At 39.5% G+C, this 121,896-nt stretch overlaps 2 protein-coding genes across 2 annotated transcripts in view; one reads left to right on the top strand and one right to left on the bottom strand.

The window, feature by feature from the left end:
• Positions 1 to 1,007: 1,007 nt before the first annotated feature.
• Uggt2 (UDP-glucose glycoprotein glucosyltransferase 2) lies at positions 1,008 to 84,151 on the bottom strand. Its single transcript, XM_048341172.1, has 39 exons — positions 83,922 to 84,151; positions 80,782 to 80,864; positions 78,984 to 79,114; positions 78,164 to 78,276; positions 70,309 to 70,483; positions 66,279 to 66,375; positions 64,161 to 64,233; positions 61,893 to 61,993; positions 60,272 to 60,371; positions 58,033 to 58,093; positions 55,880 to 55,971; positions 54,605 to 54,755; positions 52,775 to 52,894; positions 51,852 to 51,937; positions 51,209 to 51,344; positions 48,257 to 48,382; positions 46,773 to 46,937; positions 46,337 to 46,460; positions 46,144 to 46,242; positions 43,293 to 43,399; positions 37,644 to 37,850; positions 35,078 to 35,209; positions 31,881 to 32,005; positions 31,355 to 31,450; positions 29,291 to 29,393; positions 27,314 to 27,393; positions 25,239 to 25,428; positions 20,846 to 21,001; positions 20,413 to 20,498; positions 19,853 to 19,937; positions 18,686 to 18,768; positions 15,700 to 15,795; positions 14,208 to 14,292; positions 11,159 to 11,341; positions 9,841 to 10,001; positions 9,155 to 9,269; positions 4,707 to 4,823; positions 2,799 to 2,925; positions 1,008 to 1,558 (listed from the first exon to the last, which is right to left on the bottom strand). Exons 1-39 carry the CDS (start codon positions 84,077 to 84,079, stop codon positions 1,536 to 1,538), a joined length of 4,548 nt encoding a protein of 1,515 aa, XP_048197129.1. The 5' UTR covers positions 84,080 to 84,151; the 3' UTR covers positions 1,008 to 1,535.
• Positions 84,152 to 118,330: 34,179 nt separating this feature from the next.
• Positions 118,331 to 121,896, top strand: part of Hs6st3 (heparan sulfate 6-O-sulfotransferase 3) — a 630,902-nt gene continuing 627,336 nt past the window's right edge. Inside the window, exon 1 of the mRNA XM_048341171.1 lies at positions 118,331 to 119,082. Coding sequence (XP_048197128.1) covers positions 118,331 to 119,082 — 752 coding nt within the window. The remainder of the gene's footprint in view (positions 119,083 to 121,896) is intronic.

Here is a 121,896-nt window from a genome sequence, read left to right as displayed (position 1 = left end):
GGCAAATACTTAAGAAGAAGAGTAATGAGAGGGAGAGGCTGAGATGAGAGAGGAGTTGTTGAGAAAGGGTATTCAAGTTTGGCTTTTTTGTTGTTGTCGGTTGTGGGGCTTGAACTCAGGGCTTGGATGCTGTCCCTGAGGTCTTGTCCAAGGCTAGCACTCTACCACCTAAAGCTACTGCTCTGCTTCCTGCAGTTTCATTCTTAAATGTCCCCCAAAGGCCCATATGCTAAACAAAGGCCTTCCTTGTGTGGTTACTGGACCCTTCTAAGAGGTGTGGCCTAGTGGAAGGAAGTTGGGTTCCAGGGAGTCCCGCCTTTGGGTGCTATCAACATCTCAATCCCTTTCTCCCTGGCCAGCAGCCATGAGACCTGCCATATGCTGACACAGGCCCAGAGCAATGCAGCAAGCCACCATGGACTGAAATCATGAGCCAGAATAAACCTTCCCTCCGTGATTTAGCTCAGGCATTTTCTAACAACAGAAGGCTGATGAAGTTACTTTTCAAATTATCTAGGCTATGTTGCCTAGTCCTGAAGAGTTAAGAGACCCTGTTCCAAGAGGAACTAGTCTGTCTCTACAGGCAGAGAATTAGTCCCTCATGGCTGCGGGGGTTTGGAGATCACCTGAGGTTCTGTGACAGCCGAGAGGGCGGCTGGCGCACTGGCCAACTCCTCACCTCCTCGATGTTTCTCAACAGTATCCTATAGATGCCAACCACTCCTCAAGGTTTCTCAACAGTATCCTACAGATAGCGTTTTAAACAATCATGCTTCTTTCATTCTTAGGTGATGGACATGGTATCCAAATGACAATTGAGGTCTTTTTTTGTCCCCGAATCCTATGATCCTGAGATATTTGAATACTTTAAAAATATCTATTATTCATCTATTTAAACAGCCAGAAAGCCAACTATATATATACTTGGTTTTTATTAAATATACAGTCCTCTTTAAAAAGTACATATATACATACATACATACACACACATATATCTGTAGATATATATGTATATATATATGGCCATGGAATACTGTTTTATGAAATAGGATAAAAGCAATATAAATAGAGCATAGGAGTAAAACCTCATGTGGTTTAAGAAAAATATGTGACAGTGCAACATTACTTATATTTTTAAGTGATAAAAGTATTCTTATCATTCTTATTCTGAGAAAACCATGAATTTTTTTTTCTGTGACGAAATGTAAAAAATGGTGTCGATGGTTTGATCAACACCCTTGAGAGCTAGCTAGTCAGATACCTTCTAGCCAACTTGAAAGAACCAACTTGAACTGGTGAAAAATCCAGTGTTGTAAACAATCAGGAAAGAGTAACCACCTAGTTTAAAATACTCAGTGGTCACTTCTTAGATAAATCAGACCTATTCTATATGTTAAGTGTATGTATTTTAAATATTTTTTAAATTTAAAAACATGTCACTGTTCTCAATGAAACCTAATATTCTTAGCAGTAGTTCCCCAGTTCCACAGAAGGTGGCAGATTTCTGGTCATACCTCCGTCTTATATAAACCAGGCTAGAGTTCATCATGTGCCAAAACTGTAAGAGAGAAAAGTTGATATTTAATTCCTGAACTCTTACATGTAAATGTCACCAATTTAAACTAATTTTCTATGTAAAATTTCAACACTGGGGTTGACTAAGGATCTTTACCACTTTGAGCCATAGCACCACTTTCAGTTTGTGAGTGGTTAATTGGAGATAAAGAGCCTCACGGGGACTTTTCTGCCCGGGCTGGCTTCGAGCCATGATCCTCAGATTTCTGCCTTCTGGGAAGCCAGGATTATAGGTGTGAGCTACTGGCACCCAGCAATCATCATTTTGTTTTGTTTTGTTTTGTTTTTTGTTTTTTGGCCAGTCCTGGGCCTTGGACTCAGGGCCTGAGCACTGTCCCTGGCTTCCTTTTGCTCAAGGCTAGCACTCTGCCACTTGAGCCACAGCGCCCCTTCTGGCCGTTTTCTGTATATGTGGTGCTGGGGAATCGAACCCAGGGCCTCATGTATACGAGGCAGGCTCTCTTGCCACTAGGCCATATCCCCAGCCCCAGCAATCATCTTTTAACTTTAGAATTTTCCTCATACTGGGGAAATTCTTTACTGAACTACTCAAGGATTATTTGCTTACTGGTTTATTGATGGATTGATTGCTGGTCCTAGAGCTTTAATTCAAGGCCTGTACGCTGGCCCTGAGCCTCTTTGTACTCAAGGCTAATGCTCTACCATTTGAGCCATAGTTCCACTTTTGGCTTTTTCTGAGTAGTTTCCTGCCTGGCCTGGCCTTAAACTGCCATCCTCAGATCTCAGCCTTCCTGGTAGGTAGGATTACAGGTGTGAGCCATGGGTGCCTGGCATGAGATTATTTTATAACACAGCAGGTTGGCAGGAAGCAAATGTTATACTACCCACTTTCATAATGATAGGAGCTGAAGCTCTATCATGGGGAATAGATTCCCTTTTTGTTTCAACTTGCGAGTTTAAACTCCCAGAGAATAAATGGGCCTGAGGGTGTAGCTCAGTGGTAGGAAGCTTCCTTGTCATGCATGAGATCTGGGGTTCAATCCCTAAATTAATTAATGAATTAATGAAATTCATTAATATTTATAATTAACATGCATTATACCAAAGGTTTGTGAGCTTAGGCTATATAAAATGAAATTGTTAATGAAGCCACTGATTTTCCTAAGTTCCGACGATCAATCACTAAGAAACAAGTCTGCTCTATTCTGATCCAATTACTGCATGTATGGCTCAGATGTAACTGCAGGGTGATGATGACTTACTTGTACTTTTCTTCTTGTTTTCGAGATGATCTAATAGTTGTCGTATCTCTGTATCATATTCCACCCACTCAGGGACAATCCTGACAGCAGCTTTCAGTTTGGGTTCTTTTGTCTTGGGATTATTGCACTATAAGTTCAAACAAGTTTTGTTAGTGAAAAATCATGTTTCAAGATGACCAATAGAATATACATTTTATCAAAAGCAAAGCCTCACTATGTACTTAATGTAATGAAAATTGAGTATAGCTAGTGAAATGACAACTCAAAATCTATGTATGTAATTACTGCTTACTGCAAAGACCTTAATCAGACATTTAGAAATCTTGTGGAAAGAATTTGATAGTTCATAAGAAGTGTTGGACAACTCTGCACAATGTTTTGACTAAAGACGTCATTACATTATGATCTCTGAGAGAACATGGCAGGCCAATCTGCTATACAGACATAGCAGAAGAGCCCTGGACCTGGAAGCTCCGCCCTGGCTCCAGCGCCTCCTCCCTTCCCCCTCTGAGACCTGGGCACCCCAGGGGACTGCGCTGGGGTGAGGGGCTTTGTTCATCTTGCAGAAGAAACTAAAACAACATCATCTCTTATTTCAGTAACAGTCAATCGATTTTAACGACTTGGTCCCACTACTGAGTTTCTTGGGAGATTAATTAAATATGGGCCCAAAGGCAAGGGTTTAGGATGAGAGGCTGGGCGTACTTGAGGGCGGAGCTGATGAGGCTGGCCGGCGTGAGGGTGTGAGCTGGGGGAAAGTTTACAGAGCGCAGCTGCCATTTGCCTAGACCTAAGTGACAATGGGGCAAGCACCTCTCCACGTTCGAACGCAGCCCAGCTGCTGGGCAGCAGTGTGGACACAGCAAGGCCTTGAAGCGGCTTCCACACCACGCCACGCCGCCTCCGGCTGGGAGGAGAAAGCCATCAGCCAGGAGCCACAGTCTGTGCTCTCTTAGTCCTTTCTGTGGATTTTTTCCTACAGAGATATGTTTTATAGTAATGGAAAACAGCATTTTCTTCACAGAAGACAACTTTACAGGCAATTTTAAAAAATGAAAACGATGGAAATATTTCCTCCCTTAAATGGTGCCAGAAACTATTTGCAACACTATGCTCTCTTTAGTTCGCTTGTGCTACAATCTGTTTTCTCTAACTCGGGGCTGTAGTCTATCGGTGCATCTCGCCTCATGGAGCTTTGGCGAGGTCTGGAGATTTGAGTTGCCCTGAATGAGGCCTAGTAGCCGGGTACTTGTGTCACTGAATGTGTAGTCGTCAGGGTGCTACTGAAGATCCCACAATGGATAAACAGCCCCCAAAGAATATCTAGTACCCAATTCAAGGCTGAGAAACCTTGATTGAAATAGTCCTGATTGAAAGAGTCCAAATAGGAGCCTGACAACATTCATATACATCTCCCATCTTCAGTGCCATTAATCATGTTCTACTTTCTTTTAGGATGCTTCCTTGGCACTTGTCTGTATTCCCTTAACTTTTCTCCCAAGAAGCTGGCTAAGAGCAGTGCATTCCATCATCCTGAAGTGTTTCTGAAGAGGAGAGGGTTTAGCTGGGCATCAGGATGTTTGCCTCTTCCTTTTTCTGTGTAGTGCTACTGCTAGGAGGTAGCTGCTCAAGAATGAAATTTCCCAGTTAGCTCTGCTTTGTATCCTCCCACTGAAATAACCTCCAGTTATGAGCACAAGTATATTCTGCATCCCTGTGAATGAGCCAAGCTGAGCGGCTGGGGCTGAGGGGAGCGGCCCGAACCCAGCCCTTCCTCTCCTTGCCGTGCCAAGGAAATTCCTCATAGACTGAGCAGCAGGAAAAGCGAGACACATTTGTAAGACAGAAACTATTTTCATTCAAACATTTTCATGGTGACATCTGTGCAAATGAAGCACCAACACTCACCAGGTCAATGGTCTTGGCTCTCTGTTTGGATTCATCGTCACACCAGGTTTCACACCACAACCAATCTTGAGGCAGAGACTTAATGGCAACTTGATAAATCATATCATTTGGAAGATCCTATTGGAGGAAAAGAGATTTCAACACAGACATACAGAAATGAGGGTCATTTAGACAATTACACATGCAAATTTGAGAGCTGCTTTTAAGCTCTACATGCCTGATTTGATCTAACTGGCTTCCTCATGTTACGCACTGAAACGACACCCATGTCTCCTTAATCTTCAACTCTAGAATACGGGAGGAAGAGGGGGGCCAGAACCCCACCCGGCCATGCCACCTCCTGTGGACAGCTATGTCTCCCGGGAGCCCCGAGTCAGCGCTTGCTCGCACCTGGCAGTTACTACTGATTATGCCGGACCCCGTCGCTTTCCAGGCGAACTTTCGTCTCCTGGCTGGAAACAATGCTTCGCGAACACTTTCCCGACTGCACTCTCTGGGCTTTCTAAGCCAAGATTGCTGGCTCAGGGGTTCAAGAATATTTGACAAACAGGCCCAGGAATTCAGAGACCTTGAGACAGTTTTACAGGCCTCTTTCTAGGAAATATTCTCTTCTATACCAGGAGCTGTAGGTTCCTTCCTCTCCCTACAAGTTTCTGTGTCATGAGAAAGTTTTGAGTATTGGTGTTAATTCTTTAAAGTTCTGGTGGAATTTGGCAGATAGAATGCCTGGCCCTACGTTTGTTTTCCTTTGTTGGGAGACTTTATTACGGCTTCCATATGTTGCAAATCTATTGGACATATCATTCTAGTTCAAATTTTGTAGCTCAAGTTCATGTAGAAATGTAACCATTTCTTCTACAGTTCCCACTTTATTTGAATATGGGGTTTCAAAGTATTCCCTCATGTCTTATTTTCTAGAAGTTGTGATGCATCATTATGCTATTTATTTGACACCATTCTACTTTTAAAATTTTAATGTAGGCCCTTGAAGCTATAAACTTTCCTCTTAGAGCCAATTTGTTGTATCTGAAAGGTTCTGGTAGGTTGTATTCTAATTTTCATTAGATTCTAGAACTTTTGCTTCAATGATCCACCCATTCAACATGTTACTCTATGTGTTTGCATATTTTCTGTAGTCTTGTGCTGTGGAGTTTTACCTTTACACCATTGTGGTCTGATAGAATACAGGAAATTATTTCATTTTTCTTCTTTTGCTAAGATTTACTTTATATCCTAAAATATTGTGGAGAAAATTTCATGGGCTTCTTAGAAAAATGCATTTTGAGCAGCTGCTGCTAAAATATTCTGTAGATGTGTTTTTGTCTATAGTGTCATTTAAGTTTCGGGTTTCTTTGATAATTTCCTGTCTAGATGACATATTGGTGAGCCTAAGGTATTGGAGTCTGCCACTTACTATTGTGTTGGAATTTACCTATACTTTTATGTATTTGTTCTTGGGTGCACTGAAGTTGGGTGCATACATGTTTGGTGCACATTTATTTCTTCTAGAAGGATTGCTCTCTTCCTTGACTCATTTGATTGATTTTAGTGTGTAGCCTATCTTATCTGATACAAGTGTAGCTACCTCAGCCTGGTTCTGGGGTCCATTTATTTGGTAGGTCTTCCTGTACTCCCTTTGACCTAAGTCAATGTTTGCTTTTATCAGTCTGATTCATTTCTTGTAGGCAACATATGATCAAGTCATGCATTATAATCCAACATGTCACACTGTGCATCTTAATTGAAGAATTGAAAGCAATAATGTGCAGTGGAATTTAGTAATTCCCGCCATGGTGTTGTTTTTGTACTGTGGTTTCCTGCTCATTTGCTCATCTGCTCATATATATGACTTATTTCCCCCCATTTTAATGGTTATGTTTACCTTTATCTTGCAGTGTAGGATTCTTTTAAGTCATATACTATTTTAATTTTTATCATAGTTTCTTTTTTCAAATTTTGCACTTCCATTATGTATGATAACTTTTCTAGGTCCATTAATCTAGATTGGCAGTTGTTTATTTTCAGAGCTTCAAATACATCATTCCATGTCCTTGCTTTTAGTGCTTCTGTTAAGAAATCTGCTGTTACTCTGATGGGCTTTTCATTGTATTCTTTGGTATGCAAACTTAATGTTTTAACTGTGATGCATCTTATGGTGGTTCTTTTCTGGTCTGGTCTCACATCACAGAATACATTTTCTTTCTTACAATTTGGTAATTTGTTTGTTTGTTTTTGGTCAGTTATGGGGCTTAACTCGGGGCCTGGGCGCTGTCCCTGAGCTCTTTTGCTCAAGGCTAGTGCCCTACCACATTGAGCCACAGCTCTACTTCCAATTTTTGAGTGATGGGAAATTTTTTATTATTTTATGGAATGTTTTCTATTTATTAGTTTTTTACTTGTCCTTTGTTTAAACCCACAATGCTTATGTTTGGTCTCTTAATAGAATCTCAGAAGTTTTGCATGTTTCAGTTATATTTCTTTACCTTTTCTTCTAACTCTTCATTTGAATATTCTAATATATCTACATAGTGTTCAAGCCAGATATTCTGTCTTCAGTTTGATTCACTCTACTGGAGAAACTTTACAAAGTTTTTAATTTGACTTAGTGGGCCTTTCACTAAGTCTGACTGAATTTAAGTTTGATTATTTCTCAGGATTTCTATGCTTTTTCTTTTCTTTCTTTCTTTCTTCTTTTTTTTTTTTTTTTTTTGCCAGTCCTGGGCCTTGGGACTCAGGGTCCCTGGCTTCCTTTTGCTCAAGGCTAACACTAGCACTTGAGCCATAGCACACTTCCAGCTTTTTCTCTTTATGTGGTGCTGAGGAGTCGAACCCAGGGCTTCATGGATGCTAGCCAAGCATTCTACCACTAAGTCACATTCCCAGCCCGTTTTTTCTTTATTACTCTCTTATATTCTGCAAGTCTTCCTAACATTAAACTTTATTATGTGTATTTTGTGATATTTAAAAATAAGTTTATTTTTATCTCTTTGAATTCACTTTTTGGTGCTTTGTTGTTCTTTTTTTTTTTTTATAGTCCTGGGGGTTGCAGGACTTTTTTATAGTCCTGGGGGTTGCCCTCAGGTCCTGGGCATTGTCCCTAAGCCTCTTTGTGCTGAAGGCTAGTGCTCTACCACTTGGGCCACAGTGCCACTTCCAGCTTCTTCTGACTAGTTTATTGAAGATGAGAGTCTCATAGACTTTTCTGCCCTGGCTGGCTTCACACCATGATCCTCAGATCTCAGCCTCCTGAGTAGCTAGGATTACAGGTGTGAGCCACTGGCGCCCAGCCTTGAATTCAATTTTTTGTTTTTTTTTAATACTGTCCCCTTTCATTCTGTTGATCATCTTTATCATCAGGCTTCTGAGGTCTTTGTCTGGGCCTCCTTCTTCCCCTCCCCCCTCTTCTCCTTTTCTTACCTTAGCATTTCCTGTTGTGGGTTTGACCTTTGAAGGTGTCATGTGCTTGTTTTCTCATCTAGAGTTAGTTCATTGGTTGATATTTTTTTTTTTTTTTGGCCAGTCCTGGGCCTTGGACTCAGGGCCTGAGCACTGTCCCTGGCTTCTTCCGCTCAAGGCTAGCACTCCGCCACTTGAGCCACAGCGCCACTTCTGGCCGTTTTCTGTATATGTGGTGCTGGGGAATCGAACCTAGGGCCTCGTGTATCCGAGGCAGGCACTCTTGCCACTAGGCTATATCCCCAGCCCCATTGGTTGATATTTTAATCACTTACAGTCTTGACACTGAAACGTTTCAGGACTCTGTGGACAGAGGCGTGCGGGGTGGTTTCTCTTCGTGGGACTGGAGGATAGCAGTGGCCGGACTTGTGCCCACGCCAGGCACCAGGCCCTGTCCTCCCGCACGAGTCACACCGAGGAGAACTGCCCAGGGCCTCTTGTATTTTCTTTGTGTTGGGAAAGGGTAGGAAGCTTCCCCCGCCTGTCTCTCTCTCTCTCTCTCTCTCTCTCTCTCTCTCTCTCTCTCTCTCTCTCTCTCTCTCTCTTTAATATCAGAAGGCACTGCTGGTCACACAGCACTTTTTAAGTCTATGGTCTAGTCAAGGTCCCATCTCACTTACAACACAGGTCCCCTGTTTGTGTCCCCTGTGGGGAGCCAGATGGGCACCCCAAAGTGTTACCCTAATGCGTGTGACAGTGCACCTAATAACTCACTGAACTCTGTACCAGACACCGACAAGAAAAGGGAAAAGAGCAACTAAATGAGACAGCACCGAGAAAGAGACTGAGAATCACAATGTGAGGCTAAAATGCTATTAGTATTCAAAACATTGAAAAAACCCTACTGAAATGGAGTTGAAAATTACTTGTAAGTGCACATATTTTTATAAATACCCAACGTATACAAAACAGTTGAAAACAAAAGATTCTGATGTCTGAGTTGAAGCAGTTTATGCACATGCATTACATTTTTAAATTTCCATTTTACTCACCTGATCTAGGTTTGAAAGACTGTTTGGATCTTGGCTGAGAGCTTGGTACTGGCCCCTGAGCCTGTCACCTGCTGCGATTTTCCTGAACTTCTTGAGATCCACCACATATAAGGCACTGAAAAAAGGAACACTTCTTGGCTCATGCTGTTTATATAGTTTCTTCCAGTGACTGTCTATAGTGATGTTACTAACTATATCCTTGAGCATAATAAGTCTTTTCATAAATATACTCTTAGTTTCTAGTATTAGACATTAATATTAGTAATAGACATAGTATTAGACACAATTTGAAGTGTGTCCCAATTCTTGTAGGATCTCTATTCTTTACGGGTCATTTTTAAGTTTTTCCTGGTTGTCTTGAAATTGGTAGCTCTCAAAGAGAAGCAGCTTGAATGGAGTAACCGCATTTTCTTGGCAAACCAAACTTAAGTCTTCTGTGAGAGTTAGGAGTGCGTTCTGGAGCTCTATCACTTATACCCGTCAAGAATGAAGTAGTAAGAGAAGCCTGCACTGGCGGAGACAAAAAGCGCCAGGAAGGTTGTCATCAAGATTTTCTGAACTCATATGTTTAAAGACTTCTATCTGTGACTGGCATGTAGTAAGCACCATGTAACTGGTTGTAATTACTGTATACTCTCTAAGGAGAGTCCATATTGTGAGTTAATACATAAGGTACATTTTCTTGCCTGATATGGTATTTCCTTCTTGAGAGATGTGACGCCCAGTATCCCGTTTTCCAGAAGCGATAGCCATCCATGTCCGTGCGGCTGTCACAGAACGGGGTGTACCCATAGGGGGCTCCGTCCAGGTCAAAGTCACGGAGCTCTTTCAGGTCGTGTCTCACAATCTACATAATTACAATGCCGTCAATGATGAATAAACTCTAAGACAATGTATGTCATTTATATGGGATTTTTCACTATTAGCCTAGTGTAGGAAACAGCTGCATTTATTCATAATGTCTTTACAGATCAAAGGATACCTGAAATTTATAATCAAAGTCTATATAGCAGCAATAGAGTTCTTATTTAGTACTAGAATACTTTGTTGTAACATTCCTAAGTAAGGTATTTGATACAACACACAATTTGAGGTGCATTGCTCTTACTATGCACTCAGTGTGGGTTTCTAAATGTGTGCATTAATAATTGAAAATCATCTTATCATAAACATGCATTACTCCATATGGGAGTTATAAAAAAATGCCCCGAATATTCTAAATTGCTTTAATGACATGATTAGTACAGCTTAAAAAAAATGTCTCCAGCCTTCTGGAAAAATGTATTGGGGAAAAGGTAAGAAATGTATATTTATTACAAAATTTGTCAGGACATGCTCGCTGTATCACACATACTTTTTTTTTTAAGTTTCTTTTATAATAGCTCATAGCTATCAACTTGGAAAATACTACCAAAATACAAAATAATGGTTTATAGAATACAAGTAAGTTTTAATAAAGTTACATACACTTGTTTTAGATACAAAAGATCTACTTCAAATACTTAATTTATACTACTGCTGTTAAAGTGCTGCACAGTGTCCCATTAATGATTACAAAGGCAATGCAAGCAGGGAAAGGGAAAGTCATAACTTGTAGACACATAAATTTTTAAGAAGATGATAATTTGTTTTTCAGCCCAATTTAGCATTTTTCCTAAAAGTAGCAGAACATTATGGGCTTGATTACTGAATGAATGTTGAATGTTCTCTGGGTTTTTCCAGCAAGGAGACATCATTTAAAAAAAAACCAAACCAAGAACAAGCAGCTCATAGTTAAAGAAATTCAGGTGGCTCCTGTTTTATTTTCAATGCTCATTTAAAAATCTACTATTTTAAAGGGAAAGCTGTCATCTCCTAAATAATAAATGACCCCATGCGATGCCTTCCACTTTCCCCTGGGACGATGACAGCGAGAGTTAGACTAGAGGCCACGGCTGGGATGTCACAGTGCACCTACGTGTTTATGCAGCAGCAAAACAGAGAGTGAGCAAATAATCTTATTACCTGGTCTGCATCAACAAAAATGATTTTGTCCACTGCTAGTGGAAAAAGAACATCCAGGAAAAGGATTTTGTAACCCCAAATAATCCGTTGTTTCTCGGTTTGTGGACGAAGCCACCGGGGCCACTTATACTGGACTAGTTCATATTGGAACCCGTACTCCTTAGCCATGTGAGGAATTACTTCCTAAAAACATAAACGCCAAACAGCAAATCAAGGAAAGAGCAGCTTTGTCCTACCAAAAAAAAAATAAAAAAAAAATAAAAAAAACAACCACAAAACCCCCCAAACCAAAAACCCAAACCACTTTTAGTTTTTGTTTTTTATTTTTCGGCCAGTCCTGGACCTTGGGCTCAGGGCCTGAGCGCTGTCCCTGGCTTCTTTTTGCTCAAGGCTAGCACTCTGCCACCTGAGCCACAGTGCCACTTCTGGCCGTTTTCTGTATATGTGGTGCTGGGGAATTGAACCCAGGGCCTCATGTATATGAGGCAGGCACTCTTGCCACTAGGCCATATCCCCAGCCCCCAAACCACTTTTAAAGGAAAGAGTTTACTATGACCTCTAATGAATTAGTTGGGAAAATGCCAAAATTTGATTTATTCTCTTTCTGCCTTGTGCTTGCTTATGCTTGTAGCTCTACCAGTTGGGCCATGCTTTAAGCCCTTTTTGGTTTATTTTTCAAATACATCCTTGCATTTTTCGAGGCAAGCACTCTTGCCATTAGGCCATATTCCCAGCCACTTTTTTTTTTTTTTTCTCAGTCCTGGGCCTTGGACTCAGGGCCTGAGCACTGTCCCTGGCTTCTTTTTTTTTGCTCAAGGCTAGCACTCTGCCACTTGAGCCACAGCGCCACTTCTGACTTTTTCTATATATGTGGTGCTGAGGAATCGAACCCAGGGCTTCCTGTATACGAGGCAAGCACTCTTGCCACTAAGCCACATTCCCATCCACGTCCTTGCATTTTTGCCCAGGCTTGTGTGAGCTATGAAATCTTGTATTTTTCTTTCCCTGTTGTGTAATCAGGATAGCAGGACAGGCTCCCACATCTAACTTTAAGTTTTTCCCTGACTGGCCTCAAAATGAGCCCCTGGTTTCTGCCTCTTATTACTGTTCTGTGTGTATGAGACATAAATGTATGTATGTATATATGTATGTATGTATGTATGTAGTATGTATGTATATATATTTCTAAAAGACAAATGTTGAGATGACATAAATCACAGGAAAGGAAAACAGTATTTCAGATAAGGTACTATTTTTGGCCATGATGTGGGGTGAGTTTTTATCCAACCATATCACCGTTTTTCTAATGAGTGGGATAATCTCTTGCTCGGATAGCGTTCACACTTTGCGTTATCTGTCGGTGCAGTCGCCACTGCTCCCTATGCTGGGTTTGGTTAGGAGGACAACCTGCTGAAAAATGCAGGAACAAATGTGTTCCTTCTCAGATGCTGCTGCCTCTTGCCAAAGCAGCGGAGGGGAGTCCCTGTTGGTGCAGGATACATGACATGGGTCCATAAGGCGAGTCACCCAGCCTTCAGGACAGAAGCTTAGGTTCACATCTCACTTGTGCTCTGAGTGAGCCGCTTCATCTCAGCTAATTGCAAAGGCTGGGGCCTTGAGACAGAAGGAATCAGCTCAGGTTTGGAGGGGCTAAAGGTCAGGGACAGCCGGGCAGGCTATCAGCTTGGTCAACGCCCAATACAAAAGCTGGACACCAAATCTGAGTCCAGGAACCACACAGCCTCCTGGGGGGGGGGGCGGGGAGAGACAGGACACCTCGGTGCCTCTTCCTTCACTAATTTTTTTTAAATGCATGTTTATGTAATAACGTGAGTTGTGTGGATCGTTTTAATGAATTGTTAATCTTAAGTGTGGTCTTAGGTCCCCTGTGGTGCAGGCCAGTTCTTAGCTTTCTTACCACCTGGGACTGTTCTGAAGAACAACTGAAAAGTGTCTATAAAGGACATCCACACGCCTGTAAACACTGACAAAAGCACGATGGGCTGTTTTTATTTCTGCTCCTACCATTTCTTCCAGCCTACAAGAAGAGGACTCTAGGGAACTGTTGTTAACCTAGACTCTAATCTGAGAATGTGATTACTGTGTACATGAATACAGACAAGCAGAATGACTTGCAGGAGGAGTGAAGCTGAGGAAAGGCAGCAGAGGTCTGACCACATGAAACTTTCCAATACAACACCCCAGACGATAGTTCCCAGTGAGCACACCAGTCTCTGTATGGCACAAAATCAGTTTCACTGTTCGATGGACTACTGTAGAACTATTTTCTAGGGCACAATTTGTATGTTTTCTTGATACTACTATCTTGGTAAAAGTATGAAAGAATTCTATTCACTGAAAAATCTTTACATGTTTTCCAGTATCAAATTGTATTATTACAAAACCACAATTAGCATCCCGATTTCTGACTACTTGATTGCATTGCTTGCTATTCTTTTTCTTTAAATACCTCTTTAAATAATAATTGTTTAGTTTTTCTCAAGCTAGATAAAATACTGAATATCATTTCAAAATGTCCTTTCTTTCTGTCTGAGACAAAGGACTTGAACTCAGTAATTGATGCTTTCGCTCACTGGCTGGCAACCTACCAACTGATGGAGCCACACCTCCAACCCCTCATTTCAAAACTTACTAACGGGGGCTGGGAATGTGGCCTAATGGCAAGAGTGCTTGCCTCCTATACATGAAGCCCTGGGTTTGATTTCCCAGCACCACATATATAGAAAAGGCCAGAAGTGGTGCTGTGGCTCAAGTGGCAGAGTGCTAGCCTTGAGCAAAAAAGAAGCCAGGGACAGTGCTCAGGCCCTGAGTCCAAGGCCCAGGACTGGCAAAACAATAACAACAACAACAAAAAATCAACAAAACACCTTAATTAAAAAACACACACAAAACTTACTAACGATAGTAATTAGAGTAGATATGCATTTTAAAAGGCTCGTTGTGAAAAGAAAAATGTGGTCTGAGCCTCCAATTATACTCAGGAATTTACCATTCAAACATCACCCCTCCAGGAACAGCAATGACTTACCTTAAATGTCGGTGAAAGATAATTTTTCAGAAACCAAAATTTGACTGGTGTTTTGGTGTTACGTAAGACAGAAAGCATCATGATTCTGTAGAAAGGAATATTAAACCCAATGTAAGTTAACATCCAACTTTTAAAGATGCAAATACTTAAAGGTGTGAATTAGAAGTTTTCTATTATGAACTGTAGAAAAATCAAACTGAACTATTTCAAATATGGCTGATAAAATATGTAATGGATGAGGATATAAAAACACGTATCTGATAATAGGCTGACTAGCTTTGTCCTTGCTGACAAGCTGCACTAGAAGAAGCTTGCTTCCACTGATATCACTAGGTAATAAATATTAGGTCTACAAAACTTAACCTTTGTCTAGTTTGATGCATTTACTGGACAGGGCACTTGTTTTACTATACAAGAAGACCTCTCAAAGATATAAGTGTATCTGAGGCTCTTGTTTAAAGTATCAACACTATACTTTTTGAGTCCTTTGTAATTCTTTCCCATAAACTGTTAAAAATATCCCTTTGTACTTTGTTAATATATTTTCCTACTTTTATCTCTTTCCTTCTTTTTACAAAACAAGGGCTTTTTGTGTGTGTGTGTGGGGGGGGGTACTAAGGTTTTGAACTTAGCACTTAGCATCTTACACTTCCTCGGCAGCCATGCCTCCATTCTTGTTTATTAGCTGGTTGGTTCTAGGTTAGGGTCTCATTTCCTGCTCAGGAATGTTTTTGTGTTACCACATGCCCATTTCAGCTGGGATGATAGGCACACAGCGCCACGCCCAGCTTCCTTCCATCGGGAGGGCCTCTCATGCACTCTGCTGCCGGGAACATCTAGCTTAAGATGACAGGTCCGTGCCAGGGCCCAGGTGTGGGGTGGGAAGGGGTCTCTTGAATTTTTCTGCCTTGGTTCCCCTCCTCTCAGCTAAGATTACAGGTGTGAGCCTGTATTTCCCTCACTGGGAAAGGACATTTTCTAAACTTATTTTTGTTACCAATCATTTTATTATATATTACATATATTATATTTCCTACTCTTTTTTTTATTGTTTTCTTTTTTATATTTCCTACTCTTAAAAAACAGGATTCAAAGTCAAATCAACCTCATCAAATTTCACTGCACTTAAACAATCTATTTACTGCATGATTATAAGTAATAAAAAGCAAGGTGCTGAGTATCTTTTTTTTTTTTTTTTTGGTGCTGAGTATCTTATATACTGTTACTATTTGGATAAAAGAATCAAAAAGACTATATATGTATGTGTATATTTAGTGTATATGTATATATGCTAGACTATAGATATAGACTAGACTATAGATATTTAGCAAGATATAAAAATCATACTAGCTGGTTTCCTATGAGAAACATAACTAAGAATCAAGTACAAAAAGACTGTAGTTTCTCTTCACTGTAAATTCCTTTATTCTTTTTAAAGTCTGAGTCATATAAGTGCATTACTTTTAACAAATCAGATAAAGCAAACACAAACCTTAGAAAGCGTTCATATAAATGGCCAGAAGCAACTGAAAAAATGTTTAGAACATCATTCTCATCTTTATCATCTTCTTTATGTAACCTTGTGAAACTTGGAATAAAAAATAAACAGTTTAAAAATATATATATTGACAAACTTTATATATATATTTATTATCAAACTGAATTACAGAGAGGTTACAGTTTCATACATTAGGCATTGGATACATTTCTTGTACTGTTTGTTACCTCCTTCCTCATTCCCCCTCCCCCCTCTCCTTTTCCCTCCCGCCCATATTGACAAACTTTTTATGCTTAATACTAAACTTGACAATAAAATAGGAATTCCACTTAAGATGAAAAAGCTTGTTTAAATGACTAACTTTAAAAAAACTTCCTCTTGGTGAGGTGGGGTCTCCTTATGTAGCTGAGGCTGGTCTTGAACTTGGCACCCACTTCCAAGCACTCTGACTAGAGGCATGCAACACCATGCCCAGCTGAAACCAGCTCTTACCCTAGCAATTACGAAGTACTAACATTAGCCACAGGACAATATCACTTTTCTTTTTTTTTTTTTTTTTGGCCAGTCCTGGGCCTTGGACTCAGGGCCTGAGCACTGTCCCTGGCTTCTTTTTTTTTTTTTTTCTCAAGGCTAGCACTCTGCCACTTGAGCCACAGCGCCGCTTCTGGCCGTTTTCTGTATATGTAGTGCTGGGGAATCGAACCTAGGGCCTCGTGTATCCGAGGCAGGCACTCTTGCCACTAGGCTATATCCCCAGCCCACAATATCACTTTTCTGATACTACTGTATGCGCTTTTATTTCAACATGGAATGCAACCACACTCTCTCCAAGTTAAACGCCTACAGCCTGCCATGTTCCTGTCTAGTGTGTTGAAACCTTAGCCTCACAACAAGGAAAGAAAAGAGATTGTGGACAGGTGTCGCTATGGCACAGAAATGGTTTACCTGGGAGTACAAGCAGGTCCATGAGTGCTGATAACAAGGAGTTCTCGTGGGGTACTCAAGAGGCTGAGATCTGAGGATGGTGGTTCAACCAGCCCGGGCAGTCCCCATGAGACTTTTATCTCCAATTAACCACTCCAAAACCAAAGTGGAGCTGTGGCTCAAAGTGGCAGGTCCTTGAGCAAAAGAGCTCGGGAACAGCATCCATGCCCTAAGTTCAAGCCCCAGAACCAACAAAAAAACAAACAAAAAACCCAAACGGGGCTCTCTTGCTAAATTTTCATTTTTCAAATGTCTACACTTTAACTTCCAGTCCATCCACATCAACTCCCCTGAGGACGAGAAGCGAAGGAAGCCTTGCTTACTGGTTCACATCTTGGTACATGCATCTGGGATAGGGCTGGTTCTAGTTCTTTCTGGACCCAAACTAGCCCTTTCTCATTTTTCTGTATGTCTAATCTTGTAAGTGATATTCATAATGTGTATAATTTCTTCCAATGAAAATAATTTAATTAAAAACCTTAGTTTTGAATAAACATACTTAGCATGACTAAAATTTGGAAAATGTAACAATTTAAAATTATCACTGAATATATTTTGCCAAGTAAAAACTGTTACCACAGAAGTATTTTTAAAATTATTTTTATTGAAATCCTTTGAGTAAGAAAAACATTTGATTTGTGAGAGAGTAACATGATTCTTTTCACCCAACAAGGAGTCAGCTATAGAAAAAGAACCCTTAGTGGATGGAAAGCCCTCAGGGTGGGAGAACTTTTGGTTGGCATAATGAAGTCTATCTATAGTGTAGAATTTTATTTGGCCTAAAGCTTCTATTTCATTTCATTGAGCAGAACAGTCCATGGTTTGCCATCAGAATGCAGGACTTTCGAAGTGTGGTACAAGGTGAGTCACAGCAGACAGTCGTTGTGCTTGCCCACCTTACACCCACTCCCCTTCCAGGAATGGGACCTTGGCATGCGCGGTGGGACAGGCCTTCCCATGGGCTCTAGAGGAAGGTGCGTGACCCACGCATGGCCTTTGGAGCCACAGTAACTGGTTTAGTTTGGCACACCAAAGAGTCAACCATGTAACTTGGGCTGGTATTATTTGGAGATAGGCAACTTCCTACTAGGGATGGTAACTTTTACTTTTAAAAGCCTACCTGAAAGTGAAGGAGGTACAGAGAGTCGAACTGAGATGCAGAAAGACAGCTCTTAGTCATCACCTTAGTCATCACCTAAGTGCCCATGCCAGGTCTACGCCATTTTCCACGCATGTGAGCTAGTGTTCTCCTGCTCTTGTGCAGTGCCAGCGAGCCGCGCACTTCAACACCGAGCTACAATCCTAACCCCAATCCTTTTGCTTTTTGTTTCACAACATAGGCAACAAATTCCTTATTGCATTCAATTTCTGTTCTCTGATGAACATGTCAATCTTTTGGTCCTTGTATAACCAGGTACCTCCAGTCTATCTTTAGCTTTTGAACACTCTATTTCCTATACATAAATTGCACAGTATGAAGTTTTCAACATTTTTATAGTAAACTACACACTTTTTCAGTAAACTACACACTTTTTTTTTTTTTTTGGCCAGTCCTGGGCCTTGGACTCAGGGCCTGAGCACTGTCCCTGGCTTCCTTTTGCTCAAGGCTAGTACTCTACCACTTGAGCCACAGAGCCACTTCTGGCCGTTTCCTATATATGTGGTGCTGGGGAATCGAACCCAGGGCTTCATGTATATGAGGCAAGTGCTCTTGCCACTAGGCCATATTCCCAGCCCATAAACTACACACTTTTTAAAGAAGTCTTTCCTGGATTCTTCGTACCTGAATATATTCTTTTTCTCCTAAGGTTTGCATAACATTTTATTCTTCGCTGTTTCACAACTCCAGTTTCCAGTCCTGTATGTTTAACATTATATATCTACCTATGTCTCTTTGAAGGGAGGAGCTGGGCTTTACTTGGATTTCTACTTTCTAGAGAGTTCCCACTGACTAGGATCAATCTAGTTATATGTTAAAATATTTACTAGTAATTACCTTTTAATAGAATCCCACACTCCTTTTTGTTCATGTTTATCAATAAGGATATCTTCCTTCATTTTGTCTGGTTTTTTCTGAACCTGGAGAACACAGCAAACCTAAAGTTTAGATTCTTACCTTTAAGTATTATGCTGTATGGCTAGCAAATGTAACACAGTAGGGAAGGATTACTTTTGGAAGGGAATATAAGACAGGTAAAGCAAACAAATCCACACTGTAAAATACTACGTGTTCTTGGACTTCCTTTTCTCCTAGGTGCACTAGAGCTCTAGTTACCCCACACCTCAGCAGAGTGTTACAGATGAGATCTGGCCTTGACTCAGCAATTTGGCTACATGTATTAAGTTTCCTTGGAGGTTACTTCTGTACTTCCTATCTAATCATCTTAGACATTATCTACACTTATTTCTGGATTCACAGAATTTAGGCATTACTTGCTCTTTGGGATGATAGATAAGTAGCTCACTTAAATAATGCTCCTTTGTAAAGTATTTAAAGATAATAAAAAACTGAAAATGATTTAAATATTTTGCTGGGCACTGGTGGCTCACTCATTTAATCCTAGCTACTCAGAAGGTTGAGATCTGAGGATCTCAGTTTTTAAAGTCAGCTTGGGCAGGAAAGTCTGTGAGACCCTTATTTCTATTTAACCACCAGAAAACTGGAAATGGTGCTGTAGCTCGAAGTGGTAGAGTGCTAGCCTAGCGCAAAAGAGCTCAGGGACAGTGACTAGGCCCTGAGTTCGAGTCCCATGACCAACAGAAAAAGTAGTTTCAAGCAAGCATCATTAAAAGCTCCTTTCTAATAGAAAACAGCCACAAAAGAATAAAACAAGAAAAGAAAAACAAAGAAAAGAAATCATATTCTCTCTCTTAAAGAAACATTATTTTTTCTTTTCAGGACTTTTTTTTCAACCTGTGCCCTTGACTCATCTCTACATTTATAACCTTATCTGGCTACTGTAGATGTAGTAATATAGCATAACCTTAAAAACCTTAAATTGTCCCTTCTTTTATCTTCCTATCTGCATTCCCTTTACTTTAAGAGCTTCAGTACAACATTTTAGGTAGTAAAATTGCAAAATGGATTGTAAAGTTAAAATCAAGGAAAACAAGTACATGTTGTATTAGGTATAAAGCATGTAAAGTCTTCAATTTCACATACCTGTATTTTCAATATCTTGTTCCTGAAGCTGTTTAATACAACGATGACATCGCCTAGGTCAGGTTGGGAGTCAGTTCCTTCATGCCTAAAGCAGAGCAACATAAACATCTATCCTTAATTTGGAAACACACTTTTTTAATGATACAATTTGTCTATGATGTACACAGAAACTCCAATGTTTCTAGTGTTGTTATTTTGTGCCAGGCCTGGGGCTTGAACTTGGTGCCTGGGAGCTGTTCCTGAGCTTTTTGCTCAAGGCTAGCACTCTACTACGTGGGCCACAGCTCCACTTGGCTTTATGGTGGTTTACTGGAGATAGTCTCTCAGAGACCACTTGGGGTCACAGCTCTGGGAGGACACTATGTGTTCTTGACTTCCTTTCTTTTCTTCCTAGCTGCACTAGAGCTCTAGTTACCCCACAGCCAAAGGCACGGTGCTGCCCAACACCCGTCACTACAGACACAGAGTTAGAGCAGAAATGTGAACATCTTATTCTGACATCTTCACATCTGACACTCTTATTCATACAGGAAAATTTAAAAGTGGTTTATATAACTCACCTCACTATCTGATAAATATCTTCTGATTTTCCTTGGCGTAATTTTAGTATCCAAGCACCTGGGTTTGCTTTGAGCTGAAAATATCCCTTTTCAGATAAGGAAATAATGGCCATTGAGTTACATGTTTAAGAATAAGCAATTGTTCACAAAAAACCTATACATGAATTATCAAAGCAAGTGTCTGCTAATTGCAGAATGAGAAAATTTTATAAGTAAATGCCAAAGAAAAATTTTACAGTAACCTGTAAAAGAATATTCTCAAAGCATGCTATTTCCCATTTTTGTTTTAATTTTCTTATACAAGGATTCAATTTTGTTTTCTGTGAGCTGTTCAGCAATAGAAGAATAGAGACGACTCGCTCTGTTAGAGAAAGATAAAAGAGAATTTCTCCCAAATCTTAACTATCACCCATGACATATTGAGAATACCTACAAGGTTGGCCATCACAACTGTGTCCACCATGACAGGTTTGCTCCTTGTGCCCAGCGTGAACTGCAGGCCCCGGGGAGGCTGCTCTGCGGTGTCGAAGCAATATCCTTCAAGGAGCAGATATTCCAGTTCATATTCTGCTGTGACAGTGCTCTCAATCTGAGGAGGAAACGGGTTATTGTTTTGGCTATTGGTGGTCCTCAATGCAATACACGAATGCGATTATTTTACTATTAGTTGATGCCATTGGGTGGGTAAGTTGGCTCTTTTTTTTTTTTTTTTTGCAGTATTGAAGATTGACCTTGGGGCTTCACGCATGTTAAGCTGGAACTCTACTGCTTGAACCATGCCTCCAACCTCTTTTTTCCTTGCTTGTGCTGTATGCACAGGCTATGGGCTGCCACGGGCCTGCTTTGGCTCCCTGTGTCACTGTTCTTGCTGAGCCCTGCTGGGTAACAGGTGTATCCGCTGGCTGAGATGGACTCTCGCGGAACTTTAGGTCCTGGAGAAGCCATCCCCACCTTCCGGACAGCGAAGATAACAAGGTGGAGCCAAGGCAAGCTGCCTCAGGTCTTTCTCTTACATGAGGAAACCGACCACTTAAGTTACTTCTTCCAGAACAAAGCTCATGATGGATGTTTTTTCTCATAACAAATTATCTCCCAGTTCATGTCAACACATTGATTTTCCTTTTTCCTGACTTTTTTCAAGCAAGTATAGCACATATTATCATTAAATGTGGTTTTCCCAGACTATGTCTGTGTCTCCACGAACATCTTTTTGTTTCTCTTGGGAAGAAGTTTCACTGTCCTCTCATTTTTTTAGGCTGCCTCTGTCTCCTCAGTAAATGGGACTACATGTACACCACTAGACTTGATGAAGATCTTTTAAAGATCTTTTAAATTGGTGGACATCCCAACTGCTTTCAGATTTTCTTGCTGTGAGTGCTATAACATATACTTCAGGGATAAATGAAAATAAAATGAAATGGTAGGAGATTTTCAGTTTGGAAATTTTGTCATGTAAATCTATAATTTCCCAGTATGAAGTTTTCAACAATTTTTAGTGTGCTTTGAATAGAGTATTAGAAATAATCCATATTGTATAGTTGTCCTTCCATTACTGTTACTATCCAAGATATAAATATATGCAGATAAAAATTAGACTTGAGAATATCAAGTTCAGTTATTTTTATAATTATATCCCTTTAAGAACAAAAAGCGACTTTTTTGTATACAGTATCTGTTTCATCAAGTCAAGTTGTTGAACTATTACTGAATTAGGTGTTGAACTGTTACTATTCCAGTAAGTATTTCTGATACTTACAATGTGCCCAGAATCCATGTAGAATCTGCTCGAATGGAATGATTCGCAGAACAGAAACACAATAATAAAATGGCAAATTGTAGGAAGAGATGATAGAGCCCATCTAGTTCAATTGTCTAACTTTTAGACAAAGAAATGGTATGCTATAGTAACTGTAAGTAAAGCTTATTAAATTAAAAAAAATCATTAAATGGGCACCAGGGCAGATGATCTTCATGTAATCAGTTTGTAAATATCTTCATTTTTATAATAATGTGAAGAGTTCCTTTTGTTCTTAGATTGCATAACAGACAAATTCCTTTGATTCAGACTATGACACCAAAAATAGCTTTTTTTGAGAGATCTTTTGACCAAATTTAATCACCTCAATTTTAGCTTTCCTGTAGTCATCTTTGTTACCTTTAATTTTTGTATTAATGCTGCTGTACAATAAAATCATTGTAGTCACAATTATGTGAACAAAACCTTACTAAAGGCGTCATTTCCTAGTTCATGTATTACACCCCATACATCCAATAACATTTGGAAATTAAATACAGCAAGGAGTATTTGCACTAACGCGTGTTAAGTGCACTGACAAATCTCTCCTATTGAACTCTCTTATGCCACGATGCATTTCTCCCACCTATCTCAACCCTTTTCTACTCTGGTAAGGAACTCTGTCCCTTATTCATATTTTTCTAGGATAGTTGCAGATGAGGAGTATTTATAGCACACAGTGGAAAAGGGAGCCCAAAAGGTAGTTTATGTTTAAAGATGCTGCAATTTTTAAACGTCATTTTCCTTACCTATCTCCTCTGTGAAGACACAGGGACCTTGTTTTAGTCTTATAACTTCATAGTTAAAACTATCATTAATTCAATCACATTTTTAAAAATATCATGAGTTTTGCTGCTTGGTTTAATAGCTGCTAGAACATTCACTGACAGGCTCCCCTTTCACTTATCAGGTTTGAGTTGGAGTCTTTACCTAATATATTCATTTTTGTATACAATTTGTATACTTTTTAAAAAGACGATGTTGGGGCTGGGAATATGGCCTAGTGGCAAGAGTGCTTGCCTTGTATACATGAAGTCCTGGGTTCGATTCCCCAGCACCACATATATAGAAAATGGCCAGAAGTCGCGCTGTGGCTTAAGTGGCAGAGTGCTAGCCTTGAGCAAAAAGAAGCCAGGGACAGTGCTCAGGCCCTGAGTCCAAGGCCCAGGACTGGCAAAAAAAAAAAAAATAATAATAATAAAAATAAAAAGACGATGTTCAGAAGGGTTACAGTTTTTTTTTCCCAGTTGTTTTACCAAAATATATTATCATTGTGTCTTAAAGAGAATCCAACAGGGGCTGGGAATATGGCCTAGTGGCAAGAGTGCTTGCCTTGTATACATGAAGCCCTGGGTTCAATTCCCCAGCCCCACATATATAGAAAACGGCCAGAAGTGGCGCTGTGGCTCAAGTGATAGAGCGCTAGCCTTGAGCAAAAAGAAGCCAGGGACAGTGCTCAGGCCCTGAGTTCAAGGCCCAGGACTGGCAAAAAAAAAAAAAAAAGAGAGAGAATCCAACAGACTCTGCTAAGAGATCTTACTGACCATGGAGAAAATAGGGATCTTTTTTTTTTTTTTGGCCAGACATGGGGCTTGGACTCAGGGCCTGAGCACTGTCTCTGGCTTCTTTGTTTGCTCAAGGCTAGCACTCTACCACCTGAGCCACAGTGCCACTTCTGGCTGTTTTCTGTATATGTGGTGCTGGGGAATTGAACCCAGAGCTTCATGTATAAGAAGCAAGCACTCTTGCCACTAGGCCATATCCCCAGCCCAAAATAGGGATCTTTTAACTTTCCTCATTGGTATAATCTTGTTTCTTCTGTTACTTAAATCTAAAGGATTGATTTCAGATGATGGCTATGACTGGATTTTGGCTCATTGGGGACTAGGTAAGTATGTTATAGGGAAGAAACTTAGGGTCCCAAACACCTATTCATAAGAGCATCAAAAAGAATTTGTCTAGAAGGAAAATCTTTAAGTAAAGGAAACACATGAGAAGCGTAAGTAACAAGTTGGATAAGAAATGTACTTCCGGGCTGGGGATATAGCCTAGTGGCAAGAGTGCCTGCCTCGGATACATGAGGCCCTAGGTTTGATTCCCCAGCACCACATATACAGAAAAAACGGCCAGAAGCGGCGCTGTGGCTCAAGAGGCAGAGTGCTGGCCTTGAGCGGGAAGAAGCCAGGGACAGTGCTCAGGCCCTGAGTCCAAGGCCCAGGACTGGCCAAAAAAAAAAAGAAAAAAAAGAAATGTACTTCCCTCTGTACATCACTTTGACAATAAAGAAGAAAAAAGAAGAAACAAATAGGAACATTCTAACCAAACAGATACAGTTCAGTATTCATATCTTGGTCAAGCCATGGGGCATTCTAGAGATGTCAACCATAGAGGCTAGTGAGGAGAAGTATTTATTTACTCCTCAGTTTTGAATCCTAACCCTAGGAATCTCTAAAAAAAATTTTTTTGGGGGGGGGGGAAGAGGAGACAGGGTTTAAAATTGTTTTCTCATCTTAAATTCCATCTTTTGACAGACTCATTGTATTTAGACTCTTCTCTTTCTGCTGTAGGTTGAATGACAACAGGAAGACGAGGGTCATGATGAGAGGACAGGCAGCCGGTTTCCCCAGCCTGATATATATATATATGCTGAAGCTTGCTTCCTGCTTGCTACCCTAATCTAGTTTGGATGGCTTTCTGTGTCACAAAGAGGAGTTAGGAAAAAAACCTTCCTCTTGGAATTCCTCAACTTGAAGGGCAGTGCAGGCATCGATCGATATCTAGCTTCACCTTACAATAGCCATTGTGAGCTAGTGGTATGAATTGTGAAGAGCGGGAAAGGAACCCTGAAACCTGGAAAAGGCAGACACTGAATTCTGCAGTTAGGGAAACAAAAATAAAAAGAACAAAAAGATGGGATCAAGGCTGAAAATCACAAAGAAAATTCTGGCGAGCATGTTCGTCATTACCAGGTGCGCACTCCAACTCTACTAGCTGGTACTTTATCCCAGCCTCTCTCCAAAGCATCACTTACATCTTTCAAGTGAATGTTATCAAGGTCACAGCTGCTGTGCACTGTCTCAACCAACCAGTTTTCTGGAGTAATCATGTTGAGCGTTAGAAGGGGTGATTCAGGAATATCCAGGAATTTTGCCATTGGTCCTGGAGAAGGATTATTATTAGTTCCTGACATCAGTTCTGGCTCCAGGACAAAACGGTAAAAGCTGCGAATAATAATAGTCAAAGAAGCAATGACTATGACCAAAATCAAGACAAGTTATTTCTGTTTACAATGTTAAAATTAAAAAATGGCTTAATCAAAACCACTACAAGGTCTTAAATAAGAACTGCTAGTTATAATCTGTATGAAGAGTTCATAATACTGATTTTGTTGACACTAGTATCTGTTAGGACTGTCTATTACATACCCTTCCTCCACATGAGAAGCTTCTTTCAGTCCTGTGCAATTTACTCAGTTTCTAACAGTTTCGTGATCTAGATTTGGCCAGTGATTCTTCACATTTGATCATGACAATTTTTGGCTATTTTATTATTTTTTTGATATTTATCATGTTTTATTGAGTATTTACTACATATCAAGTTCTAGGATAGTACATAGTAAATGAGAGTTCAGGAATGATTTCCCCCATATGACCTGAGGTAGGATTTTCCTTACTATCCCATTTTGAGTCTTGCCAAGTCTTAGAATATGAATGCTTGGCTATTTTATTAACTCTAATCACTAACAATAATATGAAGAGAAACAATACACAGAAAACAAGTAAAATTCAAGCTGCTGTTCTGGTTCTATTTTTATGGCAGTTCAACTTAAAACATAGAGAACTGACTTATGTGCAACCACTGGCAGAGCTTTTAGGTGTACCTACATTCTCAGCGGCTTTGGCATCCCCTTCCAATCGGTGGCTATAGGTCTAGAAGGGCAATTTGAGCTATTTGGAAGTTTCAGTCAAGTTGTGCTGCAGCTGTCCTGACTCAAAGGTGGGAGGGGCAGAGATCTACTGGGTCAGTCTAACCCAATGGCTTGTCACCCAGCATGCTTCACCAGAGAAACATGCAAGGGCCTGGGAAAGAAACAGCCAGCACTGTCCTCTATAACATAATTACACAAAAGATGTTTATCATTGCTGTAATATTTTGTTCAAGAGGAGCAAAGGAGCTAGGCCAGCTCTCACTCCAGGACAATTTACAGTGACGTCCAGGTAGTGATGATCAAGGGAGCCATAGGCAGGCAGACACAGTTGAAGAAAAGAAAAAGAAGAAAGGCGAGAAAGGGCCCAGGCAACAACACAGTCAGGATGTAAATAAGCAAGGGATCGTACTATGAAATGCAGCAAGATGCCTGGGAAGAAGCAGCTTGTGAGTGCTGCAAACTACAGTTTCTTTGTGACTTGGTAAAAATGATTTTAGTGGCAAAGAGTAAATGAAAGCCAAGCTGCAGCGGATGCAGTGGGATGAGGAGACAGTCTGGCTGCGTCACACTGAGGCTCAGGTGAGAAGCAGTGAAAGCCAGCAGAACTCCGGAGGAGCAGTAAAAATAAACTGAATAAAGGCTAAAAGATGTTAAAAGATGAAAAGAGAACAGCCTTGATAAAGGCAGAATGCAAGGTAAATGGGGGAGTTTAGAATTAAAAGAGGGGATATTCACTTTAAAAGGAGACAAATGGCTCCTGTTTTCCCTCACATGTGGAAGCTAGATCTAAGACACAACGACGCGTGTGAACATGTCCAGGGCTCTACGCATTTCCACACACACAAACTGAGGGAGGGTATGCGTAGGGGAGGAGCCCAAAGACATGACTCCTCTGAACAACTAGTGTACTGTTCATCAAAACAAAGACCACGAAGTGGGAACACATGTTGAGGGCGGGCAAAGGAATGGAGGGAGGAGGGATGGGCAGGTGGAGTCATCATATTCAATGGATACTATGTAAAAACGGAACTGTGTCACTTGAGGATAGGGACAGGAGGGGGAAATGGGGGAAAATAAAGGAAGTGGTAGCAATGACCCAGAAACCTAACACTAGCAAACAATGCCATTTTCCTTCTCAGCATTTGCCCCTGGGTCAGGCTCCCAGCGCTCTGACTTACCTCTTTAAAGGGGCTTCTGAAAGCTTACTCCTGCAGTTCATGAACAGTGTTATCTTCATGTTTAGAATCTTGCCAAGCACCTATTAAAAATTCCCATATTGGACTTTTAGATAATATTGGTAACTAACATCTATAAAGTGTGTATTATGTGCCTGCCACTGTATTAATACTCTCCTTATCTCACTTGGTCCTGCAATACCCTTCCACGTACTTTCGTAGTTGAGGCGAAGAGATGAAGCATCTTCTTCAAGGTCACAGCAAGTCACATAGAGGCCAGATCTGAACTCACAGAATTGACTTCAGTGCCACAGGGTTTAACTGCCTGTTTTTTGCATGAAGTGACTTTTTTCACACTATTTAAATTTCATTCGTATTGAAGAACAATGACAATATCTACTAGAACCTTTATCTACAAACAAAATGGTGGTGTCCCAACTGCATTGGCAAAGGTGCCCTGACATGTCTAGAATTTCACTCTACGTGAAGTAGGACATTCTGGGTATATACTCAGGAAGCACTCTACTTTTTTCTCTTTGCCTGAAATAAATATGAGGCAAATCTTAATTTTGACAGTCCCCATCTCTATATAGGCAAAGAAATCCCTAAAGATTTTGAAAGCTAACTAAGGGTGCAGTGGAGAAGAATAAAAAATCATACAACACAAGAGATACAGGCTTATTTAGGAATTAGAGCACACAGACTAAGGGTTTAAGATGTTTATGCATTAAGCCACTATTTTTCTCAATTTTAGATAAGACACTGTACATTCCTCCCAATAAATTATTTCCAATGCAGTTGCTAAAAAATAAAGTATGCCATTATTATCAATGATTTAAACTAGAATGCAATCCAACACTTTATATCTCTGTGTGATTCCACACATATCATTTCCTAATTTCTACCGTTATATAAGTTTCAAATGTAAATAATATTTCTTTCCCCTGAATAATGACTTAGAATTAGGGGATTTGTTCACTAAAGAGCATATTAGCTCTTTTCCTAACAAAAATTACTGGATATTATTCTAAAGAAAAATTTACATAGTCTACATCTAAAAGTAAAAATCTGAATGTATGAAATGTTAAGAGAAATGGAGAAATGGCTCATAGAATTGTGTTTGATCTGTTCATAAAGGCAAACCAGCAAAGTTTCCCCAAAATTATGTCTACATTAATAAATATGCTTATAGTAAATATTTGTAATTTCTTTTCTAATTTCAGGTAGCACAAACAAATTTCTGAGAAAAAATATAATTTGAAATTTTGATGGTACAGCAGTAGCTTAATCATTTATCTTGTCATCACATTTAAAATCAAAATACCTTTTGCTTATTTCCAAAAGTGACACCAATGTCAGAGGGTAGTTTCCACTTCTTAGAATTCTTTTAAAACACTGAGTAGTTTCAAATACAACTATTGCAAATTTCTGAATATCTTTAGAAAAAAGCCTTCTGATGCATAACCAGCTTGTTGAAAAATATAACTGCTGAAAGCTGTGTTATCATTTGAACCTTTAAATTTTCCGTAAAATGGTAAGCGTCCTAATGTCCTTTTGGCAATGGATAGCTATCTCCCAACAGCTCCCCTGGTCTGGTCACTGTGCTCACACGACCTCTTCTTTGTGCTCTCTAGGAAGGACCAGGCACAGGGAGGGAGGGAGGGAGGCAGGGATCTTCCTCTTAGACGCTCCTTCTAAAGGCCCCATCTTCACACAGTAGTCACACTGAGGGCCAGGGTTTGAAGGGCACTGAAACATCTTTCATTTGTTTAGGGATGGACTGTGGTGGGGACACATTCAGTGTATAGTAATACCTAACCTCAACTCTGTTATAAGACCTACGCTGAGCTCTGTCATTCTATATGGAAATCCAATCTACAATCTAAAAAATGCTGGATGACATAAAGAATCAAGAGAATAAATACTTGGTTATACTTAAAATAGACTTAAAAGTTTCAAAATAAAAATAGTATATCTTACAATCAATAAATGTGCCATCTTCTGTGCTTCTCTTGTCAAGGGGTCAACAATAGCTATGACATCAAAGAATATATCATTCTCTTGAGGATTCATCTTTATAATGCTAGAAAAATAAAAATAAACAAGATGAAAGTGATGGACTGTTTACATAAATCTATTGCTAATGACCTTAGGTATGTATATTCTTGTTGATAGATTTTTTGCTAGATTAAAAAATATGGGTTATTGGCACAATAAAACAAACTTCAAAGTCTGTGTTCAATAATGTAAAATCAGAAAGGATTTAAGAAAATGAAAGATTTTACCAACAAGTAATAAAATCCTTGAAAGAATACTATTATTATAAAATTCCTGATCATTTTAGGCCCTCAAAATTCTCAAGGCTTATTATATGTATGTATAAATGTATATACATAAGTGTATATACATATACACACACATATATATACATATATATGAGTGTCTGCATTTTTTGATGCTATCAGTCTATTTATGGAAGGAGTCATCTCTTCTACTTTGATTACTCTCATCTTTATGAAAGGTCCTGAAGAAATTTCTTGGATACCTTGTAAAACTCATCACATTTCACTTGAACAGTATGTCTGCTTGCATCTCATGAACTTTGGGAATTGTGCAAACTGGCAAATTGTGAGTAATTTCATGGGATGCTCAGTGCAAGCAGGAACGTCCGTCACTCCGGGACAGTCTGCAAGCCTCTGTCAAGACATTTCACATGTGATCTACCACACAACTTGCTTCTGTCATTTTAAGTTTCGAGGACAATGGGATTACTACTTGTGCTTCAGACAAAGATGCTAGGAAAACATAATAACCACATTTTTTTTTTCAAAGAAAGGAACAGAATAATACAACATTCAATTCTCAGGATGGCAAAAAATGTAAATTTTTTTTTCCTTTTAAAAATTTTTCTTGATTTCAATTTACTGCTGCCTATTTCTTTCTACTTTTACAAACTTCCTAATTTAAGTTCCTTGTCAAATTTACATATTCTTATAAGTCAATTAAAATTTTAGAATTAACTTAATAATAAACATGTTGATTCAGAAATAGTAGAACTGTAATACATGTTCAGACACTTTTTAATATTATAAAATGACTCCAGATAGGAAGGCAGAGAATCACACAAACTAAGCCAATCTAGAAATACGCCATTGCTGTCTATGTATGTAAACACACAGAAAGTAAGACATGTTTAGATGTAGTGTTCTTTAAATTTACAGATCAGAGAACAGTTGTCCCCTTAGATTAGATTTGTTCCTATCCCAAAGCAGTGAGCCATACTATAAAGTTTGGGACATGTAAACTAGTGTTTATTTGAATATACATGGAGACAGCCCGTCGTACAGGTACTCCTGCATTTGATTAATCAGAATTCTTTAGGATCTGAGACTTTTTTTTACATTAAAAGTATAAAGAGAGTTTAACTTATAGTGATTATTCCCAGATAACTCAACAATTACTGTTTGGGCATGAAAGGATACCATGTTAGCTATAACTTAAAACTTTACAGGATTGGGCTGGGGATATGGCCTAATGGCAAGAGTGCCTGCCTCGTATACACGAGGCCCTGGGTTCGATTCCCCAGCACCACATATACAGAAAACGGCCAGAAGTGGCGCTGTGGCTCAAGTGGCAGAGTGCTAGCCTTGAGCAAAAGGAAGCCAGGGACAGTGCTCAGGCCCTGAGTTCAAGGCCCAGGACTGGCAAAAAAAAAAAAAAAACAACAACTTTACAGGCTAAGTATAGTATTCTTTATTTAGTTGAGTACATAAGTGACTGAGATATCTATTTATTTATTTATCGTGATTCTAGGACTCAAACCCAGGGCCTTATGAGTGGGAAGCAAGAATATCCTACCATGGAGCTATGACTCCAGCCCGAGGATGTTTTCCCCTCCCCAACAGTGTCAAATGCCTTTTGTTCTCTCAATAAAGAACTTTCAATTCTATTAATTTCACTATGTCATGGAAATACTTGATCGTTGACAGGCATTGACAAAAAAAAAAAAAACAACACAACTCACAGATACTATTATATTCTTACCTGTGATTCTCTTTAAGAAATGTGATATCATCCCGAGATGCGTGAATAGGCAAAGAGGAAATAAGGGCATCAAATTTCATCACAAGGTCACTTATGCTAGAGAAACAAGGCAAACACAGTGACATTTATATGAAGGAAGTTTTATAGTTTACATTACAATCAACACTTCTAGAGAGGCTCATGATAAAGGTTCTACAGAAGTAGGCTACCAGGGAACTTAGGGTATAATTCCATTTCTCTAAAAAGTGAAGGCACTCAACAAACACACAAGCTGATTGAGGGTGTGAGGCCCGGAGTTAAAGCCCCAGTATTGGCACAAAAAATACAAAACAAGAATATGCACAGTGTGGTGGTGGTGGTGAAAAAGAAGTACATTTTATTTTCTTTTATGCCTTTTATATATTCTTTCCTTTCCTTTATGGTCTTTGTATATTCTTTACTTTTCTACATATTTGAAACATTTCTAATTTTAAAAAGAAAATATCCTGCAAAGTACCAAATCCCCAAAAGGATGTTAAGTACTTACTCTTCTGTATCAACTTTCATACTTTCAACAATGTCTTCAATTTTCTCTACTAAGTTATTGAACGTTATTTTTTCCAACAAGTGGAAGTCTTCTACGTAGAAATCTTCCTCTACAGGTCCAAAGAACTTGACACAAAAATAGTTACATTACTGTATGTTTCCCAGAAAACAAAAGGAAAGCAATTTTCTAGCAGAGAAAGCTAGTAACTGCCTATCCTTTCACTGCAACTAAGCAACTCCACCCATCCTGCAGTCTCCACCTGAGCACAGCAAATCTGACATAAGACTTCCATTAAGACTGACTGGCTTACAGCATGGATGAGATCGACACTAATATTTTTGTTAACTTTTAGGTGAATTGAGTATATAAGTAATGCATATTTACATAGCATATAAAGAAACAAATTGGATATAGTTAACTTATTATTAATATAATACCATATTAATTTTACTACCCAATGACAAATTAGATAGAGGGTAGCCCAGAGTAGCTATATACTTTCAAACTGCTTTTATTTATTTATTTATTTATGCCAGTCCTGGGCCTTGGACTCAGGGCCTGAGCACTGTCCCTGGCTTCTTTTTGCTCAAGGCTAGCACTCTACCACTTGAGCCACAGCACCACTTTTGGCCGTTTTCTGTATATATGGTGCTGGGGAATCGAACCCAGGGCTTCATGTATAAAAGGCAAGCACTCTTGCCACTAGGCCATATCCCCAGCCCTCAAACTGCTTTTATTTATTTTTATTTATTTTATTTTTTTTTGGCCAGTCCTGGGCCTTGGACTCAGGGCCTGAGCACTGTCCCTGGCTTCTTCCCGCTCAAGGCTAGCTGCCACTTGAGCCACAGCGCCGCTTCTGGCCGTTTTCTGTATATGTGGTGCTGGGGAATCGAACCTAGGGCCTCGTGTATCTGAGGCAGGCACTCTTGCCACTAGGCTATATCCCCAGCCCCCTCAAACTGCTTTTAAAAGCTGTATTTCCTCCTACAGCAAATGTTAAGGAGAAAAAAAAAATGTAATTCTGGGCTATTATCATTCATCAATGTTTTTTACAATAATATAAAGTTATCAATAAATTGTAAAACAGTACTATACAGATAAATTTAATTCTAGCACATAGAGGAACAATACAGTTCATAAAAATGTGGAAAACAAAGAAAACATAAAAACTATACAAGGGCTTTGAAGATAATTTAGAGATATGTGATTTGATACATCATGGCAAAATGGTCAAACATTTTCCATTAGCTGTTTCTTTTTTTTTTTTTTGGCCAGTCCTGGGCCTTGGACTCAGGGCCTGAGCACTGTCCCTGGCTTCTTCCCGCTCAAGGCTAGCACTCTGCCACTTGAGCCACAGCGCCACTTCTGGTCGTTTTCTGTATATGTGGTGCTGGGGAATCGAACCTAGGGCCTCGTGTATCCGAGGCAGGCACTCTTGCCACTAGGCTATATCCCCAGCCCCATTAGCTGTTTCTTGATAAAGCTAACTATCATACTAAAGCATATTCAATGGTTTTACTTAAATAATTCATGAAAATATAAAATCAGATACTAAAATATTAGTAGATATTATTCACTGACTCTGTTATAAAGATCCTAATCACTAAATATTTTTTGTGTGTCTGTCCTGGCTTGAACTCAGTTGTTGGGTGCTGGTCCTGAGCTTCATGTTGCCCCTGAGTTACAACTCCAATTCCACCTTTTTTGGTACTTTATTGGAGGTAAGAGTCTCATGGACTGTGATCCTCAGATCTTAGCCAATAGAGTGGCTAGGATTACAGGTATGAGCCACCAGAACCTGGCTCAGAAAAACCTTTGTGAGGGCTGGGGATATAGCCTAGTGGCAAGAGTGCCTGCCTCGGATACACGAGGCCCTAGGTTCGATTCCCCAGCACCACATATACAGAAAACGGCCAGAAGTGGCGCTGTGGCTCAAGTGGCAGAGTGCTAGCCTTGAGCGGGAAGAAGCCAGGGACAGTGCTCAGGCCCTGAGTCCAAGGCCCAGGACTGGCCAAAAAAAAAAAAAAAAAAAAAAAAAAAAGAAAAACCTTTGTGAGACTCTTATCTACAATTAACCCCAAGAAAACCAGAAGTGGTGCTGTGGCTCAAAGTGATAGAGCACTAGCCTTGAGTTTAAAAAAAAAAAAAAAAGCTCAGGGACAGCTCCCAAGATCCTGAGTTCAAGCCCCAAGAGTGAAAAAAAACAAACCAAATCTGTAAGATGTCCACCCCCTGGAGGGCTCCAGGCAGATGTTCTTCCACCTGTTTAAGTCTCCATCTAGATCTGAGTTACTGCACCATACGTAAGAGTTATTAAAATGGGCAGCTGATCCGATCAAGATACCATGTGGTATTCAGGCAGAAGAGAGAACTTTATTTTGCTGAACTGCTGGCCTGCGGCCAAGTCCAAGTCCTAGGTGCTTGTGGAGGGCAAGAGAGAGAATCACCCCTGGGCAATGTCTTTCTTTCTTCTTCCTTTCTTCCTTCCTTCCTTCCTTTCTTCCTTCCTTCCTTCCTTCCTTCCTTCCTTCCTTCCTTCCTTCCTTCCTTCCTTCCTTCCTTCCTTCTTTCTCTCTTTCTTTCTCTCTTTCTTTCTTTCTTTCTTGCTTGCTTGCTTGCTTGCTTGCTTGCTTGCTTGTCCAAGTGATGTATGAGGGGTTACAGTTTCATACATAAAGCAGTGGGTACCTTTCTTGTATAACGTGTTACCTCCTCCTTGGGCAATGTCTTATCTAGGGCAGGGGTGGGGAGGTGTGGCCAGGTGGATTAGGATGTGACCTCAGAGAAGGGAACTGCCTCCAGGTGTGACAATTACCTAGGTAATTGGGCGGAGCCTTAAGGGGCCGGGGGAATGTGCATGGAGCCCTCCCAGGGGTGGACCTTACCAAAACCCTGTAGAAAAAAAGGGACAAAAAATAGAAGATAAAACAATGTACTTGCCACATCCATCACAACTTAAGTTTCTCAATGTTGCAATGTAAATGTTTGTTCTCATACTCATGTTGGAGCAAAGCAGGGGCTAGGTGTAAAAAGTACATTGTACCTCGCCTGCATCCACGAATGGAGAAGTGTTATGAATGGCTGTGTATATGAAAGAACAGATGGGCTGTTGAGACTAGTGGGCCATGACAGAAAAATGTCTGAGGTCTATGACATGGTTGTCCCTGTGAAAGGAGAGCCACGCTGCTTTTACTTACTTTCCCATTGCTGACGATACCTCTTTCCCCAGGATCCAACCGAAATACACTCTGACAGAATAACTGGTGAGTTCGGAAAATATTCACTCCAATGGTGTTATATTTTTTCTCAAAAGCATTCTTATCCATTCCCTGAAGTAGAAGTTAAAAATGATTCATTTGTAAATAAATCATTTTCTCAATAAAGTCTTCCCTTATTGGTATTAACGTAAAAATTCAAACTAAGTATGGTTATAAAAACATAATTTTGATCTGAAACAATATTTTAAACAGAATCCTCTTTCATCAAGTCCTTTACAATGTTTAAGTCTTGTTATAAGCAGATAGAGCTGTTATTCATTCTTTAAGAATCTCAATGAAAAATGTAAGTCTTTAAAATAGATAAGTCCTATCTCACTCAATTGTACCAATTCCAAAATACCATTTAGTGATGGTGTATTTAAATACTGAAATACATTTAGTTAAGAGTCAAAATTTATTATGGACATTCGCAGAAAGTCAAGCATGCCTTCGTTATGAGGCATACTTCTCCTCACAAGTGAACGCCAAAATCCTAGATGACTTCATATCTCACATACCACTGGTCAACTAATTGATTAGTCGTGAGAAATACTATGTTCCAAGAATTTATCACAACGATCTAATCCAAGGTTGTCTAGATTACAATTGTATCATTCTAATTGTTCATCTTGCATTCACACTCCTCTATCTACAATCAAATCTTTACTAGCATTCAGAGTCATCTTTGCAGGTATGTAAGGTCCACCTCGGGGAGGGCTCCATGCAGATGCCCCCCACCTGTTTAAGTCTGCCCCCAGTACCTGAGTTACCTAGGTAACTGGCACACCTGGAGGCAGTGACCTCCTCCTTCTCTGAGGTCACTTCCAATCCACCTGGCCATACCTCCCGCCTTTTCCTTATATAATCTGGCTCAACTTGGTCCCCGGTCTCTTTCCTTTTCTCTCTCTTTTTCCCTTCTTCCTTCCCCTCTGTCTCCCCATCCTCCATCTTGTGTGGGCTGGCAATTTGCTTTCCCCCCAATAAACTCCTTTCTGCCTAAACCATGTGGCAGGTTTCCTTTCTGGTTCCTTTCCTTTTTGAGATTCCTCAATGGCTCAGAAAAACCATCAGTTCCTTACCATGGCTGCCGAGTGACTAAAATAACTGGCACTATTTCTCTGACCTCATCTCCTAGTGCTTTCCCTACCACCTCCTCCTCTCTGGCCATGATGTAATGACTTGCTTATACCTCAGACATGGCAAGACAGTCTGGTCTGATACATTCTCCTCCAATATTTCTTGTGGCTCAATTTCAATTTTATGCAAAACTGCCTTTTCTGATCACTCTGTTTGAGATGTAGTTCTCCAAATTTTCCACCTCTCATCAGTCTACATTTCTCTAGCAGTACATATTGTCTGTCTTTTGCATCTTAATGTAAGCACCACAAAACCCAGGAACTTTATCTGCCTTAACAAGGATATCTTGTCTTGCAGTTAATCAATATTTTGTTCTTGTTGTTGGTCCTGGGGCTTGAACTTAGGGCTTGGGCTGTCGTTGAGCTCTCTAACTCAAGGCTAGCGCTTTACCACTTGGAGCCACAGCACCACTTTCGGTTTATGAGTGGATAATTGGTGATGAGTCTCACGGGGACTTTTCTGCCTGGGCTGGCTTTGAACCATGATCCTCAGACCTCAGCCACCTGAGTGGTTAGGATTAAAGGCATGAGCCTATTTTTTGAATAGATAAATGAATGTTGCTTCCATAAGATCATCTTTTAACTTCAGAATTTCCCCCATACTGGAGAAATTCTTCTTTACTGAACTACTGAAGGATTACTTGCTTACATGGTTTATTTATTTATTTTTTGCCCATTCTGAGGCTTGAACTCAGGGCCTGGGCACTGTCCTTGAGCCTCTTTGTGCTCAAGGCTAGCACTCTACCACATTAGCCACACCGCCACTTCTGGCTTTTTCTACGTAGTTTACTGGAGATAAGAATCTCATGTACTTTTCTGTCCTGGCTGAAACCACAATTCTCAGATCTCAGCCTCCTGAGTAGCTAAGATAACAGGTATGAGTTATTAAGCCTAGCTTTTTTTTTGGCCAGTCCTGGGCCTTGAACTCAGGGCCTGAGCACTGTCCCTGGCTTCTTCCCGCTCAAGGCTAGCACTCTGCCACTTGAGCCACAGCGCCACTTCTGGCCGTTTTCTGTATATGTGGTGCTGGGGAATCGAACCTAGGGCCTCGTGTATCCGAGGCAGGCACTCTTGCCACTAGGCTATATCCCCAGCCCTAAGCCTAGCTTCTTAATGATTTGATCTTCAGGGTTTTTTTTATGTCTCCTAACTAGAATGCAGCAACTTTGAGATGCATGAAGTAGTCTAATGAAATATATGAAATTCGATGTAGTCATATCACTTAACTTTCATCATTTTTCTCTGTACATAACTGCTTATTGTCCCCAGCTGATAACACCTATTGATATTTTCAGTATCTTTAAGTATTTTAACTTATACTTTTGAGAAATACATCATGTGTTTATTATTTCAAACTAGTAGTTACTGACCTCAGTAAGGAAAGTTTTAATTTTATCTCCAGAATAAATAGCTGTAGCTGTTTCTTCCTCTGCCAGTTTCCGGAGAAAGCACTTTAAAGGGTTGTTTTTCTGTGTCAGAAAGGCCGCTAAAATTCCTCTAGAAATAGCTGTGTTCTCTTCATTTATTTTTGACGTAGGATTATAAATAACTCCCAATCGACTATGGATACTTGTTTCCTGAAAAACACATTTAGGAGTTAAAAAGCCCAGCATCTCCTATAAGATGAGGATAAGCAATGACAACTCCAAGAGAAGGACGCAGGAGGACTCTATTGTTGACATTGTATTTAAAGTTCTAGGTGGATTTCCTTTGGCGTATGCCACGTGGTTACTGTATATGATTTTGGTACAGTGGGTATTTTATATATGCTTACTTGATCTAGGGAAGGGAAAGAAAAACGAGGGTGTAAGATATCACAAGAAATGTTCTCACTGCTTTATTATGAAACTGTACCCCTTTTGCACAACACCTTGTCAACAAAATTTAATTTAAAAAAAAGGCCAGAATCTTATATACCTTTATTGCTAACCAGAATTTTTCCCAGTAGGCTTGTACAGTTAACTATGTCACTTTATGCGGTTAGTCTTTTTCTGATAACTGACTGAATGCCATGCTACCCTTAAAATAGCTTGAAAACCATGTCATTAACTCTCTTCCTGCTTCACCTCTTTGCATAAAGAGGTTTAACCTCTTTTATTGAGTGTGTGAAATGACACCTTAAAAAAACAAACAAACAAGAATTTGGATTAGTGGTAGAGTGCATGCCTAGCATGCATGAAGCCCTGGGTTCAATTCCTCAGTACCACATAAAAAAAGCCACAAGTGGCACTGTGGCTCAAGTGACATAGTGTTAACCTTGAGCAAAAGATGCTTAGAGGCAGTGCCCAGGCCCTGAGTTCAAGCCCCAGGACTGGCACATGTGTGCGCACACACACAGACACAGACACAGATGGTGAATTAGACTATCATAAAATTACCAAGATCAAGAAATCAAGAAACACTGACTGTATTCCAAGGACATCTCACATCCTCTGCTACCTATCATATCCTCCAGCTCTTCTAAAGACAACTACTACTTTTCTTTCTAGTTTACTCCCTAAGTCTGCATTGCTAGACATTTAATCTATTTTGGATTTCATAAAATTAGAATCACATAGCATGTAGTATTTTGTGGTTTTCTTTTAACCATTCCATTTTATTTTCCAAGGCTCTACTACAATGGCTAATCTTGTTAACCTGATAGGATTGAGAATTGCCTAGGAGATTAGTAAAGATGTCTGTGATGGCATTTCCTGAGACAATTAGATCATGAGGGCTGAACTAATCAATGAATTAATCCTTGATGAATTCATAACATGATGTTATGAAGAGACAGTGAAAGGAGGGAGGGAGGTTAGAGAAGGCAGCTCACTGGAGGTGTGTCTCTGGGGTTACGTGTTCCTGTAGTTCTACTTTCTGCCTCCTGTCTGCTACAAGTCAGCTGCTCTCCTCTGTCACATTGGTAATGGAGCCCAATCACATGGGGCCAAGTGACCTTGAGGACTGTACCCTCAGAAACAATGAGCCTAAATAAATCCTTTTCCTTTTAAGGTATTTTTTTTCAAGTGTTTGATCACAGTGACGATAAAAGTAACCAATATAGGTAATTGCACAGAATTCTATGATATAAATATACCCTTGCATCTATTCTACCTTTTCTGTATGTTTTGAGTTTTTTTGTAGTTTAGAATTCTACACACAAAAAAGCAGTCAAATGGTTTTCAAAATGGTTAGCTGTATTAATTTTCACAAGTAATATATGTGTGCCATTACTTCATAGACTGATAAGCATTTTGTACTGTAATTTAAATTGAATCAAGTGATTCTGGTGCACTGGGGTTTTACTTTGCTTTTCCCAGTCATTAATGCTACCAGCCATCCTTCAATATGTTTGTTGGCCTCTTTTCTGATTTGTCTGCCCAATGTGTAGCATCTTTTTGTATTTTAATTAGATTATCTTTTCCCCTTGTGGTATACAGGGTTGATTTATAAGCCTCCACGACTTTTTGACTATTTAGGCATAGATATCTTCTTCCATTTTGTGGCTTGTCTGAAATGCTACCAATTGTTTTCAACAGAAACTAGTACTTAACTTTTCATGCACCAGTGGTTCAATTTATTGATCTTTTAACCTCTTGATATTTTAAGCTATGGTGTCTTAGGTCCTATTTTAAACATCACTCCCTACTCTGAAGTCATCAAGATAATCTACATTATTTTCAAGAATTTATTGTTTTGCTTTTTATGTTTAGATCTCTAGTCCATTTGGAACTGATTTCTTTGTATGATGTCAAAAGTGGGAACTTCACAGAACAATCTTTACTCTCCCATACGGCTTTTATCACAGACTAGGTTTTTAATAACTGTACAGCTCTGTTCCTGCATTCTCTTTTTCCCCCCAAATCTCTAGTCTTTTATCCTTGGGTTAAGAGCAAGTCGCCCTCCATTAGATAGCAGGTGTTGAGAGCTTTAGGTTTTTGCAACTATGGTCATGATTAAGACTGGCCTATCATCTTTTATTCTTTTTTTTGTTTTTTTTTTTGCCAGTCCTAGGACGTGAACTCAGGGCCTGAGCACTGTCCCTGGCTTCTTTTTTGCTCAAGGCTAGCACTCTGCCACTTGAGCCACAGCGCCCCTTCTGGCCATTTTCTGTATATGTGGTGCTGAGGAATCGAACCCAGGGCCTCATGTATACGAGGCAAGCACTCTTGCCACTAGGCCATATTCCCAGCCCTCATCTTTTATTCTTATTAATGCCCTTTTAGGCATTTGGTTCTGAAGTAATCTTAGCTTTGTAAAATGAGTGTGGACATAATGCGTTCTTTGCATTTGATGGATGGTGTGACTGATGCGCGGTATAATTCACAGCATGATCGATCATATGGGGCAAGAATGTTCTCTTTTAGAACATTTAAATTATTATACAAAGTTTACCTTCTTCAAGGCTCCCACTTTGAGTAGGGAGCATTTTTTGAGATGGAAAATTGTTTCTACTTCTGAATATTAATGCAATTTTTTAAAAAAACTTTAATTGATGAGTTTAATTTATGCCAATGTGGACAATGTACAAGTGACATTTCCTTTCAACACAAATTATGTTTAGAGTTAAATTGATTTTCCTCAAGCAGAATGTGTGTGGCTCATTTGTACAACTATTGGAGGCCATTGCATGGCCCGTTCATTAGTTTCAATTACTTAGCACTATTTACCTGTCTCAAATGTTGGGCCTAACTGCGCAATATTTCCTAATATTTCCTTGATTTATGTATCTTAAAATAATTCCCGTGTTTGAGCCACAATACCAGTTGTGCCATTTGTATCCAATGCCATGAAATGGACGGCCCCAGAGATGACCTAAGGCACACCCGCGGGCACGCCCCGAGGCAATCCTCCAGGCCCAACCCAGGCACGCCCCCAGGGATGCCCACACAGACACCTCCAGGGATGTCCTAAGGCACACCCCCAGGCAGTCCTCCCAGGCACACCCCCAAGCATGCCCCGAGGCAGCTCCACAAGCACGCCCCAGGCATGCCCTAAGTCACGCCCCCAGGAATGTCCTAAGTCACGCCCCCAGGGATGCCCCCATAGACGCCTCCAGGTATGTCCTAAGGCACACCCCCAGACAGTCCTTAATGCAATTTTTTGTCATGTTGGTTATGGGGCTTGAACTCAAGGCCTGGTAGCTGTCTTTGAGCCTCTTTGTTCTCAAGGCTAGCACTTTACCACATTAACCACAGCACCACTTGCAGTTTTTGAGTGGTTAATTAGAGATAAGAGTTTAACGGGGACTTTTCTGCCAGGCCTGGCTTCAAAGCATGATCATCAGATTTCAGCCTCTTGAGTAGCTAGGATTACAGGTGTGAGCCATTGGTGCCGGGTCCATATTAATGCACTTTATATAATATTCCATAAAGAGATAAGTAATTCAAATGGCATTTTGCAAAGTTTTAAAATTAAGTCAAATGAAAGCTATACCTATCATGTTGTAGCTCCCGGGGGAAGGCAGTTTATAAACCTTTCAGAAAACATGCTCCCAGCACTTCTTGAGCTGGCCAAAGTTAGTTTTTCCTTAAAGATAATTGCTATGTCATAGATCCATTACAACCTATTTTGAAATTCAATGGTCTATAGGTTACTGAGAAAAGCCCAAATGCATTTTGACATGGTCTAGTACAATGTAAAAATACTTCTATAAATGTTACAATGTTTCCTTTAAAATACATGATTTATTCCAAATGTGTTAGTTGTGGTTGCAGCACTTCTCACCTTCTGGCCTGAATGAGTCTGTAGGAGCTTTTCTAACAGTGAAGAGAGACAACGCGTACAACAAACAGAAAACTGCTTTGTGACTTCCAGGCTTTATCACTTATTCTGAGGAAGGCCAGCTGTCACGGTGTATGATGTGAAGTGTGAGGTGTGTGTGTGTGTGCACGCATGTGTGCATACCTGCACACCCACGCATGCGTGAGCTCACTCTCACTTGGCTTTTTCACTCAAGGCTGGCATTCTCCCATTTGAGTCACTTCTGTCTGGCATTTTGCTGGTTAACTGGAGATGAGAGTCTCACAGACTTTTCTGCCCTAGCTGGCTTCAAGCCTTGATGCAGACTCACCACATCTTAGCTTCCTGAGTAGCTAAGATTACAGGCAAGAGCCATTAGAGCCCAGCATGCTGTGAGGATTTAAGAATCAACACCAAATAGATGTTTATGTGGCAATGGGATGAGGTGCTCTAACAGCCAGTGAGAGCCAAGGCCTGCTGGCAGTTCCAGCCTAGCCTTCAGAGGAATGCGGCTGAAGACAACATCTTCACACAGCCTCATGCAAGGCCCTCACTCGTAACCACTTAGCTAAGTTGCTTTTGAATTCCTAAACCTCAGAAACAGGTGAAAGAAGAAATGTTCGCTGCTTTACCCAGTAATATATGGAGTAATTTTCTATGTCGCAATAAATTTATACTTAGCTAATATAAATAGTAAATACATAAAGTATTTTAGTTTCTATTTCTTAGGAATTAAAAAAATCTATAGACATATAAATCTATGTTCCTCTAGGAATATAGGTATTAAATTAAGAAGCACTTCTAAATAATTACAAAACTAACCTCCTTAAGTATATTGGCTTAAGATTATCTAGTTACAGGAAAAACTAAGGTTAAAACCTTATAATATCTTTGGTAAGTAAATTTACTTAGTTTTTCTCCCATAATTGGAGAGAAAGTGCTGCCTAACTATGTGACTAAAAATTATTAGCTACTCTTGACTTAAAAGTTGACTTGGCTTCCCTAAGGAAGTGGCAAGCTCCAGAATACTATATGGTGTAACCACACACTTCTGTGTCTAACGGCAAGGGCTACCACAGGCAGTTGTGAGTCACAGAAGACAGCAGGTGTTCTTCGGGGGGAAGTTGCCTATTTTACATGGAAATGAGCTGATTTTGCTGACGTAGTCTCCTCAGCACCATATTCCAGTCAAGTTAATGAAAATGTCAACACGGAGAAGGAAAGGAACTTAATACATGTTCTTCACTCTATCTTGCTGACACTGCAAGAAATAGTTTCTAGGAAGATTCTGAACTTACTATGTGCTTCAATGCACTGGAAAGCAGTTTTCTTCCAGAAGGCGTATCGAAGTCGGCAATGACCCACAGAGTGACTGCGGAAATCACGCCATCATCATCATCATCATCTGAAATGTTCAAACAGGCAAATAAATGAATTTTCTAAAATCAAATTAAAAGGAAGGCAACATATACAGTTTGCAAACACACACACAATAGTATTGTCATTCTGAAAATAGGCAAATCTAAAATAATGCATGTTTAGGAATACTTGAATATTCATATATAAAAATGCTAGAAAAGTAATTCATTGTATACAATGTAAACAGGCACTGAAAAGAAAAAAACAACAACAAACCAGTCCTCAAGAAATACGGTGGGTTATTCTTATCTTAGAGAAATTCTTCTATGGTTTTCAGTGTTTAGAGTTGGTAAGGAAAATTGCCTTCCGGATACATTTGTAAAAAAAGAAAACAACAACCCTGTATTTATACCAATTTATATATCAATATATGTAAAAAAGATGCAAATAAGCTTACTAATAGCTTCAGAAAATGCAAATATTTTTATTAGCATATAGTTCACTGAATTCTTATTATCACTACTGGCGGTCACTTAAACCTACAGAAATCAATCCTTTACACCAGGTTTCCAATTTAAAATAATAAAAAGTTTGTTCTACCAAAACATTTACTGTTGAATAAAACTGAACTTAATGGCTATGAATATATTCAATAATCTGAAACTATCCAATAGCTTTAATAATGAGAGAACAAGCAGAACATAAGGATAGCTTTGATTCTACCTGCACCCACCACCCCTGGGTGTTGGGGGACCTGACCACAGGCAGCTTCAAGAACCAAGGTAAGTGTAAGAGAAGAAAAGGTGTAAGAAAAATGAAGAAGAGAATTCCATTTTTTTCCTCTAATGATAGCACTTGTGCCATCACAGCTAGTTAACAAGAAATATTTCAAATGTGCTCAGTAAATTCTCAAATTATATAATTTTTATCACATAAGTACAGATAGAGGAAAACGTTTCATAGTTAACATCCTACTTTGTAATGGGCTTAACCAAAGGCATTAGGTATAGGCGATGCCTAAAGGGCATTTAAAAAATATAACTCAGAAACTGATCTGACTCCTTTTGCTTTTTACTTGACACAGCTGCCAAAAGACGGAACTGTATTCTATTTTATTCCTTCTTGGATTTATTGTAGAAAAACATAAAACAATATGATTAAAAAAAACAACTCATGGAATCTGTTAGAAAGTAATCCAGAGGCCAACTGGCTGAAATTTGGATTGAATCTACTGTATAGTATTCTTGGAAACAAGTGGTATATTGTTGTAATTATTTTCAACGTGACATGTGAAACCGTACCCTTTTCTTTTCTTTTCTTTTTCTCTCTCTCGTATTTCCTTCCCATGGTTTTAACCATGTTATCACTGTATCTGATCTTAGTACCTTGGGTACTGTATATACGTTAGAAATAGGTAAGGGAAAGGGAATACCAAAATTGAGAGACTAAGGATAAAAAGACAAACCATTCCAAAAGCAATACTTACAAAATCATTTGGTGTAAACCAACTGTACAACTCATGAGGCAGGGAAGGGGAAGGGTAGAGGCGGGGGAAAATGAGGGAGGAGGTAACAAGTTGGATAAGAAATGTACTCACTGCCTTACATATGAAACTGTAACCCCTCTGTACTTCACTTTGACAATAAAGAAGAAAAAAAAAAGAAAAACTTCAGTTTTTCTCTCATGTATAAGTAACAGAATAACAACTTTAGGCCACTAGGACTCTTAGAACCTCACTGTTTATGTACTTACCAAAGCAGTCTACTTTTATCTTTTACTTATTGGCTTATCTTTTATCAACTAAGCAAACAGAACTAGGCCAAATAAAACAAAGCAAAACATAAGCTAACAATTTTTTTTTCCCCAGTCCTGGGGCTTGAACTCAGGACCTGAGCACTGTCCCTGGCTTCTTTTTGCTCAAGGCTAGCACTCTGCCACTTGAGCCACAGTGCCACTTCTGGCCTTTTCTATATATGTGGTGCTGAGGAATCGAACCCAGGGCTTCATGTATACGAGGCAAGCACTCTACCACTAAGCCATATTCCCAGCCCAAGCTAACAAAATTCTATATATTTTCTCACAAATCTGTGATCCCTGCTGGGTTCTTTGTTTAGGCTAAATCTATATTTCCAGAAGTTATTGACTTAAGTCTTTCTTCTTCTGGTTATGATACTCAACTTAAGAAGCACATCTGGATTTTGCTTAATCACAATGCAGAGAAATAATTTTCTCTTCTGATCTCAGAATTGCACATTTATTAATGCTATTTACACAGCATTGAGATGGGTTCATTACTTTCTTTAAAAAGGTGAAATTGGATTATCTTACCCAAAACAAAAACAAAAAGGCAAGATGAATCTTTCTCTGTGATGAGAATAAGAAACACAATTCCTCAAATTGCAAGAAATTATGAACTGTCAAATTGAAACCCAAGACTCTAATAAAAAATAGAAACATAGTTGGGTACTGGTGGCTCAGACCTGTAATCCTAGCTACTTAGGAGGGTGAGATCTGAGGATCGAGATTCAAAGCCAGCCAGGACAGAAAAGTCTATGAGACTCTAATCTCCAATAACGCACTCAGAAAACAGGAAGTGGTGCTGTGGCTCAACTGGTAGAGCATTAGCCTTGAGGTGAAGAGCTCAGGGACAGCACCCAGGCCCAGAGTTCAAGCCCCAGACCACAAGCAAACAAAACAGAAACATAATAAGATTTGTTATGCAAGCACTTATTAAAATTTTAAGTTTTTATTACTTCAGTAAGAAGTCTCAGAAAATAACAGCATAATTACCTTCTTGGGTTACATAATACATGTTCTTTGCAATTACAGCACTCTTATCTTGTGAATCCAAGAAAAAGAAAGTAGAGAAGTCTTCAACATCAGCAGTTACTGGAAAAAAAGAATAATGAAGAATAATGAAAAATAATGAATTACTGAAGCATTCACAATAAATATTTGTACAACAAATGGAGGGTTATTTTACCTGAAGAAGGTATTAAATTAATGTACTGATGTGTAGAATCCAAAATCAAAGAATTTATACGGGGTACGACATTATTCCTATCCATTAGGAAATCAATTGCATCCATTTGATCATTTAATGTACCCTGAAAATAAAAAAAATATTATTTCAACAATATAGGCAAATTTAAAAATAATGTGAAATATATACATAGGAATTAATCTAAAATAAATCAATATACAGTATGTGATTTAGGATTACCATAAAAATGTCTCTTAATTTTCTTTCCAATTAAAGAATTACAGAGTTATACATGAGATAAATTTTAAGTATTAATTTTTAAAATTATGATTAAGTGATCAAGATAAACATATTTTAGTCTTGTGCTGTTAAAAAATGTAAAAAGACTATTATTTATGAATGTCATCCATGAATTTTCTTTGACATGCTTACTTACCATAAAGACATCTCTTTGTAAATACACGGATGTATGCATCATCTTGTGAAGAATAGCCACTTCTAGATCTTTAATAGTCATCTCTTCAAGGTTAAAAGGCTCACCATTATAAAGAGCTTGAGGCAAAGGACCTAATCCAGTTATTTTATAAAAGCTGCTTCCTGCCTATTCATTAAAAAAAATCAGTGTCAAACAGAATATGGCTATTTGAAAAATTAATGTAAAGAAAAAAGAGACATTATAACTTTTCTCCTTGGCATAGAAAGGTCAATTTTGCTAATTTTACATGTCTTTCCCAATTACTATGACAATGTATTTACATGGAACAGGAGTCAGGAAACTTTTCTGTAAAGGGCTGGACTGTGAATATTTTAGGCTTTGTCCAGTTTTGGTCATTATGACTCACCTCTGATGACAAGAGTGGACAAGCACACACATACAACACACTTTATTCATAAACAAGAGCAGTATAGTGGTCTTCCTGACTCTTGACATAGACTGATAATCAGAAGGTCTGTTTGCACCAGAGACTTATTTGATCCTTGTATTCATTAATTTAATACATACTGAATCTTGCCACCAGGATTTTTTTTTTTTTTTTTTTTTTGCCAGTCCTAGGCCTTGGACTCAGGGCCTGAGCACTGTCCCTGGCTTCTTCCCGCTCAAGGCTAGCACTCTGCCACTTGAGCCACAGCGCCGCTTCTGGCCGTTTTCTGTATATGTGGTGCTGGGGAATCGAACCTAGGGCCTCGTGTATCCGAGGCAGGCACTCTTGCCACTAGGCTATATCCCCAGCCCACCACCAGCATTTTTTGAGACCCAGTGAAAACAGAACTGGAAGTCTTCCCTATGGGGCTCACATGACTACAAACAAAATCTAGAGGCATATACAAAGTCCCAAGGGACTTAATGAAGAGTAAGTATAGCATGCAAGAGTACCAATGGGTTCATGACAAATAAAATGAACAGAATGCTTATTTTATACTTTACATTTTATACTCTACAGACATGCATTTCTGATTTTATATGAAAATAAGCTTCTGATCACATCTCTCGATATTTCTCCTCTCCATTCCTTTCAATCTTAGCAATGGCATTCTCTCTCTTACAGGCTGTTGTTTAACTGAAGTTTGGGACTCAACCTTGACAACGTCTCATCTTCCCTCTCTTTGGTCTGGCTCAGCGTCAGGCCCTAGATAGTACGGCCCAGTAACGCAAACGTGCATGATTTCTGCTGCCCAAACTTTCCCCCAAAGCCTACCAGCCTATGTGCGTGATTTAATTTTGTATAGTATGACCAATATTTCCTCAATCTTCCCACCGTACTCCTCTGGAAACTGCCACTGTCTTCACTTACTGTTGTCATGATTTGTAAAATCCACACTTATAAGAAGATCCACATTTTTAGATTCCGGATGAGTGAGGTCAGGTGCTATTTATTTTCTGTGCTGGCTTATTTCATTTTACATAATGTTTCAACTTACCGTTCTTTCTTTATCGTATTTGGAATAAGTTCCCAAAATATCTCCAATGTTAGCATGAGGAAATTTATTTTGGAGAACACTCTTCACATTGTCTACAGAGAGTAGATCCTTCACTTTTTGGTACATCTGTACAAATAAAAATATTATAACCCTTTTTATAGTAATTAGTTTTCTTTCTCAGAGCATATAACTAGGTTTGTAAAGGTCATATTTTATAGTTGTACATCCTCATGATACTATTTAGAGATGCGGATAATTTTAAGCCTATAATACATTCTTTTAATAATAGTATAAACATTCTGAAACTAGATTTCAAAAATATGACAGCTTTATGTTGCATTCTATTTTGATCAACCTTGATTCTTAATAAAAGATAGTTTATATTCTTCAAAAATTTGTATGTCTTCACTACATTTTCTTTGCATCCACATTCTTCTCTTAGTCTTAAACGTTCTTACATGCATGCCAAATGTAGGCTATTTTATTTTCTTTCCTATTCTATTTATTTTCATCTCTTCTGCTAACAAGTAGTTACTGAACCTCAACAATGACCCAATTACTATCTTGAGTATGGAGAAAGGGGACTGGCTTTGTCCCTGGATAAAGGGCAAATCTGCAGGGAGGAATCAGCTAAGATATAAATTAACCTTGGTTTAGCATTAACACATACCTGGGAAAGAATTTCACAGGCAAAAAGAACAAGCAGTAAATACAAATTGTGTGTGTGTGTGTGTGTGTGTGTGTGTGTGTGTTTGTATGTGTGTACCAGTCTTGGGACTTGAACTCGGGGTCTGGGTGCTGTCCCTGAGCTTTTCTTGCTCCAGGCTAGCACTCTACCACTTGAGCCACAGTGGCTTTTTTTGGTAGTTAATTAGGGAAAAGAGTCTCCTGTACTTTCCTGCGCAGGCTGGCTTTGAACTTCACACAGTCCTCATATCTCAGCCTCCCAAATAGCTAAAATTGTAAGTGTGAGCCATGAGCACAAGGTATTTTGATGGGTCAATTCAGAACATTGATTTTAATCCAAATTCACTTCATTATTATTGTCTTGAGCTAAGGGACAGTGCTCGGGGCCTGAGTTCAAGCCCCAGTACTGGTACAAAAAATATTCCAATTTAAGAAAAGGCAGTCATTTAAAGGATGTAATGTACTTTCAAAAGAATGTTGGTCCCTAAAATAGGACTTCTCATGGAGTTTTGAGATACCAAATTTTGATGTTCTAAACATATATATGGGAATTATTACCAAGTTTCTCACAGTGTTGACCCAATGGATCCTCTAAACATTCCTAGCGCATCCATTTCTTTGTGTCCTCCTTCTGCTTGCTAATTGCTTAGTGAAACTTGGATGCTATTCATGTATTTTAACTTGCTTCTATGATGCTTTGTGATGAAACCCTTAGTTTCAAGATTAAGTAGGCTTTCCAAGAGACAGCATCACGATGAACAGCACAATAGATAATTCAAGGATAAGTATGCTGTTTCATGAAAATCAGTGCCTTATAGAATAGAAATTCCATATTGAAACGTAGGATTTCTTAGGTACAGATAATTTCTGAATGTCTTTAGAGTTTTCAGTCTTGAGCATCATATAGATTCTTTCGTAATGAGTTGGATATAAATAAAAGATGCAAGTCGACTAAGTCTTTTTATAAACCCTTATAACAATCAGTAATATAAAGGAAGATATACTACTGACATATGTTCCTTAGCATAATCTTACAGACAAAAAAGTGTACCAGGTAACTGAAATATAGATAGTTTCTGTATCTTAGGACAGAGAATTAAGCAGGTATGGAAGCAGGGTAAGAATTTACGTGGTATCTGTATCAGACATTAATTTCCATGTAACACTGTATGGTCTATCACTTGTCTTTCAGTTATCTAACATAATGTTCAACTTGATGTACAATCTCTTGAAAAACCAAGTTACATTTGAAATGACAGATTTCAATACAAAGTGCTATAAAAGAAAGATTAAGTATGTGGGATGGTTTACAAATTGTACTAAGTAATTTAACTGTCAATTATAAAATAATCTTAATCTTCATTAATGGCTCCTTACCAAATTTTTGACTTTTTAATCTTTTTCGGGCAGTCCCAGAGTTTGAATTCAGAGGATCACTTGAGCTATGATTCATTTTTTCTATAACTTATTTTTAAGATAGGGCCTAGATCTCCTCCTATTTATACTTCCTGTCTACCAGGGACTACAGGCCTGCATCACAACATCCAGCCTTTTCTGTTGATGTCTCAAGAACTTTTGGCTTAGGCTGGCCTTAAACCACTATTCTTCTGATATCCATCTGGTTACAGGCCACCTGAGGATAAGTTGTTTGTTTTTTTTTTGCCAGTCCTGGGCCTTGAACTCAGGGCCTGAGCACTGTCCCTGGCTTCTTTTTGCTAAAGGTAGCACTCTGCCACTTGAGCCACAGTGCCACTTCTGGCCTTTTCTATATATGTGGTGCTGGGGAATCGAACCAAGGGCTTCATGTATACGAGGCAAGCACTTTTGCCACTAGGCCATATTCCCAGCCCGCTAACTTTTCTTATACATCTCTTTTAGACTCAGCATCAATCATCCAGTTTTACATAATTTGCTGTCACTCAGTGATCTTCTTTGAATTCTTTACAAAGCATCTATACACTTTGCCATTTGGAGTATTTATCTTTTCAATATTCTTTTTACCAATGATTTTAAGACATTTTTCAAGTATTCTTTTCCAATAATCAATTTTCATTATATTTCCTCTAAAATTATGTATGCAATTTAAATCCTTTTAATGATTGGGTTAATTTATGCAAACATATATTTTGGTCCTGCCTCACAATTATGTTCTTCAAAAATCAAATGATCATTTGTTTGAATTTTCATGAATTTGAAATAGTAATAAATACAATGCTCCAAGAAAATGATACATTCTAAAGAAATTTATCTAATGAATAGACTTACTTGTACTAGAGAATTAAATGCTTCTGTTACATCATATTCTTCTGCAATATAGTTGAAAGCTCGCCAAAGAGAGATGCCAGCACCATCTGTCCCATCAACTTCATTATCTGTATTAAGAATGAACACAAAACCAATTCTGGGAAAAGAAGATGAATAAGCAATGTCACAACTATCTGTGAACCATAATAAACTCCTACCTTAAAATATTACTATGACTTCTAGATGGAAGAAACATTAGTAGATAATAGGAGAAAAGGAGGTATTATTTGTTAACAAATCTTCATTGCTATCAGATTCCTGTATAATGCCAAACACACTGTTGGTGAAAATAAAAAAAAATAACCACTCTTTATTTCAGGGGGGAGGGTTAAAAAAAGGTAAGGGTATTCTTAATGCAATTACACAAAGATAGGCAATTCTAAAAGTTTCCAGAATGCTAAGATTATTCTCTCAGGAAGGTGACAAGATATGTAAGAATATCAATAAGTTTTGACTAAAAGAATCTTTCACAACGGGATGTTCTGCTTCAAAATGCAAGATGTGTGGTCAAGCATGAGAGCTGGGTGGTGCTCTGAATTCCATGTTAATGCTCTGTGTATAGTAAAATACAAAATTTAATAATATAACGTAAATTTATAATTACCTAAGAGGAACTTTATGATGATAGAAAAGTTCAGCAAGTCTTATAAAATCCAAGGTATATTCTTGATCAGGATCAATAAACAGAACCTAGAAGCAAGTACACAGTTGATGCTTTTACACTTTAGAATTTTTAAAAATTTAGTCTGAGTCCTGTAGTTTAAAACATAAAATTCAAGATAAATGTTTAAACATATTTCTATTAATATTTTTGAGGTATATATAAGATTTTCACAGTTTATGGAGGATTTCTAGAATCTATGCATCCAAATATGATCACATTTGTAATTCCATATGAGATTACATATCTTCTTTGTGGAAGCACAGTATAATCCTTTTTTTGTTGTTGTTGTTTTGCCAATCCTGGGGCTTAGACTCAGGGCCTGAGCACTGTCCCTGGCTTCTTTTTGCTCAAGGCTAGCACTCTACCTCTTGAGCCACAGTACCACTTCTAGCCTTTTCTGTTTATGTGGTGCTGAGGAATCGAACTCAGAGCTTCGTGCATACTAGGCAAGCACTCTACCGCTAAACCACACTCCTAGCCCCTATAATATTTTTTTACAGAATGAAATTATTTTTGTAAATGTTCACTAACTTTGCTGTAAACAACTTTATAAGTTTGACTCAAAGTGCCATTAATGTAACTTCTTGCTCAAGATCTATACAGGAAATATTTCCTATGTGAAAATAGAAAATAAATTCTGAGTTTTTTCAAAATTTCAATAAAGTTATTTGGATATTTTGAGCCCAACACCTTGGATATCCAGTATTGTAATAGTGAACTCCTAGATAAAAAATTAATGACCATCTGGCCTTATCATCTCAAGTCTTCACCAGGTAAATCTTCCTTACAACTGAGGTCCTACTTACCAATACAAAAATGTTACCTCCACAAAGATAATTTAATAATAAAAATATAAAACTCACCAAATTATGAAAATTACGCCTTATGGAAGGTATAGTTTCAGGGAATACTGACTTTAGAAGTTCCTGGCAACTTGTCGGCCATGTAGCATATAAGCCATCGGTTTCTAAGTCATTAATCCACTAGAAAAGAGTCCAGAAATCTGTGAGAACTATATTGAGAACATTTCCATTATTTTCAAGTCACTATGTTAAGTGATGGATAAAAAACATATACAAGCTTTCTATATTTCTGATCAAACATACTCTTGAACCACAACTGTACTTTCAGTGTTTTGCTGGTTAATTGGAGGTAAGAGTCTTACAGACTTTCCTGCTCAAGCTGGCTTTGAACTGCAATCCTCAGATCTAAATAGTTAGGATTAGAGGCACAAGCCACAGGTGCCAGGACGTGTTATTACAGTTTGCTCTATTCCTTCCCTGTTTCCCGCCTCATGAGTGGCTCTGACAATAAGATCCCACATTACAAATACAAATACAGAGAGAGTAAAATGGACTCTGAAAGGATTGTTCATGATGTGCTTTGAACTGTCTGTTGAGTCCTCAAAACACCTTTAACGGCTTATTTTTAGTTTGCCTAAATCAACTTGTCTCTTGAAAGTTGTTAACCATTAGATCCTGAGCTATGCTGTCGCAGTCCTAACAGCTTGTCAGGGGAGGTGACACAAGAGCTTTGCCCCTGAGCATTCGGAGGCTTTGGTGAACAAGAGTAGCGGGCACATAGCCACGGCGGGCTTCCATATCAGACCCCTCGTTCCTTCCACATCCAGGAATGCTCCGGTTCCACTATGCGATCAGGAGGGAAGCACTCTGCACGCAGTGACACATATCGAATTAAGTGTGTTCTGTACAACTATCAGGAAGGAAGGTGGCACCAGCTTTTCATTAGACTTCCATCAACTATAACCATGGTCTCTAATAAACCAAGTCTTGTGGGTCCTTCTAGTACATTACTGGACTTGAGGATGGTAAATAAAACAAAAACCATGTAATCTCAAATGTTAAAAAAAAAAAAAAGAAGCTCTTTAGAAGGAGTGTATAAGATGAGTTCTGGAAAGAAGCCCAAACCAGCAGGTGTTAAAGCGGAGACAGGGAGAGCAGTGGACAGTCTCACCGCCTGCTTCCCCAAAAGTGAGAGCCAGCGGTCTGCAAGCATACCCCGCACAGAAGCCGCTTCTGCTTTCAGACAAGGAAGGGGTGTGTCCAGATCTCAAGAGAAAGTTCTCTCGGGCTGTGACACAGACTAGAATTATTGGGCCACTGAACACTGTCTAGGCAAGATTTTCATCACGTCCTAGGGGCAATTCTTATATTCCTTAGATCTTAAACTACTCATTTTTTTCATTGCTGTTCGTGTGCTACTTCGTTCTGTTTTATCTTTAAGCTGGAAAAGACACGGCCTGGGTAGATATTCTTATGAGAGCTCCAAAGTAGAGGGGAAATAAGTGTATATTTTTACTTAAAAAAAAATTGCTGGTTGTGGGACTTGAACTCGGGACCTGGGCGCTGTCCCTGAGCTCTTCAGCTCAAGGCTAGTGCTCTACCACGTTGGGCCACAGCTCCACTTCTAGTTTTCTGGTGGTTAAATGGAGATACCAGTCACACGGGCTGTCCTTCTGGGGCGCCCTTTGAACTGTGGTCCTCAGATGTCAGCTTCCTGAGTAGCTAGGCGTACAGGTGTGAGCCACCAGCACCTGGCTGATCTTTTCACTTTTTTACTGAGCACTCACCTAAAGCACTGAAACTCATTCTGAAGCCCACAAAGTACTTGGCTTTATGCTAAGCCTTAAGTATACGATCAATTTTAAAACGAAGAACAGCATGAGCACTTACCACTATAGAAGAATGTCGGATATCTAATACATAGGTATATTCTTGAGGATGTAAATTTAGTTTAAAAAATTTTCTCATATCTTCTCCATCAATCCCGAGATTTTGAAGGCCATTCATTATTTTTCCTTCTAATTTCAGCATATGCAAAATACTTTATGTCCAAAAAAAAGAAATGAATTTTATTTTGATTTTCCAAATTAAAAAAATCTTTTCAAGATTGACAGATTTCTCAAAGCACTAGACTATCTTCCACTGACATCTTTACTAGCAAGAAAACATTAAAATGTTTATCAAATTAAGACAATTAGTACTAAATAGTTATTAAAATAACATTGGTAATTTATATGATTTTGGGGGATGAAGAACAGTAAGATCTTGTTATTATTTAAAAGAGAACACAAAGTATTATCCCCTGCCACCAGTACTGGGACTTAAGCTTGGAGCCTCCCCCTCTCTGTTGGCTTTCTTGTTCCCATTCAGCACTCTTATCACTTGGGCCATGTCTCATCTCCCGTCTGGCATTTCCCCAGGTTAAGTAGAGACAGGGTTTGGCAAACTTTTCCTGGCTGAGCTGGCGCTGAACCTCAGTGATCCAAATCTCAGCTTCCTTAGCAGCTAGGATAACAGGCATGAGCCATTGGTGCCCAGCATTTTTTTTTTAAAGCAGACTCACATTATTTATTTGAACAATACTCAGAAGTTTCAAATCCAGCTCATTTGTTAGGATGGATCTCCCTTACTTTTTGACCAGGCTGGCCTGAAAGCAATTTTCCCAATCTAAGCCTCCTGAATAGTAGAAATTTCAGGTATACATCAATGCCCATGCCCTGCTCTGCCAAGCTCTGTTTTCTAAGAGCTTCAAGGTGACCTGTGTGTATGACTTCATCTTGTGTGTCTGTAACCTAGACAATTCTCACCACAAAACAAACTTCTCACCAGGAAAAAAGTAATAGTCTATGAGGAGATGGGCACTAAAAAGAGAACCAACTTAAACATCACAAGGCACAGATGGAAAAGCAAGATATATATATATAGTCTGGGCTATACCACTGGTGGGTGACTTCTTGAAATCTCTAAACTCTACATTTTATTTGTAAAGTAAGAATTTTGGATTTCGCTGCCAATGTATTTTTCACTTTTTGTTCCATATTTTATTAGCATTGGTGTTCATTTGTTCTGTCTTTAAAGCAATTGCATTTTGAGAAAATCTAAATTCAGGACAATGTCTACCTTTATATACACCACAGTATTATATATCAGTAACTTACGACTTACCTAAAAGGATCATGAACATCCATATCAATACGAAGGCCGTTTATATATAGACGAGCATCACCTGGCTGAATCCCAAATCTCTCTCGGAGGTACTTGAAATAGATGAAAATAGCAGTTAAACAAGTGACCCAACAGTCCAGGGCTACCTCAGAGGCTAGAAAGTGAACACCTCAGGCTTTTCGGACTACAAGGTCTCTGCCGCCATGAGTTAAGTTTGCCTTTCTAAGAAAGAAGCAGTCTTGCGGGTTGGGGATATAGCCTAGCGGCAAGAGTGCCTGCCTCGGATACACGAGGCCCTAGGTTCGATTCCCCAGCACCACATATACAGAAAATGGCCAGAAGCGGCGCTGTGGCTCTAGTGGCAGAGTGCTAGCCTTGAGCGGGAAGAAGGCCAGGGACAGTGCTCAGGCCCTGAGTCCAAGGCCCAGGACTGGCCAAAAAAAAAAAAAAAAAAGAAAGAAGCAGTCTTATGCAATACGTAAACAAATAGGCATGGTTATGTTCCAATATACTTTTACTTATAAAAGTATAGAGAGTAGACCTGATAGTATAGATATGTTTGTCCATAAATTAAGTGATGGAAATTTTATGACAGTTTAGACAGAATTCAACATGTGAATGTTTTGACACTGCAATATATGACATGGAAATTCTAAGACTACAATGAATGCTTGTCAGCTGCCTTTTATATAATACATGCTCACTGCATGCAGTCTGACAACTGTCACATGCCTCTCTTTTAAGGCAATGACATTCCAAGTAAAACTTTAGAGTGCATATGAATATTTGAAGTTCATTCTAAATTCACAAAAGTCTTCAAGAAGCACTGTTTGAGTTTTCATGTAAATATTTCCTGAGTTGTTGCTGTGTACCAGAAACCATGTTAGGTACCAGAGCAACAACAAAAGATATTGTCAGTATAGCAAAGTTATCAAAGGCTTGGTATGAGTCAACAGACTGGTTTAAATCCTGGGCTTTAGCTACTATCCACAAAATTTGAGGGAATTTGGTAAGTTTTTTAATTCTCAGTTTCCTCACCTGTAAAATGGGAATAATTATATCTGTATCACACACACACACACACACACACACACTATATCTCTGTATGTCTATATATCTATCCTTTGGTTTGGGCATCACTCCTATTGCCTGTCCATCTTTAAACCACTGAATTCCTAAGTCTGTGTTGCTTCTTAGCTTTGAAAGCTTTGGTAACTGGCCACATATCAAAATCTTGGCAAAAGGAACAGAAACCAAAATTGACCAAAGTGTTTCAAGGGCTTTAACGAGGCTCTTGCCATTTCCCTTGCTCTTTTAGCTACCTTATAACCCCAAAGAAGGTTATCTGTGAGGTGTTTCATGACGCTCTGTGACACTGTGAAATTCTTAAACCATAATGCTCACAGACATTTACTTTGAGACTTTTTTTAATGTGAGAAACATAAACTCCTATTCCTAAAGGCCATGAGAATTCAATACAATATACTTAAGGTCTAACCTATGAAATGGAGCCAGGACATTGCTAGCGTAGTATTGAAACGGCTAGGGTCATCAGTGACCTAACGATAATGTCATGTGTTAGCTTCTTATAAAAAGTACTCATTAAAGCTGCCGTACTTCTTATAGGATTCTAGTATTGCCAAGAGGTCTTACATTGATTCATTGCTCAAAGGCATTTAAGCAAAACCAGTTATGAAAAACAGAATGATTAACTTGATTGGGCAGAAGGCATATAGTTTAGGGAGAAATAAATAGGAACCACATTAGGGAAGATGGACTAAATCATAGAATATGCTACATATAGTAGATAATACAAAAATGTAATATCCTTGCCGGGCACCTGTGGCTCATGCCTATAATCCTATCGACTCAGGAGGCTGAGATCTGAGGCTTGTGGCTAAAAGTCAGTTCAGGCAGGAAAGTCTGTGAGACTCTTATCTCCCCTAAACTACCTTAAGCAAAAGGAGCTCAGGGACCAAGTTCAAGCCCTAGTATAGGCACTAAAAGCAAATAAATAAACAAACAAACAAAAAAACCCAAACCAAAAAGCATAAAGTAGCACTGGCATTCCCCTTTTTATAAAAATTAAAGATCTGAAGTGTGAAATGGCAAGTTAGTGTGATTTTTTTTTTAAAAGAGAAATTCAAACAAACCTTTTGGTTTTTCAGTATTTCATTCCTCATATGTTGATTTACAGCAATTCTGGTTAGAGATCTGAGAAAATAAATACTGATATTATTCATTTTTCTTTAAACGTTAAGAAGTAATCTGGAATCCTAGGTATTATAATGCTTTAGGAAGATTTGCTTTCCAAATGTTTCAGGAATGAAAAGTACACATTTCAATACAGCCTTTTATTAGACATAGTATTGGACTCAGGTAAAATGGAGACTCAATTTCATATTCCTTCATTTGGAATATGAAATTCATTTAGTACTATTTTTTCAAAAATATTTGACTAAAATCACCAGTAGCATTATATATATGAATGAAAACTTCCAAAATATTTTTATTGTATGTCAGGAATTTAATTTATCTTGAGATCTTACTAGAGCATATAATTCTAAAATACATGCAATACAGTCATACTTTGGTATGCATGGAGTTTGGTTTGGTGAATCCCACCATACCAAAATCCACAGGTGAGTGCTCATTTCTCTAAGAAGAGCATAATGTTTGCATATAATTCACATATATCTTTCTCTACACTCTAAATCATCTTTAGATTACATAGAACACCTAATGTAGTGCTGTTAGTAGTTAATACTATATTACTTAAGGGTTAATAACAAGAATAAGTCTGTATATGTCCAGCAGAAATACAAGCTTTTTTTAATGAATATTTTCCATCTGCCCTCTTTGAATTTGCAGATGTGTTATTTGCTGATAAAAAGACATGACTATTGTGAATTTTTATTATTCACTCTGGAAGAGTGTATAATTCCCTTTTATAATTTAAAGACAGAATTTAAAAATGTTTCTTTTGGGCTATTTATTCAACTTGAAAATTCCTTAGAATGCGTAATTATAGGACTGTAAGTTTTACACACAGAAGAAAATTGTTTAAAAATTGTTTGTTGATGCATGGTTTTGTTTTAAGGAAACCTCAGGCAGAAAAGGGTATTTTTACCACCCACAACAAGGTTTGGCAGCATAAAAATAATAGGCAAAAATTTCACTTAACTATTAGTACATATTCCACTTTACAAACATTGACTGATTTGTCTACTGAGTGGCTTCAGAGAGATGTTCAAGCCTATAATTGAGCCATTAAGCAATGTTAATATATTTTGGAAAATCTGCATATTAATGAAAACCACAGATCTTGGTAGAGCTTAGCACTAGAATTTTTAAGTAGTTTTACTTGTTTCATGTAATGGTTAAATAACTGTCTTATTAGAAATAGAATTATTTTACTATATTTTACCTAATCACAAAAGCTGTTAATTAAAAGCAGTGTGGCTAAACATGTATTTACATATACACATACATATTTCATGTAATTAGTATAGTGATTTCTAAAATTCCTGACTTTAATCTAAAATTAGCTAAAGGAATGGGGAGGCAAATATGATCATAGTACACTATATACATACATGACAATGTCACAATGAAATTATTTTATATAGTTAATATACACTGAAAAAATCACTTAAAATATCCTATAAATGTTTATTATTAACCTGTAATTAAAGTTACAAATTTCTCTAATTTCAGGAGACCACTGTATACTTTACTTGTTCTTAGCATTTCATACTCTGTTGTTCCTAACCAGAACACAAATCTATCAAAGTCATGTTATTTTGTAAGTCTGCATAAAATCTGAAATGTACATATTGGATATGTTTAGCTATGTAAATGTATTACCTAGTAAAATGAAAAATACGTTTAATGTAACACCAGAATTTTGTGGAAGCAGTTTAATTAGACATCTTCACAAAAAAACCATTTCATAAAAAGTCAGTACATTAATGTTTGAAATCTGCAAGGCAAGAACATTATGTACCATTACTTTGGGTACAGATCTTCTATTTACAAAAGAAAAACACACACATATATGTACATATACACATAATATTTACATATGGCATATAAATGAAATACTTTCATATATACTATTTATTGCTTAAATTTATTGCTTAAATTTTTCTTGTGAGTTTGATTAAATCTAGTCTTCCACTAACCTCATTTAATGGTTCTATTCTGTAGTGTGTATCATCAGTATACATGTACAAGCCAGTATTTTCCTTTAATAATAAAGTCATCATATATGAATGCTGAAAAATCCTAATAGAATTGACATATTCATGCTATGAAATCAGCTCTCCTCAAAAAATTCTTAATGGAAAGAATTCTGGCTACAATCAAACCAATGCATTTTGATATACCCACCTGGCTTTTGTGGGAAAATTTTGTGAAATGTCTTTCATTAATTTTATGGCATCATACACCGGAGTGGACATTATTTGCGAAGCTGCTTGAAAACTAAGATCTGGAAGGAAAAGGAAAAAACGTCCTCAAGGACTCCAGTGTTATACCTTTATAAATATTTCCATGGCTATTAACTATCCTACTTACCACATGTGAACACTAATAAAGTTGTAAATGGAAAGTTATTTATTACGTTTATTAAGGTAAAGACTACATGTTTACAATGGGATCATTGTCATTTAATACCAAGTATATGGTAGCACTTCAAAAGAGACATATGAAAATTAACTCTAACATAAAGGTATTTTTCCACATTCAGTAGGTGTGGAGAACATCATTCTGCCCAGGCCAGAAAAGGACGTGAAGCCACTTGGTACCTGAGGGAATATAAGGGGACAGGCATGTATGTGTCTTGGCTTCCCCCAGCCCGTCAGCCTTTGATCATTTTGTGTGGCCTACAAATATATAATATACAAATACAAATATAATACTGAAACAGCATAGCTTACACCTGTAGCCTAGGCTGCTTATCAGGTTGAGATCAGGAGGATAGAAGTACAAGACCTCAGAGGAGGAGGAAGTAACTACCTCCAGGTGTGACAGTTACCTAGGTAACAGGTCCTGGCACAGACTTAAGCAGGTGGGGGGCATCTGCCAGGAGCCCTCCCAGGGGGTGGACCTTACACAAACATTTATGCTTGTATTTTGTTTTTGACATACGGTCTTATTAAGTTTGTCCAGACTGGCCTCAAACTCACAATAATCCTGCATTTTTCCTCCAAGCAGCGGAATGACAGGCACGCACCATCACATCTAGCTAATAGGACTTGAATGAGTGTTACAGTCTCTGAAATGTGATTTCATATTTGAGACTGATACATCAATATATACTACACATATGTGGGTTCTGGGTTTTGAACTCAGGGCCTAGGTGCGCTCCTTGAGCTTTTATTGCTCAAGGCTAGTGCTCTAGCACTTGACCCAAAGCTCCACTTCCTGCTTTTTAATGGTTAATTGAAGATCTTGTCTCCCAGACTTTCCTGCTGTGGCTGGCTTTGAGCCATCATCCTCAGATTTCAGCCTTTGGAGGAGCTAAGATTACAGGTGTGAGTCATCAGAACCAGTCAACGTATACTTTTTTTTTTTTGGCCAGTCCTGGGGCTTGGACTCAGGGCCTGAGCACTGTCCCTGGCTTCTTTTTGCTCAAGGCTAGCACTCTGCCACTTGAGCCACAGCGCCACTTCTGGTCATTTTCTGTATATGTGGTGCTGGGGAATTGAACCCAGGGCCTCATGTATACGAGGCAAGCACTCTTGCCACTAGGCCATATCCCCAGCCCCAACGTATACTTTTAAGATGGGATTGTCAAGTAACTACACTCATAACTTTAAGTCTTATAAACATAAAACTATGACTTGCTTGATAATATTTTAATTAAATATGTATTCCCACAAAAGTCACAATTTATATTATATAATTTGTTTTTTTCTGATCATTAGTAATTGTAAGATAAATCATTATCATGCTTTTAAAGTTTATTTAATAAAATGGAGATCAATTAAAGTAGCTCAAAATACTATACCTTGTAGTTCCCAGACTTTCAAGGGGATCATTTCCTTATTACTTTCAATCAGGTATTTTTGGAATATTGTCAGATTATCTCTAAGATCCGAATATAGTTCTCTGCATCAGAATATTAAGTTATGTTAATTATTTTTTAAAATACATTTTATTTCTTTCCATGTTTTGCTTGTATTATTTTTATTAATGAACTTTTGTTTTTGCCAGTCCTGGGGCTTGGACTCAGGGCCTGAGCACTGTCCCTGGCTTCTTTTTGCTCAAGGCTAGCACTCTGCCACTTGAGCCACAGCGCCACTTCTGGCCGTTTTCTATATATGTGGTGCTGAAGAATCGAACCCAGGGCTTCATGTACATGAGGCAAGCACTCTTGCCACTAGGCTACATTGCCAGCCCCCAGGTTATGTTAATTAGCATCCACTATAAATCATTACATAACCAATATACCTTTGAAATTAACTTCTACATATATAGATACAAAGGAATCATTTGGAATTAAGATAATAAATTGTGATATAGCTATATTAATAGAATTAAAAATATGAGGGAGATATGGATTAAAATATACTGTTATCTGCTAGGTAATATCTTTTAGGGTAAATCTGTTTACTGGATGTATTAATTTTTTAAGAGCATGACTAGAGCGTTTGTTCAGAATAGTTTAGGAACATAACTCATCTACCTGCATAAGTGAGCACCGTCTACTAAAATGTTAATCTTTGATTGACACAGCTATTTACTTACCAGGAAACAGACCTGAGTGCCCTTTCTAAGTATTTGTAATATCAAGAACTAAAAGCATGAACAACAACATTCCTCTAATTTTCCTGTATAAAACCGTTATCAATTTCCTTTCTTGAAAATAAAGGAAGGCACATATAAAATTCTGCCACTCCCACTCACGAGTACTTAGAAAGGACTCACCATTGCGCTCCTTGTCTGCGGTCCAAATAACAAAAAAAGAGGAGCATAATTTTATTTGTTGAAAGCTTACTTATATAGGCATATACAATTAAGATGTTAAAAAGTTTTTAATATGGAAATCTGTGGCAAAGAAATTTAGGAATAATTTTCTCTTCTAATGAGGCATACATTTCTTTAAGTTCTAGGTCCATATTATTCATCATTTTTGTAATTCATTACATCTCTGAAGTTCTGGATACTATGTTTTAGTTTTCTGCTAGAGATAACATTCCTTATAAATCATATTTTTCTAAGCATAGTAAGTCAAAATTTTCATATAAATGGTTAAGTTTTTATCTCATATTTTATAAAATTCAAAAGTATTGGAACTATCTTTAAAAATAAAAAAATTTAAATGTATTTTTCATGAATCACTAAATTTACTATAAAACAATAAAAATATCAATTTCAAAATAGTAAATATTGCCTACCATTATTATAATACTAACTTTACAAATGATCTTTTAAAAAGTTGTCTTTCCTTTCTTTTTAAAAATATATATATTTTGTTATTGTAAAGGTGATATACAGAGGAGTTACAGTTACATAAGTCAGGTACATTTCTTCAAAAACATTTAACTTGGGCAAGACTTTCTTTTTGGCATTAAGAAACTATTGTAATTCTGGTTAATCAGGAGTCTGAGATCTGAAACTGAGGCTCAAAGGCAGTCTAGGCAGACAAACGTGAGTGACTCTTATCTCCAATTAGCCAGCAAAAAGGTGTCTCAAGTGTCACTGCATCACGGTGAACCAAAGGCCAAGGAGAATAAAAGGTACGACGTCACGCCCAGTACCAGGAAAAACAAACAAACAAAATAAACATAATCATTATCTCTGTTGTCCAATCACTAGTGATTTTTTTTTTTTTTTTTTTTTGGCCAGTCCTGGGCCTTGGACTCAGGGCCTGAGCCCTGTCCCTGGCTTCTTCCCGCTCAAGGCTATCACTCTGCCACATGAGCCACAGCGCCCCTTCTGGCTGTTTTCCATATATGTGGTTCTGGGGAATCGAACCCAGAGCTTCATGTGTAGGAGGCAAGCACTCTTGCCACTAGGCCATATTCCCAGCCCCCACTGGTGATTTTTCGTTACTACGAATTAAAAGTAATCAATTACTTTAAATTTGTGTGCGTTTTTTTTCGCGTATTCTACTGACATAAACGGTTTCATTTATAATAAAAATATGTATAACATGGCATATCTGTATCTACACGAGAACATGCTACTACTATGTACAACACACATAATACCAACTTAAATCACTTAAGAACAAGAGTATAATAATAGCAATTACAGTTCAATTCAGACTTACTTTAATCTCCCAAAGATAAATCCTTGAACTTCATTTGCTTCAGTCTCATCTTCTGCAGTAGTATTAGGCACAGCTACATTTTGGAAATAAAAACAAAGTAAAAACATTTTTAGACTGGAAAAAGAATATCTAATAAAAATTTGAATTCATTATTAAACAAAATCCTATTTTGCATTGTTTTTCTTTCATGGACATGCTGAATATATGTCTGTACAAGACTTGTCTCCCCACACCCCCTTTTTTTTGGTCAGTTGCGGGGTTTGAACTAAGAACCTACGCACTTCTCTGAGCTTTTGTGTTCAAGGACAGCACTCTACCACTTTGAGCCCCAGCTCCACTTACAGGTTTTAGGTGGTTAATTGGAGATAAGAGTCTCACAGACTTTGCTGCTGGGGTGGACTTCAAGCCACGATCCTCAGCTCAGCCTCCTGAGTAGCTACGATTACAGGTGTGACCACAGCGCCCAGCTCTCTTCCCTTTCTAAGGGAGCTTAGATTAACAAATATTTACCAACCTTAATAAAAATAAATTATTATAGTTTTTTTTTTCAATACTCATTTCTCTCTTACAGACAGACCAAAGAGTCTGCAACAGTGCTGGGCTTAGCTCTGTGTGTGTGTGTGTGTGTGTGTGTGTGTGTGTGTGTGTGTGTGTGTGTGTGTGTGTGTGTGTGTGTATCTATGAGGCTTGAACTCAGAGCCTGGGTGCTGGGCTTAGCTGTGTGTGTGTGTGTGTGTGTGTGTGTGTGTGTGTGTGTGTGTGGCTATGAGCTTGAACTCAGATCCTGGGTGCTCTTCCTGAGCTGTTTTGCTCAAAGCTCTACAACGTTGAGCCACAGCACCACTGCTGGTTTTCTAGTGGTTAACTGTAGATAAGAATCTCATAGACTTTCCTGCCCAGGCTGGCTTTGAACCATGATCCTCAGATCTCAGCCTCCTGAGTAGCTAGGATTACAGATGTGAGCCACCAGTGCCCAGCTGGGCTGGGTTTTTAAATGTGGTGAGGGATCTATACCCTTTTTTTTTTTTTTTTTATAAATAGGAGTTCTTGCATAGTCTCGAAAAATAAGGATCTAATATTTTATCACTACTTTCCTTATCTTTCCAAGCACTTATACAGTATGGTGGGTGGGCTACGTGAAGGGTGCATTAGCGTTCAGTAAGCATGCATGCTCTTTTGTCTTCTCCTGAAGACTACAAGTAAAAACCCTGGACCTTTGACCTGGTCTTCCTTTCCCTCCTGTTCATTCACTTGAGAAATATTCACTGATTGACTACTCTGATGTCTGATGGGATGGACACCAGGAAAAGAGACACCATGCCACGTGAAAAAGTGGAGACAAACAGACTAATAAAGTGCAAACCCCTTTTCTAACAGAAGGGAGAAAAATATATGAGAGAAATATAGGATATGAAAAGGGGAAACTCATCTCTAATAGAACAGGAATACAGGCAAACACCCCAGAGGTACTGACTGATACATGTCTATTTAGTTCAAGCACACCTCTACTTAGAACAAGCATAGCAGCTATTGGCCGCCAGATCACAAATGTGAGAAATCTACTTCATCTAACCAATAAAATTCTTTAAAAAATGGCCATGGCTATCCTGCTTCAAAAATATTCTAACTTTATTATAAATAAAACATTAGGCAAAGCTTCATAAATTCATACGTTATCACTGACCTTCAGGGTGATGGAAATATTGATCCCCTTAAGGAACTCAGGATGACTTGGAGAACACGGGATAGCTCAGTTCCTGGCCCAGTCATCTACTGATGTAACATCTTCATCTATTGCCTCAGTGTAAAAAACAACTCGTGTGTGTGTGTGTGTGTGTGCGTGCACGCATGTGCACACATCTATGCTATCATTCATCACCTGCCTTGTGTCAAAAATGACTGTGCACTTTTTTTATACTTCTAAAGAATAGAGTACCATTACAAAGATTCTTTCAGCTTCAAATTGAGTTTTAAGGTATGCAGGAACGCTTCCATCTAATCTCCAGCTTCAAATGAACACATGAATAATCACATTTATCAAATACACTTTAGAACAAAATATGTTATGGTTCCAATTTTTCATTCTACTTAAGTAGAGACAAAAAAACTCCAACTTACTTTTAACTTGGATATCATCTAATGCTTTGTATTCTGTACTCTTAATCGCTAGTTCCACACCATAGCCAGATAAATACATTTTCCGAGAGCTTGGTTTCTGTTAAACACATTTATTTTATAAATAGAAGAAACTCTTAGTCAAGTATATTGTTTTAAATTCAATACAATATTGAATTTCTTTCTCTTCCTTTCTTTTTCCCTTTGTGTGATGATCTCAGGGTCTTGCACATGCGAAGCAAGCACTATATACCACTGAGCTACATTCCCCAGCCTAATACAGATTTTTTCTACTGTGAATTATTTGGTCAACACTTATGCTGTCTACATAGTCTATCAAGGAATCAGGATTTTATTGATGGCCCTGATTTAACACCTAAAAACTTTGCCAGGGTCTAGAGCTTTAATTTTTGTACAATGAAAAAAAATTTAATCTTTTCCTCTTATACTATGACAACTTTCCCATATCTATTATGAGTTAGCAGAAGACCTACTCAGTCATTTCAATAAAACTGTACTCCTTTAGGGAGTTTCCACAAGACTTGGTTTATCAGTAAATTATATTCATTCGCTAAGTTTATAGATGTATGAATGCTGAAAAGCTGCAAACAATGAAAAGCAAGGGTAGAAAGAAAAAAATTGACTTAAATCTTTCTTCATATTTCTCAATGATTAAAATATATCAAATGCCACAAATTAATATCTGTTCTTACAATGTGTAGTTACTAAATAAAACTGAATTACCTGAAGTATGTATGATTAGAATTTTAGTATCTAATATCCCTTTTTCTATCAAGTGCAAATACAAAATGTGCCTCAAGATTATTTTATCAAACAAGAAAAGTTACCAAATTTTATTCAAAAGGAAACAACTTGAGCGATATAAACCATGTTTAAAAATTGTCTAAAATTCTTACCAGCTTTGAGACTGAAATTCTTATCAGTAGTGCTACAACTATTATCACTTGACATATTATTTCAGGGGTTAGGAAACCAGTTTAATCTAGTACCCAGCAAATTCTTGGAAGTTGCTGTGTCTTTGCTTAACACAGGTTTATATAAAGACAGGTTGCAACCCTAAGTACACAGGGCAAGGCAGAGAGGGCTACAGATTGGGGATTAATGATTATGCTTCTTATGGTCTTCTTTCCTCACTAAACTCTCACTGCTCAGGTCTTAAAAAAAAGTATATGACCAGAGTGACCATTCATATTCTATTTCCAAATAAGAAAATGCAGGAATTAAGTTCAGATTTGCAGACAGTATTTAACACTGCTACTCACACGAAAACTGAATTTGCTATTATCTCAGGCATATGTTACAATGAAACATAGTATGTAGAAACCACATTATTTATAATTATAGTTGAAAAGTTGAGTTTCAATTTAAAATACATTGTGAATATTCATTCAAAAGACAATCGGCCAGTGGCTTAGCAAGTTGAAGCTCTCAAGCTACATGTCTTGTCATAGTTGATAGAAAAAATGCAATACCACACAACCAATTTCTAGTATCAGCTTTGGAAAGAAACTAGCTCCTCAATAATAAAAGGAAATATTTATTAAATTTATATTTACTTTCCAAATTTGAGATGTATTCAGGTAAAATTTGAGTTATAGTTTAATAAGTCAATCTGTAAACCAAAATATTCAGATCAAAACTGTTAAGAAAAATCTTCCTTTTCCCTACTTCTTGTTCCTCCAAAAGGCATCTGTTCACAAGGTAGCATAAATAGGTCTACTAGAAAAAATGTTAACTAGATTTATATGATAGCCATAGGGGCTATACAAGATGTTTTTCATTAAATAAAAGGCTATATTTAATGCTATCAGTAGTTTGATAGTTGGAACAATATGATTTCAAAGAAGTGTATTAATGGTTACACATTCTCTAAAGAAGAACTTAAGAAAGATTCTTGAAAGATTGCCATACTCTCTAGGAGTCATTTAGAATTATCTAGGGGAAATAAAAATAAAATAAACATGTAACTTTTTATGTCCTATTCTCATTCCTATTTTACTTTCTGACAATGGTTGTTGATGGGAACATATCTATCCTGGTAAACCCGGACTAGCCACCGAGTTACTGGTGGAAGAGAATCAGCCTATATAAAAAGTTTTCTGTGCATACTCTAACCCCTGATACTCTTTTTTTCCTAGTATATTTTTATTGAAACACTTCCATTATCATACAGTATGATGCATTTTATACTTCCCTGAAACTAAAATAGAAATTCTTTGAGAACAAAGAATGCTTCTACGTCCTCACTGCCTGGTGAACATTACCTGCAGAGTCATAGACTCTACAAAATTAGTGACTTAAATATGTAAATATGAATAGATAAAACACACAATATACCCATACTTTCTCCATGCAAATATCTACATTCTACTTTGTTGAACCACTCACAAATATTTACTAATGTTTCCTCAGTTTTAGGAAATTGCACGACTGTAACCAAAATTGTCCAGGAAGTGATTAAAATTGAGAACTGTGAGGACTATATGCGTTAAATACTTAATATGGTGGACTAATCCCTTGATGGACCTGGTGACCCATCGCTCCCTCCCTGTCTCACTTGTAGTCCTCAGTGTTATGGCAGAATGTGCTGGGGATGCAGATGGTGGGGTAAGGAAGGACTGGCTGGAGCAGCCCAGGCTCTGTTCATTCTCTCCTAGAATAGGACTCCCACGGCACAGTAGCCCAGCCCGTCCAGCTGCCTGCTGGTATTAAGCCCAGAGTACATCTCCCTTTCAGAGTCTCCCAGCTGCAGTGCACCTAGCTGCCAGACAGGTGTGGGAGGATAACGTGAATCTTGAGTCCTAACAGTGCTTTGGGGATGCATTAATTATTGAGCACCGAGGGAATGGCTTCAATTGTCCTCGGCTCTCTATGTGTGAGTAATGAAGGTGCTTCACTCCAGTTGCCACGTCTCGTCTGGCTTGTGCAGACGGGGTGATACAGCACAGTATTGGTGAGATGTTTACAGTCCTCGTCTAGACTGCTGACAGTGTGAAGTGAGCCTGCTTCACAAATGATCAAACTATCGAGAGGCACTGTTCATCTCCCCACACTAGTAAAGCACTGACTGAATTGTAGGCATTTGTGGAAAATCATTATAATAATGACCACAAACGAATAACTCCTTCATGTGTCCATATTCCTTTGTGATGTGACATTGCCATTTGTCACACACACAAAAAAATCAAGTCTTTCTCTGTTTGTGTGATGCTACTTGACTTTATGGCTAATTAAATGTGGCAGGAGTATCATTGTATGAGTTCTTGGTCTGAGTGCTTAAGAGGTATTCTAACTTCTACTCTCTTGGAATCTTAAGCATAGCAATGTGATCTAAATATATAATATTAAGTAAGACTCCTTCACTGTGCTATTTTTTATTAAAATTGCTATATAAGTTGCAGCAAATACTGTACATGTCATCAAGTATATTTTTTATACATTTTAAATTGTGGCAGATACATAAGAGAGAGGATTGTAACCATGATAATCCAGAACAGATACATACCAACACATCTTTCTATATAAAACTCACATATTTGATGTATTAAATTAAAAAAAATCTTAACTTACGCAATTCTAGTAAAGAAGTTATCATAAAGTTAATTTTTTTTTTTTGGTCAAGTCATGGGACTAGAATTCAGGGTGCTGTCCCTGAGTTCTTTTGCTCAAGGCAAGTGTTCTTCCACTTTGAGCCACAGCACTACTTCCAAAGTTATTTTCCTTAGTGAAAATGATATACATCAAACATGTAGCTGGATGCTGGTGGCTCACGCCTGTCATCCTAGCTACTTCAGGAGGCTGAGATCTGGGGGTCACAATTCAAAGCCAGCCTGGGCAGGAAAGTCTGTGAAACTCTTACCTCCAATTAACTACCAGAAAACCGGAAGTGGCACTGTGGCTCAAGTGGTAGAGTGCTAGCCTTGAGCTGAAGAGCTCAGAGATAGCACCCAGGCCCAGAGTTCAAGCCCCATGACTGACAAAACAAAACAAAACAAAAAACCCAAACATGTACCTGAATATAATGGCGAAGAACATACATAATTTTACCATTTTGAGCTTCTTGAGATAATACTCTGTGAAATTCTGAAAACATTCTTGTACCCATTTCTGCATAGAGAACAATCACTGGTAAGTTCTCTTTGTTTGTAGGAAATATATGGTCTCCTTTAAAAAGATAAGGCCTGGGCCTAAAATGAAAACAAAGCACAAACTTTTTGAAAGGTTTCAAGTTCCAAAGCATATAGACATATGTCATGATACCTTCTAATCTCTCCTTATTTAAATAGATATAGGCTGGTATGGTGGTCAGGCAAATAATTCCACCCACCCTAATTGTGATTTTGAGGCCAGCCTAGAAAACGTGAGACCCTACCTCAAAATATAAAATTAGCAAAAAAAAGAGCATAGCTTGAGTTATAGAGCACTTTCTTAGCGGGTGTGAGGTTCTATGTTTAATCCCTAGAACCACAAAATAAAAAATTTATGATGTATGTAATCACAGAAAAAGAACTCAAAATTTCTGTGATTGTCTCTAATATGATAGAAACTTGGTAAATCCAAAAGTAAATATTAAACACTTTATTTGCCAATAAGTTTCATAATCTTTAAACAATAGTATAATGGCAGTGTAATTTTCAAGGAAATAAAATGCTTTATTTAATTAGAATGATAGAATTTCTCATTATAGCTCATATTTCCAGATATTAAAAAGACAATGCAAAGGCATTACCTTACACAAAGATCAGTACCTAATACTCAACAATTATTAATAAAATCCTTAAGGTTAGTCCAAGATACTAGATTTATACTTCTTAGCAAATTTAATTTTAAAATATTAAGTACTATCAAACTTCTAAGTTTCTGAGGCTCAGAGACAAGAACAAGACAAGAACAAACAGCCACCGGGCACTGGTGGCTGATGCCTGTAATCCCAGCTACTCAGGAGGCTGAGATCTGAGGACCTGTGGTTCAAAGCCAGCTTGGGCACAAAAGTCCATGATACTCTTATCTCCAATTAACAACCAGAAAACTGAAGTGGCACTATGGCTCAAGTGGTTGAGTGCTAGCCTTGAGCTGAAGAGTTCAGGGGCAGCGCCCAGGCCCAGAGTTCAAGCCCTATGACAGGTTGAAAACCAACCAACCAAACAAACAACAAAAAACAAAAATCCAGAATTTCAACTCATCCCTCTTGTAGCAATTTACTTGTATAGGAAGCAAACCAAGAGATGAAATTAAGAATAACAAAGATACTGGGACCAGTACCCATTTATGCTAAAAGCCCTGGAAAAACTGGGATTCCAGGGAACATTCCTGAATATAATCAAGGCAGTTTATGACAAACCAACAGCAAGCATAACTCTAAATGGTGAAAAACTAAAGCCATTCCCTTTAAAATCAGGAACAAGGCAGGGATGTCCACTCTCTCCCCTGCTCTTCAACATAGTACTAGAATTCCTAGCCAGAGCAATTAGGCAAGAAGAAAATATAAAGGTGATCCAAACAGGAAAAGATGAAGTTAAACTTTCTCTCTTCGCAGATGACATGATCCTATACCTAAAGAATCCCATAGACTCTACCCCCAAGCTACTAGAGCTGATCCAAAACTTTGGCAAAGTTGCAGGATATAAAATAAACCTTCAAAAATCAACGGCCTTTCTCTATGCTAATGACCCGAAGACTGAGGCTGAAATTAGGAAAGCAACTCCTTTTGCAATAGCCCCCCAAAACATAAAATACCTAGGAATAACCTTAACCAAAGAAGTGAAAGACCTCTTTGATGAGAACTTTAAAAGCTTGAAAAACAAAATTAAGTCAGAACTAAGGAAATAGAAAAACCTCCCATGCTCCTGGATTGGGAGGATTAATATAATCAAAATAGCAATATTGCCAAAGGCTATCTACAAATTCAATGCAATACCCATTAATATCCCAACACCATTCTTTAATGAAATAGAGGAAGCAATCCAGAAATTCATATGGAACAATAAAAGACCTAGAATAGCAAAAACACTCCTAAGCAGAAAGAACAGTGCTGGAGGAATTACAATACCCAACTTCAAGCTGTATTATAAAGCTATAGTAATAAAAACAGCTTGGTACTGGCACCAGAACAGGCCTGAAGACCAATGGAACAGAATTGAAGACCCAGAAATGAACTCACAGAACTACGCCTACTTAATCTTTGATAAAGGAGCTAAAACAATAGTATGGAAGAAAGATAGCCTCTTTAACAAGTGGTGCTGGCAAAACTGGCTCAACACATGCAACAAACTAAAACTAGATCCTTATATATCACCCTGCACCAAAATCAATTCCAAATGGATTAAAGACCTTGAAATCAAAACAGACATCCTGAAAACACTGAAGGAAGGAGTAGGAGAAACACTTGGGCTCCTTGGCGCAGGACGGAACTTCCTTAACAAAGACCCAGAAAGGCTACAAATCAAAGAAAGGTTGGACAAATGGGACTGCATCAAACTGCAGAGCTTCTGCACGGCAAAGGACATAGCTCGCAAGATAAACAGAAAGCCCACATACTGGGAGAAGATCTTTACCGGACATTCAACAGACAAAGGCCTCATCTCTAAAATATATGCAGAACTAAAAAAATTACCTTTTTCCAAAACAAAACTGCAAAGAACCAATAGCCCCCTCATCAAGTGCGCTAAAGACTTACAAAGAGACTTCTCTGATGAGGAAATGAGAATGGCCAAGAGACATATGAAAAAATGCTCTACATCACTGGCCATAAAAGAAATGCAAATCAAAACAACATTGAGATTCCATCTCACCCCAGTAAGAATGTCATATATCAAGAAAACTAACAATAACAATTGTTGGAGGGGATGTGGCCCAAAGGGAACCCTACTTCATTGTTGGTGGGAATGTAAACTGGTTCAGCCACTCTGGCAAGCAGTATGGAGATTACTAAATATAGAACTCCCCTATGACCCAGCAGCCCCACTTTTGGGTATCTATCCAAAAGACCACAAACAAAATCACAGTAATGCCACCAGCACAACAATGTTCATCGCAGCACAATTTGTCATAGCGAGAATCTGGAGCCAACCCAGATGCCCCTCAGCAGACGAATGGATCAGGAAAATGTGGTACATATACACAATGGAATTTTATACCTCTATCAGAAAGAATGACATTGTCCCATTTGTAAGGAAATGGAAGGACTTGGAAAAAATTATACTATGTGAAGTGAGCCAGACCCAAAGAAACATGGACTCTATGGTCTCCCTTATTGGGAATAATTAGTACAGGTTTAGGCAAGTCATAGCAGAGCATCACAAGGCCCAATAGCTATACCCTTATGAACACATAAGATGATGCTAAGTGAAATGAACTCCATGTTATGGAAACAATTGTTATATCACAGTTGTAACTACTTTCAACGTCCTATGTGTATCCGTAGCTTCTATTATTGATGATGTTCTTGTATCACTTTCCTGTGGTTGTACCTACACTATCTCTGTAATCTTATCTGAGTATATTGGAAACCATGTATACTGGAATTGGAAGTAGGAAATTGAAAGGGAATACCAAGTTTGAGAGACACAGGGTAAAAAAAGACAAACAACTACAAAAGCAATACTTGTAAAACTATTTGGTGTAAGTGAACTGAACACCTCTGGGGGGGGGGGGAAGGGAAAGGGGGAGGAGGGAGGGGGGTATGAGGGACAAGGTAACAAACAGTACAAGAAATGTATCCAATGCCTAACGTATGAAACTGTAACCTCTCTGTACATCAGTTTGATATTAAAAATTTGAAAAAATAAAATAAAATAAAATACATAAAAAAGATACTGGGAATTTTGTTTAATGAATTTAGTCTCTATATTTAGTCAATTTGTTTAACAAATACTAAGTAAAGAAAAAGAAGGTAGGAGTAACACTCAAATAGAATTCTGGTAAAAAGATTGTGAGATTTGGAATCAGGCAAAATTGGATTCAAATTCCAACTTAATTAACTTACTAGCTATGTGACCAGGAAGAGCCATTTTTATCTTTCTTGGGTGTATTTATCTGCATTAGAGAATGAACTCCAGCTGCCTTCTGGAAAATCCTATGAACTTATCAAAACGACTGACAATTTATCACTAGCAGTATTAATATACATGTATTTTGAGCTCATGTTTCTCTTGCCTTTGCAAACCTCCATAGCTAAAATATCAAAAGAACAATGTAAGAAGGAAAATATAAAAAACATACAAGGTACCAATACTAATGGTAAAAGTAATGGTATATACCTAATTTATGTAATTATATGTACAAACTCTATTTCAAAAATATGTAAGACTCTTATAGCAATGGTTGTCTCTCTCAAGAGTTCTACAAGTCCAGATCACAATAGGTTTATTTTATTATTCTTTATGGTTCATTTTATTGTATTCTTCCATTTTTTACCATTTGTGCATAAATGAAGAAGTACAAATTCCCTTTTGGAAACATGTATCAATTATGAGCACATTCAAAGAATTATCTTTTGGCTGTATATAGTATATTATCAACTGAAGAATTTAGTACTTGAGAATTCATATAGGTTAAAACAACAGATTGGAAGCAGGACACCAGTGGCTCAGGGACAGCACCTAGCTCTTGAGTTCAAGTCCCATTACTGGCATAAAAACCAAACACACAAACAAAATACAATATATTAGGAGTATGTCCTTGGGTGTACATTAACATAAGTGTTTTCCTTTTTTTTTTTTTTCTTTTTTTGCCGGTCCTGGATACTGTCTCTGAGCCTTTTTTTTTTTGGCCAGTCCTGGGCCTTGAACTCAGGGCCTGAGCACTGTCCCTGGCTTCCTTTTGCTCAAGGATAGCACTCTGCCACTTGAGCCACAGCGCCACTTCTGGCCATTTTCTGTATATGTGGTGCTGGGGAATTGAACCCAGGGCCTCATGTATACGAGGCAAGCTCTCTTGCCACTAGGCCATATCCCCAGCCCTCTCTGAGCCTTTTTGTGAGCAAGGCTAGTGTTCTACCATTTGAGCCACAGAGCCACTTCCAGCTTTTTCTGAGTAGTTTATTGGAGACAAGAGTCTCATGACCTTTCCTGCCCGGGCTGGCTTCAAAGTGGGAGCCTCAGATCTCAGCCTCCTGAGTAGCTAGGATTATAGGTATGAGCCACCAGCGCCTGGCAGTGATTTGCATTTTTTTTTTTTTTGCCAGTCCTGGGGCTTGAGTTCACGGCCTGAGCACTGTTCCTGGCTTCTTTTTGTGCTCAAGGCTAGCACTCTACTTGAGACACAGCACCACTTCCACTTTTTTTCTGTATATGTGGTGCTGAGACTCCAACCCAGGGCTTCATGCATGCTAGGCAAGCACTCTACCACTAGGCCACATTCCCAGCCCCCTGATTTGTATTCTTTATGGTTAAAAATGTTGGACATTTCTTCATGTAATTCTTGGCTATTTGTACATCTTTTGTGAAAAATGTTCAACTCATTTGCCCATTTGTTAATGGGATTATTTATTGAATTGATGTTCGAGTTTCTCAAGTCCCTTTTTGACTGGGTGACCAATGAGTGCTATATTAATATAGTGACCAGGCTAACCTGAGGCTTCTGTGGAGGAAAGGAAAGAATAACAATGCTGAGCAATCCACACAGACTCCTGAATTTTCAAAGAGAGCCCAACAATCTCCCGTCTCTTTCATCCTGGTCATTTCATAGAAGGTGGTAAAGAGATGAGATCTCAGGACGGTCTAATCTGGAGATCAAACTACGCTATTAAATAAAGTGCGTGAATTACAGAGAAATAAAAGATAATGTCAGATCTTCAATTTATCTTTAAAGAGGAAATTCCAGTGCCACAACATCTGATGCTGTTGTGAAAGGCACGCTCTGTGGACTGGTCACTGAACCATTTTACTACTGGTGAGGGAAGATCAGGTACTTAACTGCCAGACTATACATGATAGGGGAAGGCATACACATGGGCCACGGTGGTATGAGCAGGGCTCCCCTACCAGGCTTAAGGCAGTGGCTTGAGGCACCAATGGCACCATCAATTTGCCAGGAATGGGCAGCGCCCTATACAATCTGGTCTTCTTCCCCATAGAAGAACATCTTGGCATAAGTCACAATTCATATCTGCTGTGGTTTAGCTTTCACAGTAGAAGCACATAGTCCTTTCTTGTTGTGCCTATCTATGATGGTGGATTCAGGCAATAACAGCACTGGTCCAGGGGCTGCAGTCTTGATAAGCAGCTGGCCTACATTCAGGCTTGCCAGAAAGCGAGTCCAGCTGAGTGCATCTACAGGAGTAGTGAAGCTGTTGGACTGGGAGGTGCAATTTATCTTCATTGTGTATAGCCCCAAGGAGTGGTGCCTTTATCTGCCAACCACGTGGTGGCCTAGAACAAGTAGGTCACTGGCAATAGCCAGAGTCAGTCTAATGTACCTGGCTTCACCAAAGGGTCAAGGACTGGTTAGGGAGAAGAATACTGCCTTGAATTATGCACAACAAATGCAGTTTTTTTTTTTCATATGGTGGTACCTCGCTGAAAGGTATAAACAATAGCCCAAAGACATTACCAGCTTTTAACTTACCCAAATTTATCACTAAACTTGGCCTATGAATTTAGGAAAACCACTGTGAATTGAGGACTGTAGGAAGCCAGAAACTTTACCAGGGGAAGTGAAATAGGGCATTTTTCCCCCCAAAGGAGTTACTGATTTTTTTCCTGTATACTTGAGATCATCTTAGGTCCATAAAAGCTGTGGTCTGGAATATATCTGTTTCTATTGGTTAGGATTGCTTTATGGATGCTATCAGCCTTGCAGTCAGTGAATCTTAATTGACCTATGCCAAAATGTAAATGTCAGATGGCAAAGTCCTAAGACTGCTGGGTCAGGCACTGGGTTTCAGTAAGAGCTTAGGAACTGTTGTTCTTGGTAGCTGAGTCAGGCAGATGGCGCTGTTGTACTTGGAAACAGCTTTGATCTAGCAGCAATGAAATCAACAACTAAAGTTGGGATTGTCTATTCTCTTGTTGGGGATTTTCGTTGCTTTTTCTGCTAACCTGCCAGAGTGGAAAGTCCATGTAGTTGTCTCTGAAAGTCTCCCTCTGGACTTCATATTCACAGGCAAGGACATAAAATACCAATATCAGTAATGTATTCAGATGTGACTCAATCTGTACAAGTTGGGCATCAAGAGGAAAAGCGTATCAGGGGTTATGATACAGTTAACAGAAGACTGCTATTATCCCCAAGAGCACCCAGAGAACGCAGGGCAGTGATGATGAAATTTAAGGGTTAACTTTTTTTCTCTCTAATCCATGAGACCCTGCTAGTGGCCTGTCAGTTTATTTTGCTCAACTTTACAAACTAATAAATTCATCTTGTATCATGGATTCTGGCAGAAGACATGAAACACCTAGGTCAATGTCAAAGGACGTAATTCTTCTTTCCACAGCTCATAGCATAAGCATTATGTCCCTCCACTCCCTAAAGCCAACAAGAAGTCACAAAATAAGAACTCGGACGGCTACCACACAAACAGTGAGTGGATGTCTGAAGTAATACATGTATTTGTTTTTATTACTAATTTTGTTAGAACCTGGACAATGAGTTTATTTTCAAACAAGATTCAGCCCCCAAAATTCATAGTTTTTCTTATTCAAAAAATTTGTTTACATAAACATATACCTCACATATTTTATCATACTGGTATATAATTTATGTTTTAAAGTAAGAAAATCAATCAAGACAAAATATTCTCAGATATATTGTTTTTGAATATATAACATTTTGTATATAGTGTCTTAGAATATTACGATCTCTGCTATTTAAATTTTCTTCTCTCCTTACAAACTGTTATCTTTCACTATTGGCAATTACTGCTTTACCTTGAAGTAGCCTTTTTCAGCAGCTTTTTGATCTGATTGATTTTACAGGTGTGCTTGTTATGAATGACCACAAATGCGTTACATCCGTCTGGGGGAGGCTCTGCAGCAGCAATCTAAGATTTCACAGATGATATTTAGCTGTAGTTGATAATTACCAACAGGATTAAAAAATTCAGACAAACCTCGATCAGAATGCCGAATCAACTACAATTAAGTTATTGGTCAAATTAAAGTAAAAATTACCTGTCTGTAGGTAGGATTTAAGAAATTTTAATAAAAACAGCATTATTCTAGGGAATATATGTCTCAAGTTTAATGGAAAAAATTGATTAAACCTTTTGTGTATGTGTGTGTGTGCCAGTCCTGGGGCTTGAACTTAAATTAAGGCTTAGGTGCTCCTCTGAGCTTCTTTTGTTCAAGGCCAATGCTATACCACTTGAGCCACAGCTCCACTTCCATCTTTTTTTGGTAGTTAATTGGAGATAGGAGTTTCACAGACTTTCTTGCCCAGGTTGGTTTCAAATCATGAGCCTCAGATTTCAGCTTCCTGAGTAGCTAAGGTTATAGATATAAGTCACTGGCGCTCTACTCCCTCAAACTTTTATTATAGGTCATTTAAGTGCTAATATGTTCTCAACTTTGCTCATCCCAAATAAAATTATACATTCAGCTGTAATTACTAACAATTATAATCAACAATAGGCGTAGAACCAAGTACTATAAATGTGTAGAACATTTTGAACCAAAGATGCTCACATTATATAGCTCTAAGTATATTAATAGCATACGTTTTCATTACAATTTGGGCATTTTGGCATACCTGTTGAAACATCTGGATAGCTGGAGAATATGCTCTTATAGAGAAAGCAAATTTTAAGAGATTGATGTGTAAATTGTCCAAAAACTGTCCAGCTTTCTTCAGAATTAGGTTGTAATAAGAATAATCTGATTCTATACAAAGAAATAAAACAAAGTGTGTCAGTATTTTATATCCAACCCATTGGCCCATCCCTCACTATACAGCTAACTTAACCAGTGCCATAGTCTGATTTTTAAGTTTGGTTATGGAGGTTAGAGCAAACGAAGAAGTCAAGATGTCTAGCCTATTAACTTTGCTTTCGATCTTGCAATGATTTCCAAGCAATTAATACAAAGTCAAGTGGAAATAAGCTTGATAATTAAAATCTATTTTGGAAGATACCTGAACATTTCAGGGTTACAGTAAATGCTAAACTACAAATTCAAACTATAATTTAAGAGGAAACTGAGAACCGCAAAAGAATTAATAGAATACCATATATGATTGTTACAAATTTTGAAGTACATATCTGAATTTTATTATGACTTGGTGAAGAGAGCTAGGTGTAATTAGTGTGTCTAGAGACAAAATGTGAACTCAGCTTGTTGCTTTCCTCCTCTAGTCCATGTCCAAAGATCCTGGAACCTAGAATTCAATCTTTCTCTTCTATCCTTAGGCTAGAGAGATCACCTGAGGGGGGCAAGGTAGAGGAGAATGGGAGTCCAACACACAGTGGGACTAATGTAGTGGGGATAAGCAGGAAAGGAAAGAGTTTTCTTTCTGTGCCCCTTCTCTCTACACTGCCCCAGGTACAGCCATCATCTTCATTGTTGCTAAGGCATGTATGTATGTACGTATGTATGTATGTACGTATGTATGTATATATGTATGAATATATCTATCTATGTCTGTCCGTATAAATGACTAATTCTACCTTATAGTGAGATGAAAACATGTGTTATCTGACTTTTTGAGGGCAATTATTAAAAGTCTCATTAAGAGTTTTAAAACAAAACTATGCTGGCACGAATGTCAAGACGTACCTGCCCAAACCTAGAGAATGTACAAGTGTGAGCTCTGTTAGGCGTACGTCATAGACATGGGACCCTAATCCAAGGCTGGCCCCAGGCACAGCCAAAAGATCCTATCTGAAGAACACAACTAAGGCAAAAGATGGTTATGGTGTGGCTCAAGTGTACAGCACTGACCTAGCAAATTTAAGGCCCCAGGTTCAAACCTCAGTAATGCTAAGAAAAAAGAGAGAGGAAAGAGATAAAGATTGAATCTTGATTTAAGCTATGGACTTTGAGTAATAGTGACTTGTCATTATAGGTTCATCCATAGTAAAGGAAAAAACAGAAGAAAGGAAGAAACTGTGCCGTTGTGGTGAGGGGCAATGACAGTGGAGCGGTTACTGATGTGTAAGAGTACCGCAGATAGGGGACATTTCTATATTTTCTGCTTACCTTGGCAGTGAATGTAAAACTGCCCTAAAAATAAATTCTATTAAACAAGAAATAATTCTATTACTAAAATTAATAGCATTTCAAAGAAAGGTATGTTAAAAAGCACAACACAACAATCTTTGATTTACAGTGGCTGTAACATTGCTAATGATATGGGTTTACTTAAAAACATTAAAGTTTTATATATTTTTGGAAATAAGTGCTTGGAATGGTTTCCATGAAGACATTTGTTCAAATTTAATGTTCAGATTGACTAACCCAATGAAGCCTTAACAATTATAATCTCAGAAAATAACTAATGTGTATACATAAGTAGTAGACACATCATAAGTTAAAATCTGTAGATAACCTACCTTTTTGCTTGTAAATTGCTAGTTCTCGTACGGTTTCCAAAAACTGCCAAAATTTTTCATTACTTTCTTCTGCCATAAATTCACTATTTTAAAAAAGTACTCAATTAATAGATAGAAATGAAAAATGGTTCACATATGATAAATTACTTTTAAGACTAAACTGCTTCATGACAAAAATCTTCTAAAAATGAATATGAAATTAGTGATTTCCATTTACTAGACACACAAAAAGAAAACAAATTGACCATTTTACCAACAAGAAATTCTTCTGAATCTGGGAGCCACAAAAACGGGGAAAGATGAAGAGAAAAACTAAGAAACCCGAGTATGACAGGACAGCAACAGTAAACTATAAATACTATACTAGTCATCTATTATTTTTATTTTTATTTGACTATTTATTGGCAGAGACAGTCTTATCTTGAAACAAGAATTGAATACAAAAAGAATGGGAAATTAGCACAAAGAGCACCAGGGTCCTTGCCACTAAAAATAAGCTCCCATTTTTCCAGAGTCTAAGAAAAAAAATGGCCAAACACTTTGAAACCATGTAGAAATGATGAAATAAATGAAAGATTATTTAACCCTGTATAGAACAAAGTGAAAAACTTCTTAAGCAAGTGAACTACAAAGAGACGGTGCTGATCTCTCTAGGCTTGGTAAATTTTAAGTAACGTTTGCTATAATTAGAAAGTATGGGGGACATCTGTGGCACATGCATAGTTAAGAACTCTTCTGAGACAGCCACTAATGTGGGGGAAGGAGAAGAACACAGTAAACATGAACATGACAAGAATGGCAACTTAAAGTAACAATTCTGAAGCAAGTATTATTATAAATGGTGCCTATCTCAATGTCTTAAAAAGAAGAGGAAATAGAAGAGGACAGAAAAGGATAGGCTGGGACAGAAATCCCAGAATTATGGGAATGGACATGGAGGACTGTGAGGTTTGAGACTAGGTTATGAGGCAACACTTAGTACTCCTTGGCTTGACCAAATGGACACAGATATGCATGTATACAGGTTGAGTAGCCTTGATGTGTAAGTACTTTGGAATTTTCCAGATTTTGGAATGTTTGTGTATATAGAATGAGATATGTTGAGGTGAAATCCAAGTCTAGACTTCAATTACCTGAAGGCCATTTTACACAGTATTTTTACTGCACCTGTGTTTTGATGGTGACCTGTCACATGAAGTAGGTGTGGAATTTTCCACCTCTGGAGTCATGACACACTCAAAACTTTTGGGGTTTGAGCATTTCCAATTTATTTTTTGAGACAGAGTTTGGCTACATAACCTACTCTTCAACTATCAATTCTCCTGTGACCACTCCCAGAATTCTGAGATTACAGTTATCTGCCATTCATCATACTTGGCCATAATTCCAAGCAGCAGGTGCTGGGGATTGAACCCAGAGTCTTCAGAACACGAAGAGTGCACCCTACCACTGAGATGCACCCCCAGCCCTCCATCTCTCTTTCAAATTGGCAATGGATTTGTGACCACCCATAATGACACAATATCCTTAATTATGACCTCAAAGTTACTTTATCCAAATAAGGTTCTAGTCACACATTCAGGAGGATGACCAGATCTCCCCCTCTCCCCAAACACCAGGGGAGGCCACAATTCAATTCAGACCAAGCTAGATTAGAAAGGGCCTTTAAAGAAGCATCCTACAGTAATTACACTCCATGACTTGAGACAAGCAGAAATTCAGATGTCATAGCCAACAGGTTAAGTGAAAACAGAAATTGTTAGATTGTTTTGGGACTAAGTGGGTGATCAGATCCAGGCAAGCTCTAGGTGAAAGTGAGGATGGAGCAAAGGGACATTTAAAAACGAGAACCAGTTATCTATTATCATATAAATGTAATGTAATGTGGGGTAGGGTCGCACACTGGTGCTTTGATGAGAGAAGAAAAAAAAGTAGATGGTGTGAAACTTTACGCTCCCTAAGAGAAAGAAAAGTCTCATCTGTTTACTGGGATAACTAAGTGGGAAAAAATAACTAGGTAGCTATGAGGTTTGTTTAATATTGGTGGATGGGGGGGGGGGATTAGTATTTGAGAAAAAGCCTTCCTCACAGACAGCCTGGAATCAGACAGGATGAGGTAATCACAGTAGCAGGTGCTTCACAGTCTGTCACTGGTGGCTCACGCCTGCGATCCTAGCAGCTCAGGATCTGAGGGAGGATCGCGGTTCGAAGCCAGCCCGGGAGGGATAGTCCCTGTGAGACTCTTACCTCCAGTTAACCACCAGAAAACCGGAAGTGGCACTGTAGTGCAAAGGTTGTACAGTGCTAGCCTTGAGCAAAAGAGCTCAGGGAGAGTACCAGGGCCCCAAGTTCAAGCCTCATGACCGACGACACACACACAAAAAAAGGATATTAAATGATGCACCTCACTCCCTATCCTTTCCATATATATACACACATACACGTGGTCTATGCACACATGTACATGCACGTGTATCAGATACATGCACATACGCACGCATATATCCATGTATGTATACATCCCTATACATGTGCTAATAAAATCGAGGCTGAATAGTTTTGAAGATGGTTACAACTTATTATTAAAGCCACGTCCCTTTCTCGTGCATAGGGAGGGGCAGGTTAGGTTAGGGCAGAGCCTGGGTTCGTAGGCGTGACAGGGCCTGAGTCTGGACCACACTTGTGGCCCAAGGCCGCAGCCCAACCCAAATGCAACCCAAGTTTTGGGGGACCCACATCAGACGTGCTTAACGTCCCGGCCTTCGGTGGAGTGAGAGGGGAGGGAGGGGGGTAAGGAGATGCAAGTGGGCGCTGCAGAGGAGCCCCAAGGTGGTAGTGTGGGACATGAAGGGTGTGTCTGGAGTGGGGGGGCAGTGAGTGCGGGGGTGGGGGACCCTGCCAGCGCCCCTCCAGCACCTGCCCACCCCCCAACGCTCACCCCTCCTCTGAGCTCCTGCCCCACACCAGACAGCCCTGTCCTTCTCTGACCCCCTCTATGCCCCGCCCTTCTCTCTCCACGCCCCTCCCATTCCAGTCCTATCGCCCCGCCCCAAGCCCCACCCCCGACAGCCCCGCCCCCTCCACCCCTCTAGCCATGCCCCTTCCTGGGCCGGTCCCGGCTCCGGCCCGCCCGCACGCACCTGGCTTCCAGCAGTAGCGGGGTCTCCGGCCACTTTGCGGCCAGGTGGGCCGTCACCGCCTTGGACGCAGACGTCGTCGTGGTACCAAGCAGCGTGAACCAAAGCGCCGCGGAGCCCAGGAGCAGCCACACCGCGTTCGTAGCCTTCGCGGGCACCATGGCGCCGAGTGGGCAGCGGGAGCCGGGAGGACCCCCACGTCAACAGCCCGCTGCCGCCACGCGACCGCCGCTCCGCTCCACCCGCGCGCCGCCCACTTCCGGTGGGGGTGCCGGTCCGTTACCCAAGGGCCGGCGGGAGTCTGCGCATGCGTGTCGGACGGCTGGCGCCGGCGGAGGCGGGAGGGGGGGGTGTAGCGGGCGGTTAGGGGGGCGTCGGGGAACACCGCGCGGGACGACGCCGTGTTAGCTCCACGGTGCCGGCACGCAGTGCTGAACTAGTGATGCTCAGAAGGGCCCGCCGCGGGGTTCTCCGACGGAGGGCGTGGAGGACCAAAGCAGGGCCGGCCGCAGGTGGCCACGTCCAGCCAGGAATTCAGAAACTGCTGGGACTAGATCCACATTCGACACCGGAGGAAAATACAACCTGCAAAGATAGAGTACCTGAGAGGTCCCCCAAATTCTCCTGCGCATCGCCATCACCCGGGGGACACCTTTTAAAGGGCGAAGCGCACGTTGCAGCACGTGCCCTGAGATTCGGCTTCAAAAGTAGTGTAAAACCCACAGGTGCAGTCCGCCCTGCTGGGAGCCCCGGGATTGGCCAGCACGTGCAGCCCGCCCTGCTGGGAGCCCCGGGATTGGCCAGCACGAGCAGCCCGCCCTGCTGGGAGCCCCGGGATTGGCCAGCACGAGCAGCCCGCCCTGCTCGGAGCCCCGGGATTGGCCAGCACGTGCAGCCTGCCCTGCTCGAGGGGAAAATAGCTCAGGAGTGCACCGTTGCAGTGCCTCTCACCCCCATGCCCATTTGCCCTGCAAGTACAATTCCCTTGAAGCTGTCAAAACACGGTCATTTCCTATTTCCATTTACCTTCATCTGTTTAATCCACACCATTTCTTAGAAGTTCCAAAAAGCTTAGGAGGCCGGGAAAATTGGCTTAGTGGTAGAGTGCTCGCCTCTCATGCACGAAGCCCTGGGTTCAATTCCTCATGCACCCACATATATAGAAAAAGCCAGAAGTGGCGCTGCGGCTCAAGTGGTAGAGTGCTAGCCTTGAGCAGAAAGAAGCCAGGGACAGTGCTCAGGCCCTGAGCCCAAGCCCCAGGACCGCCGCCCCCCTTCCCCCCTCCAAAGAAGTTCCAAAGTTTATTTTTTTTTTGCTTATTTCTCCTGCCCGTTATTGTCTCCTCCTTGCTTAAATTCCCATTGACCTCTTTGTTTCACAGAACTTAGATTTTTCGTCTTATTATATGCAGTACTTATTTATTTCTTCTACTCGAGGCGGGATGAGGAGGCCATTCCCTGCGACCCGCGTCTTGTTCACTTGTCATCTTCTGGTGCTGTACCACACACAAGCCCAGTAACTATCAGATCAGTAACTACTGAGAGAAAGTCAACTGTAAGAGAGAAAGTCACGGCAAATAACCTTCATTTCTATCCCAAGTGCAAGGCTGAAGAAATATGAAGCTTTGGAAGTGTTTGCTCTAATTAATTCATTTCCCCATAATTTTGGGATGGAATTTTAAAATTGAAAATAGAATGTCTTGGATGGTAGCATATCTCACAGGTCGCAAGTCCTTTATAAATGATTCAAGGTGTAAAATTTGCAGGAGATATACTATTTTATAATTTAAAATTTCATTATTGTAAAGGTAATGTACAGAGGAGTTACTGTTTCACATGTCAGGTAATGAGTACATTTCTTTTTGGACAATGTCACCCCTTCCTTTGCTCTCTCCCAGTTTTTCTTCTCCATGCCTTGCCCATAAGTTGTATAGTTCATTTTCAACATAGTGTCTAGTGAGCACCACTGCTGTATAGGTATACTATTAAATGACACTAAATAAAAGTCTACATTTTTGTATGTTTAAGTTCATAACAGTGGGAATGCTATATTTTTCATTTGATGAGGCTGCAATTAATGTAATTCAGTCCATTTATTTACATAATGGTTTTACATTTTATCGCACATGGTATTTTATTGGAAGCTTGTTAGCTTGGAACATTTCTCACACTGGTCAAAAGGATAAGACAACATTATGTAACAGTGCCCTTCTACACATAATTCCTGTGGGCAGATAGAGAAGCCAAAACACAAAATCAACTAATACAACAAAGGCCACTCAGGTCAGTTAAGCAGCAGAGTATTTGAAAATCTCTTATAATTTCCTTTCGCCACCAATTGGCTATGAACTGCATGTACTTCAGAGACATAACTGTATTTTAGAATTTGATGGCAAAATACAGTTCACAGTTACTCACTTCAGAGTAATAAGAATGAAAATGGATGATGATACCATTTTCACTGTGCAGAAGACATGATTAATGAGCACTTTAATAATCAGAATCTGGTGTTCAGCAGAATAAATCATCTTGAACTTTTTAGATATATTATGGACTATATGTATTTAATGATTACAGTGATGGTATGTGAGGATAAATTTGGCTGAAATATTATGCAACGTAATCTTAATTTTCTGAGGTTTAGTAATGTCTTATAGCAGAAATGATTTTTAAAAATAACTAGTGGGGGGGAGGGGAAGGGAGTGGGTGGTATGGCTCTGTTGGTAGAACACCATGCATGGAAGCATCAAATGCCAAGTTCCAGTCCCAGTGTTGGGCAACAAAGCAAAACAAAAGAAAACAAACAACAATACAAAGCTTGCTGGTTTCTCACACTTCCTTTATTGTAAGAAAGACAGTTTTCAATCTTGATTAAAAGACATTAAAAACACAAGGTCCCACTGTCCAAGAAGAAAGAATTCCTAAACTTAGGTACTTCGTTGTATTTCTACCGTATATATGAAATTACATAAAAATCATAATGAAATAATAATCATATGAGTAATGACTTACACCTTAAAAATGGAATGGTTATCAAGTTTGAGTTTTTTGGTTTCCATGTTTTATTTTAAAAGTGAATGGCAAATGCCAATCTAATACCTAACTCCTTGGATGTTCAATGAAGTTTTAGTGTAGGCTACTACAATGTCTCATAGCTTATGAGAATGTGAAATATATTTTTTAGATTGTTTTGGGTGATAAAAACTTAAAATTTGCTATTTCACAATGAATGTCTCTACTTATGTACATGGTTAGCATGGTACTTTTTATTGGTGGTAAAACATACAAAATGTAATATTTACCATTTTAACTATTTTAATTGTATAGTAGTATACTGAGTTCAGTAGTGTTTAAGTATATTCACATTGATCACTTGACCCATCTCCAGAGCATTTTCATCTCACAAAACTGAAGCTCTAGATCCATCAAAGAACTTCCATTCTTTTCCCTGCCGCCCCTCATTTTACTTTGGGCTTCTATGAATTTGACTACTCTATACAATTATAATATATATTTTCAAGTATTTGTATTTGGGAGGGGGAATTAGTTGTGGGGCTTGAACTCAGGGCCTGGTCACTGTCCCTGAGTTCTTTTGCTCAAGGCTAGTGCTCTACCACTTTGAGTCACAGCTCCATTTCTGGTTTTTGAGTGGTTCATTGGAGATAAAAGTCTCACAGGGACTCCTCTGTCTGGGCTGGCTTTGAACTGTGATGCTCAGATCTCAGCTTCTTGAGTAGTAGGATTACAGGTGTGAGCCACTAGTACTTGGCTTAGTGTTCGTATCTTTGTGATTGGCTTATTTTAATTGCCATGAAATCTTAAAGGTTTCTCTATGTTGTAGCATGTGTCAGAATTCCTTTTGTTTTAGGGATGGATAATATTAAATTTCTGTGCAACTATTTCCAGTATTTTGCTTATCTATGTACTGGTAAGTGTACAATGCTCCTGGACACTGAAGTTTTTTCCACTTTTTAGCTATTGTGAATAATGTTACAATGACTATGAACATAAAAGTATCTCTTCAGTACCCTCTTTCTATTTTTTTAGTTCTCTTCTTAAGTGGAATTTCTAAGTCATATGGTAATTTTGTTTTCATGTTTTTGAGAAATTGCCATACTGTTTTCCATAGTATCTGCATCATTTTACATTGTCACCAACTATGAGTACATAACAATTCAGATTTCTCCATAACCTCTTGTTATTTTAAAATAGTAGGCATTTAATAGTACCTGATGGAGTGAAGTGGTATCTCATTGTGGTTTTAATTTGCTACTCCCTAATGAAACCCAACTCTGGGGGGTGGGGGAAGGGGGACTAGTCCTGGGACATTGGGCCTAAGCACTGTCCATGAGCTTTTTTGCTTAAGGTTAGCATTCTATCATGGGAGCCATTTCTGGCTCTTTTGGGGGCAGTTTATTGGAGATAAGAGTCTCATGGACTTTCCTGAGTAGACTGGCTTTGAACCATGATCCTCCAATCTCAGCTTCCTGAGTAGCTAGGATTATAGTCCTGAACCACTGGTACTTGGAATTAACTTCAGAGCTGATTTGTAAGCAGAAGTCTGTAATTTCAATAATTGTATAATAAGTGCAAGACAGACAATCTTTTGTCCCCCTTCACTCAGCTCATCTATGAATGTATCACCTAGAAGACTGACTTGAGTTGACAATATTAATACCTCCTTTAAAGAAAGAGCTTGAACGAGTAAGAGATTCAGCGTGCTTTTTTCTTCACAAAATTGAAAATAAGCAATGGAAAATTGCTATGACTGCTCAGAAATGTCCAATCTTTTGTGACTTTTGTCTGCCATCTTTAATGAATGGGTTTTTATCTCATCCATGCAGATGGCTCCTGTATATGTGCTTGGAGAAGGAGAATAAAAGAAGGACAAAGGGCATAATCCAGGAAACCTTATCAAGTAACTTTCCCCGACTGTTCATCAACCAATTCTGTGCTCTGTGACATCGTGTCACGTGTCATCCTTTCCATGATGAGAAGTTGGGAAATGTAATTTTACAACTGGAAACACATTTTCTCCCCCTCTTCCATTGAATTTTCACTCTAGGACTAAGAATCAGGGAGTAAATTGAAATTTTGTTTTTGGCCTTTTCTTTTTTGGTACTGGGGGTTGAACCCAGTATGTTGTACTTGCTAGGCAAGCGCTTTGCCACTGAGCTACAGCCCAGCTTAGATTGTAATTTATTATACACTTTCATGGATATATTTACTACTTTTCTACTTTAAGTGTCTCATTTTGAAGTAATAAGTTAATCCGAAAAATAGGCATTGGAATCTAAGCATCAGAGGACAACTTGTAGGACAACGTCTAGAAAATGATTGTCTGTCTTAAGTAAATACCATCTTGTTTAAAATAAGTACTCTAACGTAGTTTGTTTGAAAAAAGTAACTTGTTCATTTGAAAAACCAAATTACAATAAGTTAAGAATTGCTTTTATTTAAAAAGTTTTATAATTCAAAAGCAGCAAAATGTCAAAATTTATTGTTGAATTTTTATATCAAATCTGTTATATTTGCAGCTGGAGGTACTAAAAATCATTTTGTCTAAAATCAGTTGAATCAAATCTCCTGAGCCAAGAAAATTTACCATCAATCCTATATTTTTTGGCTTAAAATTTTTTTCCTGATCCAGTTACGAATCTTAATACGATCAAATAACAATTTGTTTTGTTTCAAAGGCCAAAATCAGATTATTCTTGGCTAGCCAAAGGAAGACCAGAGAAATATATTTTTCCATTTGCCTTCTATGTGCTGATGGACACACATCTCTGCTCTAGATTGAAGAAGGGGTGGTTTAGGAAAGGAAAGAGACAGAGATGTGAATCAAGTCCCACTCAAATAGGAAAGTTGATTATATATATGTATATATATGTATGTATGTATATATATTGTCAGACAGAGACACTGAAAAAGGGGCAGAAATGGAGAGAAGGTGAGAGGCTGTATAATGTTAGCAGGCTTGGTAAACCTTCTTGCGTATTTTCACCTTTGTCTCTATTCTACTTTGTGTCCCAGTGTATATTTTTGTTCTCGCTTTTCTCTTCTCATTTCCCATTTCCATGGTTATTAATTTCAAAAACCAAGCTAGAGATGGCTAGAGTCCTATTAGGAAGAGCTGTGTGGTCTATTCAGAGGTCATTTATTCTGTCTAGGCGTAGCTTACCTGGAGAAAATTGGACTTCGAACCTAACCTTAATAGAGCACAGGTTATTCTGACTCATGAGAGCATTTTGCTTCGTCTTCGACATGCCTTTCCCTGTGGCTCAGGATTCTTTTCACACATCAACAACGTTAGCTTAGCTGTCCTGCTCCACCTCTCAGGTTTTCTCATCACTTTCCAGACTAGCCTTTTCATCTCACACCCTAGAGGGTTTTTATTTTGAATCATTTGGCATCCAGAACGTCTGGGAATGAATGTCCTAAGGAGAAGAAGAGGTAAGCTGTGTTACAAGTCCAGGCATCTGTACTTCTCAGAAATATCTACAACATGCATCATGGCTGAATAGAGAACAAAATGCCCTTGAAGTTGGTTTCTGCAGAGCCAACTAAATTCAGGACTTATGTATTTTAGGACATTGGGTTAATTCATTAGCATATACAACGGCAATGAAAGTAAACAGTCGACGTGGCCACGTTATAGATACTAAAAAAAAACAAACAAACCCAAATAACGCAGAGAAACAAAAATTGTACTGATCTGATAAACTTTGGACTATTTGTAAATTCACTGCAACGTACGTGAGAATATAGACAAAATTACAGTAACTAAAAATTGTCTATAAAGTGCATGGTGCACAGTAGGTACTTAAGTTGTGAAAGCATAATTACTTATAATATGGTACCACATTTTATATCTATCATATTATAATTTCTATTACATGTAATGTATTTTGTATTAATAACTGGTATTTGAACACTATCTCCCAAGTTTTATATTGTAACTTTACTTCTGTGCCCATGTAGCAGAGTTTTCTGTTTATGACTTTCCTAGAGTGATGGGAACATTGGTTTAGATTTTGTACTAAATCCTACTGAGAGTTATAAGCCATGCCTTCACCTAAAATTTATATTCCAAGTCACTATAGTTCAAAATGTCGGAATCATTTCAGTCGATGATTCAGAAGGTATCTCTTTGCCTCCCAGTTTTTCTGCTGTTTTGTCTGGATTTATATTTAAGCATTTGGCTTTCCATTTTATCTCTAATTCAGCCAGGCTGGAAGGGTTGAATGGTAATACCAGCTGGCATAGAGTTGAACCTGCATCAGCATATTGATGTTCCTGCCTCAGCATATTGATGCTGGTGACACCAGAATGCTTCTCTGTCTCACTAAACTGCCTCCCGCGAGCATTAAACAAGTGTGGTGACAAAAGGGAGCTGACAGTAATCAGCCCAGAGTGGATGAACGGTGGCCCAGTGTAAGCGAAAACGGTTCGCAGTGAGTTGGCGCATTATCACGGTGACATGGAATGAATCAATAGATCCCAGCTATCTATAATAAATAAAAGTGAAGATGAGACTTGCTGCTAGTGGTTAATGATGAACTGTTGACACCAGAACACTTTTGGTTCTGCAGCAATTAAAAACAAAATTCACAGGGTTGCTGCTCAATCCTGATAGTAATTAGAATAAGCATTCCTTAAATTTTTTTAGTGGAGTGGAAGGACTTATGTAATATTCACTTGGCTCAATAATTTTTTACTGCTATAACATTTGTATAGCCTCTACTCAGATTAGGGAATAATACATATTGATAGCACACCTTTTGTCTATAGTCAGTCATTGTCCATGCCTCTTCCTGAAAAACTTATCACTTGTCTGGTTAATTTTTTTTTGTCTGGTTAAGTTTTGAGCAACAATTCTGTGGTATTTTAGGGAAGGGAATAAAGTGTAGAATGTCTTAGCAGATGCATGCGATTGGCCATGGTGAAGTAAGATGAAGAGTAAACGAGACCCAATGACCAAGTGAAAGATGATAGTACAGCCAGGAGAGGGTGAGGAGTTAACAGAGTAGTAGCAGTAGGGCTGGGGATGAAGAAATGAATGTACAGGTCTGGTTTCTGGGGAGTATTAGGGACTTGTGCCAATTGATAGACTCTTTGATGCCTAGATTGATACTACTCCATTCAAAATGAGGCTGGAGAAAAGAGACGAGTTCATGTTGGACATACTCAGTTTGAGATGCATTATGGCAAGGAGGTGGGTAAATTTCAAGCTACTAGGATGGTTGAGGAAAAACCTTTGTTGATTGGCTGTTTGTGGTAAGGACATGGTAAAGAAAGATGTCAGGACTCTGGCGTGAGTGAGCTGATGGATACAGTGTTGACAGGCACTGAGCTGAAAGAACCTGTTAGCTTCAGATATGCTGGACATGGGGCACTTGTGAGGGATCCAAACAGAAATCGTTCACGGGTAGCTGGATAGATGACTCTGGGCTCAAAACATGGATTTTTTTTTGAATAAGATAAGTTAAAGAGCCTCCTCGAAAATATAAAGTGTTTCAAACACTATAAGATATTCTTTTTGCTGAGTCAGTTTTAAAAGGTCCTGATAGTGATATCCAACTAGTCCATGATTAATTGCTGGAAGAGAAACATGGTTTGTGGTTTTTGTGGAAGTAAAAGAAGACATCAGCATTTTGTCACTGATGACAATGGCACCGTGCCAATCTTAGAAGCCATGTCAGCCGTGTTCACCAGGAATTAGTCACCTAAATTGTAACTCTGAGGCAATTCATTTTTGCAAGAAAGAAATGTCAATTCATTCTTAACAATTGGTTATTATCAACGACGTCACTAAAATTACCTTTCGTTGGGTAATTGACGAGAACTGCTTTTGGTATCCAGGCAAGGCAGGAGGAGAGGGTCAAACTTGAAGGTCAAACATAAAATGCAGAAGAGACATCATACATATATTTTTCAGCAAGTCATGTGCATAGTTGTCAGGCACTGATGTGGAGCATTGGAGCTGATAAGAATAGATCTGTCCCCTCTTTCAGGGTCTTTATGTTATGGAATAGTGGAGAGACCCAACTATAAATGCTTATCATGTAAACCATTAGAGTAATGGAGATACACACAACATCCCTTAGAAGAGGAGACAATGCTCCCAGTAAGAAATGCTTTACAGACAAAATGGGATGAAAGAAAAGCGGAGGGGTGCGGAAGGAATGCTAGCAGAGGCTGCCAGCAGCCTAGTTTACAATAATTTTGGCATCGTTCAGGAAAGAGGGAAGGAGGAAAGGAGAGAGAGACAGAGAGAAAAGAGAGGGAGGAAGCATAGGAGTGGAGGTCATGAGATGCTATGATTGACACCTAATTTGAAACTCCCAGTGTAATACTCGATTCAACCCCGAATACCATTGGGTAGATTCTGCTTGGGAGGAATGTCATATGTGAGTAACGCCAAATGATCACACTATAGTTCCTTCTTAATTGTAGACAGATAATTATATTTGTACAATAGAGTAGTCAGTAATACACACTGCCTTGACTGAGTGACCGGATATACCCCCATAGAGCAAGGCAATGTGATACTCTTATGATTTCCAATGATGTGAAATAAGATGGACACAATATTGCTTATGAGGAGTTACAGATAGATTTTATTATCTACAAATAGTTGTACAATGGTGTTGCCATTCAACAAAGCGTTATGAGGAATTTTTGACCAGAATGTTAAACCAGGATCTCTTTAAACCTGAAAACCTAGCTTAGAGTTTACAGGAAAGACATGGAAAACAGAAATAAGCAGTATTATGAGACACAAATACAATTTTTAATTTTTATAGTGGGTTATGTGATAATCTATAATAACACCAACCTGAATTTTGTAGTTAGGGAAAAATAAATGGTGGAGTTGTCTTAGATCATAGAGATTCAAGAGCTAAAACAACAAAACACAATGTGTAAGTCTTAAGTGGGTCTCTGAAAAAAAGATACAAAGATATTGCAGGGAGGCAGTAATTAGAGGAAATTTTGAATACAAACAATAATTGCTTGTAGAATTGTTTACCTTGCTGTCATAAGGGAATTCAGCTTAAATAAAAGATATTTTTAGAAGATGCATGAAGTTTGATGAAGTTGATAACATACTTTCAAATGATCCATCATAAAACATTTAGCAACACATTAAGATTGTTGAAAGTGAATTGATGTTTTATAGGAATTAATTATACTATTCTTTCAAGGTTTTTGAATGATTAAAAATTTTCAAGGTAACAAACAGTACAAGAAATGTATCCAATGCCTAACGTATGAAACTGTAACCTCTCTGTACATCAGTTTGATAATGAAAATTTGAATAAAAAATAAATAAATAAAAAAATAAAAAACCAAAAAAATTTTTCAAAATAATAACTGGCTGTGATGTTACATGGTCCTAGCTACTCAGGAAGTAGCAGCAGGAGGATCACTATTCCAAGGCCAGGTTGGGCAAAGTTAGCCAGACCATAACATAGAAATGAAAATGCCAGATATCACAGTTCAAGTGACAAAGCACCTCTATAAGACCCTGGGTTAAATCCCAGGACCCCCATCCCGAATTAAAATAACAAGTTAAAAATATAATCTCAGGGGAGATGTTAAAATGATATTTGATCTTAAAATCATTTTGGTGTTTTTTGTGTTTCATAGTGTTTATAAATTAGCCACATTCCCTATCCTTATTGACAGGTATTTTCCAAGCCCTATTTTCACAGTTATACATGCGGGAATACTTAGTTTCCAATACTTAGTATGTGAGCTCTGAAGTAAGTTTCCTTGTCTCACTTTTCAAGATCTATCACCAGGGACTTTGTTCTTTTCACTACTGCATTCCCAGGGCCTAGAACTTCATTTGGTGCAAATAAGACGTTTTGAATGAATAAATATGGAGAAAAAAAACATCAATAAGTGCTCACTATTTTTTTTTTTTTTTTTTTTTTGCCAGTCCTGGGGCTTGGACTCAGGGCCTGAGCACAATGTCCCTGGTTTCTTTTTGCTCAAGGCTAAGCACTCTGCCACTTGAGCCACAGCACCACTTCTGGCCGTTTTCTGTATAAGTGGTGCTGGGGAATTGAACCCATGTATACAAGACAAGGCAAGCACTCTTGCCACTAGGCCATATCCCCAGCCCGCCACTTTCAGTTTTTGTTAAACAGTACCATTCTCATGATCTCTGATGCAGTTTGGTGCCTCCAAACTTTCTATAGAAGAGGCTCAGAGGGACAACAGTCTGGCTAGAAGGAAAACAAGGAAACAAGAAGATACATTTATATACCAAATGTTGTTGTATTTAGCTTGTAGTTTACTGGGCAGTATTGCCATACTTGTCAAATAGACTGGATACTGGATCACTCTCAAATTAGGCACAATAGGTCTCCACCTCCATTCCTATGCTATGAGGATTCATTCATTCAGCAATTATTGAAGCCCTGTCACAAATCTTAAGCAAGCTCATGGGTACTCATGGATGTAGCAAGCAACCAACTTAACTAATCTGAAGCAAATGAAAAAAAAATTCAAAATTCAGTGCCTTTAAGGAACACAGTTCAGTTAGAATGAAAGGTAGCCATTGATGAAAATAACCTGATAACTGATAGAAGCAAATGTGCTCACAGAACCACTTTTCTAAGATCTCACAAAAACAAAGAACAAGTCACTGATATGAATTAATCAAAAGCACTGGACAGCTACCAGAATTTTGAGGAAGTTACATTGCTACCAAGACAAATGGCACCTTCTTCCAGTTTTGAACCTTGTGATTATACTAGTCAGCGTTTTCCCAGAGACTCAGAACCAGTAGTCTATATAGAAAGGTATAAGAGAAGGGATTTATTATAGGTATTGGCTCATAATTATGGAGGCCAAGTACGTCCATGATCTGTATGCGTGAGAGAACCAAGGAAGCTGGTGTTATGGCTCAACCTGAGGACCAAAGCTTGAGATGGTTCTTGGCGTCAAGTCCTGTGACTCAAAGGTCTCAGTCCAGGGGGACTCCATTGCCTATGAGGAAAAGGTAGCGGTGTCAGCTCAAGGAGAAGTGAAAACTGTCTTTCCACTGCCTTTTACTACTACTCCATGGGGGATGATGTGCACTCACATTGCAGGAGGGTCATTTTCTTTATATTCAGCCTACGGATTCAAATGCCAATCTCTTCAGAGATATCCTTAAGGCTCTCTGGGGAACCATTAATCCAGTCAACTTGACTTACGTGTCACAGTGGTGTTGGAGGTTATGGATTAAAACATAGGATCTCAAAGTCCTTGTCATTCTGTCTCAGTGCTTGGTGTATCCTTCTGAGACTTTTAGGTCCAATAACCAGTACCATTGTGGTTCCTCCAGGCTGTCTCTGTTCTGTCTTAGATCTGTTTTGATCCTAGACCAATGTCAGTTTTCATGTGTAAATGAGTCATTTCAAGGCCTTCTAACAGTCGCCTTATGTTGTTTCAGTTGAATTCAGCCTCCCTATTCATGCTCATTGTGCGATTTGTAGGATGTTTAACATCATCCTCAAGTATCTTAACACTGATGTACTTTCTGTTCTTATTGTGGAAGACAGTTCTTTTCTTAACTTTCTGTAGAGGGCTCCCTCATGCCATGTATAGATGGAACCTACAGCAGACTCAAGCGAAAACAAGCAGTAATATTTTCTGTTTGCTGTTATTCAAATCCACCACTGCAATTTCTAGGTGCCAAATTTCCAGACATACTGCTTAAGTTTTAGTGTTATATTCAGCCTTAGGCAAATTAGGATTGAAGCTCATCCCCCTTTAAAAAACAGATCCTCATGTACTTCAAATACAGGAAAACAAAACCTCCAAATTAACTAATAGCTATAACTAAACATTATCAGGCAATTAGGACATTTGATTTGTGCTTTGGGAATTACAACAAATTACTCTCTGATTATAGCATTTCATATTGGTAGGCTAAAGAGTCACTTATGAATTAATACTTTTTTTTTCTCAAAAACATTTGAGTCTGTATAAAAACATATCATTTTCATGATTTTAAGCAGTACATTTAAGTTGTGGGCATTTAATCATTAAGTCCATTCAAGCACTTTTATTGAGCATCATGATGAATATCTAAAAATTACTTTTCAATTGTAAATGACTATATTATCTTTTTGTTAATTTGAATATGCAAAATTTTCAACTGAGATGATTTACATGGGGTCATAATTACAAAACATCAAAGCGAAACAGCTTTAAAATCAATGTAAAATATAAAAAAGCACACATGAATGGGTATGTTTAAAAAACTAGCTACAAGCTATTGCACATAATTAAAATGGATTTATTACTTTTAGCTTTTATGTTTTTCTTTTATCAAGTCATTATGGTAATCTCCTGAGCTCAATTATAATTACACACATAGATGTTATAATATCTCCCATATATCTGGGTGTTACATATATGATCTTTAAAGCTGTTCTAATAGAATAATATATAAGCAAATTTAAATGTGTAATAATTAAAAGTGATCATTTCCAGAAAAAACATATACATAGATAGTCATACATCACTACATTATGTGTTAAATTTATATCATACTATATCCCACTGGCAAAGTGTGTTTATGATTTATGCTTGAATTGTTTAAATTTCATAAAAACTATATTCTCAAAATTATTAGGCCCAGGTTTCTGACTTTCATAATTTTATTCTATATTTAAGAGTTTTCTTTGTGTAGTGGGCAGGCTGATCTTTGCCGGCACAGGGACCCCAGCTAAGCAAAGTAGCCTTCATGATTGCATTAGTGAAGTGGCCACAGTGATAACTCTAATCCTGTTACTTTGGCCGCAGGGGAGGAAAGAGTAGGTGGGCACTCTCCCCAGGTTTCTGTGGTGTAAAGACTCGTCCAGCGCTGGAGTGGTGATTAGCATCAGTGGTGATTGCTTAAGAGAAGTGTTGGCAACTTAGCAGAATAATCATATTTGCTTGGAGATTTTGTATGTAAGATTCAGAAACAGCAGAGTACTTGGTAGATGGAACAGAACTGTTGAAAAAGAAGAAGATAGAGAAACACAGGCCCATGGACTGGGAACATAGTGACAGGGTTCACAAAAATCTTCTTGTCTGAAGTGACATCTGTGTTAGTCAGCTCTAGGGTTGGTCTAAGCTATGTCATTCTCGGTCAACCCAGTTTGGGCTAGAATTGCATGCTCCCAAAAGATACGCTGAAATACTCACTTTTTAAAATATTTTTTAATTAATTAATTAATTTTATGCCAGTCTGGGGCTTGGACTCAGGGCCTGAGCACTGTCCCTGGCTTCTTTTTGCTCAAGGCTAGCATAGCACTCTGCCACTTGAGCCACAGCGTCACTTCTGGCCATTTTCTGTATATGTGGTACTGGGGAGTTGAACCAGGGCCTCATGTATGCGAGGCAAGCACTCTTGCCACTAGGCCATATCCTCAGCCCCAAATACTCACTTTTGGTATTTGTGATTGTGACCTCATTTGGAAATCACAATGAGGTCCATGCTGAGTCCTGATCTGGTAGGCCTGGTGTCTATAATAAAGGAAAGCAACAGCAATGTGAACACGCACATCTGCCAAGGAGGAACATGCGGTGATGGAGGCAAAGATCACAATGCTCCAGCTCAAACCAAGGAACACTGAGGTGCCAACACATGGTGGCCAGAAGCAAGGCAGGATTCTTTCTTGCATGTTTCAGAGGGAACACCTCCCTGTTGACATCTTGATGGCAGACATCAATGCTTCAGAACTGTGAGTAGCCTCTAATGCCTTAGGAAGACAATCTGTGGCACTCTGTTAAGGAAATCTTCAAGAATAAACACAGTGTCTATGAGTCAGCTCTGCCATGCTTCCTGTTCTCTCTGAGATCTAATGTCTGATTCTTCCTGGATTCCTGTGTGGCTGAGCACACTCTTCTTATTTACATGTCACATGAACTAGCTCTTAAGTTCCTTGCAACCTAAATATCAGTGTACGTTGGAACTGGGAGTAAGGGTATCAAAGGGGCAATTCACAATGAATATAGGACATGTGGAGGTGGTTACAGCAATGAGACAGTGTGAAGCGTGGTAAAGTTCACTTCCTATCTGGGATAAATTGGTAGCACCCCACACTTTGGGTGACTCCAAGTGACTGCTGCGTCTAGACACTTAGAGAATAGATTCACCAAAAGCAAGTCTTTGAGAGCTTTTGTAGCTCTTAAAGACCAATTCCAAAAGACTTACAGAATTGAAGGGTCAGATGAATTCTAGAAGGGCCCATATTTTTATATAAAATTTTAGTGCACAGTCATCAGAGTTTGGAATTTTAATCATGGAACTCTCAGAAATAGGAGAGGTCAAGCGATTTACTTAAGTTCACACCAGTTTTGTGTTATGTACATTTTGCCTCAATTAAAAGTAATTAAAAACCAATAAAAGCACTCAGCTTATCATTAGTTGGGCAAAAATGTTAATTATTTGAAAGGCAAAGGACGTTGTTAAGAGTATGTGTGATTATTTAAATTTGAAGCTGGAACAAGATCTCTGATGAAGAAATCATATCCTACAACAAATGATACTCATTGGACCAGTGCTATTCATTGTTCCTACAGTGAGTGCCATAGTTTAGTATGAATTCTTGGCTGAAATGGCCCACTGGTAAAGGGGACAAAAATGTAGGATAATCAGATCTTTATGATTTATACAAAATGGCACATATGTGGAGAACCATGTCTTACTGAATCAAATACTTTGAAAGTATTCATCACATCCTTTGTCTTATTTTCTGAATAATCAAATGCAATTAATTGAGCATTCAAACTAAGGTCGCCTCCTGAATGAGAAGGAAGGGTCATCTGGCTTCCTTTTGGTAGAATAAAAATAACCCCAATCTTCAACTACCCTTCTTTGCTGCCACACCAAACCAATAAGCAGGCAAATACAAGAAAACACTTGTGAGTCTTGAGCATCTTCCAACATTGTGCATAGATTAGGCCCATTTTTTCACTTTTTGCTCAGAAGACGCACATTTTTGAAACATGTTTACTAATCAAGGGTAAGGCTATAGATATTTTCCCCCTAGGTCAAGTCTTCTAATCCTCTTAATCCCATTGTGACATAGGGAAGACTCTTCATTCAACAAAATAAAGATGCTTATTCACCCAATCAAAATCACCCAGGTAATGGCAGTACCTGGCGTACGCAGGTGCTTTTGCTAAGACATGGCCCAACCTAAGAGATACATAGTCATGGATTAAGTGATCTTTGTTTAACAATTTCCATAAAGACTCATTTTCTTGAAATGTTGCAACAGCTGAGCTCTCTTTTCTTGGTGCACAACCCAAGTCATAAAAAGTAATAGTGTCCTGCAAATTGGTGATGTCCAAATTTCATAGGTATCTTTGATATTTTTAGTAGGTCAACTTCTGACAATGATTATCTTCTTGGACATAGCAGCTGGATGGAAAATATTTTTAAACAGTGTTAATAATCAAGAACGCTAAGGCTCTCATTGCATGTAAAATTTGATATTATATAAAGACGTTTCTTTGAATCAAGAAACCTTTATTTCCAAAGGATATGTAGAATCTTTGGCAGACTGATTGTAGAGAAAAGGATAGAGCACTAGTTAATCCACAGATATGATTGCAAGCTTTAATATTTTAATTTTCCTATTTCCGATTTCTCTTTTGCTTATGAATCAGAAACTATTCTGTTTCTTGGCTTGGAGGACACAATACTAACAAAGCATACTGTAATTGTTTAGAAGTGATTTTCTCCAGAGATCCAGAAAGCTTAAGTAGTTGAGTTTCCTATTACTTTCTGCCTCCTGGGTTTTACATTAGTTCTGCACTGACTTTCTTGTCTTGTGTATTTATAAGAGGAAACGATTAGGTAGGAGAGGCTCCAGGGGACTGTTCTTGGCAGTAGCAGGTTGTGCTTAACTACCTCCTATTTGTTCACACCTGATGCTGTTGGTTATTAACAGAGTTTGTAGGAATCAATGACTACAATATCTCTTTGCTTAATAGGTGCATGAGAAGTTTAAAAAAAAAGATGTAATAACATTTGTCTGCAGGTGCACCCTGTAGTCTTAATCCAAGAAACAGAATTTTGTAGAGTTGTTGACAGCTGTTTTACTTGTTTTACATTTTCATTGCACAGGTTGGGTCATGAATATTCAAAACGTAGTCTGCCTAACTATGCTACCCATGGGAAACATCAACAGAAAGCGATAGATGAAGTAGAAAGTAATGGATAGCCAAGCCTATTGGAAATGGAGTGGTAGGAATGAAGCATAAAAAGCAAGAATGATGGTAGAGATAATTAGTAGAGTATTTAAAAGAATGACAACTTAGCTGGGTTCCAGTAGCTCATGCCTATAATACTAGCTACTCAAGAGGCTGAGATCTGAGGATCACAGTTCAAAGCCAGCCCAGGTAGAAAAATCCAAGAGACTCTTGTCTACAGTTAAGCACCAAAAAGCTAGAAGTGGAACTGTAGCTCAAGTGGTCTTGAGCAAAAAAATTCAGAGACAGGATTCAGGCCCTGAGTTTAAACCCTAGACTTGGTGTACATGCACACACACACACAAATGACAACTTGATATCAGTGATGGCATTGTAATATAAATGTGGTTTGATACCTCTAGGACCCTAATGACCCACAATTTCTCTACATTGCTTTAGTCCTCCACATGGCATGACTGGAGATTAAATCCAAACTGGGAATAGAAAAATGTAAGAAAGAAAGAAGTGTTTTATCTTTACCCTAGTATATTTCTAAGGATAAAGTTTTCTCCTCTTCCATTCTCTCCACTTCTCTTTCCCTCTCCTTCCTTCCTTCCTTCCTTCCTTCCTTCCTTCCTTCCTTCCTTCCTTCCTTCCTTCCTTCCTTCCTTCTTTTCTCCTCCCTCTTCTCCTTTTCCTTCTCCATTTCACCTTCTTTATGTCTTCTTTGTTTTTCACCTCTACTGTTGTTCAGTCTTTATTATTTTTGTTGTTGAGTGAGGAGAAAACCTGGAGAAACTCACAGCAAAGTGGTTCCTGTTTTTCTTTCTTTATTTCTTTCCTTTTTTGTCTTTTTTGGTACTGGAGATGGAATTGAGGATGTCACCCTTGCTAGGCAAGCGCTTTGCCTCTAAGCTACATCCCAGCCTGCGAATTGGTTCTTCATGATGGAAGTAGGAGACAGAAGGAAGAAGCTCGAAAGAAAGAAGGAGGCCAGAGACACAGGGGCTAATAGAGGATGGGAAATGAAAAGGGAAAGGATACAGGTTGGGTGATCTACAAAGGTGTGGAGCTAAATGGTACCTGGGTCTCACAGAGGAAAAGGAGTAGAAGCATTTTGATGAAATGTCCTTATGGATGGATGCATGATATCATCCTTTTATCTGTAATAAACTAAACTATGGGACAGGGTAAAGTGTGTATGTGTGTGTGTGTATCCACATATGTGTACACATGTATGTTACATCTATGCATTTGTTTGGATAGTAACTAAGAGCAGACTAGACTCACTAAAACATCCAAGGGAGAGTTGAGGTGTGAGGAGAGTTGGTTTTTTTTTTTTTAATGGAATCACTTTCCTGTCTGTCCTCTAAGTTGTCCATTTTATTTTAAATTAGATGAGACTACATAGTACCTCTTCAACTTCTTTACTCCTCCTAACTTTGTACCTTATATCCTCCCTCTTTCTTAATATCTTCCATTTCACTCAACTGTTGAAGGAAGACCTGCTTACCTCCCAGAAGCTTAAAGCAATCTTTCTCTTAAAGCTTTCTCTGGCTCTCTTCATTTTCTTCTGAGTTCTTTTTTTGTCTTTTCTTTTTGGGAGTTGGGGATCAAACCTAGGACGTGGCACTTGCTAGACAAGCGATTTGCCATTGAGCTGTTAGAACCCCACGGGTGGAAATCTCTCCAGTGGGAGGGTGTGCAGCCCTGTTCTACTCATGCTGTGTCTCACCCAAATCCCAATTGCTGTGTTACAGTTAGCAGGTGTTCAGTAAATACCCATGGAAGTGAGCATGCCTGTGTCATCAAATGTAGCTGTTTTTGATTTTACTTCTTTTATAATTCAAGGGGTTTTTCAGTTCTTTTATAGGTAAAATTTCCTTTTCATAGTTCAGCATTGAAAGTTAAACTTTGTAATAACTGACTTCAACAGTCAAAATTATTCTAAAACAAGCAAGATGGAAAAGTAATTCAGAATTCCTTTAGGGAATACTATTTTTTAAAATTTCAATAGGTAAATTATAGTAAGTTCCTATCCATTTGAGAAATGTACTTACAAAACTGTGTGGAAGTGACAAATAGAAAACCACCCCCAACATTCTGAAGATTTTTATTTGAGTGGAAGGGGTCTGTGGCTATTAGCTATCTTTTTCTTAAATTATGAAATAAAAGAATCATTGAATGCAAACTATTCAAGAATCAGGAAATGTGCGTAACCTAAGGTGGTACTTACAAGTAGTTTACATACTTCCTATTCAAAAAGAATAGATGCTTCTGATGCAAATGTTTCTCAAATTTTGATTGTTCTCGTGTCCTCTGGCAAGATGAAAGAGGAAAAATTCATATTTGAGACACTGGTTGGAGGACATAATAAAAAAATCCCGAAGCAAATGAATGAAAAATAAGCCACACAGACTTATCTCAAAAAATGGTTATTAGTGCAAAGGCAAATCCCAGAAGAATGTGTACAGAATGAGTGCTCTTTTTATTTTTTTGCCAGTCCTGGGCCTTGGACTCAGGGCCTGAGCACTGTCTCTGGCTTCTTTTTGCTCAGGGCTAGCACTCTGCCACCTGAGCCACAGCGCCATTTTCTATATATGTGGTGCTAGGGAATTGAACTCAGGGCTTCAGGTATACGAGGCAAGCACTCCTGCCACTAGGCCATATTCCCAGCCCCAGAATGGATGCTCTTAAAAAAAGATACAAAGGAGATGGTCCTAGCTACTCAGGAGGCTGAGATATGAGAATCACAGTTCAGAAGGCAGAAACATCTGAGGGACTCATTACCAAATAATTACACAAAATCCAGTTCATATGGTACAATGATAGCCATGAATGAAAAAGCTGAGCAGGAGCACAATGCCCTGAGTTCAAGTTCCAGTACCAGCAAAGAGAAAAAGAAAAAGTAGATGGAAAACCACAACAAAAACCCAGAATGTTGAGACAAAGTTCAAGCAGTAAGCATTATACCTATTTACAGATGTAGAGGAAGGGATGGAAAGGGAGTTCAGAAGAAAACCACAGGGGGCCTCTGAGATACAGATAATAGTTTATTTCTTAAGTGGGTGAAGAATTTTTTTTGCTGTTGTTAGTAGGAATTTTTTGTTGTTGTTTCAGTCCTGAGGCTTGAACTTAAGGCCTGGGACCTATTCCTGAGTATTTTTGCTCAAAGCTAGTGCTCTACCACTTGAGCCACAGCTCCACTTTTGGCTAATGGGAGAAAAGAGTCTCACAGACTCTCCTGCTCAGCGTAGCTTTGAACCCTGATCCTTAGATCTCAGCCTCCTGAATAGCTAGGATTATAGATGTGAGCCCACTGGTGCCTGTTGGGGAGGGATTTTTAAAACTGCATCTTTGTGTTATAGACACCTTTGCACATATGGCATCATTAAAATCACATAATGAATATATATGTGAATGACTATATTACATATAATAGATATATAATATATACATATATATGGCCATGTTTTGTAACACTGAATATATATTCAGTATATAGAACAGAGTGGTAGGGAGTGATGTCAGAAATTGAGATTGCCACAATAAATAAAACCACTTTTTAAGTGTTGTGTTTTGTCTAAATATTGAGGGCAGAAATATCTTAAAAGTGATGCCTGCTGGTATTTATAGGGAATAAAACCAAGCGCAACAGTTTTGCCCCTGGGCCACACGGGATGCTCATCACCCATGGTTCTTCATAGGAATGGTACAGGAATAGGGAAGCCTCAAGGAATAGAGAGAAATCAAACAGCCAGCATGAAGACCAGACGCAGGCCTTGTCTTTGAACACTGTCAAGGAGTTGTTTATGAAATGACCCTGTAGTGTGTGGTGTTGGGAAAACCTGATTCCTTTTTTGCTAATTTGAAGAACGCTGAGTGGATTTCTTTACAGGTCTTTGCTGAAATAGTTATTTTTCTTGTTGCCCTCTAGTGGTTAGTATAAATATGATAATGCATTGATCTCTAATTCTCAAGTAATATCTGTGCAAAGTCACTTCTGAAAGATTGAATGAGGGAATCTAGGAGTAGATAATACACAACAGGTAGGAACTATTTAACTTGGAAAGGGAACTTTTAGACATATTAAATAGGTACTCTTAAAACTCAAGAAAGCTTTTTAAAACTTTCTTTGTCCAAATATAACCTGAGATCTCTCTCTCTTTTCTCTCTCTCTTCTCCCCCCTTCCTCTCCCCCCCTCTCTCCCCCTCTGCTGGTACTTGGGGATTGAGCACTTGCCTGACTTTCTTGCTCAAGACTATTGTTCTACCACTTGAGTCACTTGACATGTCTTTTGTCAAGAAAAAAAAAAAAAGAATGGTGCCACATGCCTGTAACATCAGCCCTGCAGAGCTGGGGCACTCATGGGGCCAGCCCCCAGACAAAATCACCTTAACTTATCTGAAAAATACTGAAAGCAAAAAGGGTTGGGGGTGTGGCTTACATGGTAGAAGGCTCAGTTCAAAAGCCCACGCTGCTGGAAAAGCGAAAAGGAAATGAAAAGGAAAGAAATGTCACTTTTCCTAATATATGTACATCAAGACAGAGTACAGGCTGTTTCACAGACACGCAGTGTATTCTGGAAGTCTAGACTTATTGATTCAGCAAATATTTGTTGAACTTTCATTCTATGTCAAGCATCTATACCAGCCCACGATGAATAAAATCATCATCGCCATCTTTCAGAAGAAATGTCTAGTAAAGAAGATGTGTATATTCATCAGGCAACATGAAAAGTTGCAATTAGAGACAGCTAAAAAGCTATTGCATATAGAAGAGGAGGTGCTATACAAAAGAAGGGATTGAACTTGGTGGTAAAATAGGTCAATAAAAACTATGAGAAAGTGAATCTCGAGATGATGTGGAGAATGAGTAGGAATTAATGATTGAATTGGAAGGGAGTTGTTGTGTTCTAGTAGAGAAATGGTATTTGTTTAAAGGCAAAAGAGAGGATGTAATATGCATGATCCATTCTAGAGACCAGCGTGAGCATAATGCAGAGAGAAGAGGCAAGGTAAGTATGGAAATGAGGCTTGAAGGCTGTGTGGAGAACTTAGGCCATTGCTTCAAAAAGCAGTAAAAAAAAAGTCACGGAAATTGTAAATGGTAATGACATGACCAGAGGGATGAAAAAAGTACTTGGATTTCAAGGTACAGAATAAATTGAAAGATGAGGAAACTGGGAGACTCGTTGAGTGATGTAGGAAGTGACGCAGTGTGGTAGATTTGGTACCTCAGTGTACCATGCTAAGTGCTGAGAAGTATTTAGAAGATAAAGCTCTATCAGACTTAAAAAATGAATAGGAGATAAGTGGTGAGAAAGAACTTTCAGGAATGACGGCAGGCTTTTGGCTTAAGAAGGTTTTGCCATGAACGTAGGGTACATGTTAGGGAAAGATCATGAATTTGATCATGGATTAAATTGAGTTGGACCTAATAAAACTAGCAAATGGAGATGTTGAGAGGGCTTTTGGATGCCTGTGTGTTCAGCTGGGGACAGGTTTGGGCTGGAGAGAGGAAACCTATGAGTCTCATACATGGGTGATAGATTCATTCTAGAGTTACAAGGGAGGTTTTTTGGTGAGGGGGAGTTTAGATCAAGAATAGAAAAATGCTAGGACTGTACTTTGAGGATTCTACCATGAGAGTAAAGGAATGTTCTTAAAGTTTAAATCGCCTCTGCCAACTGTATATATAACCCAGCTTTCATTGTCCCAGTCAAGGGTGTGAGAAAATGAGAAAGACACAGGTAAAATCAACCATTCATTCCCTCTGTTGGGTGAGGCACTGATACCAATCCAAAGAAGAGTACATCAGAGCCTCTGTCTATGGGTAGCCTGTAATCCAGGGGGAACAGCAAATATTCAGGATGTAACTTCTCCATTTGATTAAAATTATGGAGCCATGAAGAAATCTGCCTACCATCTTCCAAGAGACAGTGCACCTCTTCCGGCTGAGCCCTTAGATTCCCAAAACACAGTGCTGTTATTCACCACAAGGAAAGCCATAACCTCAACTCTTTGAGGAGTGAACAGTCAGGTTGGTGATAACACCTGCTTGGGGGACCTGGACATTGTGTAGTCAAGAAAGGCCACATGGGGGAAAAGGCTGATGCGCGCGCGCGTGCGTGCGCATGTGTGTGTGTGTGTGTGTGTGTGTGTGTGTGTGTGTGTGTTTAGAGCACTCATCCTCAACTTTGGCTTGATATTGAATTCATGGAGTTTAAAAATTCTGATACCTAGATCGCAGAGTCTGATTCAGTGGGCTGGGAACGTAGCTCATATGTTAGGAACTTTTTAGAGTTCTTAAGGCTCTTCAAAAGTGTGAGTCTTCAATTTAGAACATCTATACTCAGAGTCTCACCTCCTCTACCCCTACCCCCACCAGCTTTTTCCCAGAGTGCTAACCTGTAACAGACCTCTCATTGTAAGTCAAATCTGAGCTTGGCCTTGATCCAAACCTACATACTTTAGATATTCCGATGTTTACTTACAGTATTCTTGCCCTCTCGACACAATAGAAACAGAGACTAAGGTAGAGTCCAAGAAAGATTTATGTTGTTGGGTTTTGGGTGTTAGAAAATATTGGGAGCTCAGGTACTGGGAAATAGCAAGGGATAGAATTTTGTATGGATCAATAGCGATCCTGACTTGATCCCAAGTCACCGCTGCGATGGGGCTGGAGAAACTGGCTCTTGAGAACTTGGGTGTTTAGATCCATCTCAAAGACTCTCTTTGGAGAAGGTACTCATTTATTCTATAGAAACTCTTAGAGTCAACTACTTTGACTTTGACACATCCCAACAATTAATCATTGAGCATTCACGGCTTTGGTGGGGAACATGGATGACTTTGACAAGAGAGAGTTAAGAGGGGGTTTTAAGATTAGGACTGGTGTTACATCATTTTGGTGAGGATTCAAAGAAGCAGAGGTATGGATTGTGGTCTTTAAGAATGCAGGAAGAACAGGTGAATATGTCAGTGCTTTTTATTTAGGGAGCAGGAAGAATGGAGCAAAGCGAGAGATATCACTGGTTATCATTTATATATTTTTTTGAGGAGAAACGTGTGGTCATTTTGTCATTGCATAGTGTCCTTGTTTTGATGTCTTTCAGACATGTTTCTGGAATGGTCTCATTTTTATCCTATTTGTAATCATGGAGAGTCTTCACCTAATGTTGTGAAAAAGTGAAATTATTTACATTCAACAGAAAAACACCATGGCCTACTTGGCAACAACTAGGCCAGCTACTAGCAGATGGTTGTTAGGGTTGTGTTTTATTTTTTCTCTAGACAGGGTGGAGTTGGGGAAGGGATGATAAAAGGGTCAAGGAAAGATCAGGGATGGAAGTTAGGAAACATGATCAGAAAAAAAAAAACAACCTAATTTAAGCTAAAAACTACTGTGTCTGCCACAGTCTTTCAGCTCAGCAAGGCCCATCAATCATTCTAAGAGAACACCTGCTCATTCTCTGAAAATTCATTTGTACTTGAGAAGGTGAAAGCACAACCCCTTTCCCTAAGTAGCATACCTCTTCTCCTCTCCCCCTCCCTTCCCTCCCTTTTTCCCTCCTTCCTCCCTTTCTTCCTTTCTTCCTCCCAGACACACACATTCACTAATTCAAACTAACCAACTCTCAGCTAACCAGCTAATATTTTATTATGTTCCAGGCACTAGACTAGTGTACAGTTTCCACTTGTAATATAACAAAATATAATAAAGTACTTTCTTAAAGCCACAGTTACTTATTACAACTCTGTGGAGCAAAAGTCTGAGTGTTCCAGGGCTAGAATTCTTTATTCAAAGCAAGGTGTCAGTTAGTGATTTCCTGACTAGAAGTGCTGTGGTCAAATGTGCGTCCAAGCTCAGGGAGATTACCTCAAAGAATTGCATTCCATTCAGGTTTGAATGGTGGTCAAGGACTGCCCACAGTTCCTTGCTATGGGTTCCTCCTAGGTAGATTACAGCATGAACATTTCTTTTCCTTCAGGGTCAACAGAAGTGTGCCTTTCTTCCTCTGAGACCAGCTGGAGAAAACTTTCAGGTCTAAGTAAGATAACCTCTAGTATACTATACTATATGATACATTTTGGTACCATACCATGCTATGATCATAGCTTCTGCTTATACTCCAAAGGATGGAATCATACAAGAGCAAAGGTCCTTGGGAGTCATCTTGGAATTCCCTCTCTCCCCACTGGATCAATACAGATGTCAGTAATTGAGAGTGCCACAAAGTGCCCACAATTCTCCATGTAACGAGAATTTAAATGCAAACTAATGGCAATAGAGCTACATAATTGTAGTCAGTTGCAACAGTGGGGGGAATAATGAAGTTTACCTGGAATTGAATAGAGGGTTGATGGAATGTTCAAGTCTCTTTATAAAAGTAGAGTTATTTTAACTGAATGTGGAAGAAAAAAACGGAGTCATTAGCTGAAGAATACGGAGTTTTCCTATGCCCTGTATAGAAAGTGTGTGTGTGTGTGTGTGTGTGTGTGTGTGTGTGTGTGTGTGTGTGTGTATTGTGTGAGGTGAGATGTTTGGACTGTAGTGCAGAAGAGGGATCTGATGGTAAAATCTCGGTAGAGAGAGGTGGAAGAGGAGCTTTGGGGTAGATTTAGGCATGAGCAGTAGTCAGAGCTGTAGGATTGCTTCCAGCCTTCACAAGCAAACCCTCCTCTGAGGGGTACTTGCTCGGAGTGGGTAAGTAACCATCATGTGAAGTATGCGATCATTTTCTCCTACTTTGCCTTTGTGTGCTTTTAGTAAAGAGAACTTCTCACAACAAAGACCCTAAAAGACACATGTTTCAATTTCCTTTTTTTTCCTGCAGAGGAATGAGATGTTTTTACATTTGCTACATAAGGACAGCAGTTTAAAGTTAGACACTTACATGATGTAACATTGACTTATAAAATTACAATAATAACATTTCACTAACAATAGTTGGGAAGAATTAGCACAAAATGCTTAAAAGCAATTCACAGGAAAGAATGATCACTAGACATCGACAGTCCATGGAGGGAAGAAAATGAAATAGCAGTTGTTCTAAAATGACTTTTTGTGAAGAAGAAGGAAAAAAAAAAGAAAAGTACATTCAATTTGGGTGTCTGGAGTACAGTTAGGAATTAATTGGCTAAAAAAACCATGAGTCTCACAGCATGATTTTAAAAACAAATTCTTATTTTAATTAATTGAGCGACAATGAACATGCACTGCAGAAACAGTATGTAGGGGGTTGGCTTGGGTTTGGATGGGCAGGATTGGAGCTGGACTAGACTACTGATTTTTTTTCCCACTTAAAATATACTTTCTTATTAGTCTGGCAAACTCAAAACAATAGTGAACAGCTTTTAGAAAATGCTAAAGGGACATTGTGAATGCCTGCCTCCTTAGGGGAGAAAAGAGAACTAATTATAAAAGTCTTGAAAATAGTCATATTCTCCCTAATAATCATTATAAGGGAGCAGCAAATAATTTCCTCAGATAGCTAATGTGCTCCCATGGCAAGGTGACCGGTCTTTTTTGATAAAGGAATATAGATATTTATATATGTGTAACAGAGTTTTGCTTTTGTGTGGTAAAATTCATCAGATATTTCAGTAGCAACACTGGATTCAATGGTAGTAGTGCAAGTTCAAACTACAAAGTCTATTAGCAGTGGTAGGAACACAGCATGATTTACCAAGAGTGTCAATGACATGAGGAGAACTGTCAGGTTTTTTGAAGCTAGCTACCCTATTAGCAAGGGAATTTATGGTAGCCCATTTTGGCAATTTTGTCCAGATGCCTACTAAGTGCAAAGGAATGGTGGTTAGTGCTTTAATAGGACAAGAGTCGGAGTTAAGGACTACCCGTGGAGAGTTGTGAGACTGCCATCTTACTTTGCTGTTGAAAATGCCATCCTAATGGAGTCAAGAACAATTACTGAAAGTATCTTATAGATATTTAATTTCTTTTAATAGAAAACGCATTCCAGGTGCTGATGGCTTACCCCTATAATCCTACCTACTCAGGGGGCTGAGAACTGAGGATCCAGGATTGAAGTCAGCCTGGGAAATAAAGTCCATTAGATGCACATCTCCAATTAACCAGCAAAAAGCTGGAAGTGGAGCTGTTGCTCAAATAGTAGAGTGCCAGCCCTGAGCATGAAATGCCAAGTGAGAACAGGAGGCCTTGGATACCAGAAAAAATATGTAAGTTCATATCTATATGTATATGTAGATGTGTGTGAACATATATTTGGATTTTATGTATATAGAAAGAGACAGAGACAGAATAAAAGTCATTGCTGATGTAGGAAAAAATAACACTGCATCTTGACTTGTCATATAAAATAGTAGGAAAGACACAATAGACTTTACAAAATGTGCTTCCACCTAGATTTTTCTTTCCAAAGCAAATAATTAAACTCTGGCTATCTATCTTGCTGCAGAAAAATTACAGTGTAGCTTTAAAGCTTGCTTTATGAAATGTGAATGTTTTGAAGCTTAAACTCATTTGAAAATGCAAATGTTTTAACTTGCCAACGTAACTAGTAATTATCTATACTGATTTTTGTACCTAATCTGGTCTATTTGCTTCCCATATTAATGGCATTAGCATCCTTGTAGTAGTCTAAACTGGGACTCTTTGAGACCTCAGTCTTCTTTCTCTTACTCTTTTATTGTTGTTTTTGTTGTTGCTCATGGGGCTTGGACTCAGAGCCTGGGCACTGTTAACTGAGCTCTTTTGCTTAAGGTTAGTACTCTACCACTTTGAGCCACAGTACTACTTCTGGTTTTCTGGTGGTTGATTGGAGATAAGAGTCTCATGGACTTTCCTGCCCAGGCTGGCTTTGAACTGTGATCTTAGAACTCAGCCTCCTGAGTAGCTAGGATTACAAGCGTGAGCCACTGTGCCTGGTTGTCTTACTCTTTTATACTTAGTCATTAAATCCTCTTGCCTCCACCTCTGGAATATTAATTTGCCATTTTTCCTTCTACTGCTCTTATTCCTTTTGTTTGAAGTTTTTCACTGCTGCTCTGGACCATAAGCATGACTTACTTAGTCTTTCACAGATTCTGTCAACGAATACTTACAGAGCACTCATTGCTATGTTACCGCTGATAGCAGAGCTATTATGGTTTTGTCTTTGGCTCAGAATTCATCCTTGATCTCCAGATGCTCGATCCAGCTATTTACTTAACATCTCCATTGGCTACTTCATTAGTTCTTTAAATCTAATTTATCAAGAGTAGGACTTGGAATTTACTCTCCCTACCCACCTGCCAGCCCCCCCACCCCCCCAGTCTTTTTCTCTCATTTTCTCCTTTCCAGCAAATGGAACAACTGTTGGTCTTTCAGGAGCTCATAAGCCAAACCTCAACATTACCTTTCCCTCATCCCTTCTGTTCATTCCCTTTGGAATCAGACTCTTTTGGTTCAAATCCAAATTATATTGCTTAGTAAGGATGTACCTATGATTTGAAATACAACACTAGACTTACAAATGGATATTTTAAAATTTGAAATCAGTGGCTTTGCCTTTCGAGAGCCAATGTCTGTAGAAAATCTGGGAAATGTGTTCTGACTTGCCATTTTATCATTATCGCTAATGGATTATTTTGACAGAGGAAGAGAAGGTGGTGACTAGAGTCTCAAATGGGGAAGGTGTCAACACATAAGGGGAGAGTTTCTGGTGTGCTGGGGTAGGGTAGAAGTGGGTTTAGTTACTTCATAACACTACTGACATTTATTTAGCAGGCCAATAGTAGAATTGCCTCACATCCAACTGACTTTCAGGGATTATGCTATACTCAGTAATTAGTCTGTTCCTGGAAGTATAGTAGGAATTTAAGATAGATCATTTATTTGTGGATTTTTACTTTATGTTATAGAGCATTATTTTGACCCAGAATTTAAAAAGAAGCTTAGTACATTTGTGAGACCATCATACTTCTTCAAAATCTGTAATTGGTCTTAATATATAATCCCTTCTTAAATGAAGGCCCTTGCTCTCAGCCTCCTGTGTTGCTAGGATCACAGGCATGAGCCACCAGAGCTCAGCTTGTGGAATTTAAGCTACTGTAAAAATATTTATCTTTATCATTTACAAAATATCGGAATGGCATAAAAAGTACTTGGCACAATCTAGGTTTTCATCGTATATTTTTGGAGTACACGAACAGTTCGTGTCTAATCCTTTCTTATTTATTTTTCCTCTGTTGGAACGTAAGATCTGTGAGGGCAGGGTCTGTATTGTTTTTTTTTTAATGATGTATCTAAAACCCTCGAAGCAGTAACCAGTATATGTTAAGTACTCAAGAAGTTCTTATTGAAGAAGTAAATGCATATATCCTGTGAAAAGATTAGTGCATCTACTTCCATTATACTGAGTTAATGACTACATTATGCATACAGATAGCATAGTTTCCATTCTTTTACAGATAGGCTGCAATCTATGGCAACTGAAGGGGGTTCTACAGTGAAACCAAAAGAAAATGAGTTGTTCATGTAAGTAATACTTTATGGAAAGCAGGATGTAGGGTCATAGTGGTCTCAAAGTCACAATCATGTAGTGAATTCAAATACATTTAGTATATCTCTACAGTTTACCCAAACCACATACACTTTTCTTTTTAACCTCCTACGGAAAAAATAAAAAGCTACCACTTCACTGTCATTTGAAAACTGCTTACTTTAGGGCCTTTCTTTGAGGGGCGGGGTCAGGAACTTGTTTACAAAAATGAGAAAGAAATCATTTCACTCTAGAAGAACACTTCAATTCTTGACAGATTCACACTGCCAGTGACTGGCATAATCTGCTTTGTTTTTCATCTGCATTGAAGGGCACTCATATCCATCTATTCCTGTGTGTAAATGTGGGGGGGGGGGTTCCAATACTATTCTTTGAGAGTATTTGGATTGCTAATCTCTCTAGGGTTTCCTCAACATTCTCAAAGGCAGTTTGTGGCACCAAAGGGAAAATGGAGAAGTTGAGATGCAATTTTATCTCCCAATTGAACTTGATTAAATGAGGACTGTTCTAATCAAAAGTTTGAATCCTGGGGGAGTGTAATGTTGTTAACAGGTTTGAGAATATTTGTGAAGAACAGGGTAGAAAAGCACTAAAAAGAAGGCAGAGAAGAATCAGGCAGGAAAATAATTGTAGTAAAGCTTATTAAGGCATAAAATTAGGTGAACAAATTGCCTCACAGATAGTGTTAAGCTCTTTGCTAGACTGGCAAAGGAAGTGAAAAGAAAACTCTCTGAAAACATTATTTTTATTATTTTAATAATTTGTGTAGGAATCGTAGTAGCTGCAATCTGTTAGCCAGAAACAATTGCCAGCTGGTGTCATTGCGGGGTAGGCTGAATACAAACATGTTTTTCCTTTTCACCTGGAGAGCATTCAATTTTAGAAAGTTTCTATTTATTTTTGCCTGAATGTGAGGTCTGCCCTGGTAGATAAGGAAGTTTGTTTATTACATGATTTAAGAGCTTTGATTAGGTTTCTTAGCAAGTTCCACAACTGTAATAGGGAGACCACACCTGGGACAGACTTGTGTTTATCCAATCAAAGCTACCCATCATTAAAAATGAATACCTGCGTATGTGCTTGAATTAGCTGTGTAATTGCTTTGAAACTATGAATTGTTTTCCTTGCAATTACTTCAAGGAAACAGTGTCACTCTGTTAACTATTGTACTAAAAGCAAAGCCTCATCTCTTGGGATAATATTCTTTGAAAAACATTAGATGTGCACTTACCTTACGTGTGTGTGTGTGTGTGTGTGTGTGCGTGCGCGTGCATGTGGTACTGAGGTTTGAACTCAGAGCCTGGGCACCTTCCTTTAGCATTGTCACTTAAGGCTGGGGCTCTACCAATTGAACCACATCTCCACTTCCATTCTTTGCTGGGTAATTGGAAATAAGCATCTCAGGGAATTTTCCTACTTGGGCTGGCTGCAAACAGATTCTTGGATCTCAGTCTCCTGAGGAGATAGGATTACAAGTCTGAGCCACCAGCCTCCAGCTAACAAGTACTTTTTAAAAATTAGCAGCATAGCTGTGATATTTATTTTAATATTGTCTTTTGATATCCCTCTAAATAACTTCTTTATGTTGTTGCCAGTCCTAGGGCTTGAACTCAGGGCCTGAGTACTGTCCCTGGCTTCTTTTTGCTCAAGACTAGCACTCTACCACTTGAGCCACAGCGCCACTTCTGGCTTTTTCTATATATGTGGTGCTGAGGAACCAAACCCAGGGCAAGCACTCTACCACTAGGCCATATTCCCAGCCCCTGAATGACTTCTTTTAATAATAATATATCATTTATAAATCATCATTGACTTCTGTTTATCAAAAGATTTCTAGATTAGGTACCCAAACACTTCAGAATATGGAGTTGTTTAGCAGTGCCTGTGAAGCCAGCAGGAGAGAACATAATTTAACGTGGCGGCTTCCTGTCTCCTCACAACCTACATCTCCAGAGGGAAGAGAAGAAGTTATGAGCTCTGAGGCTGATATTCACTGGATTGCTTCAGTGGTGATTTGAATGCATTTCAGAGATTTTAGTAGTTTATAATCCTGATGTTGCGTTCCCCCTAAGCTTTCCTCAGGTCAGTTTCTTCATTTCTGAGATGGGATGGTATGCAATGAAATAATGGAAAACGTTTCCTACCATTCAGGTAGCTTAGAAGGCTCTCTTTGTCCGTGTGATTTATATCAAGAAATTTTACACAAAGTAAGACACTTTTCAAGTAAAATAATATGGACAGGAATAATGATTTCTCACTTACGCAGAGATACATATATCCTTAAAAAAATAAGTTGCACCTGTTAACTGGATGCATTTAGGAAATGACTATTGGTTTTGCTTGGGTTGTTATTCTATCACAATATCTTGCTTTGGCGTGTAGCGTGATGTAATTAATAGGATTTTAAACTTAAATAAGGGTAAAATGAAATACTCTTTCAAGAAACCATTTCAGGAATTGGAGGTGTGGCTCAAGTGGTAGAACCACCAGCCTTGCGTAAAAATGTGAGGCCTGGAGTTCAATCCCCAGTACTGGAACACACACACACACACACACACACACACACAGACACACACACCCAAACAGACATCTTCCATACATAAGTAGTTCCTAACAGTATCAGGAAGGGCATAGGCGTAAAAGCAGAAAAGGAAGCGGAAGCGGGAAGCTTTGTGGAGCAGAATCGCACCTGTTTTTACTAACCTCCCACGGGCAAGCTTTAGCATCCTTGAAAAAAATATGGAATTGAACTGATGGCTGCAAAATGGGACATAGCATGTGACAGAGACCAACCAGTACAATGTCTCAACAAGAAAAGAAGCAGATGGTGACAAAGGCCAGGCAGGAAAGTGGGCTGCTATGAAGGTGTGGTGTGCTATCGGTGGCAGTTGTAGTGGACGGTGGCTGGCAAAGCCCGGATGGACACCCTGGACGGACACCCTGCATTGTTCTCACCTCCCCCACACGGTCACTCTCCACTTGGAAAACAGGCCTGGGGATTTGTGACAGGGACAGCTACTCCAGTTCGATGGTGTCTCTGTTCAGTATCTGAAACCCAGAAGCTGTTTTCTTTTTTTTTTTTTTAAAGCAAAGATTTAATTCTGGGATCCACGCACAGTCTATACGCTTGAAAAAGAAAGGTGCGACCTCTGCACCCACAACAAGGTCTGAACTTGTGAAACATAGGTCATCACGATGTATTTCTTATGTTTCACCTAGAGAGACACATACTTATTGTCTTTCAATATTGGTCGAAACTCTTTCATGCCCTCCATGGTCCTGGAGGTACACGGGCCTGCAAGAGGTGAAGAAGTGGTCATTGCCCACGGCGGGCATTTCCCAGATGCTGCTTGAATGAACTTGTAGACTTTGGACACACTGAGTTTGTAGGTGAGGTAGAGACTGGAATGAAAATATTGAGCAGCACTCCGAAGGGCACGGTAGAAATGAAAAGCAATCTGGAGCCCATCTCGACCACAGGCTAACCCATGGTGGGTGGTCATCCAGCCATTGAAGGTGTGAGTCCAGCAAAGAAGGCCAGCCAGGTTTGTGACCACACTCCTACTGGAGAAAGCTGCTGATTTTAAAGGATCCATCCTGGCCAGCAACGCCCCCACCCCCCTCACCCCCCTCCGTCCGTTGGGGGGGCGTCTTCTCCCTCCACCTTGGTCAGTCTGGACAAATCTCTCCTTGCTCCAGGCCCAAGGGATCTCCCTCCCGCTGCTGATCCTGGACTCCTCCCCTGGAAACTCCTCCGGGGCCCGGGAGGCTCTGGCGCATGCTCCGTACCTAGGGCAGGTTTCTGCGGCGGGTAGCTTGGCTCCTGTCACACCGGCTGGCGGCTGGCGGCGGTGCCAGCTTGTGTGCGCCAGTAGTGCGCGCGCTTGCGCCGGGGCGGACGGACCCCGAGCGGCCGGCCGTGCGCCTCGCCTCGCCTCGCCCGCCGCGGAGGGAGGCGGCTGGGTGGACAGCGCCTCGCTCGCCGCGGCGGAGGGTGGGGTGGGGTGGTTGGGGGAACCGCTCGGCAAACTTGGCGGCGGGCGCCGTCCACCCGCGCGGCCATCCACGGGCACCGGCGCTGCCGCCGGGACGCGCGTGCGAGGCGCGGTGCCCACGAGCCGCTTGGGGGGCTGCCGGGGCGCCCCGGATCCGAGTCTTCGCCCTTGGCCGGCGCCCTGGAGAACCTCATGCAGCCCCTGCGCTCACGGCTGCGGCTGCCCGGTTGCGGGGCTGCCCCGGGCAGGTCCGTTCGGACCCGCTGGGCGCTGCTCGGGGTCTGAGCGGCAGCCAGCCAGCCAGCCAGCCAGCCAGCCGGGAGGGACGCGCGGGATGCTCCGCGTCGCCTGAGAGCGCGCGGCGCCTTAGCCCGGGCAGGAGCCGCGCGCGAGCCCGGCGGCCCCGGGGAGCGCAGCGCGCCCCGTGCCGCAGCCCCGCAGCCTTGCGCCCCGGCGGCGCCCGCCTTCCCGGCTCGGCTCGGCTCCGCACGGCTCGCAGGCCCCGGCGTTGGCAGCTCCGGAGCGCCGCGGGGCCGCCAGCCAGCCGCACGCCTCGGCGTCAGGGGCATGGAGGAGCGGCGGGCTCCGAGCCGCGCCCCGGAGTCCCCGAAACTTCCCAGCCGTCGCCGCCACCGCCGGTCCGCGCCACCGCCGCCGCCGCCGCCCCCGCCGCTTCACCTGCTGGCCTGAGAGCGGGACCATGGACGAAAGGTTCAACAAGTGGCTGCTGACGCCCGTGCTCACTCTCCTCTTCGTGGTCATCATGTACCAGTACGTGTCCCCCTCCTGCACCAGCTCCTGCGCCAACTTCGGGGAGCAGCCCCGCGCCGGGGACGCCCGGCCGCCCGCCGCCCCGAGTCCCGCCCGCCGCGCGCAGGCGCCCCCCGAGGACTGGGAGCGGCGGCCCCAGCTGCCCCCGCCGCCCCGAGGGCCCCCCGAGGACCCCCGGGGGGTCGCCGAGCCCGAGGACGAGGACAAGGAGCCCGGCGACCCGGAGGAGGAGGAGGAAGAAGAAGAAGAGGAGGAGGAGGAGGAGGAAGAGGAGGAGGAGGAGGAGGAGGAGGAAGAGGAGCCGGACCCCGAGAACCCCGAGAACGGCTCCTTGCCCCGCTTCCTGCCGCGCTTTAACTTCACCCTGAAGGACCTGACTCGCTTCGTGGATTTCAACATCAAGGGGCGCGACGTGATCGTGTTCCTGCACATCCAGAAGACCGGGGGCACCACGTTCGGGCGGCACCTGGTGAAGAACATCCGGCTGGAGCAGCCCTGCACCTGCAAAGCCGGCCAGAAGAAGTGCACTTGCCACCGGCCCGGCAAGAAGGAGACCTGGCTCTTCTCCCGCTTCTCCACCGGCTGGAGCTGCGGGCTGCACGCCGACTGGACCGAGCTCACCAACTGCGTGCCGGCCATCATGGAGAAGAAGGACTGTCCCCGCAATCACAGCCACACCAGGTACGGCTCCCTGTCCCGGTCCCCTTCCCCAGTCTTTCCGGCTGCCTCGCCTTCCCCGCCCCCCCCCGCCCCCACCACACCCCGTCCATCCAGCACCAAGCCTTCACCAACCTCTCTGGCCGTTTGGGGCAGAGGCTTAAAAAGATCAGAGATCAGAACGCCCCTTGCTCATGCGCTCAGGCCCCGTGGCGGCTTCCCTTTCCCCTTGCCGACCCATCCTGTTGAGTCTGTCCCGCTTGGTGCCTGGTACCCTTTGGTCTACCCGGAGGGGGACCATCAAGAAAACCCGTGGAGATAACCAGGAGCCTGGGCGCATCTGGGTTAAACCAGAGATCCAATCTTGTGCCTCAATTCTGTGATGGAAACCCAAACCCCAGAAAGGGGCAAGGGGGAGCTGGGAGTGGAGAGGTGGAGCACAAGTTTTCCAAGCAAGGTGAAAGCCAGACATGGACAGGCTATTTTCCTCAATGGCTCTGGGGTGGCTGCTTGCCCGCTTAGACAATCCTCTGGGTGCCGTACGTGTGGATTCCTGCCCTGCCTTGGCAAACCTAATGTTGGAGATGGCCTTTGTTGACCAGTGCTCAAGGGTTTGCATTCGTGCTGTCTGTCTTCGGAAAGATTTCCTCTCTCCTCTTAGGCTTTGCCATCCAAACTTCTTTCAAAAGTATGCCTCAAATGCCTGCCGTGTGCCTAGCAGTGTGCTGAGTGCATTTACAAGGATCAAAGAAATAAGATCTCTTGAGTACAGGATGAAAAAGGCTCACCCCCTTCAAAATGGTCAAACGCAGGCAAGGGTGATGAAAGTTTGAGATCTTCATGGCCAATGAGACTGCTTACACTATTAGCAGCCTGGGAGAGAGGCAGTGGGTTTGAGATTTTGGTTGAATGCTCTTTCTGCCCATTGCAATCCGAAGATTCAGCTGACAGGCAAGCTCAAGGGACTAAAATATTAAAAGCTTGGAACACTAGTTTATTGAAGTTTTTTTTTATTTCAAAGATTTCAAACAATTTGGTGTAAGGAAATAGGAATTTAAGCACTCAGCTTCATATGCGAATATCAGATAGGTTTTTGCGTTTGACATTAGTAAGATGCTCCATTTGCTGGAAACTATCCAGACTCGGGCACTTACCACCACTGAGGCGTCTAATTCTACTTCATTTCTCCAAGAATGAGCAAAATTTCATTATGGGATTTTTTTCCCACACCCCTGGCAGTTTTTCAAATGCTGACTAACTCTCCTCCCAGCTCCGTTTCTGGTTTAGTGGAAATTGGTTACAATTTAAAAAATGATTGGACATGGAATGAAGGCGTTACCTTCTCCCCTTAGTATTTTAAATGATCTTTTTATATTTTAATATTTTAATACGGTATTACTGTAGATCTCACCACTGTATTTTAACTTACAACAATGTTCAATTAAGTATGGCTTCCAAACTTCCACACTATTATTTCAGAGAGACAGTGAATTTCATTCTGTGGTATGCTTTAATTTAAATATTACATATTTCCGATTAATGCCCCTCTCCCCTAAAAAATTCTGTGGGTCTGACTTCTGGCTTTCATTGTACTAAAACCGGAGAAACATCTTGATAATGTTCCTTTTCGCTAATGTTTTAGAGAATAGGTAAAGATTTTTAGAGGGATTGGAGGAGGATGTGGATCTGAGAATAATTGGATTTTTTTTTCTGAGTCATAGAATGATGCTTGTTGTTATAGGCCTTCCATATAGTACAAACTGAAGTGTCACTTTATAGCAATCGCCTAACACCTTGGCTGTTTTAGGAGATGGCTTCTACTACACAAATCATTTACTGATGGACATGAACATTTATTTCTCTTGGAACCACACATATGCCAGATAACCAAACACCTTGTACTGATTTTTCTCTTTTTTTAAACAACAATTTTTGTAGTATTTTGTTTGTATCATCTTTTAATATCTGATTTCTTTTCTCTTCCCATTCCCCTATGCCAGCAACTCTCAATTACTTTTCCTCCCAGATCCTATAGGAATGACTAGTTGTGATTTATGTGAAATGCCATGCATCAAAAGCTATCGGGAAAAAGTTGCAGAGATGTTAATCCTAGCATCTTCCTCACAGAGAAGATTGAATTAGTTGTCTGTCACTGTAATGTCTGTGTACAGCATTGTACGGTCAACCAGATTAGCCTGGATAATGGAGGGTACATTTCCACAATGTAAAGTGGCAGATAATCTATTGCTACATAATGGGAACAAGGTTCAACTTAAAATTGGGCTGACTAAGCAACATTGAGAAGTAGATTCTGTTGATGTTATTTCCCTAGTCTTTCTACTTTTGGTTCCCCTGCCCTCACTGCCCCCCCTCCCCCGCCGCTTGGCAACACCTCCTCATTTCTCTTAAAGATCAGTGACCTTGTAGATCCCAAAGTGAGTAACAGCAAGGACTCAGGAATCAGAAAAATATGGATTTTTGTACTTACACTTAACAGCTATGTAGCTAGGAGTAGATTATTCTTTCTGAGCCTTGGATTCTAAAGCTTTATATAGTAAATTTTACATAGGATGTTTCTCACAAGGTTTTTATGAGAACAAATGGTTTAATGTGCAAAAGCATTATCATACTATATATGCCTCATATCACATACCGGTGAATAGTCCTTTTCTGTGTGGTACTGAAGACTGAACTCAGAGCCCAGGCTAGGTAGTAAAGTATTCTACCATTGAATCACATTCCCAGTCCTTTCGCTTTTAGTTCATTTTTCCAGTTAGGTCTTGAGTTTTTGCCAAGGCCATTCTCAGACTAAGACCCTCCTGCCTCCATTTCCCAACT

Source organism: Perognathus longimembris, chromosome 3, assembly GCF_023159225.1.
Source record: "Perognathus longimembris pacificus isolate PPM17 chromosome 3, ASM2315922v1, whole genome shotgun sequence".
Lineage (NCBI taxonomy): Eukaryota > Metazoa > Chordata > Mammalia > Rodentia > Heteromyidae > Perognathus > Perognathus longimembris.
This window is presented reverse-complemented; position numbering and strand designations above follow the sequence as displayed.

Bases quoted from the DNA above. Each gene is read 5' to 3' on its own strand.
- Uggt2 (XM_048341172.1), bottom strand. From the start codon at position 84,079: ATGGTGCCCGCGAAGGCTACGAACGCGGTGTGGCTGCTCCTGGGCTCC. The intron at 27,394-29,290 runs GTAAGATATACT...AATTTTTAATAG, and splicing joins AGATGGCACATTTATTGATT to GTGCTTGGCAAGATTCTAAA. The intron at 20,499-20,845 runs GTAGGTATTCTC...TTATCTGAAAAG, and splicing joins CAGTTGTGATGGCCAACCTT to GGATATTTTCAGCTCAAAGC.